The 140,448-nt window shown below is 31.7% G+C and overlaps 20 protein-coding genes across 32 annotated transcripts; 12 read left to right on the forward strand and 8 right to left on the reverse strand.

Moving 5' to 3' along the window:
• Positions 1-2,377: 2,377 nt before the first annotated feature.
• On the forward strand, positions 2,378-3,147 carry LOC107417402 (uncharacterized). The gene has a single exon (XM_016026018.4). The coding sequence runs from the start codon at positions 2,533-2,535 to the stop codon at positions 2,947-2,949; it is 417 nt and encodes a 138-aa protein (XP_015881504.2). The 5' UTR covers positions 2,378-2,532; the 3' UTR covers positions 2,950-3,147.
• A 16,166-nt stretch (positions 3,148-19,313) lies between these two features.
• On the forward strand, positions 19,314-19,954 carry LOC107417396 (uncharacterized). The gene has a single exon (XM_016026014.4). It carries the CDS (start codon positions 19,386-19,388, stop codon positions 19,800-19,802), a length of 417 nt encoding a protein of 138 aa, XP_015881500.3. The 5' UTR covers positions 19,314-19,385; the 3' UTR covers positions 19,803-19,954.
• A 5,872-nt stretch (positions 19,955-25,826) lies between these two features.
• On the forward strand, positions 25,827-26,476 carry LOC107417395 (uncharacterized). Its single transcript, XM_016026013.2, has one exon. It carries the CDS (start codon positions 25,955-25,957, stop codon positions 26,369-26,371), a length of 417 nt encoding a protein of 138 aa, XP_015881499.1. The 5' UTR covers positions 25,827-25,954; the 3' UTR covers positions 26,372-26,476.
• Positions 26,477-28,463: 1,987 nt separating this feature from the next.
• On the forward strand, positions 28,464-29,081 carry LOC107417397 (uncharacterized). The gene has a single exon (XM_016026015.4). It carries the CDS (start codon positions 28,668-28,670, stop codon positions 29,079-29,081), a length of 414 nt encoding a protein of 137 aa, XP_015881501.1. The 5' UTR covers positions 28,464-28,667.
• LOC107417409 (uncharacterized) lies at positions 28,992-31,372 on the forward strand. The gene is made up of 2 exons (XM_016026029.4): positions 28,992-29,123; positions 30,526-31,372. The coding sequence occupies exons 1-2, from the start codon at positions 29,097-29,099 to the stop codon at positions 30,955-30,957; spliced, it is 459 nt and encodes a 152-aa protein (XP_015881515.3). The 5' UTR covers positions 28,992-29,096; the 3' UTR covers positions 30,958-31,372.
• A 136-nt stretch (positions 31,373-31,508) lies between these two features.
• Positions 31,509-38,055, reverse strand: LOC107417408 (transcription initiation factor TFIID subunit 6). Of its 2 annotated transcripts, none has more exons than XM_016026027.4 (12): positions 37,602-38,055; positions 36,927-37,022; positions 35,944-36,045; positions 35,750-35,858; positions 35,125-35,228; positions 34,906-35,043; positions 34,718-34,813; positions 33,901-34,025; positions 33,144-33,276; positions 32,797-32,922; positions 32,597-32,708; positions 31,509-31,957 (listed from the first exon to the last, which is right to left on the reverse strand). In XM_016026027.4, exons 1-12 carry the CDS (start codon positions 37,725-37,727, stop codon positions 31,590-31,592), a joined length of 1,635 nt encoding a protein of 544 aa, XP_015881513.1. In that variant the 5' UTR covers positions 37,728-38,055; the 3' UTR covers positions 31,509-31,589. The 2 variants fall into 2 exon arrangements, with proteins under 2 accessions (XP_015881513.1, XP_015881514.1); XM_016026028.4 differs by having other exon boundaries at positions 36,936-37,022; positions 37,602-38,053.
• Positions 38,056-50,403: 12,348 nt separating this feature from the next.
• Positions 50,404-53,345, forward strand: LOC107417393 (protein IQ-DOMAIN 33). 3 transcript variants are annotated; one of them, XM_016026008.4, is made up of 7 exons: positions 50,404-50,606; positions 51,006-51,082; positions 51,182-51,535; positions 51,780-51,986; positions 52,296-52,409; positions 52,486-52,857; positions 53,068-53,345. In XM_016026008.4, exons 2-7 carry the CDS (start codon positions 51,011-51,013, stop codon positions 53,173-53,175), a joined length of 1,227 nt encoding a protein of 408 aa, XP_015881494.3. In that variant the 5' UTR covers positions 50,404-50,606; positions 51,006-51,010; the 3' UTR covers positions 53,176-53,345. The 3 variants fall into 3 exon arrangements, with proteins under 3 accessions (XP_015881494.3, XP_024928370.3, XP_015881495.3); XM_025072602.3 differs by lacking the exon at positions 50,404-50,606 and adding an exon at positions 50,607-50,746; XM_016026009.4 differs by lacking the exon at positions 50,404-50,606 and having other exon boundaries at positions 50,836-51,082.
• A 657-nt stretch (positions 53,346-54,002) lies between these two features.
• Positions 54,003-55,474, reverse strand: LOC107417392 (eukaryotic translation initiation factor 1A). The gene is made up of 2 exons (XM_016026007.4): positions 55,317-55,474; positions 54,003-54,653 (listed from the first exon to the last, which is right to left on the reverse strand). Exon 2 carries the CDS (start codon positions 54,633-54,635, stop codon positions 54,198-54,200), a length of 438 nt encoding a protein of 145 aa, XP_015881493.1. The 5' UTR covers positions 54,636-54,653; positions 55,317-55,474; the 3' UTR covers positions 54,003-54,197.
• Positions 55,475-56,145: 671 nt separating this feature from the next.
• On the reverse strand, positions 56,146-60,565 carry LOC107417398 (uncharacterized). Its single transcript, XM_016026016.4, has 11 exons — positions 60,409-60,565; positions 59,526-59,659; positions 58,611-58,692; positions 58,092-58,162; positions 57,880-57,981; positions 57,662-57,751; positions 57,228-57,302; positions 57,072-57,104; positions 56,890-56,970; positions 56,576-56,635; positions 56,146-56,486 (listed from the first exon to the last, which is right to left on the reverse strand). The coding sequence occupies exons 1-11, from the start codon at positions 60,461-60,463 to the stop codon at positions 56,304-56,306; spliced, it is 966 nt and encodes a 321-aa protein (XP_015881502.3). The 5' UTR covers positions 60,464-60,565; the 3' UTR covers positions 56,146-56,303.
• Positions 60,566-60,655: 90 nt separating this feature from the next.
• Positions 60,656-64,770, forward strand: LOC107417389 (putative BPI/LBP family protein At1g04970). 2 transcript variants are annotated; one of them, XM_016026003.3, is made up of 6 exons: positions 60,656-61,147; positions 61,554-61,693; positions 62,575-62,926; positions 63,115-63,366; positions 63,995-64,120; positions 64,207-64,770. In XM_016026003.3, the coding sequence occupies exons 1-6, from the start codon at positions 60,731-60,733 to the stop codon at positions 64,372-64,374; spliced, it is 1,455 nt and encodes a 484-aa protein (XP_015881489.1). In that variant the 5' UTR covers positions 60,656-60,730; the 3' UTR covers positions 64,375-64,770. The 2 variants fall into 2 exon arrangements, with proteins under 2 accessions (XP_015881489.1, XP_015881490.1); XM_016026004.4 differs by having other exon boundaries at positions 61,008-61,147; positions 61,525-61,693.
• Positions 64,771-65,139: 369 nt separating this feature from the next.
• On the forward strand, positions 65,140-68,956 carry LOC107417399 (tRNase Z TRZ2, chloroplastic). The gene is made up of 8 exons (XM_016026017.4): positions 65,140-65,696; positions 66,040-66,202; positions 66,281-66,351; positions 66,989-67,084; positions 67,162-67,275; positions 67,997-68,065; positions 68,268-68,342; positions 68,680-68,956. Exons 1-8 carry the CDS (start codon positions 65,283-65,285, stop codon positions 68,767-68,769), a joined length of 1,092 nt encoding a protein of 363 aa, XP_015881503.3. The 5' UTR covers positions 65,140-65,282; the 3' UTR covers positions 68,770-68,956.
• A 576-nt stretch (positions 68,957-69,532) lies between these two features.
• On the reverse strand, positions 69,533-75,360 carry LOC107417390 (3-oxoacyl-[acyl-carrier-protein] synthase, mitochondrial). 3 transcript variants are annotated; one of them, XM_025073200.3, is made up of 15 exons: positions 75,081-75,360; positions 74,592-74,990; positions 74,253-74,494; positions 73,602-73,709; positions 73,435-73,506; positions 73,176-73,262; positions 72,596-72,747; positions 71,805-71,885; positions 71,644-71,677; positions 71,486-71,552; positions 71,321-71,397; positions 70,798-70,858; positions 70,611-70,693; positions 70,251-70,322; positions 69,533-70,095 (listed from the first exon to the last, which is right to left on the reverse strand). In XM_025073200.3, exons 2-15 carry the CDS (start codon positions 74,725-74,727, stop codon positions 69,931-69,933), a joined length of 1,437 nt encoding a protein of 478 aa, XP_024928968.3. In that variant the 5' UTR covers positions 74,728-74,990; positions 75,081-75,360; the 3' UTR covers positions 69,533-69,930. The 3 variants fall into 3 exon arrangements, with proteins under 3 accessions (XP_024928968.3, XP_048327864.2, XP_015881492.3); XM_048471907.2 differs by having other exon boundaries at positions 74,592-75,360; XM_016026006.4 differs by having other exon boundaries at positions 74,253-74,482; positions 74,592-75,357.
• A 2,029-nt stretch (positions 75,361-77,389) lies between these two features.
• Positions 77,390-81,763, forward strand: LOC107417407 (protein-tyrosine-phosphatase IBR5). Of its 4 annotated transcripts, none has more exons than XM_048472228.2 (6): positions 77,390-77,518; positions 77,966-78,205; positions 78,970-79,069; positions 79,845-79,902; positions 80,141-80,247; positions 81,064-81,763. In XM_048472228.2, the coding sequence occupies exons 1-6, from the start codon at positions 77,468-77,470 to the stop codon at positions 81,378-81,380; spliced, it is 873 nt and encodes a 290-aa protein (XP_048328185.2). In that variant the 5' UTR covers positions 77,390-77,467; the 3' UTR covers positions 81,381-81,763. The 4 variants fall into 4 exon arrangements, with proteins under 4 accessions (XP_048328185.2, XP_060672548.1, XP_015881512.1 ...); XM_016026026.4 differs by having other exon boundaries at positions 77,401-77,680; XM_060816567.1 differs by having other exon boundaries at positions 77,485-77,501.
• Positions 81,764-82,920: 1,157 nt separating this feature from the next.
• On the reverse strand, positions 82,921-88,157 carry LOC107417406 (uncharacterized). 2 transcript variants are annotated; one of them, XM_016026023.4, is made up of 11 exons: positions 87,998-88,157; positions 87,268-87,513; positions 86,408-86,617; positions 85,590-85,670; positions 85,397-85,483; positions 85,201-85,296; positions 85,016-85,069; positions 83,916-84,907; positions 83,669-83,717; positions 83,525-83,564; positions 82,921-83,316 (listed from the first exon to the last, which is right to left on the reverse strand). In XM_016026023.4, the coding sequence occupies exons 2-11, from the start codon at positions 87,505-87,507 to the stop codon at positions 83,165-83,167; spliced, it is 2,001 nt and encodes a 666-aa protein (XP_015881509.3). In that variant the 5' UTR covers positions 87,508-87,513; positions 87,998-88,157; the 3' UTR covers positions 82,921-83,164. The 2 variants fall into 2 exon arrangements, with proteins under 2 accessions (XP_015881509.3, XP_048327795.2); XM_048471838.2 differs by lacking the exon at positions 87,998-88,157 and adding an exon at positions 87,596-87,743.
• A 794-nt stretch (positions 88,158-88,951) lies between these two features.
• On the reverse strand, positions 88,952-90,438 carry LOC112491418 (mitochondrial pyruvate carrier 4-like). Its single transcript, XM_025073015.3, has 5 exons — positions 90,321-90,438; positions 89,677-89,775; positions 89,459-89,511; positions 89,243-89,316; positions 88,952-89,096 (listed from the first exon to the last, which is right to left on the reverse strand). The coding sequence occupies exons 1-5, from the start codon at positions 90,373-90,375 to the stop codon at positions 89,045-89,047; spliced, it is 333 nt and encodes a 110-aa protein (XP_024928783.3). The 5' UTR covers positions 90,376-90,438; the 3' UTR covers positions 88,952-89,044.
• A 1,881-nt stretch (positions 90,439-92,319) lies between these two features.
• Positions 92,320-93,132, reverse strand: LOC125421997 (uncharacterized). Its single transcript, XM_048472393.2, has one exon. The coding sequence runs from the start codon at positions 92,920-92,922 to the stop codon at positions 92,548-92,550; it is 375 nt and encodes a 124-aa protein (XP_048328350.2). The 5' UTR covers positions 92,923-93,132; the 3' UTR covers positions 92,320-92,547.
• Positions 93,133-93,787: 655 nt separating this feature from the next.
• LOC107417394 (probable lipid-A-disaccharide synthase, mitochondrial) lies at positions 93,788-98,199 on the reverse strand. 3 transcript variants are annotated; one of them, XM_016026011.4, is made up of 9 exons: positions 98,044-98,199; positions 97,244-97,482; positions 96,612-96,711; positions 96,400-96,505; positions 96,082-96,305; positions 95,808-95,886; positions 95,322-95,560; positions 94,259-94,485; positions 93,788-94,083 (listed from the first exon to the last, which is right to left on the reverse strand). In XM_016026011.4, the coding sequence occupies exons 2-9, from the start codon at positions 97,477-97,479 to the stop codon at positions 93,897-93,899; spliced, it is 1,398 nt and encodes a 465-aa protein (XP_015881497.3). In that variant the 5' UTR covers positions 97,480-97,482; positions 98,044-98,199; the 3' UTR covers positions 93,788-93,896. The 3 variants fall into 3 exon arrangements, with proteins under 3 accessions (XP_015881497.3, XP_015881498.3, XP_060672621.1); XM_016026012.4 differs by having other exon boundaries at positions 97,244-97,485; positions 98,044-98,192; XM_060816638.1 differs by lacking the exon at positions 98,044-98,199 and having other exon boundaries at positions 97,244-98,010.
• A 5,200-nt stretch (positions 98,200-103,399) lies between these two features.
• On the forward strand, positions 103,400-106,158 carry LOC107417405 (GDSL esterase/lipase At2g42990-like). The gene is made up of 3 exons (XM_016026022.4): positions 103,400-103,908; positions 104,048-104,540; positions 105,830-106,158. Exons 1-3 carry the CDS (start codon positions 103,540-103,542, stop codon positions 106,021-106,023), a joined length of 1,056 nt encoding a protein of 351 aa, XP_015881508.3. The 5' UTR covers positions 103,400-103,539; the 3' UTR covers positions 106,024-106,158.
• Positions 106,159-113,979: 7,821 nt separating this feature from the next.
• LOC107417383 (GDSL esterase/lipase At2g42990-like) lies at positions 113,980-116,770 on the forward strand. The gene is made up of 3 exons (XM_048471173.2): positions 113,980-114,528; positions 114,669-115,161; positions 116,367-116,770. Exons 1-3 carry the CDS (start codon positions 114,160-114,162, stop codon positions 116,558-116,560), a joined length of 1,056 nt encoding a protein of 351 aa, XP_048327130.2. The 5' UTR covers positions 113,980-114,159; the 3' UTR covers positions 116,561-116,770.
• A 16,690-nt stretch (positions 116,771-133,460) lies between these two features.
• On the forward strand, positions 133,461-135,668 carry LOC107405474 (GDSL esterase/lipase At2g04570). The gene is made up of 3 exons (XM_048471990.2): positions 133,461-133,973; positions 134,466-134,955; positions 135,307-135,668. Exons 1-3 carry the CDS (start codon positions 133,599-133,601, stop codon positions 135,501-135,503), a joined length of 1,062 nt encoding a protein of 353 aa, XP_048327947.2. The 5' UTR covers positions 133,461-133,598; the 3' UTR covers positions 135,504-135,668.
• Positions 135,669-140,448: the final 4,780 nt, after the last annotated feature.

Below are 140,448 nucleotides of genomic sequence, written 5' to 3' on the forward strand. Positions count from 1 at the left end.
TATAAATTATTATAAGTGAATAAATTATAATATTACTTAGTATCAAAATAGAAAATAATTTAACAGATAATATTAAGATACAAAAAATTCTCAAATATAATATTCTCAATATTTGATGATATTTACTATTACTTTTTTTATTCTAATTTCATTTCAAACTTTTTTTTTCTTTCAATTTACTACTCGATTAACACTTTAAAAATCCATAAACATTGAATCGAAAGAAATCAAAATAATAAACAATTTCAACACTTCTATCCACTTTTTGTACTTTGGCCCGTCTTTAGAGTAAAGTCACCAAGACCATTGCCTTAGGACCCCAAATTATTATGGACCCTAGTTTTATAATATATATATATATATATATATGTGAAACCAAGGTTCTCAATTAAACTTAATGATTATTACAAGTATTTTAAAATAAAGAAATGAAAGTAATAATATTTATGCAAGTTTTTTAATATTAATTTATTTTTTGATTTTTTTTAATAAGATTAGTATTTATATGAGTTGATGAAATAGATTTATAGATGATAAATTGATGGATTAATTTCAACAAATCTTGAAAAAATAAAATTGCAATAAATACTTTAATGGTTTGACCAACCTAATTTGATGGCAAATAATTGTTAATTACTTTAATGCATTTTTCAGTTTTTCCTTTAATAATTAAGAATATATATTTTCATACCAATTTGTTTTTTTTTTTTTTATGTAACATAACAAATACTTCTAAAAATTAAAAGAAACAAACCTTCATTATATTTAAAAAAAATATTATATTCACAATAAATTTTAAATTTTTTAGAATTATAATTTTATTTTATATATTTTATAATATATTTAATGTATAATTATTTTTTTAATAAATATACCCTATCTTTCTTTTCGGCCAAGGCCCAAATGTAAGTTTGAGCCGGCCCTATTCATTAAACAATTAAATTATTAAATAAAAAAATTAATATATTTTTTTAAACATTAAAAAATCAATAAAAAAAATTTCTTCCAGATTCTTCCTCTTCTTCTTTCCCCTACCCGATCTCTTTCAGTCTTTCCCTTCCTACTACCCGGCTTGCCGATCTCTGAAGCTTGGACTTCCTCTTCTCTCTTTCCCTTTCCCTTCCCTGCTCTCTTTTTCTTCTCTCTGGGCTCTGGCAGATCGTAGGAAGAAGCAGATCGCAGGTCTTCTTCTTCTTCTTCTTATTCTTCTTCTGCTTCTTGAGATAGAGGCCAGCCGATATTTCCATCCAAGATCTCCACCAACAACCGGCTTTTCTTCTGTGTTTCCACCATAGTCCATCAAAAATCCGACACTCCCATCGATTTTCGACGACTCTGCCGACATTTGTCGACTCCGGCGATATTTCTCCGGCATCCCTGACAGAAACTTCTTCCACCCCCTATCGGTGTCGCCGGTGTCCGACACACGACATTGTCGCCGATATTTCTACTGTGTCGTCGATTTTTGCTTCACTGCATATTACATCTGTATCCAAATATATACTTTTTAAAATTTCATTTTCATTATTTTGATACTTTAGACTTATGAATTTAAAAAGCCCACAACAAAAGAATTGCAAAAACAAATGCTGTGAAAAACAGTTGTACACCATTTGTCGTAATTCTAGAATTTTTGTAGATAATAAGATATATACCAATAAAATAATTAATAAATTAATATACACGTTTTACTGTATGGTCTATTCTAGATCGGAGCCAAATTTCGAGGAAAGAAATAAACAGTAAGGAAACGATCTGTGGGTCTTATAGTTTTTGACTGGAAATTTTACAATTTTATGCACACTTTTGACTCAGAAAATTAAAGCTTCACTTCCTGGTAGTTAATAACAATAAAGACAACACAAAGGTCGGCCAACCCCCAAATTTACTATTCTAGTTATTTTTGGAATGTTAGAACATCTTCTAGTTCCATCATATTATTCTTATCACTAATAATAGAATTGTATCTTATTTCAAAAGTGGTTACTCCGTACTTTTTTCTTTTTTTTTTTTTTTGGTTTATTTATTGATTTTTATGTTTGTTACCCTTTTATATCATCAATCTGATATAAATAAAACCTAAAAAAATTATGTCGGTAGTTCTAGATCGGTTATCGGCTGACTTCGGAACGATGGTTTTAATCATTTATGGATGCTAAGCCCACTGGATTTACACAGCACAACACTAGCCCACATCAATGGCCCATTGATTCATATGGAAGAGGAACTAATTTGTTTATTTTGACTAATAAGAATCTTTCCGGAAAAGCAAAATTAAAACAGCAGGCTACAAAGCGAGTGGAAAAGGAACAGTATGAAACAGCATCCACACACACACACACACACACATATATATATATATATATATATGCATATTTAAGACCAAAACCAAGTAACCTACTTCAACAAACCACATCAATATACACTTCAATCACAAATTTCAGAATCCTCAATTCAAATCCTTCTTTATTGTAGTCTCTTTTTAGTCCTAGCTAGCAATACCATTACCCCAAAAAAAAAAAAAAAAAAAAAATGAGTGTGGAAGTGTTAGATGCTGCCACCATCCTCAACTTTGTGCAAGACAAAGAAGCATTCCATGTTTTAGTATGCGACCGTTTTGCTCACCTTGACACCAACCATGATGGCCTCCTTTCATATGCCGAGATGTTGAAAGAGCTGCAGTGTTTGAGAGTGTTCGAGACGCATTTTGGAATCGATGTTAAACCCGAGCCAAGCGAACTGGCTCGAGTTTATGAATCGCTGTTTGATCAGTTTGATCATGACTCAAATGGGACGGTTGATCTGGAGGAGTTCGAGGCTGAAACAGAGAGAATGTTGGTTGCTGTGGCCACCGGGTTGGGATTCTTGCCCGTTCAAATGGTGTTGGAAGAGGACAGCTTCCTTAAGAAAGCAGTTGATCGAGAATTCATGACTAAAGTGGCTGCTTGAAAGTCTTATGCAATTTTGTATTTTATGTTTTTGGGTGTTTGTTTTTGTTTGTTTAATTTTTTATCATGATGTACCAATTAGTGAAATTGGAATTGTCTTGTTATCTGGGTAATATATTTATTGTGATGTAATTTTTATTAAACCAAGAAAACAATTATGCCAAAAATTAATGTTATAAGCTGACGTTCTATATATATGTGTACAAGAATTTCAATGAATTAGTCCATTGAAACTCCAATTTCAATCAATATTTTGGCAACCATATGATATGAGTGCATATATTCCTAGCTTCAACATGCTTGTTTATAATAACTCTTTAATTTATGCGTATCTTTTACTTTTTTCCAATATTTCATCTTTAATGAAGTAATATATTTGATCCATCTCTGTTCTATACTTTTATATTTCACTTGATATATTCTAAGTAGAATCCAAGATGCTTAATATATAGAGTTTCAGAAGCATAACTAACCAGTGCCCATTATTTATCCCCATTCTGAATTTTTCATGATTAATTAGAAAATACAGTTGTGCTACCTGTATAAAAAACTTCCCCAAATTGTTTGTCAAAAATGATGTATTATTATTCTGTTGGTTTACAAATATATAGAATTTAGATATAGAATAGGTTAATGAACTTTTTCAAAAATAAATATAATTAAATATTTAAACCAATAAAATAACACCACCATCATTTAATAAATTATTTGGTAAACTTTTTTATACCTATGATATTATTATAGAAAATAATAATATAAGGAAAATATTATAATACAACCTCATAGCGTTTCTAGACTCGAATCAAATTTCAAAGAAAATAAAAAAATAAAATGAAACCGAGTAAAGGAATGATCATGTGGGTCTCGTCGTTTTTGACTGGAGATTCACTTTATTTATGCTTACTGCCTAAAAATGAAAAAAGGTATAGATTCCAAGATTTGCGGTGGCTTTTTTATTTTATTTTATTTTTCTACATGAAAATTGAAAACGGTAACCAACCTAATTGCCCGTTGACTAACAAAAGTATAATACAGCCTCCTTTGACCACGTTGTATATAAAACATTAGAACCATCTATATTTGGTCATCCTGAGAATCTACACAAGTTTATGCCAAAGCAAAACCAAAGATGTGCCACTCAAAGTGAAGGGCTTTGGAGCATAATTTATGTATAACCAAGCTAACACACCTACAGTTTTACTAGACCTTTTTTCTTATCAAACTATTAAATCATTCTAATGACTAACATTTAAAAATACATTTATAATTATTGGAATCACTATAAGGTAGGGCTGTAAATGGACTCTAATAACTCATAATTGACTTGGGTTCAGCTCAATTTTAGCTTGCTCAAACTTGATTTGCATAAAAAAAAAAAAAAAAACAACTTAATCTTGAATAAAAAACAAAACTTTTAAGTCGATCTTAAATGATAAATTAATCAAGTCTATGAATAGTTCATAAATAGCTTGAATTTTTTATTTATATGTATCTATATAAATAACTTATCCAATAATTTAACTATATTAAATATTTATAATGCAACAATAATATTTTTTATATTTTAAATTTATAAACTTTTTAGAAATAAACTAATTTTATAATAAAACTAATAAAATAAATGGAATTTATTAATTATTAACATTAAAATTTTCATTTTAAAAAATGAATTTTCAAGCTTTTAAGTTTTTATATGTAATGTGTAACATCCCGCCCTGAAGTACATCGGAAATTTCTCAAATTTGATCAAGGTTGACCGGGTTTGACCGTCGTTGACCGAGAAGGGGTCAAATGTTGATTTTTTTGCTCCTGATGGAATTTCACATTGAACGAGATACTGTTAAAAAGTATACATTGTCACGAGTTCATAAACTAGTAGCACGTCGAAAACGGAGCTACGGTTTGAAAGTTATAAACAAAACAAGTTGAGGTCCAAACTGTTCAAGGGGTGCCCAAGTTGACTTTTTGTTCATGCAAAGTTGAGTTTTGACTCATGTATGACTGTGACGTAATCGTCGATACAAGTTCATAGACTAGCGGTACGTCCGATTTGGACATGTGGTTTGAAAGTTATGGACTTGTAGAATTTTTTCAAATACAATATTATTTTAATATTATTTTTAAATATGTGAATAGTATGCCACGTGTGACTTAATAAAATGTGTCATGTGTCACAATGGTGAGATGCCATATGTCAACTATGATTAAATACCATATTATCTTATTATTATTCTATACAATAATATTATTTTAATATTATTTAATTGTTTCTTTTATTTTCTTTTTATTTCTTTTTCTTTTTTTCATTTTTTTTTCCTTTCCCCACGTGGGAAAAGCACCCAGCCCCCCCCCCCTCCCCCCAATTCCTTCTTCTTCTTCTTCCTTCTTCTTCTTCCTTTCCTTTCCTTTTCCTCCTCTTAGGTCCTTGCCGTTTCTTAAATTCTGGCCACCGGACGGCCACATGCGCCGGCCAAGGAGGGAGCCCAGTCCCTGGCGATGACAACCTCCAAATTTCCCGACCAGACGCCGCCGGACGAGCCCAAATCGGGCCGTTGAAGTCGGCGGCGGTGGGTTGAGTTTTTCCAGCGATTCTCGCCGTTTTCGGCCAACTCAGTCCGATCTTCCACCCCTTTCCCCCTATTTTGGGTCCTCTGAGTTCAAATATGGTCTCCAATTGTTTAAATTCAAAGTGGTTTGTGAGTTATGAGGAGGTGAAGTTGGACCAGTACTTCCCGAGCAAATTCCAACCACCACCAGTAGAATTGGGGTCAATGGAGGCCAGTAATGCAATCCTCGTTTTACAAGCTTCAATTCGGTATATTACTCGTAAATTTTGGTTAACATTTGTGTTAAACTCCCCGGGTACCGGGTATTTTTTATCCAAATAAAATATTAATTTATTTGAGTTGTATAATATTATTGTTCTAGGAGCACGTGTGCATCGTGGAATTGATCCCATGGAGGTTCTTGGGTTAATTGCGTGCTCGAGGTAAGTGACCCACCTTCGAAATTAATTTTGGGAGTCAAATTAATTATATTGTGATATTTTAATATTTGAATGTTTTTATTTTATGTTAATTGTTAGATAAATTGTGAATTAAATTTTGTTGCCCATATTTGAATAAATTGAAATATATGATTTTTGATAAGTTATGGAAATCTAGATTTTATGACAATTTGATATTTAAAGGAACTGTAAAAGTAATATTATTTGATTTATTATGGAATTTATTTGTGAATTTATTTTGATTAATAAAAAATGCATTTATATAAATTTATGCATTGTGGAAATTATTTTATGGTATTGAGGATTTGTGGAATTAAATTATATATGAAATTTATGTGGTTTTAAGGATATGTTAATTTAAATGGATTTTGAGGATTGGAGAAAAATATTGTTTTAAAGAATTATGTTTCAAAAATATTATGCCATTGGAAAATTGTATATTTGAGTTGATGGATTTGAAAATTGTATAATTGTATCGATGGATTTTGTGATATGAGAAAAATTATATATATTATCAAAGTATTCATGCTGGTGATATTAAAGGAAAAATGTGGGATGTGAATTTGAAAAGTATTCCTACGGTGAATTTTGGAAAAATTTGGTATTTTAATAATAAACTTGGTTATTAGTTTTAGACGCACTCATATAATACTGGTGTTCTGTATTGTGTATATGGATGAGCGCGCAAGTTATAATGTCTCCCGTGAGTTGCCATTGGACCGAGGGTAGGCAAGTTTGATATTGGCTATAAGTCGTCCCCTTCCATGGCCGGGATGACGGTTTAAGCAGCGACGCTATCAGGATGCCGAAGCGACTGTATGCAAGTTTCTCTCTTTAACCTCCCGTTACACAGTGCTCGGGACGCTGGGTATCGTGGGACATCACTAGTATATAGTGTGGTGCGTCAAGTAGCTTTCGATATTATGTCCAAATAATAATGTTTTTAAAAAGTATTTAAAATAAATAAAAAATGTGTCTAATGGAATTTTTATAATTTATTTAATCAATGTTTCTAAAATGCATTTTACCTTGATTATTTTACTATTTAAATGGATTGGTGTTTTCAAATAAATTATTTTATAGTTTTATCATTTACTTCAAATAGATGATTAAATTGATTTAAGTATTTCTTTTATTAATTAAATGATTTATTTTACTATTTATATTGATTTGCTGATTTTAAAACGATTTTACTATGTTCTTACCATTCATTTTAAATGGAGATTTTAATTTGATTTAATTATTCATTTATTTAATTGTTCAATTAATTGATTCATTATAATTATTTTATTATTTCCTGAATTGTCTTAATGTAAGTTTCATTAATATTTTTGTATTATTTGTTTATGACATTTATTAATCATTTAGTAATTATTACGAAATTATTTTTATTTCTATTCCTATTTTATTTTATTATATTTTATTCGTATTTAGATTATTTAATTATTTATTAAATTAATTATTACTTGATTTTTGGGGCATAAAAGATTGGGTTTTGCGAAAATGTTTTAAAAGGGAAACTTTTCCAACGGAATGAATAGTGAGGATTTTGAGAGAAAATATTATTTTCAATTAATTATTAATTATTTACTTATTTATTCTTAATTAAACAAATATACAATAATTATCGTTGCTTTATAATTGTACAGTAGATAGGGTCACTCACTGAGATGATTAGCATATCATATTTTTAAATTCCGTTCCCCTAGGTACAAGGATTAGAAGACGTTGATCGTCCGGGGTGAGCCTGATATCTCAGTTCATTGCCAAAAGTCCAAGAAGCATTTCTTCCATTTTTCCTCTCCATTTTGTATTTCTTCTTTATCTGACATTGTATTAATTTCATATTTACTTGTATAATGCTCTGTATACTGTATTGGATGCATTTTATTAAATACTGCATTAATTCTTTGTTGTTATTTTGGAGTGCTATAAATTTGTGGAAACAAATTGTAGTAAGATGGGAGGAATAAGGTGGTGTTTATAGAAGTGTGTTTTCAGTGCAGGAAATTTGTAGTAAGTCCAACCCTTAGGGGAGGTTCTACCGGATTTTTCATTGAAGGATTCGATAGGGTTTCCTTGGGATCAGGGCTTATCTAGGGTTCCGGTGAGGAATTTTAGACGGGTCCTAACATAATGGGTCGAGTCGAATTAAACTTAAGCTTTTCATGAATAAGCCGAGATGAACCTAAGCATATTATTTCAAAATTTTGTGAGCATGAATTGAGTTTGAAACTCCTAAAATTATGCTTTGAGATTATTGATATTTGACTCGACTCAACTTATTTACATGCCTGCAATAACATTCACTTTTCCTAAATAGATGTCATTAAGTCTATATTAAATTATTAATTAATTTTTAAATTTTAATATTTGAAGTAATCCAAAAATTAATAAAAGAAGATATGATGTTAAAAACTTGATCTCAGTTTGACTCTAAAAATATATACAAATATTGAGATTTAATATGATAAGGGCCTAAAATAAATGTCAATCTAACTTTAAAAAACTTGAATAAATCATTAATAATGTTAGTAGGTTTACACATATTTTATGGGCTGCTTTTTTTCATACGTATTAAACCTACTTTTTAAAAGCTTGAGCTTTTTAGATAAGTAATATTTAACATGATAACTGTATGGGATGAAATATTCACTAAAAAAAAAATGAATGAATGAACCATTAGATAGGGATTCCTATTTGAACTACCCTTCCTATTTAGCCAAGCGGGTCTATTCGGCCTATAGATGGGTACTGTAGTTGGATAAGAATATCTATTAACCTTGATGATGGTATCCCAAGGATAGGTTTAAGCATTAGGGTATTTCAAGCCTCATCCTATTTCAAGCTTTATCATATTACAAGCCTCATTCTATTTCATCCATTATCTTATTCCAACCCTTATCATGTTAGCAACCCATGTTTTATTCCACCTTATGTTATAGTAATCCTATGAAGAGATATATGGAGGGATGAATAGTCTTATTTAGAATGTACCTTGCCAGATAAAGTATTCTGACCTATATATTCTTATTCTTATCTATGGGTCTAGTCCAACCTTATGAATCTTTTTGGCACCAATCTTATGCTTCATAAGGGTAGGTTGATAGCTTGTTTCCTTGCCCATATATTTTGGGGTACGATATGAACCTTGGATATCAAGTAATTGAATTAAGAAAAAATTATCTTCCCTTAGCAATGACAAATCTTGCAAATCAAGGAAGAATAGTAAAGATGGAGAGAAAAAGATTAAATTAAGGATACTTTCCTTGATTGAATGAAAGAATATCTCTATGGTTTAGCCTATTAGGGTTAGGAGATCAAGCATAAAGACACTCTATAAAAGCTCATTCCTCAATTAGATCAAGGATGCATACAATAATTGACATTGATCACCAATTTTGCAAACTTTATATTGATTTAAGCATCGAAGTGTCTTTGTCCGCTATCACACCGATATCCCATGGTTCTTCACATTTTCTATTCTTTAGTAGTCAATCTCTTAGGAAGGTTCCCTAGTTCACATCGAGATCCCTACATCATATTTGTGCATCAATAGTATCAAAGCTCAAAATTCTCTAAACCTAGGTTCACATCAAACCACCACCCAGTTAGAAACAAAAACTAAAAACTAAAAAAAAAAAAAAAGAAGGTTAATATGATATAGATCTCCTTTGATTTACAGCTATTTTAAAAACCACATGTGGTTTGAGACAATTTAAAAAAACATTCTACTATTAGTCAATTTCCATAAAATTTAACGAAAAAGGGGGCAAACTGGTAATTGAATATCATTAAAAATTAGAAAAGCTGAAAATTAATCTTATCTTTACCAAAATGTGAAATATATATATATATATATATGTATATTATAAAAATAAAAATAAAAATAAATATATTTTAATAATTATTATATTTTAGAAAAGGAAGAAAAAAAAGATGATATACATTTTGAGTTTTTGGGTTTTTTTATAAACCCTTATTATGTCACTTTTTCTCTTTTCAATTTCTTCCCCTTCTATTTTTTTAATTTTATTTATTTATTTATTTTTATTATTTTTTCTTGCTTAGAATTAGTCAAGTCCAAGCGTTGCAATTCCATCGTCCTCAAACACCCATAATTCTCAAGCCTCATGCATGGTTTGTGATTGCCATGGCATCAAGCACTAGTGCAAGGACTCTATCGATCTAGACCACCACATAATTACCATTGATTCCTCAATTACCATTGTTGTTGCTGTAGAATGGTAGATTGATGAGAACGCCTTGCCTACCATAGGTTAGAAAAGGGAAATTCGAAAGGAAAAGATGTTTAGCTCTGTTTGGGCAGATATTGAAAATGGTGACGTTTAGCTTCATTTTTTTGGTGGAATTCTTTTCCAAGTGCTTGTGGATTTGGCCCAAAAAGCTTGTAATTGCTCAATTAAAACTATTCCAAATGCAATAATTCTGCATTATATATATATATATATATAATATCAGGCTTAAATCATAATTTTAATATCAGGACTAATGTCAAAACTTTTTTTTTTGCCCTTAAATCACATCAGAGGCTAAAATTTAAAATTACATTTATTAATCATGGGTTTTGATGCAACTCACTTTCCCCTAATAAAGTTTTAGTATATTATTAATGAGGTGTTTGGGTAGTGGTAAAATTAGTGGAAATTTAAAATTCCCTAGGAAAGTGAAATTTTTTCCTGTTTGGATAATTTTTAAGAGAATAAATTTGTGAGCCTCAGTGGAAAATAAATCTCATAATATGGAAAATCGACAGGAAAAATGAATCCTACTAAAGATGTGTCATTCTAAAATTCCCTGAGAAACTGATATTACATATTTTTTTAAATACAATTTTATCCTTTAATTTTAATGTATAAATTTATTTAATTATTTGTAAGTCATATTTTCCTCTATAATTAACCAAATACTATAAAAAAAAATTCTAAGAAAACTCATTCTTAGGAAACTGAATTCCAAGAAACTGATTTCCAAGAATCAGTTTCCTTCAATACTTTCTCTTTTACCAAACACCCCATAAATCTATATTTACCATTTTTTGAATTTTAAATTTTAGTTCTTGCATAATAAAGAAAATTCGATATTAAAAACATCAAGTTGCCTTAATGTGAGCATTACTGTATATATATATATGTATATATTTATATATGCTTTTTATGGTTGTCTTTTTCTAAGAATCTTGAATTATTGAAACTGGAAATTAGTTTTTTTGGATCCATGAAAGTTAGTTTAATGTTTGCAAATTGATCTTCTATTTGCTTTTTTTTTTTTTTGAATTTTATGTCGAGTTTGTACTGATTAAGAATGGCAATGGGATGAGGTGGGCTGGGTTAGCCTTTCGCAATCTGCCCTATTTATTTTTTTCGTGCCTTATTTCTCATTTATTTTAACTTGAGGCACGGCGGGTACTCCCTAATGGGCAAACAGGCAGGCCATGATGTAACAATACGTACCAAAATACCCATATTGTACAAGTTTGACTAGATTTGACCAAGTGAATAGTATGTGTGGTCCAAGATTGACTTTTTCTATGGTTAAGATTTTTTATTTGACTGATGTATTATTATGTAGATCTGGTCGATATGAGTTCGTAGACTAGTGGCACGCCAAATTATGAGTTACGGATAAAAAGTTATGATTTTATAAAATTTTAAATATCAGTTTTATATTAGCGTCCAAATTAATCCAAGATTTTCATCTATTAGTCACCTAAGGCTCTATATAAATGTTGGAAAGCATGTCCAACAAAAAGCAAATCCTAAAATACCAATTTTATCCCCCAAACTTGAAAAATTTCTTTCCAAATCCATGTATTCAAACCGGTTTGTTTCGAATCTGTTTTACGCCTAGTCAGATCATCGTCGTTTTGTCTAAATTTGGCCATTACCTGCACATGCCTACCATCCATATTATGTAACACCCCATACCAAAAAATATACATGATTAAACAAGTTTAACCAAATTGACTAAGTTTGACCAAGTGAACAATACATGGGTTCAAGTTGACTTTTTCAATAGCCAATATTTTTTTTTTGACTGAGGTACCATTGTGTAGATCTCGTCGATACGAGTTCATAGACTGGCAGCACACCAAATTCTAAGTTACGAATAAAAAGTTATGGTTCTGAGAAATTTTAAGCATAAGTTTTATATTAGTATCCAAGTCAGTCCTCAATTTTTGTCTGTTAGTGATCCAAGGCTTTATATAAACCTAGGTAAGCGTGTCAAATAGGAAACAAAGTCCAAAATACCAATTTCTTCCCCAAAACTCGAAAAATTCTCCCCTCAGACCCTTGGGTCCGAACTGGGTCATTTCAATCTGTTTACCATCGAATCGGATCACCACCATTTTGCCCATTTCTGTCCAACCACCACTTACAAGCACTAGCCAAGTAGAAAGGTCACTTGAAGGCGAGCTCAACCATGAAATTTCACGGCGAAAAGCGGCTGGACGCGCCTAGATCGGGCCGGCGGAGTTCGCGGCGGCCGGTGAGGTGGGTCACCGAATTTTCTCATTTTTTGGTAGTTTCAGGCCAACCCATACATATTTTTCACTATTTTTGATCCCTTTGAGCTCATTTCCATGGTTTTTTTGTCCAGATTCCTCACCATTTGAAAGATCCAACAACGGGAAGTTCATCCGACGCTTCAACAGTGTTTTCCAGCCACCAGAGGAAATGTTGGACCAAGGTGAGCATACTGGTAGGTTCCTTGTCTCTTGGGCTTTCCGTCAATATACATTTTGTGAATTTTGGAGGTCATTTGATAATTTTTCCATTTTTGGGTCAATTAGTTAATTTTCGGATAAGCTGGGAACTGTGTTTGGACAAAATGGGCCAAATTAGTTAAAATTGGAGTTGAATTAGTGAAATTGGATATTATTAGGACCCATTAGGTGGTTCGATTTCAAAATTTTAGGCTTTGGATGAAAATCTCCAATTTTGGGTATCGGATCCTAAGCACACGTGGTATAATTAGACTGTCCGGTGTCCAATTTATGCAATTTTGTAGTACTGTAAATTATTTTAAGACATTTGGGCTATACAAGTGTCTCTAGTTTAGTTGTTTGGAGCCTGAAAAATATTTTATTATATTACAGGCACTCGAGTTGAGCCTGGAGGCGATCCTGTAGAGAAACAGGCTGAGCATCTACAGTACTGTGAGTGGTTATTAGTTTTAAAAATATTTTGGGTATATAGTATAATATATATATATATATATATGTGGTTTGAGTATTTTACTTATACCTATCGTTTGATTTGAATATTCATTCTATGGATACATGAGGATCTACTTTTACATATATGTGTTATCATTTTATATGACTTTTGTCAATATTTTAAACGTTTAGCAATTCTAATGAGTTCATGAATGAACTTGTGGTATTTAAATATTTCGGTATTTGAATTGAGGTTTTAAATCACTTTGGAAATTGATCGATTTGAGAAGGCATATTGAAAATTATATGATTTTAAGCATGTTCAAATATTTTATAAATTTTTAGATGCTTAAAATCGGTTTATGGTGAATATATTTCACTGTGGTATTTTCTTATTTTAGTAAAAAATCATGATTTGAAGTTTTTTTGAAATATTTAGACAAGCGGTTGAGCATGAATATTAAATTATGATTTATGATATGGTAGGATACTATATCGGTTATTTTAAATTGATGTACCATATTATACCAGAGTTTGGTTCAGTATTATATTACATCGCTTTGGGTTTACCACGGTGTCGTGAGGTTGGTTTCATCCAACGGTTATCTATTATTATCACGGACTGTGAGGTTGGGTTTATCCGACTGTTTATTATTATTACCACGGTGCCGTGAGGTTGGTATCATCCAACGGTTTATTATTGCCACGGACCGTGAGGTTGGGTACATCCCGACGGTTAATTGATATTTCCATGACACCTTTCATATATTGAGGGTCGTGAGATGGGTGTCTCTCACGGGTTACAGATTAGTATATTGTTTGGTATATTGTATACGTTTGAACATATTGTTAATTTACAAACATTGTGGTGACTTTTGCATTTTCATATTTATTTGGTGGAATTGTATTTATTATATTATATGCTCAAATATTTATATCTTGATTTGAGACATTTTATAACATTACAATGATCGTTCATTTTATATTTGAGCATCGATTTTATGATATAGTAAATTGGGATACAAGTTTGGGTTTTGTGAAATGATTTTTAAACGGGAAACTTTTCAAACGAGTGGAACGAGAGGCCTTTTAAAACCTTGAGGGCTGGGTTGTAAAAGGATTCCCCAGGCCCAAAAGAGGACAATATCTCATGTGGGTGGTCTGAGCTGTCACATATTACCCACCTTTGGACCACCTTGTCGGCCAAATTTAAGGCCAAACCGCTAGTCGACGTGCCTAGATAGGCTTTTTGAAGTTGGTAGTGTCCATTTTGTGTTTTTCAATCGTTTTAGGCCAACTCACTCACTCCTCCCATCATTTTTGGACCCTTTAAACTCATTTTCGTGGTCCATTTGGCAAGATTCCTTACCGTTTGAGAGATATGTCAACGAAGAGTTTGGTCAAGATTTCCATCAGGCTTTCCGGTCATCGAGTGATCGTTGGACCGAGGTGAGCACACCACTTTATTCCTTGTCTCTTGGATTTTCTATTGATATAAAGTTTGCGAATTTTGGACATCGTTTGATAATTTTTCTATTTTTGGACCAATTAGTTAAATACCGAATAAATTTGGATTGTGTTTGACCAAAATTGATCAAATTGGATGAAATTTAAATTAGATTAGTGAAATTATATATTATTAGAACCCTTTAGAAGGTTCAATTTTGAAAGATTAGCCTTTAAGTGAAAAGCCCCGATTTTGGATACCGAGTCCTAAGGGTACACAGTATAATTGGATCAGTCAGTGTCAAATTTACGTAATTTTATAGTTGTACAAATCATTTTAAGACATTTGGTGTACATGAATATCTTTGGTTTAGTTTTTGGAGCCTAAGAAATATTTTTATTATGTTACAGACACTCGTGTTGAGTCTGAATGCGATCCTAAAGGGTTGCAGGAGTTAACATCTACAGTACTATAAATAGTTATATTTTAAAAATATTTTAGGCATGTATTATAATATATATGGTTTGGTTATTTTACGTACGTAACAGCCCAGACCACTCGCATATGATATTGTCCTCTTTGGGCCTAGGAAATCCTCTTACAATCTAGCCCTCAAGGTTTTAAAAGACCTCGCAAGGGAAAGGTATCCACACCCTCTTATAAGGCATGCTTTGTTCTCCTTTCCAACCAATGTGGAACTTCATAATCCTCACTGGTACATCGATCCGGGTCTGGCTCTGATACCAACTGTAACAGTCTAGTTCACCCGCATGAGATATTGTTCACTTTGGGCCCAGCCCGTACGGTTTTGTCAAAATGCGTCTCAAAGGAAAAGTATCCACATCCTCTTTTAAGGCATGCTTCTTTCCCCTTTCCAACCGATGTGGGATCTCACAATCCATTGTAAAGTCCCATATGGTTGGAAAGGGGAACGAAGCATGCCTTATAAGAAGGTGTGGATACCTTTCCCTTGCGAGGTCTTTTAAAACCTTGAGAGCTGGGTTGTAAGAGGATTCCCCAGGTCCAAAGAGGACAATATCCCATGCGGGTGGTCTGGGTTATTGTAGTTGGTATCAGAGCCGGACCCAGATCGGTGTGCCAGCGAGGACGCTGGGCCCCAAAGGGGGTGGATTGTGAAATCCCACATCAGTTGAAAAGGAGAACGAAGCATGCCTTAAAAGAGGATGTGGATATCTTTCCCTTGAGACGCGTTTTGACAAAACTGTGCGGGCTAGGTCCAAAGCAGACAATATCTCATGCGGGTAAACTAGACTATTACAACGTATATATCATTTGATTTGAACAATTACTTTATACTTATATGAATATCAGCATTTACATATATGTGTTATTATTTTATGTGGATTTTGATAAGATTTTAAATGATTTCTAACTCTGATAAGTTCATAGTGAACTTGTGCATCATGTTATTTAAATATCTTACCATTAGAATTGAGATTTTAAATTATTTTGGAAATTAATTTATTTGAAAAAGTATATTGATAATTATATGATTTTAAGCATGTACACATATTTTACAATTTTATATGCTTAAAATTGGTTTATGGTGATATATATTTCACTATGGTATTTCTGGTTTTAGCATGAAATGATGATTTGAAATTTTTGAAATATTTAAACAAGTGGTTGAGTTTGAATATTAAATTATGATTTATGATATAATATCGTTTGGAAAAGCATGATCTCATAAAATTGTTTTGATGGATACTGTATTGTTTATTTTTAATTGATGTACCATATAGTACCAATGTTTCAAGTCAGTATTATATTACAGCGCGTGGATTTTTCACAGTGTCGTGCGTTTGGGTTCATCCTGATGGTTTATTATTGTTACGGACTGTGAGGTTAGGTTTATCCCAACGGTTTATCATTTCCACGAGCCGTGAGGTTGGGTTCATTTCAATGGTTTATTATTACCACGAGCCATGAGATTGGGTATATTTCAACGGTTTACTATTTCCACGATACCTTTCGTACATTAAAGGTCGTGAGGTGGGTGTATCCTACGATTTACGATTTGGTATATCGTATAGTACATTGTATATGTTCTGAGTATATTATTGGATTTCCAATATTATGGTTATTACTGCACTTTCATAATTATTTTGTAAAACTGTGTTTATAATATTTTATACTCAATATTTATATCTTGATTAAGATATTTTATGATTCTATAATAATCTTTCACTTTATACCTTTTTGAGCATTAGTTTTATGATATTGAATTACGGTATAAGTTTGCATTATGAAATAAATTTTAAATAGGGAACCTTTTAAAAGAGGGGAACAAGAGATTTTGAGAGAAAGTTTTATGGAAATAAAATATTATTTTTCTATTACACTATGCTGCTCACTGAGATATATAATCTTATTTTTTATTTATTTTAAATTTGTTCCCCTAGGTTCAAGTAGTTAGCTGACAGTCTACCTCGCACACCGCTTGTTATTTCGTGTTTCCCACCGCAACAGCAGTACTTGTCTTTTTCTATTATTTTTATCTTTCTAGCTTTAATTGTATCAGTTATTTCTTCTAAATTTTACAAATACTCTTAGAATCTTCTGATCTAGTTATTGGACACAGTATTAACCATATTATATATGTGTGTAGTTATAGCCTATAGTACGATAGGCTGTAGTTGTGGACCATAGCTGTGGATTTATTGCTATTGTGGTTTTATCTATATAATGAGATATTATTCGAAATTTTTTATATTCATTTGTCCACATTTTAAATGAGGTTTCATTGCATATCTTTTAGAGATTGTCTAGTGGAACTTTACTAGGCAAAACCACCTGGGAGATCCTAAAAGGGTTTCCGGAGCAGATTCTGTCACATGAATTCCTTGTTTATCAGTCAAAAAAATAAAAAATCAATTTAAAAATATATTTTTAATTTTTTCAACATAAAAAAATTTATATTTTATACAGACGTATTATAAATAATACAAATATGTTATATAAATATAGTATTTATGAAATAATTTTATAAAAAGCATAAATATATATTTAAAGCAAAATAAAATATATATTTAAATATAATTATATACACACACACACACACACATATATATATATATATATATATATATATATATTATTTGCTTCAAAAGTGTGCATATAATATCAAATGTATAAGTAATTATTAAGTAATTTTTTCAATTACAAAGGTATTTAAGTCATTTTATGATACTAAATCATTTTATGGTAGAGTGAGGAGAGAGATTTTTTTGGATGGAAGTTGAAAGTATTTTTGTATTGTTTCAAACCACATGATATTTTTTATAATAAAGATAAATTACAAGGGGTTTATATAATATTAACCATTTAAATAATATTTATAAGAATCAAAATAGGCCTACAAAAGAGCAAAAATATTAGATACTAGCTAAATATATATATTGAAATTGAATTTACTTTCTAACTGTTTAAGTTTTTTAGATTGATAATAATTTATCAATATCAATATATTCATCAAGATATATATATATAACCCACATTTTGATTGCTATATATCCAAATGTACATACTATTAAAAATTGTAATTTTATTCTTTTGATACTCTTAGACTTATAATTTGAAAAGCCAAAAAAACAACTATTGGATATAATGCAAAGTTGACTTCTGCCGAATAAAATATGAAAAAACAAAAAAGAAAAGTTGACAACATAAAAGGAGACACCATTTGTCTGAATTATGAAATTACGTAGAAAAGAAAATATGATAAAATAATAATTTACAAATATTATACACCTTTTTATAGTGTAAGATTCTAGACTGGAGTCAAATTTCGAGGAAAGGAAAAAACAGTAAGGAAACTATCTGTGGGACTCATTGTTTTTGATTGGAAATTTTCGATTTTTATGCACAGTCGATTCTCAACAATTAACGCTTCACTTTCTGGGTAGTTAATGACAAAGACAACATAGAGGTTGGTGTCGGTCACCGACCCACAACCACACACAAAAAAAGATTTGTGTCTTTCGTATTTTACTGATGTTAAAGATCTTCTATCATTCCTGTTTAACCATTTAAAAATGTTATTTTTTGTATGTTAGTTTACTTCTTTTTTTTTCTCTCTCTCTCTCTCTCTTTTTTTTGTTTTATTATTATTAGTACTATTTTTCTCTCAGTTATCAAATTCTAAATCAACATTATATCACTATTTCAAATATGCATCACGATTATATTAAAAATTAAAATTTAAAATATTAAAATAGTTAAATTTGAATTTAATATTATATCAAAATTCTACTAGAAAAAAAAATATTGAAATTCAATAACTAATAAATATAATTTTATATCATAGGTCTACATACAATTTAACCACTAAAAAAAAAAATTTAATGTTAATCACAATATTAAAACTATAATTTGAACCTATATATATTAGTAGGGCAAGAAAAAGGAATAGGAAAATGCTTAGAAAATTTGGATTTACCGACTTTGCAACTTTGTTTTATGATGATTTTCGGATGCTGAACCTATTCGAGTTTCACATTACATGCGAGCTCACACCCATGGCCCATTGATTCATATGGAAGAGAAACCGTTTTGTTTGGTGTACCTAAAAATATTCTAGCAAGAGCAAAACAACAGGCCATAAAGTAAGTGGAAAAGTGAAGTGACAGTAAGAAACAGCATTCATATATACATATATAAAGACAAAAACCAACTTCAACAAACCGCATCGATATTCACTTCCATCACAATCTCAGAATCCCCTGTCTAGTCCATTTTTAGTCCCAGCTAGAGTTAATATTACCCCAAAAAAAAAAAAAAAAAATGAGTGTGGAAGTGTTAGATGGTGCCACCATTCTCAACTTTGTACAAGACAAAGAAGCATTCCATGTTTTGGTATGCGACCTTTTTGGTCACCTTGACACCAACCATGATGGCCTCCTTTCATATGCCGAGATGCTGAAGGAGCTGCAGTGTTTGAGGGTGTTTGAGACACATTTTGGAATTGATGTTAAACCCGAGCCAAGCGAGCTGGCTCGGGTTTATGAATCTCTGTTTGATCAATTTGATCATGACTCAAATGGGACGGTTGATCTGGAGGAGTTCGAGGCTGAAACTGAGAGAATGTTGGTTGCTGTGGCTAACGGGTTGGGATTCTTGCCGGTTCAAATGGTGTTGGAAGAGGACAGCTTCCTTAAGAAAGCAGTTGATCGAGAATTGATGACTAAAGTGGCAGCTTGAGAGTCTTATGAACTTTTGCATTTTATGTTTTGGGTGTTTGTTTTTGAATTTTAGTTTGTTTTTGAATTTTGGTTTGTTTAATTTTATATAACAATTAATGCTCTAATTAATGAATCTAGAATGTTTTGCTGTGGGTTATAAATTTATTATGATGCAATTTTGAAAGCATTATATACCAAGTAAACAATTATGCCAAAAATGATATAAGTTGACGTTCTATATGTACTCAACAATTCCAATGAATTAGTTCCACTGAAACTCAAATTTCAATTGATATTTTGGCAACTACATGAATGCATATATTCATAGCTTACATATGCTTGTTTATCACAACTCTTTAATTTAATTCAACTCTTTAATATTTGATCTTTAATGAAATAATATATATTTGATCCATCTCTATCCTATCCTTATTATATTTGGCTTGATATATTCTAATTAGATTCCAAGATACTATATATATATATAGAGTTTCAGAATGTCGGTCTCACCGTTTTTGACTGGAGGTTTACTTTATTTGTCCATACTAATAATAATAAAGGTATAAATTCCAAGATTTGCGGTGGCTTCTTATTGAACTTCTACATCAAAATTGAAAACGGTAACCCCCGTTGACCAACAAAAGTATAAAATAGCCCTTTTGACCATGTTCTGTATAAAAGGGCATGTGTAAGAATCTATACAAGGGCATGCCGAAGTAAAACCAAAGATGTGCTACACAAAGTGAAAGGCTCTGGAGAATCATTTCTATATATTATACAAGGGTCAATACATCATGTGCCCCTAAGTTAGTATTATCAGATTTCTTTTATCAATTATTTTATTATTTCTATAACTAAGATTTAAAATGCAATTGTGATTTATTAAATCACTTCAGAATTTTTTTGTTTAAAATAAAATTTTAGAATGTCATTAAATTTATTAATTAATTTTTGAATCTTAATTTCTAAAATTTTTAAACAACTACCAGTACACTTCAAATATATTTTATGGGTTACTCTTTTTCATTTAGGTTTTATTTAGGGAAAAAAACAAATAAATAAATGATGTTTTATTGTTTAGATAATGTGGGGTGCTCTTTCTCAGTTAGAAGCACTTTTTGTATAACATGATAGTGAAATGGCGATATTGTCATAGGACGACTGATTATTGTAAAAAATAAATAAATAAATAAATTCTTAGAAACCTAAATTATATGCAAAACCTTTTCTTCATCTTACTTTTTTACTTTTTTTCATGATCATCGTGACATTTTTGGTAGAGCTATGAAATTGGGAATATATATATATATATATATATATATTTTATCAAAATTGAGTGCATCATTGACATAGTTAGATAGTACTGTCCAGGCTTCAGTCTAGGAAATATTTGTATGAAACTAAGTTGGAATACTTTGTGGACAAATTTACTAAAGCCGTCGACGAGCCTAAATTCATAAAATTCGTAAAGTTGGTAGGTAACCAATGAACTATGGAAGATTATATTAGAGAAAGAATGTTAAGATGAATTAGCCCTTGAATGTGTACTCTAGATGTCAGGACTCGTCCAAAATTTCTCACTGGAACCCTAGACAAGTCCTGATCCCAGGAAAACCCTACCGGACCTTCCAATAGAAAATCCGGCAGAACCGTCCCTAATGGTTGGACATACCATAAATTTCCTGCACTGAAAATACACTTCTATATACACCACCATATTCCTTTCACGTTACTACAATTTAATTCCATAATTTGCAGCACTCCAAAATAATAATAGGGAATTAATGCAGTATTTTATAAAATGTGTCCAATACAATATACAGAGCATTATGCAAGTAAATATGAAATTAATACAATGTCAGATAAAGAAGTAATACAAGATGGAGAGGAAAAAGGAAAGAAATGCTTTTTGGACTTTTGGCAATGAACTGAGACGTCGGGCTCGCCCCGAACAATCAACGTCTCCCAACCTGGACCTAGGAAAATGGAATTTAAAAATATAAGATGCTAATCATCTCAGTGAGTGATCCTATCTACTATACAATTATAATATTAATAATATAATAATAAAAGAAATTTAATTAATCAATACCAAACAATTAAATAAATAATCATAATAAATATTTGAAATAATATTTTCTCTCAAAAACCCTTACAATTCACTCAGTTGGAAAAGTTCCCCTTTTAAAACGTTTTCACAAAACCCGTTATTTGTATGCCCCAAAAATCAAGAAATAATTAATTTAATAAAAATTTAAATAATCCAAATTTATAATGAAATAAATTGAAATAAAATAACTTATAACAATTATTAAATAATTAATCCATGTCATAACAATTAATACCGAAATATTAATAAAACTCATATTAAAACAATTCATGTAATAATTAAATAATTAAAATAAATCAATTTATTGAATAATTAAACAAAGGAAAAATTAAATCAAATTAAAATATTCATTTGAAATAAATAATAAAAACAACATTAAATATATTCTTAATTAAAATACAATTTCAAAATATTTATTTTGAAATCCATGTTCTAAAAACCATTTGATGCACCCACTATATACCAATGGCGCCAACGGTACCCAGCGTCCCGAGGTACCGCCAAACAGGAGGTTAAAGAGAGAAATCGGCATACGGTCGAGTGGCGTCCCACCGCGCTGCTGCTAACAGATGTCCCGGCCATGGAGGGGCGGCTTACCCTCATCCGATGGTAACCACAGGACAACCTCATAATCACCTGTGCGCTACTCACACCCACATGTGCACTCACCTTATCCAACTACGCGCTAATCATATCCATGCATAAAGAACACTAGTACGTGTATGGTGCACCAAAAAATCATAATTCATAAATCAATATTTTTCAAAATCTCAAAATTTCATAAATACTACCGGGTTTATTCCATTCAATTAAACTCGTAAATTTTCCACAATTCCTTTATAAATCATCGTCATAAATTCATCGCATAAATTTCATAAATTTCAAATTCATCAACTCTCAATTCCATCAATTTAAATATCCAAATTTTCCAATGGCATAAGATCAAGCCATTAATATTTCCAGCATAAATATTTTTAAAACATAATAATTTAAATCCATATTTTTCTCAAATTCTCAAAAATCAATTTAAATCAGTAATATGAAAACCATATAAATTCCATATATAATTAATTCATATAATTGTGCACAATAATTGAATAATAACCATAGCAATAATTAAAATAAATCAAATCACAATTTCTTTAAATTCCCAAATATATTCTTTTGGCACCAAAACATATATTAAAAACATTATAAATTAGCAATACAATTTATATGGAAATTCTCTTAATATCAAATACATAAAACATATTTATCAATTATTTAATTATGAAATATTCCAAAAATGAAATTTGATAAAATTTACCGAAATCTCAAATTCCTTAGAACCAAAATATTTTATAATGCACAAATATTTAATTCCATTCAATTTTGACATCAAAATTCCAAATATAAATTTACTAAATATTCAACACATCAAACATATTTTTCAAATAACCAATTAATACAAAATATATATATTTTAACATCCCAAAATAATTTTGAAGGTGGGTCACTTACCTCGAGCACGCAATTAACCCAAGATCCTCCATGAGATCAATTCCATGACGCATCTGTTCTCCTAAAACAATAATATTACACAACTCAAATAAATTAATATTTTATTCGGATAAATAATACCCGATATCCGGGGGGTTTAACACAAACGTTAACCAAAATTTGTGAGTAATATACCAAAACGAAGCTTATAGAACGAGGATCACGGATTGAGGCTTACCTCCCGAAGATCGGATCCAAGGTGGCCGGAATCTCGCCGGAAAGCTCACAGATTTTAAGTCCTCAATTCTCTCAATCCGTCGCAAATTGAGAAAAGTGGACACTGGATTTGGGTTCAGGGGGTCAAAATTAGTGGGAAAGGATGGGTGTTGCAACTGGAAACTCGCCGGAAAGTCAATTTCTCGACCAGCCGCCGTGGTCACCGGAATCTGCCACCGCCGGCAGCGCGTCCGGTGGCCATTGGCAGTGATTTTTGGTGGGAAAGTAGATCGGGGAATGGGTGACTCAACGGGACTGGCGGTGAGACAAACGGAGGTCGGAATAAGGAGAAATCTGGGTTTGAAGTGATTGGCGCCGCTGTTGGAAAAAGCCTCTATCCGGGCGCATCAGCGGTCAGTTGGCCATGATTTTTGGCTAGCCGGCGGGTTTTCAGGTGGGCGTTAAGGTGGGATAGCGTGTATAGTTCTGGTGGCCGGAAATGGGTGAACGGCGGTTGGCCGGTTGTGTTTCTCTCTCTAGCTCTCTCTCTCTCCTCTTTCTCCTTCTCTCTCCTCCCTCCCCTTCTCAGCCAGTCAAAACGCCGGTGGGTACCACTGTGCACTCACGGGTGGGTCCATTTTTTTGACACGTGGCACCACTGTTCACATATTTAAAAATAATATTAAAATAATACTGTATTTGAAAAATTCTACAGGTCCATAACTTTCAAACCACATGTCCAAATCGGACATACCGCTAGTCTATGAACTCTTATCGACGAGTACTTCACAACCATGCATGAGTCAAAACTCAACTTCGCATGAACAAAATGTCCACTCCGGCACCCCTTAGACAGTTTGGACCTCAACTTGTTTTACTTATAACTTTCAAACCGTAGCTCCGTTTTCGACGTGCTACTAGTCTATAAACTCATGACAATGTGTGCTTTTTAACGGTACCTCGGTCAATGTGAAATTCCATCAGGAGTAAAAAGTCAACATTTGACCCCTTCTCGGTCAACGACGGTCAAACCCGATCAACCTTGGTCAAATTTGAGAAATTTTCGATGTATTTCGGGACAGGATGTTACACTAGAATTTCTTTATCTCATTACTTGTTCGTCCTTAGATAGAGCCTACTATTGTAACAGGTATTATTTAAGTATGATCGAAATATTATAGCTCTTCAATATTTAACATAAAATCATTTGATTATCAACAAATATATATGGTTGCGTTGTCAAAATGATTACCAGTGTAGTCTTTCTCTTTCCTCAACAGGTAACTCTATTTTTCATCTTCGTATGAGTTTTAAAAGGGTAAAATAGGAAAAACACAAATAAATAGCGTGGCAACAACCCATCATCTAGTGGCAATAATGCCACCCATGAGAGTGTAACAAAGTAAATTTGATATTTATATGTATGAATATTGTGTTCAAATTTTAATGGAGACTATTCCTTTGAAAACTTGCAAGAGAGTAAAAAAGATAAGAAAAGAAAAAAAAGATTCAATAAGCAAAGAAAAAGGTGTGTAAAATGTAAATGTCCACTAATTTAAATTCTGGATTTCGGTAGAAAACAAAATATAATAAAATAAGAGTTAACAAATAATATACACCTTTTATAGTGTATGATTCCAGAATATTAATTGGAGTCAAATTTCAAGGAAAGGAATAAACGGTACTACGGAAACAATCTGTGGGTCTCATTGTTTTTGATTGGAAATTTTTACAGTTTTATGCACGGCTCGATGTTCGTCACAAATTAATGGCTACACTTTCTCGGTAGTTAATAATAAAAGACAACACAATTGGTGGATGTCGGTCGACCCTCAATATTCGCGTTTTCTGTCGATGAAAATCTTATTGCTGTCTCTGACCATTTAAACAAAATGTTATTTTATTATTATTATATTATTATTATTTTTGGCTAAATTAACATGAAAGTAGAACAGAAACATTAGACACAGAATTTGAATCCGTTGACTTTGCAACACGTTTTATGATGATTTTTGGAAGCTAAGCCCATTGGATTTTTAAATTACTAGCCGACACCAATGGCCCATTGTTGCACATAGAAGACGAACCATATTGCTTGGTCTGCCTAAGAATCTTCTGGCAAGAGCAAAACAACAGGCTACATAGTAAGTGGAAAAGGAAAGTACATATGAAACAGCATTCATATATGCATATATAAATATATATATATATATATATATATAAAGACCTAAACCAACTTTGACAAACCACATTATCAATATTCACTTCAATTACAATCTCAGAATCCTCAATTGATCAAATCCTTATTTGGTCTACTCCTACTTTCTTAGATAGCATTAATATTACGCCAAAAAAGAAAAGAAAAAATGAGTGTGGAAGTGTTAGATGGTGCCACCATCCTCAACTTTGTACAAGATAAAGAAGCATTTCATGTTTTGGTATGCGACCGTTTTGCTCACCTTGACACCAACCATGATGGCCTTCTTTCATACGCTGAGATGTTGAAGGAGCTGCAATGTTTAAGGGTGTTTGAGACGCATTTTGGAATCGATGTTAAACCCGAGCCAAGCGAGCTGGCTCGGGTTTATGAATCTCTGTTTGATCAGTTTGATCATGACTCAAATGGGACAGTTGATCTGGAGGAGTTCGAGGCTGAAACCGAGAGAATGTTGGTTGCTGTGGCTACCGGGTTGGGATTCTTGCCCGTTCAAATGGTGTTGGAAGAGGACAGTTTCCTTAAGAAAGCAGTTGATCGGGAATTCATGACTAAAGTGGCTGCTTGAGAGTCTTATGCAATTTTACATTTTTTCTACTTTTGGGTGTTTGTTTTTGTTTGATTAATTTTATATAATAATGTTCTAATTAATGGAACAAGAATTGTTTTGTTATGTGGGTTACATATTTATTATGATGTAATTTTTAGAGAATTAGCATACCGAGAAAACAATAATTGTGCCAAAAATGTTTGTAAGTTGACATTCCATATATACTCGAGAATTTCAATGAATTAGTTACACTGAAGTTCCAATTTCAATTTATATTTTGGCAACTACATGATATGAATGCATATATTCCTGGCCAACATGATTGTTTATCACAACTCTTCAATTTCATTCCTTATGCGCATTCTTTTTTTTTTTTTTTTCCAATGTTTCATCTTTAATGAAGCAATATTATGTTGACCCATCTCTATTCTATACTTTTATATTTCACTTGTTTCAGAAGCATGATTAACCAGGGCACCAATAACATTTATCCCCATATTCTAAATTGCTCGTGATTAATTAGAGAATAATATATGGGAAAAAATATTATAATACAACTTTATAGCGTTTTTAGACTCGAATTAAATTTCAAAGGAAAGAAAATGAAAACACCGAGTAAAGGAATGATCATGTGGGTCTTATCGTTTTTAACTGGAGATTTTCTTTATGTATGGATACTGCCCCATATAATAAAAAAGTATAGATTCCAAGATTTGCAGTGGTTGATTGCCAGTTGACTAGCAAACGTATAATACAGCCCCCTTTGACCACGTTGTGTATAAAACATTAGAACCTTCTAGATTTGGTCTTTGTAAGAATCCATACAAGTTTATGCCAAAGCAAAACCGAAATATGTGCCATACCAAGTGAAGGGCTCTGGAGCATCATATACCTGATGGTTTTATATTTTCTATTATCAATTGTTAAATCGTTATAATCATTAAAATTTAAAAATACATTTATAATTATTGGTTTATTACAAATCAGACTTATAAATAGGTTCAAATAATTCTTGATCGATTTGGATTCGGTACAATTTTAACTGATTCATATTCGATTTGTTAAAAAAATTAAACAGTCTTAAATAGTAAATAAAACTCCGAGCAGTTCTTGAGCAATAAATCAAACTTATAAATAATTCAAATTTGTTATTTATATATATAAATTTTATTTGAAATTTAAGTACTTAAATATTTTGATTGCATAAACAATATTTTCTTTAATTTATAAACTTTTTATAAATAAAGAAAATGTTAGATATTAGCGATATATACATATTGAACCTTACATTATGAATATATTCATCATGATTTTTATTTTATTTTATTTTGAGCAATATTCATCACCATACGTATAACCCATATTTTGATTACTATATATCCAAACGTACATACTATTAGAAATTGTAATTTAATTCTTCTGATACTCTTAGACTTATGATTTAAAAAGCCAACAACAAATATTCCAAACAATTATAATTCAAAAAATAGCAAAGTTGACAACATTAAACCAGACACCATTTGTCTGAATTCTGAATTTCTGTGGAAAAGAAAATATAATAATACAACGATTAACAAATAATATACACATTTTTATAGTGTATGATTCTATATTGAAGTCAATTTTGGGAGAGGGGGGGGGGGGGGGAGAGAACAGTAAGAAAACGATCTGTGGGTCTCATTGTTTTTCATTGGAAAGTTACAATTTTTATGCATTCTCAAGCTTCACTTTCGGTAGCTAATGATAAAGACAACATAAAGTCGGTGTCGGTCGGCCTCAAGATTCGCGTTTTCGGTACGCTATTTTTTCGATTAATTATGAGGGCATGTAGCATTTCGAATTTAAAATCTCATAATGGATATATGAACAAGAAAATGAGAGAGAAATTGGATTCATCTACCTTGGAACGCCTTTATTATATAATTATTTTTGGATACTCAGCCCATTGGATTTCCACATAACTATAATAGTCCACATGCCAATGGCCCATTGATCCATATGGAAGAGGAACCATTTTTATTTGGTCTGCCTAAAAAATCTCCTTGCAAAAGCAAAGCAAAACAAAAGGCTATAAAGTAAGTGGAAAAGGAACAAACATATGAAACAACATTAATATTTGCATACACACACGCGCGCGCACACACACACACACACACATATATATATATATATATAAAGACCAAAACCAAATTTAACAAACCACATCAATATTCACTTCAATAACACAATCTCAGAATCCTCAATTCAAATCCTTCTTTTCTTCTAGTCTATATTTAGTCCCAGCTAGCAATACCATTACCAAAAAAAAGAAAAAATGAGTGTGGAAGTGTTAGATGGTGCTACCATCCTCAACTTTGTGCAAGACAAAGAAGCATTCCATGTTTTGGTATGCGACCGTTTTGCTCACCTTGACACCAACCATGATGGCCTTCTTTCATACGCTGAGATGTTGAAGGAGCTGCAATGTTTAAGGGTGTTTGAGACGCATTTTGGAATCGATGTTAAACCCGAGCCAAGCGAGCTGGCTCGGGTTTATGAATCGTTGTTTGATCAGTTTGATCATGACTCAAATGGGATAGTTGATCTGGAGGAGTTCGAGGCTGAAACCGAGAGAATGTTGGTTGCTGTGGCTACCGGGTTGGGATTCTTGCCGGTTCAAATGGTGTTGGAAGAGGACAGCTTCCTTAAGAAAGCAGTTGATCGAGAGTTCACTAAAATGGCTGCTTGAAAGTTTGAGAGCTTGATGCAATTTTGGATTTTTCTGTTTCGGGTGTGTTTGTTTTTGACTTTTTGTTTGTTTAATCGTTTTATTTAATGACACTAGAATTGTTTTGTTGCGGGTTATGCATTTATTATAATGAAATTTTGAGAGAATTAGTATATATTCCAAGAAAACAATTACTGCAAAACATGTTTCTAAGTTGACATTCTATGTAATACCCTAAAGAATTAGTTGCCCTAAAATTCCAATTTCAATGAATATTTTTAGCAACTACATATATGCATGCATATAATCCTATCTAACATCAAACTTTTATGCGTATCTTTTATTTTTCCCAATTTTTCATATTTGATCTATCTCTATTTTTATATTTTTATATCTCTCTCAATATGTTTCTCAAAAAAAAAGAATTAATAATAATAATAATAATAATAATAATAATAATAATAATAATAATAAAGTAATTCTCTTGAGATATTCCAAGTAGATTCCAAGATGCTTATTTTCAGAACTATTCTGAAATGGTCATGATTAATTAGAAAATAATATAAAGGAAAAATATTATAATACAACCTTATATATATTATAATGTTTCTTAGACTAGCTCGAATCAAATTCCAGAGGAGAAAATTGAAGAGTAACCGAGAAAAGGAAAATTATCATCATGTGGGTCTCATAGTTTTTTACTGAAATTTTACTTTATTTATGCATATTTCCCCACAATAATAATAATAATAATGTATAGATTCCAAGATTCGCGGTGGCTTTTTTTGGAATTTCTACATGAAATTGGAAACGGTAACCCACCTAATTGCCCGTGGACTGTAAAAAGTATAATATACCCCTCCTCGACCACGCTTTGCACAAAACATTTTTAGAGCCATATCTAGGTTTGGTCTGCGTAAGAATCTATCAAGTCTTTATGCCCAAGCAAACCCAAAGATGTGTCACACAAAGTAAGAGGCTCTGGAGCATCATTCATAGGCAAGGATTGTCTCATAGGAAAAAAAAAAATTTAATGAACCTTTAATAAATTTAATCAACCACTAATAATATCCACACATATTTTTGAGTTGCTTTTTCTTATTTAAGTTTTATTTTAAAATGTTAAAAATTATTTAAATAATGTGTCATTATTTAAATGAATTTTTATTGATATTTGGATTGTTTGAAATGTAAAGATTTAGAAATATATTTTGGAAATATAAATCCTAATAGAATTAATAAATGGTATTTAAAAATATCTTTAAAAGATACGAGTCCTAATAGGATTCAATTTTGTCATTTAGGGTTTTATATTTATATATATAATTCAAGAATCACAACCATCCTATTTCAAAATCACAGTTCAAGTTAAGCCTTCTCTTTTTCTTCGTCCAAAAGCCAAATAAAAAAAAAAAAAAAACTAACGTCAAGTCTTCTCTTAGTCTAAATCCTAAGCTTTTTACAGAAAGAAAACAGAATGAGCGTGGAAGTATTAGATAGTGCAACCATCCTCAACTTCATTGAGGACAAAGAAGCATTCCATGTTTCTGTACGAGAACGTTTTGCAAACCTAGATACCAACAATGATGGTCTTCTTTCATATTCCGAGATGTTGAAGGAATTGCAGTCTTTGAGGGTGTTTGATACAGACTTTGGAATTGATGAGAAACGTGATCCAACAGAGCTTGATCAGGTTTATGCATCAATGTTCAAGCTGTTTGATCATGACTCCAATGGAACAGTTGATCTTCAAGAGTTTGAGGCCGAAACCAAGAGGATGATGATTGCCATGGCGAATGGGTTGGGAGTCCTGCCGGTTCAGATGGTGTTGGAAGAAGACAGCTTCCTTAAGAAAGCAGTTGATCTAGAGTGCACTAGACTGGCTGCCGCTGCTTGAAGCATGCTGGGAGGGAGAGCCTAGTGCTGCAATTTTACTCCTTTTTATTTTTATTTTTTTGATTTTTTATGTTTAAATACTTTTGAACGTTTTGGGTTTTTGTTTTTTTTTTTCTATACCACATGTCCCTGGATAGGTCTTTGGACCCAGAACTCATTTTTTGTGGTTTGCAATTTTATTTTGGTTTTGTTTTGCTTCTCAATTAATTAAGATGATGTTCTAATGAACTAAAATTGTTTGGTAGTGAGTTTATTTGGATTTTTTTTATTTTTTATTTTTTTTTTGGGTTTTAGAGATTAATACCAAGTTCAATGCCCCTTAGTTTGTAATTTCCTCAATAACTGTCAAAAATAATAATAATAATTTAAGGACCAACAATGTAACTAAAACTGAATTTTAGGACCATAGCGCAAAACATAAAAAACTAAGGGTCATAAGCAATTGAGGCATAGGAGCTAAAAACCATATTTTTAATAATGCCGCAATTATGCCAAAATGGATCTAAATGGAAGTTGTGGTAATTAATTGCATCGATTCTTAAGATGGCAAACTAGTCGACAATTTCATGAAATTCTAATAAGATTGATTGAAAAATGTACAACTTTCTATTTACAGTTAGTCTGTACCAAAACTTAAAGAAACAAAGACATCTCAGGAGCTGGGATGAAGGAAAGAATGTCTTCCCCAAAAAGCTCAAACAACGTTACCAGAAGTTGCCCGGATTTCAAATCATCCTTCCAGACCTGAGAAAGGATTGCCGATGTCCTTAGTGATTGACCAGCACCTTCGTCTCTTCTACCCCTGCTATACAGAGTGTTCTCATTAGGCATCTGCCCGGAAGATGATGATGGCTCTGCATTGGTATCGCTTGAATGACCAATGGCAGTAGGTTCTCCTTGCGATTGAAACGGGGAGGAATCAGCTTGCATTGGGCCATCAGTTGCTATTTTCTTTAATGGTGGCTGCTGTTCTGTTTCCTCTGCATTTCTCTTTCGTTTATCTTCATAATCAGCAGAAAGAATAAGTGTTAGGACTGATTACAAGTCAGAGAAACCATGCAGGCAATTGCTTATAAAGTCTGTGTGATTAGGAGTATAATGCAATTGTTATAGCAATCCATAGTCATGGATTACTTATGAAGTCTGTACGATTAGGAGTATAATGCAACTGTTATAGCATACCATAGTCATGAAGGTTTACATCCTTCTTGCTGTAAGCAACGCTAGTTAATAAACTTCAAATACAGATTCTTATTTTCAGCTTTAATTTAAAAAAAGAAGCGCCCCCACCAAAACCAAAAGAAGTGTGAAAAGAATAAAAGGCTTTTTCAGTCCTAACATGATATGACATGACAGGTTACTATAGAGAAGCATACTTCTGTAGCTCCACCTATATGCATGACTGTGTGCCTATGTCTATGCTTGAAATTTGAATTCCCAACATCACCAGTGTATTCATTTGAAAGAAACATTTTGTACCAACTGATGTAAGCAACCAAGACATTGGGAAATTCACTTCATATAATTCATCTTCGTTTTACAAGTTCAGTTCATATAGAACCATATTAGCAGTGTTTCAAAAAGCCATATGGTGAAGTGGCATCAATTTAGGAAGCGAAGAAAGTTGCTACAACTCTTACTTGGTGAAATCGTAGCAACTCTTGCATTGGCTTTCCAGTATGAATGTGCAGCTGGAGATTGTAAAGGAGGGAACATGTTGAGCCTATCATATATGGATCGACCTGCTGCACGCTGGAACATACACACTTGCATTAGAGAGCTGCTGTTTTAAAGATTTCTCATACTGACTGAAGTATTAACATACAGGTACAAGACTCACCAGCAAGGCTCCATAAACGCGCCAAGCTTCATATCTCTTCATCTCATTCTTTTGCTTCTCCACAAGCATCTCTGGTTCAAGAAGTCGCAGATATGGCTCTAGATTTGGCAAAATAAGAAGTCGTACCTACATGCACAGAAGTACAGTAAACAGCTCGAAGTCCCAAGAAGTAGGAAAAGGATATGAATTTATTTAAAATAAAAAAATAAAAAATATATATAAAAAATAAAAAAAATAAAAACATAAATAAGGCACTCTGGACCTATATAATGATTCAACAAACAAAACAATTTGCATACATTTCCTTTTTTCTTTCAACCAAATAGAGAAAGAGCATGAGAGAATACCACATTGGGACCCAGGGCAGTTAACCCTTGAATTGCACCATAGTGTTGAGTGATTGCTCGCTTTGGGTCCAAAAATGCATTAACCAATGTTCTTGTAAGACGTGTCTGAAGAGTGCTGTAAACATGACCAAATCTGCAGGAGACTTTGAAACATGAATTCCAGACATAATACAACAAACAACATCTGTCGCCACAGAAATACACAGCAATTCTTTCAAAACTAGAACATCCTCAGGCTGCAGTTGGATTGATGCAGATTGATATAATCGGTAGGTAACATTACACAAAATGGCAACAGGCAATCTCCCAAAGTATTTTTAGAAGAAGGGATGAACCTAAACTCTATTCACCACCATCTTAACAGAATGTCATGTTGAAGTATATTAGATAATTTGGACCAGGCCTATAAGGATTCAATCCTGGTTCAGAAGTGACTAGGCCAGCCAATGGCAACCAGGAATCCAAGGAGTGAAAGAGTTGCCAAATTGACCAACATCACCTAAAGATCAACTTCAAGGAATGTAGCTAAGTGCTTATTACTTAACGCCAAATGTTACATATCAATATGCAACATTAACTACATACACAAAATGGATATGGATTCATATTGCAGCTGACTATTATACTAGCAACTGAAGATGTAGGGTCCAATGTGAAAAAGCAGAAGCCTGTCAATACCTAGATAAGCATGAAGGTATGGATATAGTTCCTTAAAACCCTGCTATATGAATAGTTTAAACAAAATGGAGTTGCTTACCTTTTGCATATTGAAGCAACAAGGTTGGCTGTGAAGTCCCTAAGTTCCCAGTGGTTGTCTGTAAATCTGTTCCCTAAGCTTTTAGCCACGAGGCAAGTAACAACAGATGGCATCAATTGGTGAAGCTGGTAAAGAGAACAAACCCTTCTCAGATTCACAGAATCTTTTTACCCAAACTACTAATAATCAAGGTTTACAAACTATATTGTGGATAGTCGTTTTCAAAAATTGTGTATAATATATATTTGTTTTATGTTATATAATATAGGCATAGGCATATATCTGTTTACTAAATTGATTTTATATTTATTATTAAAAAATTATACTTGATGATGAATTGTGATATTATTACATGATAAGGGGTAAAAGAATTGTGGTAGACAAAGAAAAAGGAAAAAAGAAGTTTCGCCGTATCAAATGGAAGGCGAAGAACAAGATGGAGATGAAAGTTGTAACTATGAGTCACCTTGATAAATCATTCTATGAATATCTTAAGAATAGTGCCAACAGTTTTGTTTTCAAATATATATGTACTTACAAATACGCAAATACAATCAGCACCAAAGAATGTCTAAATCCAACTTCAAAACAATAGTCAAAACAAATACTCAGATAGTTAGCAGTCCATTTCATTTGATTGAGATGACAATGGTATAGGCAATCTACATTGAAGAACCATGCAGCCACAGGTTGTAAATGTTAAATCCAACAGACAAGTGCAACATAGATACAGTAACTAGACTCTTCAACCGCATAAGCCTCAAGTTCTAATACAATATTAATGTTGTGATGCTTAAACAAGTGAAATTTTACTTACATAGGGCTCTATGCGTATATGAGGATTCCGCAGAAGACTCCAAACAACTCGCATTAAAGCAAACAGAAGTGAATAATCATTCAATTTACGTGTAACCTGGATATCATCAGCAACAGTAGATACAATTAATGGTGGTTACACATCATGCTCTATCTGTTTAAATAGATAATTTAGTCAACAATTGGTACCTCGTCAGCTATAAAGCATGTGAAATAAGGAACTAATGGATGAAGTCCTGAATCCGTAGCCAAGCTCACTAATGCTTCCTTGAAAAGAACTGAATCAGATTTACTCATGGCAAGCTCAGTGATCTTTTCAAAATAGAGCTGCAACAACAACAAAAATGGCATGTCAAAATGGCTGCATGAGAAATAAATGTATATAAAAGTAGATTGCAAGTTAAATACCTGAAGCTCCCTAGACAACACATGTTTAACTGGTAATTTAATATCTACAGGAAGTTCATCATCCTTGGATTCATACTTTTTCCCATCAGAAGGAGCGGCAATTACTACAAAGTAATCATAACCAATCAAGTGATTAGATTGCAATTTTGCTGACAATCATGGGAAAACTGAAAACAGCATCCACTTATATCTTGTTTATGAGGCCATGCTCACAAAGGAAATTTCCATATAAAAGTTAATGGATATAACACTCATTTTATCTTTTGTACTTTGTAGAATAAATCATACTAAAGTTAACAAACAAGAGAGTGAGGAACAGGGGGTGTTTGTGGGTGGGGAAGGGGAAGAAAACAAACAAACAAACAAACAAACCATTCAAAATATAGCAGTATCACAGACTTGACACACAAAACCAACCATAAAGAATAACTACTCTGCCCTTGAAAGGCATGAAAAAGACATATAAAACTGCAAATCTTAACTAGAGCTAGATGTCCTAACATGCTGAAGGCCTGATACGTGATAACTTTGTATTCTGGTGTTATTCTAACTACTCTTATATTAAGTCATAGAAATGAGCTTGTGAGCCACAATCACTGCTATGAAGTCAAAGTTAGTGGGAAACCTTCTACAGGTGCATTTTCTGGAATTGCAGGTTGTACACCTTCGATAGCTAGCCAGTGGCAAACAACTGCAGTATCAAGTGGCGCTTTTGGTAAAGGAGCTTCAATCACCTATACTCCAACGTATAGAACATTAAGAAAAATACTGCACTAAATAAAGTAGAAATACCAATTCATATAAAAAATAATTCCTTACATCTTTAAAATCTACATCCTTGTCATCAATGTAAAATAGATCCCTATGTCCAACTGCTCGTTTGAACCGCAAAGGACCCCCAGAGGTAAGTCCATATAATGGCTGCATTAATATCATTGAACACAATGAGATAGAAGAAAACAAAAAAGTTGCAAGAGATGAAATTGGAACTCCAAAATTTGCTGCATAGCTTTCTATGCATGAATACAACCTTCCAACACAAGCCGTAAGCTAGAGGAACATGTTAATACCCAAAAACAAAAAAAAAAAACAAAAAAAAATAATAATAATACTTTGCTTTCCATTATATTATCTTATTTATCATTCTAGTTTCTTTGCATTATCAATCACAAACCAAAATGCTACCGGGATAAAAGATTCTTACATCCATAATCTAATGCCCAAAACTTCCATATTCAATTCCTAATTAGTCCAACCCATGGTACACCAATCAATAGCCCAAATTCTTCCAATTTAAGTAAAGGATTTCAAGGATTTCAGTTCTGTCTTATTTACTTCTCAAAACATATCCTACATCAGAAACCAGGTGAAAAGCATCACAAGCTTAGCAGGTTCCAACAATTCCCTATGTTCAGTATTCATTATCCAAGTAATATTTTAGGAAGAAAAAATATAAAATCATCCAATCTAACAAGAATGCATTTAATTTTGGAGGTTGGATGGTGTTGAGAAGTGTCACAAATGCATTCAACTCAGTCACAACTAAGAATGCATTTTCCTTTCACAAGATATGCGAAAATCAGAAAGTCCAAGCATATAAAGTTTGCATAGATTCTTCCGAGACACTATGGATATTGTCCTTGTTTGGACACCAGGAATCATTGGTTCAAAACCAGAATTGACTATTTCTGGAAATGCCAATATATGCTGGTAAAAAGAAAGGAAAAAATTGTGCTGATAAAAACAGAAAAACATATTTTGAAGTGCACATTAGGAAAACCCATATCCTTTAAATTACTTACCAGACTTACCTCAACATTTCTCAAGCTCAGAGCACAATCAACATCGTCAGCTGTCAATCTAGTTCTCCTTGAATGATGCATGCATTTAATAGCCTCCTGTATTTTCATGACAAAAAGATTATGTTGGCTCCTAATACTTTCTCAATTAACTAAAAACTATCTTTCTCCTCCAAACTCAATACAAATCCATCATAATATAAGACTTAATTTGGGAAAAATTAAAAAAAATAAATAAAAAAAATGGCAACCTCTCTCACTAAATATTTACAAGTTTCTGACTGCCGGTACACAATGATCGATTGATTGTCGAAAGACGATACTTACAGTTTTTCTGCATCAGTGCCTTATATAATGCATTACCATAAACAAACAACTAAGACTGCATTACTTTGCTTAGTGCTAAAGGGACTGCTGGGATGCATTTTACCCATATGAAATGGGCCAATAGCTTCACATATCAGTTTCAAAGAAAGCCGAATGCTTTAAGCACAATTAGAAAACCATATAAAAAACCCATTTACCCAGCTAAACATTCGCATATATATTTTCAGTCAAAATCAAGAACCAAAACCAAAGAAAATATAAGAAAACGAAAATGGCAAAAGAGACAAAATTAAGAGAAAACAAAAGCAAGAAAGAACAATTAGAAAAAAATAAAAAATAATTGAGAAGTACCTGCATGATCTCACGCAAGCGATATTCCACATCGGGGGCAAGAGCTAGGGCTACATCCGAAGACAAATTGTTTATCCCAATGCTTTGTGCAATTACTTCAATATTCTCTTTTGGCACAATGCTCATTATCTTCTATGAATTGAGCCAACCAAATTACCAATTACTTATTTACTAAAATTGATTTCTAAACCCCCAAAAAAAAATTTTTTAAATGGCAACTTTTCCTACTATTTTTGTTTAAAAATTTTAAACCCCAATTACTTTTCTGTTTTTCTTTTTTTTCTCGGCAACCAAACAGAACCCTAGCATATGTGATATAAAAGAACTGGAAAGGTCTGTGACCGAGTAATCGAGGTAGTGAGGAAGAGAAGGTTTACGAGAGTAACAGTGGGATCGGTTCGAACCCGACCCGATTTTTAACTGACCACTTCGCTTTCAGAATCCGAATCTGGGAAATGCACAAAGAGGCAAACGGCAGGACAATAAAATATCGGGTCGGATCTCCTTTTTGTTTTGTTGTGGGTGGCCGAGGAAAACACGATGAATTTTTTTAAAATAAATAAATAAATAAGTTAATTGTTTCAATTTATTTGCAATTAAACATACAAAGTATTATTTATTTATTAAGTCTTTATTTTATTCTTCAAAAAACTTTTGAAAATTATATTACAATTATTAAATTAATTTGTTTTAGAATTTATTAAGTGTTGTATTAATTTTTAAAATTTTGGTAATTTTATTTTATTGTTGTGCTACTTTGGGTTTTATTAGTTCCAATAAAAATTCTAAAACTGTTATAGTTTTGGATCAAAACCAAAGGTGAATGATTTTTTCTTTAATGGGCTTTAATAGCTTTGTCCTTTTGAAGGTTTTTTCTAAGTTTGTTTTGAGTATTTTGTGGCATTTGATTAAAATAAAATAAATAATATTTTGAAAATTATGGGTTGAGAGTTTTTAGCAAAACCAATTCTGTGTTGAGAGTCTTAGGTTGGCACACTCTTTTCAATGTTCTTTCAGTTTTTAGAAAACACAAAGAAAAAGTTTTGATAAAAACGTGAAAAACAAGAGAGAAATTACAATGATTTTTATAGTATGGTAAAGTGAAAGTACGCAAAAAGTTTGAAGGAAAGGTTTTAGATGTGTCATGTCCAGGATCTTTGCAGCCGTCGTATCCTGGGAGACAATCGTCACAAAACACCTGCATCGGTGGGCAAAAAATATCTTAAAAATATTGTGATACCACAAAGGCCTCGATCAAACATCCAAAGAGCAAATTACCATTAACAAGGACATACATGTTCTAATTTATTTTGATTATTTTATGTAATTTTTAGTTATGTTGTTTCAATTTATCCACATGTATTTACATATATATTCATACATATTTTCTAACAATCTTAAGACGTTTTTCATGTTTATATATGTTCATATTTGTGGATTGCATTTGTTCTTTGATCTGTATGTTTTCAGTAAAGAAAAAATAATAATATTATTTTGCATCAAACCCGCGTATATGTATGTAGATGGGTTTTTTTATTTTTTTATTTTTGTTTAATTGATTTATGTTGCCACGCTTTAATGCTTTGGTGTTTAATTTCTTATATATGATTATGGATCTATATTATTTGTACCGGGTTTGAAAGGAATTAGTAAAAGAATTATTTATTTATTTTTAAGAAACAGTGTACAATTTTGTGGGTGAGTTTGTATTTATTTTTCGTTTTGTCAAAAATATTTTTAGAAAATAGCTTGTCCATGAAATTATGATTTTTTTGGATTTTTTCAGGTAATTTTCCGTTGCTGAAATAGTAAAAATTGGTTTAAAAAAATTGGAATCGAGGCAGAAAACCTGTTTATCAGAGAAATGGATCGAGAAAACCCAGCTGGAGGTTAAAGACAGGTCAGAAAACAAGTTAACAGGTTGGAGAAACGGGTATGGGTAGGTTTCTGGGTTAGTGGGCCTGAATTTTAAATTATGATGGACTTGTCTAGTTCCAAAATCCAGCCCGTAGTTAGAACAGGTTACTATTTAACCAAAGATCCAAGCCCAAGATGATTCGGTCGGATTGATTATGGGCTCATCACGTATTACGATGAGAGAGTGCCATGTGACGAGACAAGGCTACGACAAATGGTGCACACTGGCAAAGCGAGTCGCGAGGCCGCATGTCGACCAGATGTGGTGCCATGTGCCATGTGATAAAATGGAACATGTGTTGACCTGTGATAAGTGACATGTGTCAAGCTAAGATGATGCCACGTGTCAACCTGTTTCCGTGACACATGTTGCCTCCGCGGTGCGACACGTGTCTGTCAGAGAAGGCGCCATGTGTTGGACCTCAAACAGGGCATGTGGTGCGGCAGAGCGACACGTAGGATCGCCATGTCAACTTGTATAATGACATAGCTATGTGCCACATCAGCTGTGTGATGACATGGCGGTGGCCACGTTAGCATGGTGATGATGTGACAGGGTACCACATCAGCAACAATGACCTGGCAATGATGTTAGCGATACTGTCATCCTTGTGTAATTGATGATGTCAACCCTTGTGAGTGTATATAACAATTTTGTGGGAATATACAGAAATTTTATGATGTATACAAAAACCCTATAAAATCACATTTTTTGTATTTTTCCTGTTAGAAATTGATTATAATTAGTTTGTTGAGATAAAAATAACAACTAATTGATTTTTATTTTGTGATTTATACATAAATGGCTAATAGAGACAATAGGACTATGCCTACTCAGACTTCTGGAATTTAGATACTTCCTTTGGCTAGTCATGCAGAGAAACCTGAAAAGTTCGATGGAGCAAACTTCAAGAGGTGGCAACAGAAGATGTTGTTTTATTATACCACGCTATGACTTGCGAGGTATTTAACTGAAGATATGCCACCTAGTAATAAAGAGAGTAATAATGAGATACTCATGGCGGTGAATGTATAGAACAATTTCGATTACATATGTCGGAATTATATCCTGAATGACTTGTCTGATGTCCTATATGGAGTATATAGTCGAACGAAGTCAGCAAAGGAGCTGTCGGAAACACTGAATTGAAAGTACAAGACTGAGAAAGCAGGTTCAGGAAAGTTTATTGCATGCCAATTCTTGGACTACATGATGGTGGATTCGAAGCCATTAATGAGTCAAGTACATGAGTTGCAAGTATTGATTCAAGAACTTCTTGCTGAAGGGATGATTATGAATGAAGGCTTACAAGTGGCTTCTATGATTGAGAAGCTACCTCCAAGTTAGAGTGACTTTAGGAATTATATTAAACACAAAAGAAAGACGATAGATATGGAGGCTCTTATTAGCAAGTTTCGTATTGAAGATGATAACAAAAAATCTGATAAAAGATCTTCGATGGCTGTGGTGAAGGCTAATGTTGTGGAGCATGGTCAGAGCTCCAAGAATAAGAAGAAAACTGGAAAAGATTCCAGGTTGGGGCCTAAAAGAAGGGTTTCCAAGAAGGCTAAGTTTTAAAGCAGGTGCTTTAATTGTGACAAGATGGGTCACAGAGCTACAGAATGTAGACTGCCAAAGAGAAAGAAGAACAGAGAGACACAGATAATGGAGCACATCACTTAAGAGGTTGATGACATTGACCTTAGCATTGTGGTCTCTTAGGTGAACTTGGTGGGATCTAATCCTAGAGAGTGGTGAGTAGATACTGGTGCGACCTGCCATGTGTGTTCAAATAGGAACATGTTCACTTCCTTCGAACCAAAGAAGAATGGGGATAAGGTGTTCATGGGTAACTTCGCCACTTCAAAAATCCAAGCTGAGGGTAAAGTAATCCTGAAAATGACTTCTGGGAAGAAGCTGACTCTAAATAATGTACTATATGTTCCAGACATTTGTAAGAATCTGGTATTTGGATCACTACTAAACAACATGGTTTCGCTTAGGATTTGAGTCAGATAAGGTTATTTTGTCCAAGTTTGGGATGCTTGTGGGAAAAGACTATATAGTCAACGGTTTATTTAAACTTAATGTAATGATTGTAAGGCCAAAAGAAATGAATAAAGCTAGCATTTCTTCTGATTACTTGCTTGAGTCTTCCATTTTGTGGTATGGTAGACTAGGACATGTTAATTTTAATTCTTTATGGAGGTTAATTAACTTAAATCATATTCCTACGTTTGAAATTGATTCCAACCATAAGTGTGAAATTTGTGTGGAAGCAAAATCAACGAGGTCATCATATCAAGCAATTAATAGAAATAATGAACCTTTGGATTTAATACATAGTGATATATGTGATTTAAAATTCGCATCGACAAGAGATGGTAATAAGTATTTTATCACCTTTATTAATGATAGCACTAAATATTGCTATGTATACTTGCTTAGGAGCAATGATGAGGCTATAGAGAAATTTATTCTTTGTAAAACAGAAGTTGAGAATCAACTCAATAGAAAAGTTAGTAATTAGAAGTGATCGTAGTGCAGAGTATGTAACTCCTCTTGGAGAGTATTATGCTCAACAAGGCATTATACATGAAGTTACTCTACCATATTCACCACAATCAAATGGTGTGGCTAAATGGAAAAATAGAACTTTGAAAGAAATGATGAATGCAATGCTGATAAATTCTGGATTACCTCAGAACTTATGGGGAGAAACCATTTTGTCGGCGAACGACCTTTTAAATAAAGTGCCCTGAAAAGATCAAATAAAGACACCCTATAAGCTATGGAAGGGAAGACAACCTTCTTATAAATATTTACGAATGTAGGGGTGTCTAGCCAAAATAGTGGTACCTACACCTAAGAAGGTGATGATAGGTTCCAAAACAGTTGATTGCATCTTTATAGAATATGCACAGAATAGCAATGCATATCGGTTTCTCGTGTATAGGTCAGAAATTCTTCATATACACAAGAACACGATAACAAAATTGAGAAATGGATCATTTTTCGAGTACTTTTTTTCAGATATAAAGTGGAAGAATAACCGAGTTCGTCTAAACGAACTTACGACGATATCAGTGATGATAATAATGAATGTGATCGAGAACAAGAGAATGAAGATGAGACTGAGGTTGAGATTAGACTTAGTAAAAGAGTAAGAGCAGAAAAATCCTTTGGTCTGGATTTTCTTACTTATATGCTAGAAAGTAAACTTCAAAGCTTCCAAGAGGCTGTAAATTCTGCTGAAGGGAATTTATCGAAAGAAGCCGTAAAAAGTAAGATTGATTTCATCTTATAGAATCACACTTGGAATTAGTAGATCTTCCTTCAGGTTGTAAACCTTTGGGTTACAAATGGATTTTTAAAAGAAAAATGAATGCAGATGGCTCAATATATAAATACAAGGTAAGACTTGTAATTAAGGGATACAAGCAAAAAGAAGGCCTTGATTTTTTTGATACTTATTCTCCAGTAACGAGAATAAATTCCATAAGGATGGTACTAACAATCGCTGTATTGCGGGATCTTAAAGTACATCAAACGGATGTCAAAATAGTCTTTCTTTGTGAAGATCTAGATGAAGAGATCTAAATGGAGCAATCTGAGGGTTTCTTCGTTCCAGGACAAGAAAAGAAAATCTGTAGATTGGTAAAGTCCTTATATGGACTTAAACAAGCTTCAAAGCAATGGCATCAAAAATTTGATAATGCCATGCTACATGATGAGTTTAAAATAAATGAATATGACAAATATATTTATGTAAAATATACAGAGAATGGATATGTCATTCTATATTTGTATATAGATGACATACTCATAGTACGTAGTGACGACAATATGATCCGAACTAAAAAAGTCATATTACATTCCAAATTTGACATGAAAGATATGAGACTTACTGATACGATTTTAGAAATGAAAATCACGAGGACTTCGAATGGTATCATTATTAGTCAAACACATTATGTGGTAAAATACTAAATAAGTTTAGTAATGATAATACTAGTATAGCCAGACCACCCATAGATATGAGTTTACACATATCCAAAAACAAAGGAGAAAATGTATCTTAAATGGAATACGCAAGGGTGATTGGAAGTCTGATGTACTTGATGAGTTGTACCAAACCAGATTTAGCATACGCTATAAGTAGACTGAGTAGATACACAAGTAATCTAAATAATGATCATTGGAAAAGGATTGTCAGAGTACTAAGGCACTTGCGATATACTTGTAAATATGGACTGCACTATACAATATATCCTGTTGTATTTGAAGAATACACTAATGCAAATTGGATATCAAATATCAAAGATTCAAAATCCACCAGTGGCTATGTGTTCACATTAGCGGATGTAGCCGTGACATAGAAATGCTCAAAACAAACTGTGATAGCTCAATCCACGATAGAATCTGAGTTTATTGCATTAGATAAATATGGTGAAAAGGCAAAATGGCTATGCGAATTTTTAGATGACATTCCTAGGTGACCTAAACCTGTGCCAGCAATAAGTTTACATTGTGATAGTCAAGCTGCGATTGGCAAGGTGTAAAATATTATGCATAATTGAAAGTCTAGATATATTCGTCGTAGACACAATTCCATTAGACAGTTAATCTCAACTGGAGTTATCTCAATAGACTATGTAAAGTCGAAAGATAACATTGCGGATCCTCTAACCAAAAAGTTAAATAGAGAATTAATTGAAAAGTTATCGAGGGGAATGAGATTAAAGCCCATGAGCAAAGTTGATACGACGGAAACCCAACCTAGTTGACTGGAGATCCCAAGATCTGGGTTCAATGGGACAACGCAATTGTAAAGACTAGTATGAATCACTGTGGGGGTTAATCCTCAGTCTATTCCTATGATAAAATAGTGATAGAAAAAGGTTAAACATAAAGTATGCTTTTAATGATTCCTATAAGTGTGTATTTGGTAATCTATGCATAGTTATACTGATTATATTGGAAATAGGAATCACTTATGTGAGAAAGAAGAGTGACCGCTTCAAAGAAGAATTGTTAAGGATGCAATTCTTCAGAAACTCTCGCAAAACTAGAGAGGTGTTCAAAGCCAAAATGAACACAATAGCGAGAACTAAAGTGTACCAAAAAATAATCATGTGTGAACTATATTGTCATTTACACAAACGATGAAACAGTTCAAAGATATCGCATCTACCATTAGTCAGTAAAGTAGATGTAGTCTGACAAGAGAAGGTTCAAAGAGTAACATTTACCTATTCTATGCAGGTTCCAACTACAGAACTTTACTACCAGAGTTGTGCTTTATTTTAGAAGTCAAATCATTCATGTGGGGAATTGTTATAGTTTTGGGCCAAAACCAAATGTGAATGATTTTTCCTTTGATGGGCTTTAATAGCTTTGGGCCTTTGATGGTTTTTTCTAACTTTTGTTTTGAGTAATTTGTGGGATTTGATTAAAATAAAATAAATAATATTTTGAAAATTGTGGGTTGAGAGTTTTTAGGAAAACCAACTTTGTGTTGAGAGTTTTATGTTGGCTCATTCTTTTCAACGTTCTTTCACTTTTCAAAAAACCCAGAGAAAAAGTTTTAAGAAAAACGTGAAAAACGAAGGAGAAATTATAGTGATTTGCATAGTATGGTAAAGTGAAAATACGCAAAAAGTTCAAAGGAAAGGTTCTGGAGGTGCCGTGTTCAAGATCTTTACAACCGTTGTATTCTGGGAGACGATCATCATAAAACACCTGTACTGGTGGGTGAAAAATATCTTAAGGATACTATGGTACCACACCGGTCTCGATCAAACATCTAAAGAGCATATTACCATTAACAAGAACATATAGGTTTTAATTTGTTTTGATTATTTTATGTAATTTTTATTTATGTTATTTTAATTTATCTACATGTATTTAAATATATATTCATACATATTTTCCAACGAAAACACCACTTGATAAACACAAAATTTGATAAAAATTAAAGACAATGCACTCATAACGATGTTATATACTAATTCACCAAAAAAAACTCCACCAGGTTTTAAAGCGACTTTCATTAGTTTCATTCTCTCCATAATAGAGCTAAATTTCATTTTCAAATTTATAACAAGTTTTTTATATTTATTAATTAAAAATAGAAGGTGAATTTTCATATTGACTTTCTAAAATCAAAAAGCTTTTATTTATTATATTATATTTTTCTATGCATCATTATAACTTTATGATAATTAATACAATAAAAAAATATTTTTACATTTCCTATACACCATTATTATTTTACATTTTCTCATGCAAAATATATATATATATATATATTTGAAGTATGTGATTGGAATAGTTTTATAAGTTCCACTCTTTAGTTTAAAAAATTCTTTATGATACCCTTTATAATAGAATAATATGCTATTTAAAAATTGTTGATGAATTTAGGATTCGATTTCAAAAAAAAGGAAAAAAAGAAAAGAAAAGATCATTGTAGTTGAGCCTTATCCCTCTATATATATATGTCAGAACCCGTCCAAGATCTCTCATCAGAACCCTAGACAAGCCCTAATTCCAGGGAAACACCATCGAACCTTCCAACGGAAAATACGGTAGCATCTCCCCTAAGGATAGGACTTACCACAAAATTCTCTGCACATAAAACACACTCCAATAAACACCACCTTATTCCTCTTACTACAATTTGTTTCCACAAATTTACAGCACTTCAAAATAATAACAGGGAATCAATAAGTAATTAAACAAATATTTGTCCAATCCGTATATAGAGCGTTATACAAATAAATATGACTTTAATACAATGACAGATAAAGAAGCAATACAAGATGAAGAGGAAAAAGGGAGGAAAAAGCTTCTCTGGACTTTCGGCAACAAACCAAGACGTCGAGTTCGCTCCGACAATCAACGTCGACTAACCTGGACCTAAGGGAACGGAATTTAAAAATATGAGATGCTAATCATCTCAGTGAGTAACCCAATCTACTATACAATAATAATAATAATAGAATGATAAATAACTTAGTTAATTGATGAATAAAAAATAAGTAAATAAATAATAGGTAGTTAAAAATAATATTTTCCCTCAAAACCCTCACGATTCACTCTGTTGGAAAAGCTTCCTTTTTAAAACACTTTCGCAAAATCCAATCTTTTATGCTCCAAAAATCAAGGAATAATTAATTTAATAAAAATTTAAATAATCCAAATACGAATAAAATATAATAAAATAAATTTGGAATACTTGCATTAAAGAAATATAACATAAAAGTGAAATTCAATATATGATTCGTAAAATTTAATTTAATAAATAAAAAAAACAGTGTCAAAAATATAATATAAATAATTACAAACAATCTTGTGAAATAAGTGGTAGAAAAATACTATAATATTTATTTTGAAATATTCAACAAATCTATATAATATTTTTATGGCAAGATGCATTTTAAAAACATTAATTTAAAATAAATGACATAAAATATGAATAAATACATTTTAGAAAATACTAATTGGAAATAGGTGATAAAACAAATTAAATACATTTTATTTAAATGTTGCTTTAAAACTTTAGGATTTAAAATTTATATCTGAAAAATAATACTTGACGCACCACACTATATACCGATGATGCCGTACGATACTCAGCGTCCCGAGTACCGTCTGTGGGAGGTTAAAGAGAGAAACTTGCATATGGTCGCTTCGCCCTCCCGACAACGCCGCTGCTTAAACCGTCATCCCGGCTATGGAGGGGGGTGGCTTATGGCCAATATCAAACTTGCCTGCCCTTGGTCCGATGGCAACTCACGGGAGACATTATAACTTGTGCGCACATCCATATACACAGTACAGAACACCAATATTGTATGAGTGCGTCTAAAACAAATAACCATATAATTTTTAAAAATAACAATTTTTCCAAAACTCATCGTGGGAATCATACTATTTTTCAAATTCACCATCCCACATTTTTCTTTAATATCACCAGCATAAATCTATCGATAATATATAATTTTTCTCATATCATAAAATCAACTAGATAATATTTCAAGTGCATAAATATATATTTTGATAGCACCATAACTTAAACTAATATTTTTCTTGAAATCTTTAAAATCAAATTATGCCAAAAATATTATTAAAACCACATGAAATTCATATATTCTCAAAATAATGTAAACACATTTGTTATGCATTATAAAATCAACATCAAACTCAACAATAATTAATTAAAAACCTTAAACCATAATTTCTTTAAAATCCCAAATACATTTTTCGCAACAACACATATATTAAAAATATTATAAATTGGCAATACAATTCTAGATAGAAATTCTCATAATATCGAACACATAAACATATTTTTGAAATATTCAATTATGAAATATTCCAACAAATTAATTTAATAATTAATAATTTCAATTTCAATTTCAATTTCACAAAATTCTTTAGATCAAAATATTTCTTAATATATAAATATTTTGATTCACTCAATTGAGCATCAAATTTCCAAATATAAATCTACTAAATATCTATCATATAGAATATCAATTTCAAATATTCAATTAATACAAAATATTCAAAAATTTTATTTTCGAAATTAATTTGAAGGTGGGCCACTCACCTTGAGTACGCAATTAACCCAAGATCCTCCATGGGATCAATTCCACGATGCACATGTGCTCCTAGAACAACAATATTATATAACTCAAATAAGTTAATATTTTATTCAGGTAAATAATACCCGGTACCCTGGGGTTTAACATAAACGTTAACCAAAATTTGTGAGTAATATACCGAAACAAAGCTTATGGAACGAGGATCACGGATTGAGGCTTACCTCCCGGAGATCGGACCCATGGTGATCGAGATCTCGTCGGAAATCTCTTGGAATTCAAGTCCTCGATTCTCTCAATCCGTCGTGAATTGGAGGAAAGAGACCTCGGATTTGGGTTTAGGGAGGTCGAATTAGTGGGAAAGGATAGGTGGGGTGATCGGAAACTTACCGGAATTGGGTTTTCTAGTGAGCCGCCATGGTCACAGGAATCCGCCACCATCAGCGGCGCTTCCAGTGGCCACTGGCCATGAAACTTGGTGAAGTGGTAGATCTGGTGATGGGTAACTCAACGAGACCGACGGTGAGGCAAACGGAGGTCTGGTTTGGGAGATATTGGCGAGAGAAGAAAATCAACTACTCGCCGAAAAATGCCCCGATCCGGACGCGTTGCTGGGGATCTGGCAGTGATTTTTGGCTGGCCGGCCGGTTTTCAGGTGGGCTTCAAGCTAAGGTGGTGCATGTGGCTTAAAAGTGATTGGACGGCATTCAACAGTGGTGGTCGGTGGTGGTAGCTTCTCTCCCCCTATCTCTCTCTCTCTCTCTTCCCCTCTTTCTCTCTCTTCCCCCCGGCTCACGTGTTTTGGCCAAAATAAAAGCCACCCATGGGTGACAATGTTCACTCACGGGATTGGCTGAAAATATGACATGTGGCACACATTGTTCACTCAAGTCAAAATATATTAAAATATTACGGTATTCGGAAAACTTTGTATGTCCATAATTTTCAAACCACATGTCCAAATCTGATGTACCACTAGTTTATGAACTCGTATCAACAAATACTTCACAACCATGCATGAGTCAAAGCTCTACTTTGCATGACAAAAAGTCAACTCCAGCACTCCTTGGACAGTTTGGATCTCAACTTGTTTTGCTCATAACTTTCAAACCGTAGCTCCGTTTTTAACATGCTACTAGTCTATGGATTCGTGACAATGTGTACTTTTTAACGGTACTTCGGTCAATATGAAATTCCATCAGAAGTAAAAAGTCAACATTTGATCCATTTTCGGTCAACGACGATCAAACCAGGTCAACGAAGGTCAAACTCGGTCAATCTTGATCAAATTTTAAAAATTTCGATATACTTCAAGACGGGATGTTACATATATATATATATATATATATATATATGCACATAAATAAATACATATGCATATAACTTTGTTATGGTGAATTTGTATGCTCATCTCACATCTTATCAAATATGTGAATTTGGTGGGATGTAAATTGAGAATTCGCACACCAATTTTGGCAATAGACAAACGCTTCAGTTTTGTAAAAAATAAAATAAAGATGTTTGGGTGCCCAAGAACTAAAACCTTAGAGACAACAATAATATCAATATGTGGCCATCTAACTCTAAAGTAGATCCAATTTCTCTTGGGTGCTAACTTGGTATCAAGGCCCAATGCTAGCTGTAGTTGAGGTAAAGGAGAGAGAGATCGTGGGTGTGAGAGGGCTGTCATGATTACAAGCAGAGAAGATATATAATTGGGAATGAGAATGAGAGATCCATTATTATCCTCATCCTCAATTATTTCCACGTGAAAATGGCGGCCAATAGGAGAAGAATATGCTAATGGACCACTTCTGGTTCTGGAATGTTAACAGCCTCATGGTTCTGGAGTGTTAATTAGTCTTCTGATCTTATCCCCAAGCTACAAAAGCCTGCTATTTTTTTTTTATATATATGCTAATTACTCCTCACTCTCTGCATAATCAATTGCACATTTCACTCTTTACAATTTCATAATTTTCTTTCTACCATAAGCAATTATATAAGTGTCTTGACTCTTTTTGTGTACCTAAATGGGTAAACAAATCTGCAAGGAAATTGTTTTTTTTTTTAATCAAATAAAGGGTTTACATAGCCACTAAACGGTTTAAAGTTCCAAAATGGATACGACTTAAAAAGTCCATGAAATAAAAGGAAAAGATATTTCATATTTTGGCACAGTTTCAAGAATATAATCGTCAACCCAACATCAGCATGACTGCAATAGATACTTGGCTTTAGACAAGATTCCTATAAAGTAATTGACATGTTTTATTTTCAGTTACAAAAGAAGTAAACAACTTGCAGCAACCCAAAAAACCAAACCAAAAAAAAAAAAAGGGGGGTTACTTTGGGAGGGGGCAGAAGCAGTAACCAGAAAGGAATAGACATAACTCAATTGGCAAGCAAACTTTATGAGCCCAATCTGCTGCTAGCCATGTGCAAAAAGCGTACACAAAACCAATAAAACCCATGCAGGTCTTTAAAATCCCATCCTTTCTATCTAATCTTAACTTTTTCAGCCTCTATTATTATTTGTTTTTTGTTGATTAAAGCACAAGTCCAGCTCTAAAGCTCGGCAAATTCTGTTTATCTTATAGCTTAATCCAAGCTAACATGTGGGTTTTTTTCTAATTTATAACTCTATTATGTTTTTTCTTTCTTTTTTTGTCCCTCTAAGTTTATAAAGTAATAGCGTCTAGAAGCTTTTCTATGGTTTAGTACACTTGTGAGGAAATGCCACTTCCTGTATTTCAACTTTTTTTTTTTTTTTTTCCCCTGAACCGTATTTAATTTTGGGAATCTCAACAAGCCTGGATGGTTTTCACTATACTAGTAGACAATCTAATTGAGTAATTTTCTCTTTGGATTGTTCAGATGAGATGGGTATCACTAGGGGGTTGGTTAGGATCGTCTTCACAAAAAATCGCTCTGCTGGGGTTCCTGACAGCCATGTGAGTATTCTTATGCTAAAATTCAGATTTCTTAGATTGGCTTTTTTGATTTTCAGCATAGGTTTTTTTTGCCAACATGGTATTCTTTAAATTTGCCAGGCAAAGAGCAATGTGATAGAAAGGAAAAGATGGAACTCTGTTAGATCATACTTGTGTGGGGATGAATATAATTCAGTTCTTGCAGAGGAGGATTCAGCTTCAGTTAAGAGTTCCGGGGTTACTGTAACACAGTTCAATTCAAACCTTGAAGAGGAGGATTCAGGCTCGGTTAGGAGCTCTGAAGCTACTGTTACTCAGCCTTTACCAGCGGACTTGGCTGCTAAGGATGGAGTTCAAGGAGATGAAGAAGCCAAGGAAGATATACAAGTACAGAAGCATGACAGCTCGGTCTCCAAAATAATGCATGAAGATCAAGCTGCAGTAACCATCCAATCAGCATTTAGAGGATTTCTGGTTATTCCACTCTGTCAGAAATACTATATTTTTACCAGTAACTCATAATATTTTTACTTCTTTATGTTAGTAACTCATAGTTCTTTTGTGAAAGCTTTTTGACTTGAAACAAAAAATTAAATGGGATTGTGATCCTTGATCCAAGTAGTTCAGCAAACAGAGTTTCCTGAACTTTTCTTACATATTGTCTTTGCTGCATTTGAGTCTTTGGCTACTTGAAGTCTCTGGAATGGTTGAATTTCAGGTTAGGTGTAAAAGTGAAGGAAACAGGTCAAAGGGTGGTGAAGAGGAGACCGTTAATGGAGTGGAAAGTCCAAATAGGGAGTCTCTTGGCACGTCAATTGAAGTCCAAACTGGAAATTCAGTGGAAATTCCCTCAGCTCAAGAAGAAAGAATGGCTGTTCATAACCGAACATACAAGAAAGCCAGAACTCAAGTTACGAAGCTAAAGGTAGAATGAATCTGTTCTATGCCTAGATTCATTGGTATCGAAGGATAAGTTGTAGGTCATGCATTTTTTCAGTCCGCATGTGACAGTTCTAAAGAAGGGTGTTTTATGATCAAAGGATAGTCTTGCAGTCAACTCAAAAAAGATAAGATTGATATTCTGAAAAAAATTGATAATCAGTGCAGTTACTAAACTTGAAGCAGAATTGCCATTCCAAATTTGGATTTTATTTATGATTTGGAAACCTCAAGAACTTTGAATTGGTATTTCTGAATCCAACATTATAGCTGATGCCAAAAAAAAATTATACAGGAAGATTGGGATGATAGCACCGTGAGTAGCAACATATCAAAAATGAGAATCCAGAACAGACTGGAGGCAACCACCAGGCGTGAGAGAGCACTAGCTTATGCTTTTTCGCAGCAGGTTTATCTTAAATTCTTTTTCCGATTCGACACTGAGTATAATTTTGACTTAATTTTCTTACTCTCTTTTCTTATAGCTAAGAATATGTTCAAAGAAAAGACAAGCTAAGTCGGATGGTACAGAGCCTGACATGGGCTGGAGCTGGCTAGAACGATGGATGGCAACACGCCTCCCGGAGAGCTCCTCAGTTGAAAGCCGGATAAACATGCAAATGGAACCAAGTAAATGCAAACAAAAGTTCATGATAAGCAAAAAACTTTTTGATGTAGCAGTTGAAGAAAAAGAAAGCTGTGGATCAAATGAAGTTTCTGTCTCATTTGATAGCTTTTCAGTTGGAGCAGCAAAAGGGAAAGATGGCCTTGAGCCTAGTTATAGGTTTAAGGCTACAAGAACTGTGTCGAGGAGAAAATCTGCTCCTGACTGTCAGTATGCAAGAGGTCATGTCAAGGTAGATATCATCTTAACTAAACTTATAGTCATTGCAACATAGCATACCAAACTCATGAACTAGGAGCCAAGCAAAACTCTTAACAAGACAAATATCTTCAAGGATTTCTGTATGAATTTTGGTGTTTGATCTTATGATAGATGCATTCTCAGAACTTAATTGTTTATCTGCTGCTTTATCGATTTGACTCTTCTTTTCATATTTCTGCAGGTAAGCAAGAAGGATTATTATTCAAGAGAGGCTGAAAAAGAGAAAAAGCACAAAGCAAAAAGCAAGCAGCTAGAATCCAATGCAAATGTGCTTCATCTTGAAGATTAATGATATCCTCCATCTTCGTGGAATAAAAGTTTCCTTTCACTGCTTCGAATGCATTTTGTTATTTCATAATAATTAAGTGAATTCCTTTGTATACCTCATGAATCAAAATCATTCTCTTATTTGAGTAAATTCAATGGGCATTAACCAGGACCACCGAGTTAACAAAGTTATTTTGTTTGTTGGTTATTGAACCAGAGAAACCACCACAGCTAAAACTGGGACAATGCTAGTAAATAATGGCTCGACTCTAGTCATATTATTGATTGAACAAAAACAAAAACGAAAATACAATCCTAGATGGAAATAAGAAGGTTAGAATGGCACTGTATTCGCGATTATGTATTACTTAATTTGTTCATGGATAACAGCATAACGTAGCATTTTTGGCTTTACATAAATTAAGCAGTGAATTAATTAAATTTTACCTTTTCATAATGTATTCAAGAAGTATCATCCCAAATTATCCAACCTAATAATAATATTAATAACTATAACCAAATACAGATTTTAAAAAATGATAAAACACAAGAAAAAAAGAGACCATTGTGTAATGCATTGTCACTTAAACCATCGTAAATTCCTTTGTATAAAGGACAGAGACATTGCATAAAAATTCCAAGGAATCCCCCATCCCACTTTATATGTATTTAAAATAACGAAAAACCAATCCATCCATATGCCTTTATATGATATAAGGTAAGAAAAAGCATCATCTCTACCAAATTATCAGCCAAACTTTTAAGGGCTCTTGCTTCAACTTCCAAAACGATACAAAGTTTTTAAGCAATAGCATCAACAACAATGTGACAGAAAAGAGAGAGAAGACAGAGCTACAAGCAGAGATCTTTATAGAGTTGCAAAAGTGCAAACAAGATAGATATATTAGTAAGAGAAAATGTTACAAGGAACATAACCAACCCACCACATTATAAAGTGCAACTTTGACTCATATCACCGTAGTCAAATAGCACTTTATATAATTGAACATTAAAAATGCAAATATAATTTGATTTTCTTTTCCCCTATATCTTATCAATATCTTCATCCTCAAACTCAATGTAGTCATCACCAGCACCTTCTTCCTCATCTTCAAGACCTCCAGCGATGCCTTCATTGAGACGGGTACTCTCCGGTAGCTCACCATACGCCTTAAGAAGCCTAGCCTCATCAGGCATGTACTTGAGGATCACATCAGCCTTGTCGTCCTGGTAATCACGAAGACCGACGAGTATAATATCTCCAGCTGCAATCCAAACTTTCTTGTGCATTTTCCCTCGTATATGGCAAAGCCGCTTGGTTCCATCAATGCACATGGCTTCACAACGGCCATTACCCAACATTCTAAGCACCTGAGCATATTCCTGACCGTCTTCCTTGAAAACAAGCTCACGCTTCTCATCATCAGCTTCATTCTTTCCTCTCTTCCTGTTCTTTCCTCCTTTTCCCTTGTTCTTCGGCATGGTTACTGTTGATTCTTTCTATTGACAAATTACAATGAAAATAAATTAAAAAACAAAAAAGAGGTCTTTGAATTCCAAAGATATCACCAACTTATCTAATTCATAACTTATATTGAGGAAAAACTCAAACTTAAAAACCCTATTGTGAAAATAGCAACCAAAAAAAAAAATAAAAATAAAAATAAACAAAATAATAAAAAATAATAAACAAAAGTTAGGTCAATGTTAATTCAAAAGATAAAAAATAAAAAAAGTTAGGTCAATGTTAGTTCAAAAAATTTATCAACTTTATCACTGGAAAAAATAATATCGAGCTCATTCAATACCCCAAACCAACCCAAAAAAAAAAAAAAAAATCAAACAATATTAACTTTGATGCTTTTCAGTATTTTCAGCTTCGCTTCACAAAATTCAAACATATTATACTGTCTTAACAAGAACACACACACACACACACACACATATATATATATATATATAGATGGAAGAAAAAAAGCTATTAATTTCGCATAAATTAATAACCAATTTACCCTAATAAAAAATATAAGAACAATTTAATCACAAAATTAGTGGTCGATCTAGCAATTTGAGACCAAGAATCCGAACGAAGCCAACCGTAGAATTTATGAACAATCAAAGAATGAAAAATCAAGAGGAAACGAATGAAAAGCCGAAGCATACCTTTGTGCTCGCGAAAAGGTCAAAGCTTGAAGAGAATCGAACAAAGCAACCTCCAAATTATCAAGTTCTGAAACGAAGCCCTAGGTCGTTTTGTACCACAAAACGTCGAGTCGGTTTCCAGCTGGAGCGGGCTGAACTTGGCCCAGCCCAACCCCCATATTGCATTCGAGCGATCAAGTTTCAAGCCCAACTAAACGACGTCGCATTCTAGTGGCCCATAACAGCAGTCAAATAGAAGACAAAAATATGGAAAATTTGTTGATCATCGACAGAGCTAAAGCCTATTGATAAATTTTAGTTCGGTTAAAATTTTCTATTCATAGAATGAATCATTATAATTCTATATATACACTATAAATAACAATAATTTCACCATTTCAATTTGAAATATTGTTTATTTGCTGATTTAATTTTATGAAAAACTTATCATTTTCTTGTTATTCTTTTTCCTTCCAAAATCTTCTTCTTTATTCTTATTTTTTGTTATTCAATATCTTCCTAGTTAATTTCCCAATTCTTTGTTCTAGTACTTATTGTAAAATAATAATAATAATAATAATTAAGTAGACAATTATACATATATATATATATATATATATATATATATGTGTGTGTGTTTAGGTTGGACACTTGAAGGTATTCAACCGATCATTTTCAATATTTTGAATTAAATTAGCATTGCATTTGTAGTATGATCATCAATGATGCAGACTTGCAGAAGCAGAAAAACAATAATAATAAAAAGAGGCGCATTGTAAAAATAAAATTATTTAAAGAACCGGAGCTTGTGCATAAACTAAAATTTGTAAATTTAAAAAAAAAAAAAGTCTTACTGAAATTTGTGTGTTGTTTTCCATCTCCAAGTGGGAGTGGAATATAAATATACATGTTCATCAATAACAACAAACTTTTGATGGTGGAATGAATTAGAAAGATTTCCACTTACAAAATGTAATCATATGCTCAAGACAACCAAAAAAAAAAGAATCACACATCAGAACCCAAAATGTCTTTGGTCAGAGAAATCCGTACAGGGTATGACCGGTGTATTCTTGTTTTCAGCAGTGGGGCTTTTTCCACATGGAAGTTGCTGAGGCCGTCTTTGTTCGAGCTTGTCGTTGATTTCTCAATCACACTTGGCTCTTCAGCTTCAGCAATGAATTGGAGGCCCTGTGTATAGTTGTTGTTGCATTGCGGTATTAGTGAGTTGAAATGGTATGCTAATGCTAAGAAATGGGAAAGAGTGAGGCTCTACATACCTTGACTGTTTTCTCCTCAAATTTTATTGTTGAATGTTTTGCTAAAGTTGCAGAGACATCCTACCAATGCAGAAATTGATCAAATAAATGAATTTATTGAATGAATAAAGTGAACAATGAAAGAAAGATCACGAGTTGATGACATTATAAATACTTGTCTCCCGGAAAGTAGTGAACAAGGGATCAGATTCTAGAATAGCAAAAACCAGAAAGCATCAAACTATGCTGGTGATCTTGAATGGCATGTAGATAGAAATCTTGCAAAGCATATTTATTAACTGATACAGAACCATTTGCACATAGAAAAACCTCACCTTAAATGGTTTAGTGTCCAGCGTATCTTTAAAACCTTCAGCTACTTGGCATAGATACCAGAGACCAGAGTTTGTCATATCCTGTAAGATTTTTTTAGACATAATAAATAAATCACATAACACACTTAAAACTGCTAAAGAATGGAGAAGGTACTCATTTGAGTGCATAATGAGAAATTGACCTGTTTGCTCTCAAGAAGCTCAAGTTTTCCTTCCTGGTCAATGATTTAAATAATACAAATAAGTATCATTACCACTTATTTAGAGTTTGGCATGCCAGAATAAAATGTAATATATATATATATATATATTTATATTTTGAAAGTCCAGCAACTCACCAACCCTGATACCATTTGATGGATTATTTCCACATCAAAATCAATTTGAGAAAGGCTCGACTTTACTTCATTTACCTGCATGCAGAAGAAGTTGCCAAGACACATAAGGATAATTCATAATTCAATAGGAAATGGCAAACTGAGATGTGCCCTTGTCTCTCGTATTATCTCTCTTTTCTTTGTTTATCAATTACCCAACCAATAATCAAATGGGACTGCATATGCTAATGAAGGAGATGCATTCAAGGAATTCAACATTCATGGTAGCATTAGAAAGACATCCACTTTGCTATTAATAAATGAAGCACTTGCTAGACTGGAAGGTATTTTTTCTCTATGAGTTGTTCAGTCGAGCAAAGGGAAGGATTAAAGAGAATGAATTTGTTACATATAAAGTAATATATCTAGCAGAAAAACATATAATTATTCCATACATCATTTGCTATTTGCTGAGATATTTCCTTCTGCTCCTCTACCTTCCAATCCAAGGTTTCCAGCCTCTTTGTCAGATGCTTCTTTGTTGACTGCATAGAATGATGATAGTAAGAAAGGTATTCCAACACATATTACAAACGGTTTAAGGCGAGGATTGCCATCTGGAAAACGGTTTAAGGCGAGGATTGCCCTCTGGAAAAGGCCAACTAGTACTTACAGCTAAAGCTTCATGAACATGCTCTAATTGCTTTGACACAGTTGCAACAGCATTCGCCATATTATGCTTTGTCACAAACATTACATCAGAGAATGACCAGCCCTGCACATATCATAATCACACCATTAAACAGAAATAAAATATTTCCATACAATTGCAGTAACAATGAGAATAAAAATGTGCCCCTAAGGATCATGAGTAAAAATTTGTACCTTCCACCACATGTAACAATATCCCACTGCACCAAGTGCAGCAGCTGGCACAATGTAAGAAGCATAACTCCCTATGTCAATATGAAATTTGTCAGCGTATCTATGTGATCAAGGTCTAAAAATGATACCATGCTCTTGGTGTGAAGTAAAATAAGGGCTGGAAATGCTGATTCAATCCCAAACTGTATACTTAACCAACAAAGCTAAGGCTCAAATATTCTTTATCCATCTGCTTATACAAATGTAGTTTACGAAGTAAAGTTGATTTAGCTTCTTTATGGAGTTCACTTATGATATCTTCTCCTGGACTAGTTTTGGTTTTGGAAAAATAAAACGTAACAATTTTTTTATTTTTTATTTTGACAAACAAGTAATATGTCAAAACTTCATTGGTTCAAAATGAAGGATTACAACTTCATGTTTCGCCCCCATGTAGAGCATAACTAACATCTAGAATTAAAACAAAATTAATCTACCGGATCCTAAAAAAGAACATGCAACATAAATAAATGTAAGTACCACTAGAGGTGGATTTCCCATTGAACACAGTTACAGGGCCCGATAAGCTTAACTCCCTGATCTCTTGTGCCAGTTGACGGATCTGAAGGTAAGTAATACACAAAAGTATATTAATATTATAAGATGTAGATAACTACCTACCAGCATCCCGTCAATTTTACTGATGAAAGTATGGAGAGAAGGAGGGCCCGTAAAGGATAAGGCCACCTTGGAGCCTTCATTCCCTAATCAAATGATACAAGGCTTCTTTATCACTTTTATGCATGCAACTGCTATTGCAAGTAGCCAAGGCCATTTATCAGAATAATGAGCAGTTGACAAGAGCACAAAATCTCTGTACCAAAAACCTTGCAATTGCTCTGCAAAACGTGACCAAGAAAAGGTATGGGTTCATCCCTTTAAGGGAAAACACAAGGAGTAGTGATAACACTCGCACCTACTAGCAAGCAACTTAAGGAGGTTAAAAAGACACTCCAGATCCTTATCTCCTATGCAATTGGTTTCATCAGCTACGAGTTGACGACAATTGACTGATCATTGATAATATTTAAGCCAAAGATCTAAATTAAACCAGCACAACTTGCAGGACTTCGTATTTGATGACTATTGATTTTCCATGTGTTGTGTACGTCTAAAATTGAAAATTCTATTTTATAATTGTTAAGTTACCACTGGTCCCAAAGCCTAAGATGTTAGAAGTAGGCCCAACTAGTATATTAAGCTAACACATATTTTTAACACTCCCTCTCACGAGTCACGTGAGGACCTGCCCAGGTCACCAAGCTCTTAAGTTACCACTAATCCATAACTTACATTGTTAGGAAGTGAGCCCAAGTAGTTATAGTATATTAGGTTAATTTAGAGACTTTTAACAATGATCAAGGAGTATGAAACCAAGGTATTCAGGAGCAATACCTGTGCGGCAATAAGTGTACTATCAAATTTGTTATTCGAAATCTCAGCGTCATTTACACCTGTGAGCAACTCCTGAAGCTGCAGTATAAGATCAGACAATCTTCCACTCCTTAAAACAATCGAACCAGTCAAACCTGATATGCCATAAAAAGGAGGGGAAGAAATGGAATTGTAGTCAAACAGTGACAGACGTTAAATGGCACAGATCAAAGAAACCACCACTTTCATTGATGAAGAAACTATACAGTCCCTCTAGTGACTAATGAACCATTTCACAAAACGAGAAGTAAAATGCTGTTTTCCATGAATTATTCTATCTCCGCCAATTAATATTTCGCTTGTTTTTTCTTGCTGCTCGTTGGAATTACCCTTTAATCGTATATTTGATGCCAAAAATAAAAAATAAAAAATAGAAAGCCACTACAAAGCACTATAACTGTATGAGCAATCAAATTCCCCAGAAGACAACAAAAGTAATGAATAATTGAAAACATGACACCATGAAAACCAAACAACAAATTATGATTCTTTTCCATATAAACAAAAACCCACTACCATAAACTTTACCAGGACAAATCCTCATTTAGTTAAAAGAAATGAATTTCATTTATGACCGTGCTGGCATACGGAAAAACAAAGTTTCCCATCCATAATTTGAAAGAAAAGTATCAATTTTTGTTTATATCAGAATCCTACAGTTGCCCTGTTACTATTATCATTGAAATTTCAATAATCTAACACAAAAAAAAAAAAAATGATTCATTAAAAAGAAAAAAAAAAAAAGTTCCAACATAAAACTGAAAAATTTGAAATTTATCAAATACGATGATGATAAATACAAGAGACCCAGAAAAGATAAAAGAGAAAGAAAGAAAAAGAAAACCTGCACCGACGAGAATGAGAACCTTGGAGGAGGTAACACCAGCTTGCAACGCCATTTCTTGGCTTTCTCTTCTTTCTTTTGCGCACCACTTTTCCCCACACAACAAAATTACATTTTAATCATTTTCTTTTTTGGGACACAAATTTAACTAGACCAATGATGTTGACTCACTTAAAAATAATATTAAAATTGTTCCGTGGGCATTTTTGACTTTTGACGTTTTGCTCAAGTTTAAAGCTTTCGTATTTCTCCACTAACTTTTTCTCTGTGCCAAACCCAGTGCGGTTGTTCTTCTGCTCAAACCCAACAACCTCCATACTCCATGGCACCACCACTACCTACTATTCTCCTGCTTCTCATGGCCTCGTTTTTCATTCCGACACATACCCATCTCGATTCCACTGACCAGGCCTTCACGTCCCTTGTTATTTCCCAACAGGGTCTTGATTTTCTCAAGGATTTGCTCACGTCCAAGGCTGTTTCTTCAATAATCTCCCTAAAGCTGCCCCGTATTGAAAAAACCGTAGAAATCCCATTTTTGGGTAATGTTCATATGGTGCTTTGGAACATCACGATCAATGAAGTAGGAGTTGGTTCGTCTTATATCAAGCCCGGGGATACAGGAATTGCGATGATAGCTTCGGGGATGACCTGCAATATGAGCATGAATTGGCATTATTCTTATAGTACTTGGCTTTTTCCTTTCGTTGTTTCAGATGAAGGTGGAGCTTCTATTGGGGTATGGCTTAGACAGTAAGAACTGTTATTGAATCTTGTAAATTTGGTTACTCTGAAATTCATCTTTTGGATGAGTCGTTGTGTAGTTAAATAGATGAAATTTGTGCATGTTTGAGTATATGCAATTGGGTTGTTTTTCATTAGGTGTGCCCCAGTGGGAATTAAGTTGTTTCAGATAAGGGGTAATGTTCTGTTTAGATAGAGTTAAATTAGTATTTTTCAGGAACCCTTTACAGAGTTAGGAATTTCCTTTCTTCTCTATCGTTGCTCTGATTTTGTTGGATTTGGAATTGCAGAGCTGATTGGTGAATGGTTTGCAAGCTCTACATTATTGATTCATTTTTTTTTTTCCCTTATAATTTTTGTCCTTTAACAAAGGGAATTGATGACTGCTGCTTCTGGGTAAGGTTGAAGGCATGGAAGTTGGGCTTACATTAGACTTGGAGATCCAAGAAGGAACATTGAAGCTGTCTCTGGTAGATTGTAGTTGTGTTGTTAAAGAAATCTCCATAATCTTGGATGGAGGAACATCTTGGCTTTATCAAGGGTATGCATTTCATGTATCCAGTCTTTCTCTCAAAAAAAATTTTTTTTTTTTTTCGTTTTTTTGTTTTTTCTTATTTCTCTTGGCAACTTCTGGTGTCACTTACTAATGCTAAATGTAGCCTCTTTCCTTTATGCACTGTAATCTAGTTTTTTGTTCACTGCGATAATTATCCTTCCTATCCAACTCAGTTGGCAACTTAGGTCTTTGAGAACATAGTTTTCAGACTACCCAACTTTAATCAACAATTTTTTTGTTTTTGGTCAATTTTATCAACAAAGTTTGGCTAATTACTTTTCGTTATATTTGCTTATACCTTTGTATAGACTTGTTATGGTCGTACTTATCATGCATTGACAAAATTCTTTATGAAGTGTCTCTCATAATGAATACTTGGACAACTCAACTTGTAACTGATTTACCACATCCCATCCTTAATTAGTTTTAATTTCAGCATACAATGAAACTCTTATTTATCCATTTAATCATGCACACATTTAGGAAGGAATTGACTTGGTTTCTCTACACCTTGCTTTATTTCCCTTTCATGTTCCAAAAAAATTACGCTTGAGTAAGCACTATTCTCATAACTTTTCGCTAATTCAACTAGCCTTTTTTTTTTTTTTTTTTTTTTTTCATAACATGAAGGAAACCATTCTCTGCTGGAAAAGTAAGTAAAGCAAAAGTCTGATGTGTCTCTTAATTCATTTTAACTAGTGAAAATAGCCAGCCTTTTCATGATGTGTGCTTTCCCAGTGATGGTTTATCTGCGTGGAATTCATAAAATTGATCAAATTTATAATTTTAAATAAATTTCGATTGCATATTGTAAGAAACATACACCGTTTCTGTGATTGTAATTCTTTTGCTGTTTCATCTGTTAGGATGTTTGATGCCTTTGAAGAACAAATAGGGTCTGCAGTGGAAAATGCTGTTACCAAGCAACTTAAAGAAGGGATTTTAAAGCTTGATTCTTTTCTGCAAGCTCTTCCAAAGGAAATTCCTTTAGATGATACTGCTTCCTTGAATGCTACTCTTGTGAATGACCCTTTACTGAGTAATTCTTCAATTGGGTTTGAGATTAACGGTTTATTTACTCCAAGAAAACAGGTCCTAGTCCCTAAATTCTATGACAAGGATTCACAACCTTTAGTTTCCTGTGGTAATTCATCAAAAATGCTTGGAATATCATTGGACGAGGCTGTATTTAACTCTATGTCAGCCTTATACTTCAACGTAAGTTTGTAAGATAGAAAATTTTGGGGAATACTGGAATTGCAATTATATGCTAGAAAATAATAACTATATCTTCAAACCTTATATGCTTAAAATTTTATTACTCTGTCTTGAAAATTTATGTGCTCTTTTATTCTGTGACCCATCTTACCTTTCATTTGTATTTATCGTTATCTTTCTTTGGCCAGGCAGAATTTATGAAATGGATTGTGGATACAATACCAGATCAGTCTCTTTTGAATACTGCTGGATGGAAATTTATTGTTCCCCAATTATACAAGAAATACCCAAATGATGATATGAATTTGAATATTTCTTTATCTTCTCCTCCAGTCATTAGGATCTCAGAGCATCATACCATTGATGTTACTGTCTATGCGGACTTGGTAATTGATGTTTTGGAAGCAGGGGAATCAATACCAGTTGCATGCATCTCACTGGTAAGTTTATAAAGAAAAGGAAAATTGTTATACCATTCATCTTTGCTTTTCACTCTACTTTTATGTTTCTACAAGTCTTACAATCCCTCTTTTTTTCTCAATATGTCTTTACAAAATATTCTTTGCCTTTCTTGGTCAGAATTCCATCAAAGCTATGCCATTTGATGTCATGTTGTTAATACAATAACATTATGTGACTATTGATTTTTAATAGATTTAAAATGAGATGAACAGTCAGTAAGTTTTAAGGTTCTTCAACCAATGTTATTTTTGGGACATAGGAAAATATCCTTTCTGATCCCAGACCTTTAAGTTGGGCACACTACCGAAGAAATAATTGGGATTTTCAGTATAAGGTTGTGGACTTAATCGAATGTTGTTTTTGAGTGTGAATTTTATATTCCTGTGGACCTACATTATAGCTCATGAAATGCCCTTGCATTCGCAGTGTTCCTTGGGTGTGCTTCCTTTTCCAAAATTTATAATTTATGCATGATGACATTTCTTTTTTTTTTTTTTTTTAAATTACAATTATGAAATGCCACTTTTTTTTTTTTTTTTTTTCTCTTCTTGACTAGCAATTAATTTTTCTTGATCATGCTAACTCTATTCCTCTCTTTTTGTATAGGTAATTCGTGCCTCAGGTTTCGTCAAAATCTCAGGGAATAATCTTGCTGGAAGTGTGAAATTGAAAGACTTTACAATGTCATTGAAGTGGAGCAATATTGGTAATCTGCGCATGTATCTAATTCAGGTATTCATGTTTATAATGCTTACTCAAATAAAAATTAATCCTTGCACCTTTCACAAGTTTAAAAGGTTAATTTTCAATTATTGCAGCCAATGATGTGGACTGTTATCCAAACTGTTTTCTTGCCATATGCAAACTCACGCCTTGGAAAAGGATTCCCATTGCCAATCGTTCACGGTTTTACTTTACAAAATGCTGCTCTAATCTGCTCAAATTCAAGAGTTACGGTTTGTGGCGATGTAACGTATACAGAATGAAACAAGCAACTGCTGATCCACTTCCAGTACATACACACAACAGGAATTACTCCGTGGGATGAAAGGAAAGATCAATCTTCTCTCTCTGTAGTTTGTAAAATGTTGTTGCTCATTAGGGGTCTGGGGGCAACTCTTCAGGCACTCGGAATTTGCAAATTGTGGCACAGTTATTTGTATGTTACAAGAATATCAGTGTAAATTTTATCGAACTGTACAAGCATACAAAACTCCACTTGACAATTTGTGAATAGGGGAACTCATATTTATGCTCAAATTGATATGTGGATGAGTAACAATTCTTGGGTAAAGATTCAAAGTTGATTCTGGAGTAGGATTCAATGTCTACGATGTACCACTGTGGTTCGATACAAATAGAGCTGGTAAATTTTATTTCTACTTCGATTTTTTTTTTTTTTTTTCCTTCTCTCCTTCTTGGTGAAAGTATCTACTTAGAATTTGATTGTGTTTTCGAAAGAGAAGTGCATAAAGCTGTTGAACATTTTGGGACGTCTTCCATTCTCTCTGATACTCAATTGCAAGCTTGCACCCAAAAACAAGCTCTGCATTTCAACCAAAATAAATAAATAAATAAAAACGAAAAGAAAAGCTCTGCATTAGAAATTGGCTGGGAAAAGGAAAAACACTTATAATTACCGTTAAACCATTATTAAGTTTTGGTAAGAGGAAAATGAATACTATAAAAACAGAGTAGAGAGCTTTGACAGGGCTGTACTGGGTCTATAAATACGCAATATTTTGTGGGCTTAAATTGGATACACATCCCCAAAAAAATAAAATAAAGTAAAATTTCCGGAACTTGGTTTGCTCCTTTAGACCAACAAAAACACGAAGCGCTGTGATACTGATAAACCTTTCTTAAACCCTCTTTCTCTCTCCATTATCTTAATATGCTTCACTCTCAAACCCACCAAAACATGCAAATGTCTCTGACCATTTCGCCCTCCAAAGCCCCTCACAAATTCCCATCCCACCAACCCATTTCAGTTTCTTCACCATCTCCAAGAATCCAGAGAGTTTCACTGCAAACCCATGCTGGTCCTCTGAATTCCCTTAAAGGGTCCGGCTATACTCCGGCAATTAGCCGAGCTATCGAAGAAGAAGAGTACCGGTTAGCCAGATCCCAGGTTGTCCGGAAAGGACTAGACTTGGAAGGCTATGCTATTGAGGGGATTTCCATTGGTGGGCAAGAGACCTGCATCATAATCCCGGAGTTCAAATGCGCTTTTGATATCGGCAGGTGTCCTTCAAGAGCAATTCAGCAGAACTTCGTGTTCATCACTCATGCCCATCTTGATCACATTGTGAGCCTCTTTTCCCATAATGGGTTTTGCTTCATTGTGTCTATAATTCAATGTTGTCAGAGGGAATCATAATTTATTGTTGGAGGTGAAATTGCAGATAAAAAAGTTTTTAGTTTTGGTGCCAAATTTTAGGTTGAGGTGGAAATAGGTTGTCATTTTCCATTTTCTGAAAACCAAGAGGATCTATTAGTTTATTTCTTGGAGGGAAAGCCCACTGAATAAATTATGTTTGCTTGTATTTTTACTTCTTTGGTTGGTCATAATTTTCTTGTTCTTTAAGTCATTTAGTTCAATTTGAAGTGTAAATTTTAGTTGCAAGCTTATACTGTACTCATTGTTTCAGGGTGGGTTGCCAATGTATGTTGCCAGCCGTGGTTTGTACAACTTAAAACCTCCAACAGTATTTGTGCCTCCTTGCATCAAAGAAGATGTGGAGAATTTATTTGACATTCACAGGACGATGGGCCAAGTGGAATTGAAATTTGATTTGGTTCCTTTGGATGTGGGTGTGTAGCTTTACTTTGTCTTCTTCATGGGTTTTATGGCACCTAATGCTGGAAATGATGTTACAAGTTTGAATTCAGGTGAAACATATGAAATGCGAAATAATCTTGTTGTTCGACCATTTAGAACTCAACATGTAATACCCAGCCAGGTGAGCTTCAGCATATTATCTTCATATGTACAATTTACAGTTAAATATGAAATTGAGTGTTAATACCCAGATTGCTAGGAGTAGCTTATTTTCAATAGAAACAGCTTCCTACTATTATTCTGAATTAATAACCAATGGGTTTTGATTACATGGTAAAGAGTGAACAACGCTGCCATTTTGCATAGTTTTAGCTTCATATTTGTCCAAGAAATCAGATGGTTTTATAGTGTTACTTTTGTTAGGAGTTTTACAATGAATTTTCCCTTTAGAAGGACTTCGGTTTCAAGGCCAACTATCATTGTCTGATCGCATTCACCTGTCAGGTCTTGGGAGCATATCCTAAGACAAATTTCCATTAGGATTATGATTACTATGTGGCCTCTTACCAGCCAAATTGACGTTTGGATCCAAAAAGAAAATGGGGGGAAGACAACACTAGAACAATCATTGTGAGTAGCGGAAGGCAGGGAGTTCTTTCATGTGTTTACTGTGTTAAAGAACCCATGAATCGGGTTTGAGATTTGGATATAGATGGTTACTAATAATTGTACTCTTTAGTTTATTACTGTTTGCAAACTAAAGGGGCTGGAATCTTTGATGTGTGGTTAATTTGATATGTAATCAATTCAATGTGCAGGGCTATGTAATCTATTCAGTTAGAAAAAAGCTGAAGAAGCAATACATTCATCTTAAGGGGAAACAAATAGAGAAATTGAAGAAGTCTGGTGTAGAGGTGTAATATCTCTGGCAGAGTTTTGCTTTAGTCTTGGATTAATTGAAATCCATTTGACTTTTTAACTTCCTTTTTAGATTACAGATATTATACTGTCTCCTGAGGTTGCCTTTACTGGAGACACAACATCAGATTATATGGTCGATCCTCGGAATGCTGATGCCTTAAGGGCAAAGATTCTTATAACTGAGGTATGAAATGGACTCTTTTTGTGAAGTTGCTTTTTTTTGGATTTGCAGGTTGTATTATTATGAGATTCAATTAAAAATTAAATTTAGTACTGTGAAGTTTTACTTTGATTAAAGGAATTGGCTTGCATTAAATCTGAGATGGCGACAAAATCAATCTGTAATAGAAGTAAGTGATTATGAACTGAAAGTGCCAAGTCCACCCTTTATCCAAATTTATGATTTTGATTTTGGGGGAAGATTTCCACATGATTATAGAGATAATTATCAGTTTCCTGTTTAAATTATCAGTTTACTGTTTAAGTTGTGCCACATTTCTTGGATGCTATGAGGATTTTAATTGCAAAGAAAAATATCCTGGCCAAAAATTGTAACTGGTATATTTCAAGCCACTGGCATTAGGAACATATGTTGTTGTTGGAAGCTCAGTTCCAGACCAATTTACTGTTTAAGTTTTACACCATGTTTCTTGGCTGCTATAAGGATTTTTATTGCAAAGAAAAATATCCTGGCCAAAAATTTTAACTGGTATATTTCAAATCATTGGCACTGGCAACATATATTGTTGTTGTTGGGAGCTCAGTTGTAGACCAAATCCAATGTTCCATTGTCTTCAGGCCTTGGTATATTTCAAGCAGTTAGCATGCTTGCATTTTTGCATATATGCGTGAATCATTTTGGTGAAATTTCATTTCCGAATTATAAATATGGTTATCTTTCACAGGCCACCTTTTTGGATGAAGGATTCAGCATTGAACATGCCCGACAACATGGTCATACTCATTTATATGAGGTATGTGAATATCTTTTTATTGCAAATTACCTTTTGAGCAGAGGAAGAGGGGAGGATGGAGTAAAAAATGGTTAGCCATTCGTAGGAAGCTTTTAAGGGCTGCAATGCATATTCTATTATTAGCTTTAGAGCTTTCGAGTAAACTGCATCTTTTACGATATTGATTTGCAATCTTGAACATAGTGTTTGTAACAATATGCAGATTTTTGAAAATGCACAATGGATTCGGAATAAGGCGGTTTTGCTGACCCATTTCTCCTCACGATACCATATAGAGGTAACTGATTACTTTTAACAGTCATTTGTTAATTTTAAGTGTAATATAATGGAGCAATCCAAATTGACAATCTGCATTAAGCTAGTGGAAATGCTTTTTCAGTCACTTAAATTTGAATATGAATATTATATGGTCCAAACTCATTTTTCAATTTTGAAAATTTGCCAGTAGTGGATTTGGGTTTCAGCTACATTTTGCCAGTTTTCTTTCTTTCTTTCTTTCTTTTTTTTTTAAAAAAAATAATAATAAAATAATAAAAAATGGGACTATTGTTTAGCTTCCTATATAGGTTTTTATATTATTTTATTGTCTGAGTGGTTGCAGTTGTGAATTACAGGACATTCGTGCAGCTGTATCAAAGTTGCAGTCCAAAGTATCAGCAAAAGTGGTCCCTCTTACAGAGGGCTTTAAATCAATGTACACTTAGATTTTGTACCTAATCTTTGCCTACTGTTAGATTTTGTACCTAATCTTTGCCTACTGTTAGATTTTGTACCTAATCTTTGCCTACTGTTAGCAACTAACCGTAACTAGGTTGTACAAGAGAATGGAGAGAGACAGAGAGAACTGAGAAGTACAGTGAGTTTGCTGTAAATTATTCTTTCTTTTCCCAACTGTTCGTATTCTTTTTTCAGTATGCCTTTTTTTTTTTTTTTTTTAATTCAGATTGGCAGGGTAGTATGGTATATGTCTCCAAGTTGTTAATGGCATGACGTACAGATGCAGTAACAGTTTGTGGATAACCTTAAATTATGGACTTCACATGAAAATGTACTTCACTTTGTAGGTGCTCCACTTAAAAAGTATATGCACATAAATCAAAACGAATCTATTTGCAATATAATAATGAAATATATATATATATATATATATATATAATGAATCTCAAAGAACAGTAATATGCAGCAAAAGATTTACCAAACGGAAAAATAAAAAGTGGACATGCAGCAAAAGTAAGGTTTTATAGAACTATGATCCAAAGCTGACATTGGACGCGTTTACATAATTGTCCATGGCAAACCCTTATTATTTAGATATTGGAAATTAATATACAATTGTCCACAGCAAACACTTTTGACGTTGGATATTGAAAAAAAAAAAAAAAGTGGAAAAAAAGTTTCTTACACTTTGAATAAGTTTAAAAAATGGTTTCAATTTTAAAGATAAGAAATTTTTAACTCCATGGAAAGTAAAGAATAGCAATGGTATTCATGATAGTAAAATGTTTTGAACATATTATAATCGATGATTCATGACAATGATTTTTAACAAAAGATAAAACTCTGTAGTTTCCTAAGTTTAGCAAAAAAAAATTTGTAGTTTCATAAAAACTCAGGAAGCCGATTGAGGCAAATCTCAGTTATTCCCGAAACATTTCATCCTACCATGTCTGGTAACAACTTCCTATGCCGATCATGAGAGGAATGCATAAACCTATCACATGAAGGATCCTCGAGTGCATTCCATTGCCACCAACCCAGAAGCTGTATATTTTAAGTGCTGCAGATCTGGCATTTTGTGAGAAATAGAGATCCCAAGGGAATTCATCTTAAAAAGTCTGGAGAACCAAAATGAACCAAAAGACTTGTCACGGAGCAGAGGTAAACAGCAGGGATGCATTCGTTCCTCCAAAGCCAAAAGAGTTCGATAAAGCAGCTCTTATTGGCATCTCCTTTGAAGCTTTTAATGGCATGAGTCCATCAGTAAACAGTGGATCCGGCTTGGTGAGATTAAGCGTCAAGGGTGCAACTCCCTGAAACAAAACAGGGAAGCCGTTAGTCATCATAACCAACTCTTTTAAGGCAACAGTCAAGTTCATGTTATGCAAAACAAAAGTTTATGGCTACTCAAGATTGTAGGTATATAAGAATGAAACCAAAAACAATTAAGTGTGATGAAGCTGCTTACACGGTGTATGGCCAATATTGTGAAGATTGCTTCGACAGCTCCAGCTGCTCCAAGGAGATGACCCACGGCTCCCTGAAATTTTATTTGTAATTGCACCCAATTAAAGAGAAAGAAAATTAACCAGAACAGAAAAAAGAAAAAGAAGGTAAAGCTTGAAACTATAGGCACACTCATTTCCAAAACCAAAGCCACTTTAACAGCTCTAAGATGAAAGTTACTTGAAGTACATCTCAAGAGGTCTGTAATATGCATATCCATTAATAATTCTTAGCCATGATATTTGGATGATGAAGATATATTTTCTAAGCTGTGTCAGTCAGTAACAAATCAAAATATTTGTTTTACTTTTCCCAGAATTACCTTTGTGGACGACAAGGCTAAGGCACCAGAAGTTGCATGGTTAGAAAACAAACTTTTGATAGCATTGGCTTCTACAGCATCACCTGGACAAGACATTCCATAATGGACCATATATTCATCAACTTCAGCAAATTCATTATTCCAAGGTAACAGCTCACAAAAACTTATAAAGGTCCAAATCATTTACCCAAAGGCGTTGATGTAGCATGGGCATTCACATAATCCACTTGCTCCGGATGGAGACCAGACTGCAAACAAAGGAACAGTAATAAATGAATTTTTTCTTTTGAATCAGAAAGATAACTTCACCATGAGAAATTTGTTAAGTTACTATCATACTAAGCCCACAAATGATAAATTGTATTTTGATTTCATACCAGGAATCTAACATAAATGGAAAGGGTGCAGCAGCTGTAACTATGCTTGCAAAACAATTTAGCCCTGAAATCATTTAGACCCTATGTTTGACAATTTTTCCTCCAATCGATCAAGATTACCATGCAAGTCACTTCTAGGTGCAACATAAGGAATGCTTATCTAACAAAACTAACATATTACTTCATAAACCGTGTAGGATGTAATTTCATTCTCGGGTAGAACTTGCAGTACTTGGCCAAGAAAACCAAAAGATGCATACACATTCTAAATGCTAAAACTGGGATGGATAAACAGTCCCAAACGATTATTAGTCCAAAACCATAATCCTGTACCTGTCTTAGGGCACGTGTCATTGCTAGAATAGCACCTCTTCCATCCAAGTGTGGTTGAGTAATATGATATGCATCACCTGTACAAATTACATTATTCAGAGTTCGATACCTTACCAGAGCATTTCAAGAGAGTATTTACAGCTTATTATGATTTGAAAACCCAACCTGACATCCCATAACCACGAAACTCTGCATAGATTTTTGCTCCTCGTTTTCTTGCATGCTCAAGTTCCTTGTCATAAAAAAAAAAAGAGTCAGACCAGATGTAATAACAATTGAAGACCACAAGATGTGATGTTGTAAAAGTACATGTCTCAACTCACCTCCAATACCAAGACACCAGAACCTTCACCTATCCTGAGTTTAAAGATAAGGTTAGGTAAAAGAAGGCAACATATCAGAATAGCTAAAGCCTGATTATGAAAAAAAAAAAAAATATATATATATATATATATATTCTTTACCCCTAAGAATATGTACTTACACAAACCCATCTCTGCTACAGTCAAAAGGTCGTGATGCTTCTTGTGGAGCAGAATTGTATTTTGTAGTCAAAGCCCTTGACCTGGGTATTGCAAAGAAAACTTTACAAGAAGAACTAACAACAGAATCCTTAAAAACAACTGAGAGTAACTTCCATAACTAGATTATTAGCCCAAAAACTATGTTTTCTGATGCATTTGGTAAAGAAAATTCTCAAGTCTTTACCCAGCAGAATGAAAGGAAAAAAAAAACTGAAATTGCATAAAACATCAGGTACTGTCTATAAGAGGTGAATCCCACCATTAAGGTGTTTCAGAGTCTTATTTCGAACATCACTCTACGAAGTAACCTCGATAACACCTGATGAAACTTTGTTCCCATACTTCACACTAATTAAACATCAATCCATTTTTAAGATCCCTTTTACTGATTATGTTAAAACTAATATATCTTGGTAACATTTGTCTTGGAAGAAGAATACGGCTAAGGAATGCTGAAAGATGCATCAGGATCTAACCTCAAGATTATAACTTGCTACCGTAATTTCATAAGAAAAAAGGGGAAAATAAAAGAGAAAGAAAAAGAAAGCAAGAAAGACCAGACATTTTGAAGACAAATTGCTGAGTTATATGAGTGACACTAAAACTTTTGAGGATTAAACAAAGTAGAGATTAATAGATATAGACATATAAAATAAAAAATAGATATATACATATAAAATAAAAAACAAAATATAAAATAAAGCAACTGTCCGACACATAGTTCAGTCAGAAAATTATGGTATAACAATACCTACAAAATCCTGCTATTGATAAAGCATCAATGCTGGACTCTGTGCCTCCTGCCACCATAACATCTGAATCTCCAAACTGAATCATCCTTGCAGCATCACCGATAGAATGTGCACCAGTAGCACAAGCTGTCACTGCAGCATGATTTGGTCCCTAAGACAAAATTATACACATGCATTTTATAACAAGAATACTAAAATGCATATCCTAAAAGCTACACATGGAATTAAGAATCAAATATCTGTAAGACTCAAAGCTTGGTAGAGAAAATGGGTTCTACTTAAAGATTGGTGCACTTCATTCTATTGGCTTAATCGGTTTGTCAATTGAGATGTAATTCCTGTAACAACTATTTTCAACAAGTTCCTTCTAAGAGAAATCAGGCTACTAAGGAAAAGCCCCAAGCTCTATACTTGCTCTTAGCCCAAAGGCTGAGAAGGTTGCCAAGCTAGGTAGTTTTATTATGTGCATCAATTGGCTACATGAGGATGAAGATCCATGTCTAGCCCTTTCCTCAAGAAATAACGTATATCCACCCACTGAGCGGCCATATATTTCAGTTTTGGAAGTTGGTTAAATACCTGGAATCCATATTTCATGCTCACATGACCAGATGCCATGTTGATTAATATCCGTGGGATGAAAAATGGACTAAGCCGACGAATGCGCTGGATTAAAATAAAAAATAAGAAATTAAAAAACAGTAATAAGACATCAAAAGTAAAATGTTTCTGGAGCAACAAGGTCATTTCCCAGTCTATAATAGAGGTTACAGGAAAAATATTATAAAATAAAATCATATTAAGCTATTTCAATATTATCCACAAGATGGTTACTAACCTTCTCACAAATCATCCGCGCAGCATCCAATATATCACTGATGCTTCCAGTTCCCCCACCAATTGAGACTCCCTGTATTCTTCAAATTAAAAAGGATAGATTACCACATAATTAAACAAAAAGGAACAACGAAATTCCATATATTATTTGCATATAAATAGGCTTACCGTTTTTTCCTTCTGTTCCTGATCAGTCGGTATCCACTTTGCATCCTTTAGAGCTTCATCAGCAGCACATAATGCATACCCTATAAACCTTGCAATTGAGCGGTGTTCCTGAGAAACAAATTACCCTTTAGATAACATAAGAGATCTAAAAAATTGGTTAAGCATCGGAATGTCCAGAAAGCATCAACAAACAGGAATGCATAACAAACCACAGAACGAGTTCAAGTTAGCTTTTCCAGCCCGAACAGTCATCATATATTGACAAAGAATAAATAAGCTAAACAGAAATTACCCTAGTAAGCCATGGCAAGATTTGAATGAAATGTCCTGTCAAAGGCAAGACTTCACTTTCTAACACAACCTTTTTTTATAATCAAAATAAACGACAAGATGAAGTGCTTTTTTTCCCTTTAATTGATGCAACCAAACAAACAGCATTTATTGAAATTGCGTTTGATTAGTTTATGGAATTTGGCAACATTCTTCACCATAATGCATAATATGTGAAAACCCATTTTCTAGATAAACAGTCTCTGGTCATCACAGACAATTCTACTCATACTGTGCAACTCTACCAAAACGAAAAAACAAACGAAACAATGCAATCACAAATCATCGATAAGGAACCGAAGCAATGCGCTTCAATTTTACCTTAGAATTGAGCCACAAATCCACATTGAAGTCACCTGGATTGGTTCCTGAAGGAACGATTGCAGCAACTTTTGAAGTCAGCTGTTCATATGCGTGCAACTGGGCTTCTCTATCAAAGTTATTCATCCCAAGATCTTCAGGGGATAAAGCTCTAATCCCACAATCCCCTTGTATCAAACGCTTCCATGTAGTATCGACTCCACAGCCCAGTGGAGTCACCATGCCTAAACCTGAAAACATAACTTCCCCACCATCAAATAAAAAAATAAAAAATAAATAAAAAAGGCCCAATTCGAAAACAAACCCATACACACAAAAATACAGACACAGAGTGCTTACCAGTAACAACCACCCTTCGAGAATGTACAAGTGGAGGGGGATCAAAAGCTTCAACACCAGAACAAGAAGTGGAAACACGACGAGTGAATAGAAAACGAGAAGGAATGTAAAAGCTACGGCGAGCTGGGCCAGCCATAGCCTTACAAAGCCCTAAAACAATCAAACACTACGAAAAAATGGCAGCTTTGGAACAGAAGGGGGACAAAAACGATGACGTCTGAGGAGGAGCTGCTCAGAAAAGATAATGGGCAGATGGGTTTTTACCAATCCACCATAAATACACAGAAAAAAAGGGGTCACAAGGAAGCTTAAAGGAGGAAGACGCAGACACAGCCAAAAGCGAAAGTGCAATAGAACACGAAGTGACACTGTGTTTGTGTGTTTTTCTTCAGAGACCACCTTCGAAAAAAAAAAAAAAAAAAAAAAAAAGTTAAAACTTCGGTATTGCCCATTTGTCGCCTAGGTTTGGAATATCAACACAAACGCCACCTTCACTGCCATCAGATGATGTACGGCTCGGTCTTGATAACAAAAATGGTTGAAAAAGAATAGCAAACTGAGATTTTGCCCAAGTTCCAATCTTTTTTAGTCAAATTATTTACTATACCCAAAAATCGAAAAACAGAGAACAACATCAACTTGGAATGGAATTTTTTTTTTCTTTTTTATAGCTTTTAGCAACTTTTTGGAGATTGAAGGTCACATTCATCGACCCCATTAGTGAACTTAGCTACACCAGTCTAAATCAATATGATGCAATGAATCCTTTTCATGGGTTTGATTTCTTTGCAATTGTTAGAAAAACATTACAAATTCTTTTAACATTGCACGCCCAAATGGAAATAAATAAATAATTCTCTACTTTACAAAATAAATTGCTTTTTACAAGACATAACTAGCAAAAAAAAATTTTTTTTTTTTTTTTTTTACCATGTATCAATTTCATCACTTTTAATTTTTTTTTTAATTTTAGAAAAAAAATTATTTCACTACTCTCATGTAAATATAAATGTAAATAATAAAAAATTTACATGGTTTATATATATATATAAATACATATAAAGTTTTCAAATGGGTTGGGCAAATCCAATTGACCAAAATGATCTAATTCCGTTCGGCACGGCTTTTGATTTATGGCCAGTTCGAATTAATTTGGACGATTTCGATCCCGGAACAAATTGAATTTTTTATAGATTATATATATAAATTTTTAATACTTGTATTATAATTAATTAATGTTTTAAATATATTTTTATTTTTTAATTATTTAGTTTAATATTTTAATAATAATAAATTCAAATTATAATAAAATTATTAAAAATTATAAAATTATAAATTGTAAACCAGTCAAAGTGGACTGTAGATTTTTCAATTTGGTTTCTTCCCTGGTTCAATTCAATTTAATTTAATTTGTAAAAAAAATAAAAAAACAAAAAACAAAAAAAAAACCAATCAAACTAAATCCATGCCAAGTGCTAATTCAAAGCAAGATAATAGAATTAGAATTTATATGTGTTTGTAAGTTTTTTTTAAGCTAACCATTATAATTTGTAAAATAATCACTATGATATGTTGTTTTCAAATATTTTTAAATCTCAAGAAACACAATAGGTAGTGAAGATTTAAATTTTTTTTGAATATTAATTGTTGATTGAAGGACATAGAATTAAAAAATTAGATTTCTACCGATAAAAAAATATAGATACATAATAAATATATAAAAAAATTATATTCTTATAAAATATCATTTTGAGCTTTTTCTTTTTTAAAAAAAAACTAATTTTATAGGTTTTAAAAAATACAAATTTTTCCTTACTTTATTATATAAAACTAATTTAGTTATTTACTAAGTCCTACTTTTTTCATTGTTTACCAAACATAATAACTGAAAAAAGTGAATTTTTTTTTTTTTTTTAAATTTCACACTGCCCAAACAAAGTCTCATAGCTATGTCTAATATAATCTCACAAGACCTCCTGATATGACACAAATCATATAATAATTTGCAAGTTTAAATTTATGCTAAATGTATACCAGTATACTCAATGAATTAATAAATGAAACATTAATAAATAATATTTTTATAATTATACAAGTTTTATAATATTAAAAATATTAAATTTATTATTTAATTATATATTGATTTGTTAGTTTTATAATTTAATTTTGTAAAAATTTAAAAATAATAAATATATTTGCAATATTTAAACAAATAAAAATAATTTATCATTTAAAATCTAAATTAAAATTAAAATTTTTAAATATACATATATTTTTAACGAAGTAATGAATTAGATAATAGATTATACAGTGATTTAACTTACCTATTTTTAGATAAAAAATTTATTAAATTTAATATAAATATAATATGACAAATACGATTCAATTAGGAATAGCAGCAGTTCTTGTCAAGTAAACCCAGGTCACCTGGACAGAAATTTCTCAACTTTTGGACTATATTATATATTTAAAAAAATTCTTTTTGATAATTACATGTCCAATAAAATTTTTTTTTTTGAGTTATTAGTGTTTTATTTCAAAAGGAAAAATTCAATTTTAAGTGAAAATTAATGATAAGAAAACATCATGATAATCCGTAAAGCAAAATTATCAACAAAGTAAATCCAGGTGGCATACAATGGTTGGAAAACGAGATGGGTCCCAAGTAACAGGTGGTCCAGAGAGAAAACTATGATTGGATACTAATGGGTTTGCAGACCAAACGGATGGGTGGGGAGTGTTCGATTGGATGATGTGATCACCGTCAAAGAAAAGGAGACCATCCCATAGAGAGTGAGGCCGTTCTGTTCCGTTTCCTTATCAGACTTGTACACACACACACACACACATATCTTTATCTCTCTCTCTCTCTCTCTATGTATCACATGCCTCATCACCAAAATCAAACAGGTCTCGCTCCACGTCCTGTAAGGATTATATATCTATAATATTTTTATTGTGTGTGCAACTCTGAACTCTGTCTGATCTCGTGCCTTCGTTATTCCACCGATATAAGGACAACGTTTTGAGACCCAAAAGCCAAAATCCAATAACTCCAGCTCACTCAATCTGAGCACTGAAGCTTCGTCGTAACGCCCTCTGCTAAGCTTCTCTCTCTTTATTGCACTTTGACGAGCACAGTCACCCAAAAAAAAAAAAAGCCCAACTTTTTTTTTTTTGAACTTTTTTTTTTTGTCATACTCTATCCGAATCTACATCTATTCGATATATATATATATATATATATATGGGAGCCTTTTTTTTCTTTTCTTTTTTTTGGTGATTTTGTGATCTGGGTCTTCATTGTTTTTGGAATTGGAAGGCGTTTCCTTATCTGGGTCTGAGCCAAATCCCCTGTTTTATTTTTTGTTAAGACTATGAGGAAGAGGGAGAGAGAGAACCCTTGTGGGGTTTGTGGCCACTATCACAAGTACGAAGAAGGGGAGGTCTGTGGGGTCTGTGGTCATCGAATTCCAGCCTCTTCGGAGAAAACTTCGATCCAAGTCAGCGCCTTTCCCTCTGAGATCTTGCCTGAATTTCTCTATTTGGGGAGCTATGATAACGCCTCTCGCTCTGAACTTCTCAAGACTCAGGGAATCTCTCGTGTTCTCAATGTAAGATTTTTGTATTCTTTTTTAATTTTAATTCAAATATATTTTGGAATTTATTTTGGTTACCATTGGGGTAGTATTGGTTTCTTTGAATCTTGACTGCTAAAAAAAAAAAAAAAGAAAAGAGAGTAAAGTTATGCGTACTGATGATTCTTTCTCAAAGGGAAGTTCCAAAGTCTTGTTGTTATGTGTCTTGATGATTCTTTCTCAATGGGAAAGTTCCAAGTCTTGTTGTTGTTCTTTTATGGTATGCAATCTTAGTTTGCCACTGGCGTGGTTTTGCTTGGAAGATTCTTCATTGGACAATAAGTAGAAGGTAAGGCAAGGCTAACTTTTTGAATGATTTTTGGATAAACCGTTCGGAGTTTCGCATCTACCAAACAAGATTGAATTTTTATTTTTTTTTGGAGGAAAAAAAAAAAAAAACCTTTATCTCTTCAAGATAGGAGAAGGGTTTGAATAGAATTAACTGCTCCCCTCAAATCTCGCTTGTTATCTTCAATTATTATTATTTTTTATTTTTTTGGTTGAATAATGAGTTTAGAATTTCAGGCTAGTCTATGTGTTTCACAGTAACATCTTTTTTATTATTCGTAGTGATTTTCAAGTTCTTGGTATTTTTATTTTTCAATGTCTAGCTTAAGTTCTTGGTATTTTTCTTTTACTGTCTAGCTTGGAGATTATCATTTAATATGTGACTTAATTGCTCTGAAAAGTGAATTAATTGATCTAAGCAATGGATCACTTTTATTTCATCCCACATGCAGACGGTACCTGCCTGTCAAAATCTCTACAAGAACTCTTTCACCTATCACTGCCTCCAATATGACAAAATTTTGCCCTTTGATGATGCAAATAAATTTTTAGGTGTGTACTTCTTTGTTCGCTGCATCTTTGTTAGTCTAATTTCTCTTTCCATTGTTCATTTTGTGTTCTGATTTGTGCACTACTAACGCGTAGGTTTCAATTTTTTGCACATTAACTATGGTTTATGTGATTTTAGATTAGCAAGTTAATTATGTTAGGAAGTTATATTCAGAAAGTACCTAGATTATTGACTAGGTTCAACGTTCTCATCACCCTCCTGTCTTAGGGTTTGGGTCACCTAGAAAAAAAATTAATGTAAATTTGAATCACTGTTTCCAGTTGGGTTCAGGAATGAAAATTAAAACTTAATATATTGAGAGGCCTACACTAATGCCATGAGAGTAATTGGTGAATTATCTTATTTTTGGCTGTCAAATTGGGGTATCTTCCTTTGTTCCGCGTGTTTACAATGACGTAAACACTTTCTTGTAAATATCAGATCAATCTTTCAATATCAAATCTCAAATCTTTCTTCTTGTTATAAGTGTAACCTTTTGTGCATTGGACCATAGGCTAATTGACATTTGAATCCTCTAATAATTGATGGAAGTGGAGCAAGCCATTCATATTAAACAAAATTAATTAGCTGATTAATTATTTAGTCAGTCCATGAGTATTGTTACCACTAATTAGTAAATGTGCTCATTGTTGCATTTTCTTTTCTTATTTCTATAGTAGCATGAAATTTTCCATGTCCAATAAGCAGCTTGGATATATTTTACTTTGCTTAGTTTGCATACTGAACTGTGTTCAATTGTGCTTGGTTATTTTGCAGAGCAATGTGAACAGGATAAAGCTCGTGTTCTAGTACATTGTATGTCTGGGAAAAATAGGTCAGTTAGTACTGCAGTTCATGCTCATATGTTTTATTATTTGTTTAGTGTTGTTTTCGTTAATTCTCCTGGTACTGCACATGTTTGCATGCAAATGTAACTCCAGAGTACCATAAGTAGATTGCATAGAAAACAGACAGAAATATCTTTGGTTTACAAGGCTATTTATAACTTTTAAAATTAATTCATAGGGGATTATTATTGTCTATTAGAAATATAATCATGCTGAATCTGACAGATCACCAGCTATTGTAATAGCATACTTGATGAAATCAAAAGGATGGAGACTTGCTCAGAGTTATCAGTGGGTGAAAGAGCGGAGACCGTCTGTTGACTTAACTGAAGGTATGTGTATGTTACTGTGAAGCCTGCATCAATAAATCTTAAAAGGGGGCATTTAATTGCATAGCTTAAAATGGAATTACTGGAAGAGCGATTTGTGAAATTTCATTCATGAATGTGATGAAAATTGAGATGAGAAAGTGATATGTTGAGCTAACTACTAAAGTCAACTGATTGTCTTTAACTTTAAAAATTTTGTTTGGAACTGAGATATTGAAATAGTGAAACCTGATGGTGAAATTTGAAAGATTACATGTTGGTTAGAATAGGCAGAATCCCATAATGTATACATACCCGTTCCTTTTATATTGATGAACTTGTCTAGGACTTGACTGAACCTTCAATTTATGCTAATTATTGCTAGGAGAGAAGTTAGAACCTTTCTATTAAGCTGCTTCTTGTGTTTGCTAAACGAAGTGTTAATGCCCAAAAGTTTATTGTTGATCTCATATTAGAATTGAGTCAATGCTAGGGATGTCACCTGAGTGTTGTTCTCCAAAGTAGAAAGCATCTATTGTTTTCACCTTAAGTTGGAAATTTTTTAGTGATTATTCTAGAATTGCTGTTTATTTAAGGTTATAGATTTGGATAATAACATTTTTCTTCTGGCTTGCACTTTAAGTTTCCATTTTAGATCCTTATCTTTTTTCTTTTTTCATCTATTCCTTATTATTTGAAGAGGGCAGGATTCAAATTTTGTTCTTGATTACTTTCATCTAGTATCGTTCATGAGGGATTTGCATAATACTGGAGGTCATTGATAGAAATGACCATTGTTTTTACCTCTTCTCTCACCTATATTTCTATTTATGATTGTAGCCGTGTACCAGCAACTGCAGGAGTACGAGAAGAATATCTTTGGATCAATCGATAGTAACAACTCTGCCTTGCCGGTCTTCCCGCCTGCTGCTCCTCCTCCATTTAGCTTCGGCTTCGCAAAGATTAATGATCCAGCTCCCGTCCCTGCTTTCAACAGTGCCGGGGCTACCTCCATTTTCAGCCGCCCTTCTTTAAATGTACCTCCACAGGAGTTCACATTTGGAGCCAGCCCCACACCGAAAGATATCCCTGGAAACCCTGTTAACGACAATCTGCCAAATTCAAATGCTAGTGACATTCAGATGGATAGTTCTTGATTTGAATATTTTGTTGGGTAAAACTTGCTGGTCAGAAGCTTAAGTCCTCAAGTTAGATAAGTTGTATCTGAATTTGGATGTAAAGCTTTGGTTTATAAGATTTGACACGGAAGCATAAGTCGTGAGGTTGCCTTGATTTCTCAGAGTGTGATTTTGTAAGTTCATCAATTTTTCATTGACTCGTCCTAATACAAAAGTGATCACGACTTGAGAGAATTTTTCTTCTGTTTTTTTTTTTTTTTTTTTTTTTAAAAGCTCAATTTTGGTGTATTTGTGGATGCACATTTTAGATCATGTCTAGTCTTATATTTAATGGTTGAACCTTTTGCAACATTTTTGTAATCTCTATTTTCTCTATTTTGTATAAAATTACATTATGATGATATGCGGAGCAAATTCATTACCCTATAGCCCATGAATAGAATGGGGGCATAACTTCTTTCAAAGAAGAGCTCCAGGCTCACATATCTTTATACTATTTGTTTTATTGTGAAAATATTTGTAATATTTCAGGAATATCTTACTCTATAAAATTAAAACCAACATTTTGGTGCCTTTTTCAAAAAAGAAAGGGAAAAAAAAAAAATTCTATCCTTCTGTTCAAGAAGCATTAGAATGGAGCATAGTACATATCACATTATTATGTTTCTATTATAAATTGAGAGTTTTTTTTTTTTTTTTTTTTTTAAATACCGGTGGCGTATAAAAAATTGTATGTTACTAGCCTTTTATTCAAATATTTAAAGAATGGTGCCTTCAAAAATCTTAAAAAAAAAAAAAAAAAAATGGGCACTGAAGAGTTAGAAATCTAGAGCGTAGGGTGTATATTGATGGTAGCCAAAATATTTATGAATTGAAGATGAAAATCTGCGAAATGAGAAAACTTATTGGGTGTTGTAGTCATTGACGTACCGTTGATGTTTATAATGGCTAATTCCAAATAGTAGATGTAGAAAATGCCTCACCGAAAGAAACAAATTAAATGTAGAATGCCTCTCTAAAGGAAACACATTTTGGCCACCAACATAAAATGGGGCAGCTCTTGGTCAATAAAAGTTGTTTTGCTTGCGCTTATTTTGCCGACTCTAATCTTTTCATGAGTGGCCATCTTTTTATCATGTTATGTAAATCTTCCAATTTTCAGTTTCTCTACCAAATCAATCAACTTTAATTTTTCAACGCTACCACAGCTCCATACCTTCTGCTTTCCAACATGCACGTATATGTATAAGCATCCATACATGTGTACATACATTTGTATAGCTATTTATGTATTATTATTATTTTTTGTTTTGACCCTGCAAGCCCAAGTTGTAGGAGTTTCAGCTAAGTTCTAGGGTTTGGACCACTGAGGACCACAACCTTGAAATCTGTAAGCTGAGCTATGCTTCTCGCTGTCCAAGATAAATACTTGAATCGCAAAAATGGGACAAATTCAAGGGACCTGTAACCTCTGAAGAAACACTTCATCAATATTTGACAGAGTAGCTCAAAGCTCGAAATAAAATATAAAACAAGTAGATCTAAAAATGAAACAGAATTTGCAAGCAAACTTTACTAATTTTACCATTGCAAAGAGCTTGGAGACTTATTAGATTATACAGAGCCCTGACACTCAATACATGAAACAAGTTGAACAACCCTGCTTATTTACAAAAAATGTTTTGCTTGAAGATGTTTCTATGTCAATTATGTATCAAATACACTAACAAGATCAAATAAACTTCTAACTTGATATGTTTGTTTCCAACACTAGCAACATCAGCAAATGTTTGTCTCCAACACTAGCTTTTAATACTCGTCTCAAGAGAGGACTTGGCAAGCCACAATAAACCCGGATCGTCCCGCTTTAAGACTAGATAAGTTTCTGCCTTTCCAATCTCGTTTGACACAATCTCTTCATTGAAGCCAACCAAAAACAGGAACTCCATCGCAGCTATAGTCATAAACATAAAAACATAATTGTTAATAATAACACACCACAGCTATAATCACAATTGGCAAAATATAAAAAATATTTTATAAAAAAGCCTTAGCCAGAAAAATAAATAGATATACAAAACTCACTTAGTCCTAGAGCAAATCTCATACACATATATTAAGCACTTATAAAACTTGGAATCCAATATAAGAGAAATACAAACCTTTGTAATTTGCAATATTCCTTTCAATTGCTGGATTAGCCTGCAATGTCATCCATTAGTGAGCTATCAGAAATCATTTTTAATGACAAACTCCATGCTACAAAATAAATTGCACAGAAATAAATGCCTTGACAATGCATGTACCTTACGCAGTCTTCCGTATTTCATCTCATTAGGGTGCTCAATGACATTCCTGCAGCAGATAACAGGTTTTAATAAAATTTTATCATAAAAGGTACAACTATACATGGTATCTAAGACCACTGATCTATAAATCTCTATGTAGCTTCCAAAATTCTAAGAGGATCCCATGCAAGAGGTCAGAATTAAAAGGAAAGAAGACAAGGAAAAAGATAAAGATATAAGAAAAAATTTGAGTTAGGTACAGTACCTTATTATCTTAAATAGGGTTTGAAGAATTACTGTAGCTTGTGTGGGATTAACCTCAGCTTGCAAGACTTCAATGGCCTTCCGCATGCGACTACAAATAACTGTAACAGGATCTTGAATTCTCTGTAATTCCTGATCATCAGGATCTGGTTCATCAATCTGCATTATGGAAATTTCCTGAGGGTTTAACAAATTATCATCAGGATCAGGTTCTGCCTGCATGATTCCATTTGACTGGGATTCATCAAGATCAGGATTTTTGTAATCCTCGCTTGGATGGAATTGATCTTTGGTTATTCCTGTGATTGCAGAACCATTTTCAGGTCTCATGCTCTTTCCATATCCCATATTTTCCTCCTTCATTTCTAAGTCATCAGGATCAGGTTCAGCAACATTTTCCTCTGCTTGAATCTTTCTGTCCAAAATCTCCATTTGCTCAGAGTGGAATGGTTTAGTTTCTCCACAAGGCTCCATGGATTCCAACTTGCTGTTAGTCATAGAAACAAGTTGGGTTACGTGCGGTGGTTCAGACATGGTTCTGCTTCCAGGAATTTCCAAGTGAAAAGATTCAGATACCAAAGTTTTGTTTCCCTGGGAATCATCAGGATCAGGCTCGAAATTTTTTTGATAGTCTGTACTGTCATCAGGATCTGGTTCCTGATAACTTGAAAACAGAACCTTGTCTGAATTGGCAATAGATGACTTCTCTTTTTCTACAGAATCCAACACAGAATCGTCAGGGTCTGGTTCCTCATGGACTTCAGATGTTCCCAAACCATTGGTAGAAAGATTTGATAAACGGCGATAAGCAGCAGCCACTGATGATGCACGAGCAGTTGCCAACTGATCTGATATATTTCCCCCAAGCTTTTGAGAAAAATTACCAACTTCTTCAACATAGAAGTCCTCATCATAATGGTCTGAGTGCTTCACTCCATTCACGGTGTGGCTTCTCGATCTTGTCCAATCTAAACTGACGGCTTCTTGGTTCAGCTACAAAGAGACAATATTAAATCAACAGAAGGCCACTTCAATTGGAGCCTAAGAACCAAAATCAATACTCCCTCTCTCAAGAAAACACTTGTCCACACAAACTCTTACCTGCTTATCCAGAGCATAAAAGTTTGCATCATGTTCAGAGTGTACCATATGAGCCTGGAATAAACATAAAACCAGAATAAGCTCCCCAAATACACCCAAAAAAAAAAAAAAAAAAAAAAAAAGAAAGACCCTTTTTGGTGCTTCAAAGTGCGCTCGCTCTGAAAACTTTATTAAATTAAGCTTACAAGTTCGTGCAAGAGAGTTTTCTTGATACTCTCATATTTCCTGAAACCCTTGAGGTCATCAGTCCGAAGACGCAAAGATATCTCCTCTCCATGATTCTTTCAAGAGCAAACACAAGTCAACAATGAAAATTGAATCAAAGTAAATATAAACTATGTGCTTAACAACCTTTTTCTTATATACTTATCATATGCATACCTTGTTAAAGCCTAGAAGGCATTTTGGACTTACACCCACATAACCAACAGGGGCCATCTCAGTCATAATTCCCACACGCCAACGATGCTTTAAAGAAGAAAATGGAAAGAGAATTTATCAAAGTTCACAGAACAACATACGGGAGAATCACATTATGTAAATAACAGAGCAAGAAAAGGAATTAAAACAATACCTTGTTCATGATAGCAATAATTCCAGGATCAGAAGCAAGCATGTGCATTCTTTTCAATGCCTCTGATGCTGGAGGGCTCAACTGGAGACAAACAACACCAAGTTAATAAAATTCCCAAGAAAATGGGTTGCTTGAATTTTACCTAAAAATACAAACCCTAATAACAGATGTAATATGATCCCAGTAGAGTAGAAAGAGCTAAAAATACATTTCTTGGCAGATTCTAAAACAATAGAATGTAAAGAAAGCGAAAAAGCTAAGAATATCTCAAGAAGTTAACTGAATTATGAACATCTTTATTTAACTATTGGAGGAAGTCATATAAACTCTATTACAACATCAAATCATATCTTAAAGGTAACCTATTTATGATTATTTGAATCAAGACTGCAACATCAACATACTCTTTAAGACTTCAGCTAACCAAACAATTTCTTCTTCTTCTACTTCTTTTTTTTATTTTTTATTTTTTTCTTTTTCACACCTTATTTGCATTTGATTTTATAGACTCTATGCCTAGGTGGCAGGTCCTTTGCAAGATGATCCAGACTAAAAACAATTACCAAATACACATAGATTACAGGAGAATGTGCAGGAGCAGGTTGACCATGCCATGCCCACAGGCCTTGCAACTGACTTTGACACTAATGTGAGAATCAGTCAATTAGTTCTCTGTGTAACAGATTTTAATTCCACAGTCCTTAGTTATAGGACAAAAGTGCACAGTTATCTATCCATAAACTAAACGATTAAATGATGGCACCTTCATGTGTCCCTAAATATGTAACCTTAGTTAAAAATAGTAAATTCAAAAGAACCTCTATTCCTGGAAGTTCAAGTGTTCGAAAATCACAAAAGATATAAGGTCCTTGTGGGAGTCTCGATGGAGCATGAGGTCTATCTGACTTTCGCTGTCTTAGTCTCTTTTCCTCATCATCAAATCCAGCTATCCTCATGTTTGTCTTTGCACCTTGGAGAACCTCATCTATTTCATTCTCTGACACACCCATCATTCTGATGGACTTGCCCTGAAATAGAGAAACATGAGATCAACTTTTGTTAAACACTTGATAATCAGTTTTGCATGGCAGTTGGTTTTTGAAATATATAAGGAACTTAAAATACCAGCTATAAAAATCCATTTTATATCATGTATGCTAGTTTTAATATCTTATTCTTAACATCCATTTCTGATCTAAGTCACTTACATAAAACTCATCAAAAGACAAATTTTAGAAAGTTGAGACTTATTCTTTCTGGCTACCATATAAAAAGGGGAAAAAGAAGACAAACTGATTCCGGAGACAATGACTATATCATCTATATAATATGCCAGGGCATAAATAACATACGCAACTATATTTCATATATGCAACAAGAAACATCTCTAGATTCATAATGGATTCTAAGACGTTAGATTATAAAGAATCCATCAATTAAGTATGTTCCATATGAACACTGGATCAATTAAGTATGTCCCATAGGAAAAATGGTGCTCAAATACCAAAAAAGAGTTTGGCACTAATTATGTGGCAGAAGGAATTTCATCATGTCAATATAAACAAATGAACACAAAGCTGATAAGCAACAACATATATTTAGATAATTTATAATGTTCAAGAAAGATTTGAAACGATTATATGTCAATCAAATATAGAATACTAGTAAATTAACATACCTCAACAATAGAAGATTCTTGCAAGCTCAAGCGTTCATGCTCATCAGAAAATGGAAATAGCAACTTTGAGCTTTTGTTGGAATTCTGTGGAACAATGAATCTCATAGTATCTGCTTTGACTTCGGACAATTTTTGCATCTCGTGTCCAAGATCTTTGAGAGTAGCACATGGACTCATCCCTACAACAAACTTTTTTCCCCTCCATATCACCGATACGTTAATGCTTTGAGGATCTTCCATGTTATTCTGCAAAACAAAATTGCAAGAACACCGTCAGATCATGCAACAGACATGACAATCATTTCTTCAAATCAAAAAACAACAAAACCTTATAATAGAAAAAGATGCTCCACCCAGTAACCAAAATCACATAAAGTTTTCAACTTTATCCGGAATTAAGAGGGCTAATTAGTTTCTTGCACGAACCCATTTCAGATATATGAATAAATATCTTAAACCCACATACTTCGAATGAAAATTTAAAGAAATAAAGCTCAAAGTGACAAAAAGATTGACAAACATTGATCAAAGTTCCATAATAACCAAAACCATGTTTGCCCTTGCTTTCATAACATCAAATTGTAACCAAAAACACAAAAAATTATAAAACTGTTAAGAGAAAATGAAAACCCAATTCTTAAACTAATTAAAAAAACTTGAACTTGATAAGTAAGAAGAAGAATAATCCAGAACGAACAAAACCCAGATAGAGAATTAGGCAAAAGCTTACATCGTATTAAGATCGGATTCTTTCTGTCTTTTCCAAAAAGCAAATATTCTGATAATTAGAGAATTGCTATTGCTAACAAACCAATTTCCAAATACCAACAGCAGAATGTAGGATGCGAAAGTAAAACAAAAATGGACCGTGAATCTTATATATAGATAGTGCGTAGGATAAGAGATGGCGCACTTTTAGATTTATGTTTTAGCATCAGCTAAAATGAGCGGCTGTCTGTTTATGACTGGTTGCTTTTACGTATGCAATGGCGCAAGGCGTTACGGAAAATTCCAGATAAACAAATATATAATCACAAACATCAATTTTTATTTTTCATATATTTTTATTTATTATTATTATTTTTATTTCAAAAAAAGCAATGAAGCTTATTTAAATATAATTTTACATTATTTTTAAGCCCTTTTTTTTAAAAAAAGATTTAATTAAGCTTTGTTGGTGTGAATATATCTTTACGAAGTATAAGAAATCCCTCCTAATGAGGAATTTAATGGCAACAGCCATTGTTTTCTCCAATGCTAATTTAAATTCGAATTTTATTATTTTTAATATTAAAAAAGAAAAACCCAATCCCAATTCATTAATAAAAATAATATTCTTGTGTTGTAAACTTGTGAAGCATTTTGTCAAAAGAAAAAAATAAAATTGTGAAGGATAATTTAATAAACTTATGTTTTGCAGTTATTAAAAATAATTATATCGAAATAACCATATATACAAAAGTGAAAAGCGCTGCCGTGGGATTTGGGATTTTTTTTTTTTTCACCAATTTGATGTTAATTTCTTAATTTCAAGGCTTGAAAAAAGGGGAAGGAAACCAAAAAAAAAAAAAAAAAAAAAAAACAATACTGCATATTTTTATATACAAAGTTCAAGAGGAGGATTTAAAGTTCATATTTAATTATTTTGAGGGCAACCCAAAAGAAAACTAAAATCACAGTCACAAATATAATGGATTATGTAGGAATATATATAGGATTATGTAGGAATATATATATATATATATATATATATAGCTATTATGCTGATCTTCAAAGTTCAATCTTCTGGAACAGCTTGAACTTGATCATACTTGGAAAAGAAGTCATGCCTGAAAAATATATCGTATAAGAAATTGTCACTGATTGTATCAGTTGGAGATCTAAAACAGTATTTCTTTCTTTCTTTATTTATTTAATATAATACACATGATATAAATATGTATACATATACACATATTTTATGGCAATTACTTACTGAATTTTCCGTCCAAGTTGACATATCGCAATGGCAGACGTTCCAACGCTGACACTGAAAAGGTTCCAGTTCTTCTACAGTCCCAATATATATATATATATATGTATAAAGAGAAAAAAACTTCAATTTATTAAATTAATAGAGAGAAATATTGCAATTTTCTAATAGCAAGATTAATTGAAGAAGAATTTAATGAACAATAATTCATTAGTTTACTGGTGTAATGATTGTGCTGTATCTTGCCCAAACAAGTCCATTGCAGGTAAGAGCTGGTGAGACCAATGAATAATATTGGTGATGATCAGAAGATTTTGCAATTAAATTCTTTGAAAGAAAAATAAATAAATAAATAAAGATAGCTGACAGAAAAATATGAATTTATGTCTGAAAATTCAATAATTAAAATTTTGCATGTATATGAAATTAAAAGTAACCTGTTTGTTGGGGATATGATACTTTCTCAGGTGGGTTTGAGAAGCCTAAGATGTTTGTAATGGTTACGCCCCATTTTGCACATGGAGCCCAGAAATGAACTGCATGCATGTTGTTCAAACAGCATCATTTCAGCGATTCAAATTCGACAGGGAAATATATATATATATATATATATATATATTTATATATAAACTAATCTTGTCTCAACAATAGGAAATTTCCAATAAAATTCACTCATATGTATCATAGATTCATATCATCAATATATATAAATTTTCAATTTCTGTATATCAGACAAAACAAACTTTCATATGTAACAAGTTGACTTTAAATCAATATCCTGAGATATGGAAATTCCCTTCATTTTAATAACTTCAAAAACAATAAAATTATCCATATTATGTCTGCATATATACATAAAGTTGTGTAATCATGAAGAAGATGATGATACTAACATATACAACCTTATCAACTTTAATATATATCTAAATATTTCATCAGGACAAGAGGGGAAAAAAAAAAAAAAGAAAGAAGAAGAAGATATATCTAATATAAATTGACTTGGAAGTTGGAATAGTTGCCCTTTCTGGGTGGTTCTCTGAGCATACTAAAAGATAATTAGTAATGAAAAGAATATACGAACTAGTTTTAGGCCCTGCTGGCTGGTTCCAGAATGCTTCAAGCTTAGACGGTGCCATGAAATCTCTTCTTGTCTCCCTTTCTCATAAGAGAATATGGGAAGCTTGCTAGTTATGTGTATCCAAAAATTAATCTAGCTACAAGAAATATATTTACATATATATATATATATATTATATAAATATATTTATAAGTGAAATATTATATATTATCTATCATAGAAAGTTGATATCTAAATTTATATACATACACATATACATGATGACGCATGGACATCGATGTGCACTTATATAATTCATATTTCCTTAATTTACTAACATCTATATAGCTAATACGACCTTTGACTAAAAGTGACATTATAAAAAAAAAAAATTGTAAATTAATTGATAAATATTTGAATTCTTCTTGATTAAAATTAGTCAAGGATCCATATTAAAAAATTAGCTTTTTTTTTTTTTTTTTCCTTTGATAGTATATTAAAAGATTGTTTGTTGGTGGTTTATCAAGTGAAGCAATATGCATAACTTTCCAAGGAAATACCAATTAATTATCTGGGAAATTATTATGTCCAAGATACAGTAAAGCTAGGCTGCGCGCATATCCACAATTACAGTGCCCTTTATGTAAGTATATGCAGGCATACATATTGATCGTCAAATTCTACTTTCATCCACTTTAAAAATAATAATAATAATAATAATATTGATATATTTAACTACTAGGGATATGATTCTGGCTTCGTAATTTTTTTTTATCAAACTTTAAATAATTAGATATTTAAAATAAATTATAGATCTTATTTTGTTAAAATCAAATTTTAATATTTTATTAAATTTATATAAAATAACCAATTCATTTTAAATTTTAGTATTTAAAATTGTGTTGTATCGAATTTGTATTGTATTATTTTATGTTCATGTCAAAAATTTTTCATCTAAACCTAATTTGTTAAACTTTTGTATTGAAATATTTAAATTCAAATTCATTCATTAAATTATCGTGTAATTTGTTATTCAACTGTTAACACGTAAAACTTAATTACAAAATTATTTTTTAAAAAAATAAAAAAAAATTATTACACAAATATTTAAATGAAAACAATCAATAAAAAAAATTATACTAGATTGATAGTTGATACTAACAAAATAATTATAATTATAAAATAAATATTCAATAGATAATACAAAATTAAAGAAATAATAATAATAACAAGAAAAAAAAAAAAAGCACACACACATATCATTTAACAAACTGAAAGTTCAATAATAATTATTCTTCAAGCTAATTTGCATCATCTCATTAACAAATAAAGTCGATTCCTGTGAAACTTACCATACGAATATATAGTCCCTTCTAGTGTAGATGATCACAATTCAATTAAGTTATGTATTAAGTGTTTTTAGCCTTGTAAACAATGATTGGAGGGGATAAGTAAGATTTAAAACTAATTCTGTATATAAAATCTACTTTTTGGTATAAACTTAAACGTTTAAAGGCAATTTTTTTCATTGTTTTGTTGAAAATTACTGCTGAGTATGGAAACGTTTGACAAGTGTGGGGAAAAGCTTCTAATATAGATGAGACTACCTTAAAATGTTCATTAGCAATGCAACAAAGTGAGTTAAAAAAGTAATCAACTTGCATGCTAAGCAAAACTATTGTTTTTGTAGCTAAAAACACTTAATCCGCAAATTATATATTTAATTTGTGGATGTCGTGATTGAAAAATTATTATGCACATATATATATATATATATATATATATATAATTGCTGTCTCCAACTTATAGTAAACGATACGAGATGATATGACCAAGCCTATATGAGTGAAATTTCAATTAATGACTTTCATTATAAGATGAATATTGATATAGCGATGGGGATATGAAGGTGGAAAACTTTAATAGTACATAAGTAGAAAAAAACCCACATTATTCTCGTACTTGATTGTGAAAACCATTGCAGCGTACAAGAGATATCTAGATCCATCTAGGAGATCATAGCTAAAGAAATTTGATGATATTGATTTATGAGAGAACAAAATGAACTGAATTCTTAATTTAAGAACACTAACAAAGACAGAAACATTAAAAAAAAAATAAAAAATAAAAAAATGAATGATCAATTCAAGCAGCTAAGATGCTCCATCATCAATGGCCAGAAACACACACACACACACACACACAAAAAGTAGTACGTAGTTATAAAAATCTACTACAGGTACTCCTCTCATCAGTGTCCCAATATAATCACACGGTCATTATGCTCCAGATCAGAATCTTCATCATCATCACCATGATCATCCCCAATCATGCTCGCCTCGGCTGCCATTTTCCCTATCCCGGATAGTGAAACCTTAACTTTGTTCACAACTTTGTAAGTGTCATCAAAGTCTTCATCCACATCCATTACATCTTCATCTTCCTCACATTGGTTCCCTTTGTTTGGACCGCCAGAACCACCTTTGCACCCTTCGCTGCCTTCGCGGTGAACGGTGTGGAGGTCCACATACTCTGAGTGCTCGGCTTCGGCTACTTTGATCAACAACAAACTAACAAAAAGTGTGCCAAAGCACACCAAGACAAGTCCACCTCTAGATATAGACATTTTGTTAGTAAAAGGACAGAAAAGAAAAACAAAAAACAAAATGTGAAATGAGGTTATGAAATGGAAAAGATTGAACAGGCTTTGTTTTTCCGGTTTTTGTTTTGGGATTTTGGTGGGTTTGGTAAAGAGGAGGAAGTGTAGATTATGAATAGTGGGAGAAAGAAGATGGAGTTGGGGATTTTAAAGAGATTTTGATTTACTATTTATAAGAAGTAGGGTTTGTTTGTTTTTGGTGGCCATTGAAGGAGTTTGTTTGAGTTGAGCTAGTCTTAAGCCTTCCAACTTCTTTAGCCTGTGATGCACATTAAGCATGGAGTACTCGCCAAGCAACCAAGCTGCCACGTCTTGTATTAGACCCTATATTCTTGCATTTTTATTTTTTATTTTTTTTTATCATTATTAGTTTCTTATACATTTATTTATTTATTTACCTTTTTTTTTTTTGGGCATTTTATATACTTTTAGTAATCTTAATTTAATTACTGGTTGATTTAATGAAACACATTAATTGGTACAAATATTAACCCATGAGTAAATTTTTAATGATATATTTCATTATAGCAAATAGTTAAATTTATACCATCATATCAATATATTGTTTTCTTAGTTACTATGGTCTCTTGCATTTTGTTTCTTGTTATTTTTAATTCCTTCATTTAGAACATAGGACTGAAAAGAGTTTATTTAGTTTTATTGTAAAGACTAATATTAAGTTTTCAAATATAACTATAACCCATCAATCAATGAAATTGCTGTGTTATGACGTGTTTTACCATAGGCATCTGGTTGGAAATATTAGACTTATTTTTTCAAAACTTATTCAAAGGTATTCGCAGGAAAAAAAAAAAAAAAAAGTTTCTCGAAGTTACAATGGAACAGTTTACAAGTTTCCCATAGCAAAATAAAAAATAAAATGAGAAATGAAAACGTTTTGGCCTCGAAGAAAGTATCAGTGACATGTTCAGAAACAGCAGTCATGGCTTTACATGATACAAGATGCTGGATGCTGCTATCATACTTGGCATGTGAATGGGGAAACTCCATCTTGACTCCTGTGAAATCAAGCTATTTACAGCTATTTTTGAAGGATATAGGTGTCTGATAAACTTCTCTGCACCAGCAATCTGTTTTTCTCGGAGGCTATCATTGTGTATCAGTTCACTGCAATGGGCCATGCAACCACGGTTATTTTTACAAAGGTATAAAGTATATTTTATGTACTCCAGCATTGAAGCAGGATAATAACCTAATAAGTAATAACCTATAACATCTTCTTTGCTTCCAACTAACAAGGTTCATTCAATCAAAAACCAAAACTAGAAAACAAAAATCTTACATGAGCAATGCAGCCAACTTTGTATGCGTACATGCTCCAAAGAGAGCTTCAGGAATAAGAGCTGAATTCAGGAGAATATTGGGGAGGGATATGTAAGATATCTTCGCTTTATATCGGACAAACCATTCGGTAAGGAAATGTGCTCGATAAGCAACTACACATGGCAACCTTGCAAGCTGCATCTCCACAGCAACTGTACCAGAAGTGCATAGTGCAACCCTACTCGCCTGTAAAGTGAAGTTCATTTTGACTCAATTTGAGTAACAAGTATGGGCAAGATTGGTGTTGAAAGAAGTACGTATTATCTAAATTGTATAGTCTCAAAACATCGACTCAGCTCAGCGCAACACATCCAGAATGTCACCCTGTTAATGTTAGATTTTCAGGGCATCACCAGCTCTCAAGAAAAAAAAAAAAAATACAAAGTCCATGTTTTGAGTTCTAAAACTTGGCTTAGCAGAATCCAAATGCATCTTAATTTAGACACTGTTGGACTTGTTTGTTAAGAGCATTGCCAAGTCACAAGAGAAGTCACCAATTCTGGATTTGTTTTGTTAACAGAATCAGAAACTGCTCAAAATAGATATTTAAATAAATAAAAGAAGAAAAAGAAGAGGGAGAGGCAGGAAAAGCTTATAAGTATTGAACACAACGCATGGCAAGAGCAGATTAATAATTATTAATAACATCAACAATTCTTTAAACCATCTAATGGAGAAGGTGAAGTATGTATGCTGTCCCAATAATATTAAATTTAAACTGCAAATTAAAATTGGGTGCAAGTGGATTTTGCTACATGGCAAGTAGACTCATCAACTCTAAAGTCAAAGCATAAGCAGTTATCTGACTGGACATGCAAAATCCCAAAGAAAAACTGCCTTCTCAGGCAAAACTTATCTGATTGAACAATTATAAGCTATAAGCACGGTTCCAACAGAAATGGTGGTGCTTCATCAGCATCCACAGGAATTAATAAATCAAACTTTCTTCACAATACAAATTTTAATGAGATAATTCTAACCAAACAATACTATTTCTGCCAATAAAATTATTCTTTACTTACACTTAAGGCATCATATTTTAGACGTTGGGAGCCTCCCGGAATCAATACTGCAGGCACAGGCCAGTTACGAACAGCTCCAGTGATGTAGTTCTCCACATGTTGATTAGAAGCAATGTGGATGACAGTCACCAACTGAGGAAAGGACTCCTTTACTAGTTCCACAGTGTTTGAAAAGATAGATAGCATTCTAGTGACCTCTTGCAATCTGCTTCCAGGAAGCACGGAAATTACAGTGGCCTCTTCAAAAACAAAACTAATAAATCATTAAAGGCAGATCTCTATATGATAAAAAGCAATTAATTGTATTTTGTCCAAAGAATTTGCGGAGAGAAAATACAAACGGAGTTCACAAAGCTCCTCCAATGCACCTCAATTCTCAGACTTAACAGTATGAGCTATTACTCTGAGGTAGTAGAGGATTTTACATATGTTAGAAAACTAATAGCTTAAATAGAAAACTAAGCTAGTAGAACTTCATTAGATTACCTGCAGGAATTGCATTTTCCTCTCTGAAATTGTCATGGTTTCCTTCTATCTTCCATTCAAGTAATGAAGTACACTTTTCCTAAAACAAATCCCTCTGACACATTAGCATTTAATCTACCAAACATCTAACATCCAATCGAATGCCTTATTTTCTTCTACAAAGTGATTTTTCAGAAGAAATACAATTAACGGTGGTATCTAACAATCCAATAGATGTACACTAACTTGGAGCTATCAATCACATTCAAAACCATAATAAAAGATAGTTTCTTACCGGATTTAATTCCAAAATATCCTCCAGAATTGGGTGGCCCACAAATGTGGCAGCCAGTCCGTTTGATTTGCAAACTTCTTCCTCATTTGGGAGTATACACAAGACATGATCCACAAATTCAGCTAGGCCTTTGAGTCTTGCTTCACCCCCTTTCCATGCCCAAAATGATGGTGCCACATAATGGAAGTGTACTGGGCGATCCAATCTTTGCTGATTGAATCTAGCTGCAAAAAGCATTCCACCATTTTCCTACACCATACTATTGCTTAAGAAACATGCAATAATTGATTATAATTCCAGAAAGTTAGTGAATATTACCCCGTAACTGCCTTAAAAGTCGGAAAGAAAAACCTTTAGAATCCACTGTTACAACAACATGAGGTTCAAACAGAAGAGCGGCCTCTATTGTTTCTTTCAGCTTCACCTACAATTTCAACTTCTAGCATGAATATCTAGGCCAACTAAAATGCATTGTTGCAGCAACATTTTCTCTCATAGTAAAAGAGATATTTTTTGGTTTCACAACTCACTCTCATCTTATTCAAATGTGGCAACAATTCCCATATCCCCATAACTGAAATATCCTCTATAGGATATAGAGATTTTAATCCTTGTTTGCACATCATGGACCTGAATAGATATAAGAGCATAATGTTACAAAATAAAGCAGCAAGGCATATTATTAGTTGATAGTAAATTTTTCTATGCTTGGAGTCATCACCCAGGTTATGATGGGCATCTAACTGCCTCTAAGCACTAATAGGCGGTGAGAAGCACATCATAGCCGAACTGAGTTAATGGTCTGCAAACATTTAACCATGCCAAATATAAAAGCCTGCTTAACATGAACTTAACATGAGAGAATTTCAAACCTCCAATAAAATAAGTCCAAAATCACTATATTCTTCTTCTTCTTTTAAAAAGTCAGGTATATTCTCAAGATATTTCCTAAACTATACACAGATTTTGTTCATGATATATTTTATTGAAAAACAAATAAGATAAAAAATAAAAACTTTCAGTCTTACTATTTGCTAACGAACTAAAAATTGTTTGACAGAGTAGCAGGAGCAGGAATGAAATCATTACATCCATCCAACGAAGAACTTTCTTAAGAAAAGGAGAATATTACGACAAGAATCGTGGAATTGTATTAGCTTACCCTCCAACACCAGAAAAATGGATAGGAACAGGAGAAAGCTTCTTTAGAGATGCCATCAGCCTTGAACCGATGGTATCTCCAGAAACCTCTCCAGAAACTATAAAGACCCTCAGTTCTCCATCTTTTTCAGCCATGTCTTTCACGGTTCTGCCAGAAACTGACAAATATCTCCTCACCAGCTTCAAGACACCCCCATGTTTTTCGCCATTCAAATTCCATATTCTTCCAAACAACATTTCCTACTTCCCCAAGAAATGGACAACAAAGAACCGGTGGGTGAACAGAATTCAGCACATCATAAAACCCAAAAGATAATTTAATGGACAGATGGGAGTTAAACATTCCAACCGTTTGAAAACTCTTTGATTTTATTTTGTTTTTAAATTAATCAAATAATACTTTGGCATGATAAAAGAAAAAAAAAAAAATCCAAAATGAAATAGCTCTGCACTTCATTCAATCTGTTTTCTGTAGTATAATCAAAATCATAGGATAAGATATGTCTGTAAGATGCAGCCCAGTTGCCTAAAATTTAAAGCAAGACCAGCCACAGAAGGAAATCAAAAGTACCCATTATCCATATAAGTATAAAACAGCTAAACAAAGCTTCAAGTGTCCAAAAACTACCCAATAAAATTGAATAAGAACTAGGAATTTCCCAAATCAAAAAGTAGTTAGAACCCACAAAAAACCCAAAAAAAAAAAAAAAGGATTTGCTCAATTAGAAATAGAAAGACTAATTATCATAAAAACAGGAAATGGGAAAGAAAGAGGGTAGGCAAGCAAAAAAAAGGTCTTACAATGGAGGAGGAAGAAAAGCAAGTTTTAGTTGCAGCAGTGCCGAGGAAGGAGTGAAGGTTTCAGAGCTTTCCATCCAAATTTTTGGATTCAACTTTTAGGATCTTTCGTAGAGCCCACCCGGAAAGTCACCCACCAATTTGGACTCTTTCTGTTGGTCTTTTATTTCTATATACACACACCCCCCTTTCATTTATCTCGAATTTTGTCTTGTTATTTAAATTTTTTTTTGGGGGTATTTTTTGTTTACCCATAACAATTGAACTATAATAATAATAAAGAATTTTCTTTTAGATCTTTTTTATTTTGCCTGAATTATATTTCAACCTATATTTTTGACAAATCATTGTTAACTTCCCACATATCAACTTTTACCTAATTAATTTCTACCATAAAATATTGATTTCTAGTTATTTTAGCTTTTAGATGTTAAAATGCAGATAAAAATTTATATACAAATTTATTTTGATAAATGAAAATAAAAAAAGTTTATTTTGATAACTATAAAAACTTTGTTTCTATATAATAAATATAAAAATTAAAAGAGATTAGGGATAAATTTTTAAAAATATAAATGTATAATTATAACAAAATTGAAAGTTCTAAATCAAATTTGTTTTCATTAAAAAAAAAAAAAAAGTTGTAAGGTTGGGTTGGATCTACTTTAGTTGGGTCCAGTTGGTAGTGTAGTGGGCTTGGGATATTGGGCTAAAAGATTTGCATTGGCAGAATTTGGCCCACTACCCACCAAAATAGGTAGGTACCCACTCATTTTCAGGTTTTTTTTAATTTACCCTCTAGTTTCAATTTTGCCTCCAAAAGAATAAAAAATTACTTTGTTTTTTCCTCTCTTCTTCTTCCGAGAAATCTCAAAATTCCATTGAAAAAAACATCCCCACACCTTTACTTCCTGGGGGGTGGAGGAATAGGTGGTGGTGTAGGAATTGGAGGAGGAAGTGGTAGTTGTGGTAAAAAACACAAGAAGAAAGATAAAGGTCATCATGAAGGTGATGGAATTGGAGGAGGCATCGGGAAAGGAGTTGCCAGTGGAGGAGGAGTAGGTGGTGGTGGTGGTGGCAATGTCAGAAAGGGAATAGGAGGAGGAATTGGTGGTGTAGGGGGTGCTGTTGGACTTCGAAGATTTTGGACTTCGAAGGGAAGTGAAAAAAAAAAAAAAAAAAAAAAGACAAAAAAAAGTAAACCCTTGGTTTTTGTAATCAAAGGTATTTTAGGTATATTGAAAAATAAAAAGATAAAATAAAAAAATTATTAAATTGATGGGTACATATTCTAAAAGATCTTCCCAATAAAGACAATAGATTAAATTCTCCTTTGTATTGGGGTTGAGGTTTTGAGTATTGATATGGCCTTTGGGCCTTTTTTCTTGTTGACATCATTTTTGGGGCTCAACCCAATAATCCTGTTTAAATGGTTTTAATGAAATCTGTCTTTTATTTTTAATTTTTTTTTTTAATCTACCCACTTTTTTTCAAATATTTCAATCATATCCTTAATCTATAAATTCTTTTAAAAAACACAAAAATACTAAAACTAGCATACATGGGTCTGGGATTGCACAAACTGAGTCTTCCACATATTAAAGGGATGTAGTTGGAGAAGAGAGTCGTGAGGGGGTGAGAGTAGGAAGAAGAAACAAGATGAATATGAAGATGAAGATGGAGGAGGCCATGCAGAAGAAGAAGAAGAAGAAAGCGTTATGGGTTATGGTTGTTGTTGATGTCAGTGTCCTCCATTATTGCTATTGTGATATTAAGAGTTATAAGGGATTGCTTCGATGAGTACTCATGCCCTTTCTTCAAATTTTTTTTTTATGCATAGATAAAAGAAATATAAAATAGAAATTGAAAATAAAAAGAAAGCACAGGTGGAGTAGGATATATTTTTTTATTTGTTTTATTTATTTTTTATTTTTTTTGCAATAGGATAGTGTATGGATTTTGCTTGAAGAAGAAGGGGGCCAAAAAAAAAAAAAAAATAGAGGTGCAGAGATTGAAAGCTTTTAGGAAGGAGAAAAGGAAAATAAAATAATTTTTAGTTTGATTGAGAGTAAAATAGAAAGTAGTGGGTAGATTAAAAAAAAGAAAAAAAATCTGGAGAAAGAAAGTGTAAATATCCGTAACCCTTTATTTTGATGGGTAGTGGGTCAAATTCCCCCACTATGAACTGTGGGAGCTCATTCAATAAATAAATAAATAAATAAACTAGGGGAATGGATTTGATTGAATTAATGGAGTATTTAGATAATGGTAAAGTTGATGAGAATCTAAAATTTTTTGGAAAAATAAATTTTTTTCTTATTTGGATAATTTTTAAAAGGAAAAATTTGTGAACTCCAATAGAAAATAAATCTCACAATATAGAAAACTGACATAGAAAAAATGAATCATCATAAAAATGTATCATTTTAAAATTCATTAGGAAATTAGTTCCAAGTATTTTTTTAAATACAATTTTATCATTTAATTTTAATGCACAAACTTATTTAATTACTTGTAAGTTTTATTTTCTTCTATAATCAACCAAACACTTTATAAAGAATCCTGAGAAAACTTATTATTGTGAAATTGAATCCCAGAAAACTAATTTTTAAAAATTAATTTCCTTCAATACTTTCCCTTTTACCAAACAAACTATAAGGTTATTCTATTTGAAATTTTTAATCCAACATATTCGACAAATTTAAAAAAGCCAACACAATCCCGTATTTCAAATAAACTTTTCTAATGTGAAAATGAAAGAGGGGCATGATTTAAATTCACAACTATTCTATTATCAGTTTTGTTCAAAGTTCATCCCTCATTTATTCTTTTTTGTCATAAATTCATCCCTCATTTATGTGTAATCATAATTATTGAATATCTAATTAAAATATTTATCAATGTTTTTTTAGCAATATAACATTTATATAATTACTCCTTTTTTTTTTCCCCACATGTTACCTTTCACAATTATACCCATTTAATACAGTTGGTTAACAACAAAATATTTATGTAATTAAAAAAAAAATTGTGCATATTTATAATATTAGTCAATTTCAAATAAAATATTTATGTAATTAAAACAAAAATTGTGCATATTTATAATATCAGTCAATTTCAAATAAGGTACAACCATTAAATCACATTAACAATTATGGTTTAAAATTTAAAAAATGATCAAATATGAATTTAGAGATATATTAAAATCCTATTTAAAAATGAATCTTGCCGGAACTCCATAATTAATTAATATAATTTTAAATTTAATTCTCGATGCAATCCAAAAATTAAAAAAAAAAAGTCTCATACGAGTTCTTATATTAAAAACTTTATAGCCTGACTATTTATAATATAATACATATCTACTATTTTCTTTTGTTCCAATTTTAAAGAGGTTGAGTTCCAAGATTTGAGTTTTAATTACACAAATCTTTTATTAATTTCTTTTCTCTACTTTTCAATATATTTGGTTGCTTAATTCCTAACAAAGCTGGGATTGCTTACTTTCTTTAGCCATAGAAAGTATGTTTCCTTTTCTTAAAAAAAAAATAATAATAATAATAATAAAATAAGTCTTTTGTAATGATTTTATTATGAAAAATCATTTTTGTCAAAACGTTGAACTTATACAAAATAAATAAAGAACGAATATGACTTCATCATTTCCTGTAGTCAAAATATAAACTTCACTTAGAAATCTAGAAAATGCTATCTCAGAAAACCCTTTTGGAAACTCACGATCGAAGAAGATGTCCATTAAGACTGAATTGAATAAGACCTTAATGATTTCACCCACAGGTGGTATAGTGTTTCAGGCTTTTTTGGATTTTGAGACTCACGTTTATTGTTTGTTAGAGAAGAAGTTAGGGCTTGCTGAACAAAGTTCATTTTTATTATTAGAGGTGTACAAATATATTAAGATTGATTCCGTATGCGTTTAAATTTATATAACACTCCATTACAATCTTTTTATTCCAAGTTTACCTTTAAAAAAAAAAAAAGAAAAGAATATTTGAAAATTTTATATATCTTGATAAGACCATTAAAAATCTGCAAGAGTTAGAAGCCAACAGGAGCTCAGTAACAGAGGTTTGGGAACATACTTAGCCAGATTTGATTGCACAGCGGCATGGTCACAGGTAAAATTCATAAATGGCCAAAAAAAAAAAAACTCTTCTCCAAAATGATTAATTTCAATAGCATTACACATTCAAGTTAGCTTAATTGGAAATCTGTCGTTGTCTGTTGTCCACATTTAAACCATTCTCTCCCCTTCCACTCAAAATGTGAACCTTAATTTATATGATTATCTTTTTGCATACACCCACAAATGATAAAGTTTGCAACCTGGCCTGAAATTTTGGTGGTAGCTAACACTTCCAAGGACCACTAGCCACAACTTTTAAGTTGGAAAGACATGCAATACAATAGCAATTATACATTAAACCTTTTCTACGTATCACTTTCAGATTTATTTTTTAATTTTTTTAATTTTTTTTCCCTTCCTTTCTTTCTATATTTTGGTAAATTATTGTGGATATCAGGCCTATGTTCTCTGTTTAGTAGGAAGCTGGATAAAATTGAACTAAAGGAAAGCTGAAAAAAACTGAAAAAAAAAAAAAAAATCTTTCTCTACCTTAATATCTACCCTTTCCATCTTTCTTTTCTCTCATTGGTCCATGGCATATACCAAACACACCAATGTAGGGGAAAAAAAAAAAATTTATATAACAAAAAATATAAATAATATAATATAACAAATCATTTGTAATTGAATATGTAATAATTATCTTATAAAGTCGACATACTTTATTTCTGTATATAATTTTAAATTGTTCGGTTTACTTTTTACATAATAATTGAAAATGACAAAGAATGGCATAGCATATCCGTTACATGTGAGACATTTTCTCTACCTAGACATATATGCAAGAAATTGTGCAAATTGCAGTAAATGTAGCAATATTCTTGTTTAAGTCCTGCCGCACATACATCCTCCAAGTCTAAACCGTATGACTTTGTTAATTTTTTGATTTTTTGGGTCACACTTCCAAATCTTAATTTTTTAAAACCACTATTAAAAAAAAGTCTATGAAATAATTGGGATAGCTGGACGTATGCTCTCAGACTAAAAGCATTGCTGGTCTGTTGCTTACCACTCATCCCTTGAATAATCCAGGTTTCTTAAGCGTATAAGAATGAGATTAAAATTGTCGCCAAGGTAGTTGGACTAAGATTTATACACCATTAAACACTCCCACCAAACTTTCTGCCTTAATTAAAAAAAAGAAAAAAGAAAAAAAAAACCCATAAATTCCTTGGTTTTCTCAGTTTTGCATCAAAAACCCACAACCCGATATCCCACTATATAATCATTTTTTTAGCTCTCAGTTTTGCATCAAAACCCCACAACCCGATATCCCACTATATAATCATTTTTTTAGCTTGTCTGTGCTATAGGTATAAGCTCCTGGCACAAAACTAGCAACAATATTAGTAATGGCAAACTTATACATTTCATGTATTTTGTTTACTCAATTGCTACTAATCCATTTTGCCAAAACTGGAGCAAAAGTTCCAGCCATTATAGTATTTGGGGACTCAACTGTGGATGCAGGGAATAACAATGTGATTCCCACACTCCTCAAGAGCAATTTCCAGCCTTATGGGCGTGATTTTTTTGGTGGTCGTCCAACTGGGAGGTTCTCCAATGGCCGTATTCTTCCAGACTTTATCTCTGAGGCTTTTGGGCTCAAACCCATTGTACCTGCTTATTTGGATAGCATGTATAGCATTTCAGATTTTACAACTGGGGTTTGCTTTGCTTCTGCTGGAACTGGCTATGACAATGCTACCTCTGATGTATTTGTAAGTCCCCCTATATTATTAAGTCTCAGTTGTGTGTGTTCATTTTCTTAACAGAGTTTCATGCAAAAAATGATTTGCTTTTAGCTTTTCCAAACCTCAAAATTTTTTTCAATGTTTCATTTGTTATTCCATATTGCAGAATGTTATACCTCTTTGGAAGGAAGTGGAATACTACAAGGACTACCAGAGCAAATTGAGAGCCTATCTTGGCCATAGGAAGGCAAATTATGTTTTGAGGGAGGCATTGTATTTGGTAAGCTTAGGGACCAATGATTTCCTGGAGAACTACTATGTTTTCCCACTGAGACAATCCGAGTTCACTGTTGAACAATACCAGGATTTCCTTATTGGACTCTCTGGGAATTTCCTTAGAGAAATATACAGTCTTGGTGCTAGGAAAATATCACTAACTGGGCTTCCTCCAATGGGGTGTTTACCATTGGAGAGAACCACAAATATATTTGGCAATCATGAGTGTATAGAGGAATACAACAAGGTGGCTGTGAACTTTAATGAGAAGTTGAAAGGTTTGGTGGCAAAGCTTAATCAAGACCTTCCTGAGCTTAAATTAGTTTTTACAGAAAGTATGTATGATATCGCATATCAGATCATCAAAAAACCAGCTTCATTTGGTAAGTCTTTTTTTATTTTATTTTTTATTTTTGATTCGTTGTTGTTGTTTTTTCCCCCCATTCTTTTTCCTACTTTTCAATTATATTATTTGTGATTTTCATTTTCCATTCTGTTTGCCAATTCAAGCTAGTTTACAATGAAACATATTCTTATATTTTGGAAAAAGTCAATAGGACTTAAAGTAAGATAATGCATTTGCCACAATATCATTTGTATTATCCTACAAGGAACAAAAACATTCACCTTAAATTTAAAGTTTTAATAATCAAATAAAAAACCAACAGAAAGTTCTATGAGTTAACGTTAATTTGTTTCATGAGCCATACATCTTAAAGTTTAGGAATGTCTTTAGAAATCTTATATTTGGCTAGCTAATCAAAACCAAAAACAAGGTTCCTCTACATGAATGTCTAATAAAATATTGTAAATTTTAAATCATCACCAACAAAAGTAATGATTCATGTACATTATCTAATATTGTTAGAGCTTATGGATCTCAAATTGTTCTTGCTCTCAAATTTGCAAAGTCTATCTATTATCTAGCGAGATTTAACTCGAGAAGGTGGAGCTGACTAAATAGGAGCACTATTCAATTGATTCTAGATGGTTAATAGGATTTCACTGCTTCCTCCTCATTAGTTGAAACTTTTTTGGAAATGTGATTGCGTTCCTACATCGAGTAATTAAAACACACTAAATGATATAGATAGGGTTTCAAGATCTGGAAACAAGACAGAGTTTGATACCAGGTCAGCTGGTACCACTCCAAGTCATCATATGCCATGTGCAATATATTTGCCACATCAGCTTGCCATTTTATTTTTTTATTTTTTTCAATTTTTGGATTTTGAAAAAGAAATCCTGTTACACGCACCCCCTTTTCTTCTTCCTAGGACTATGGCTTCTGGTTTCCTCTTCCATTGTAGGGCTATCTTCCATGGCTTTTGGCTTCTCCTTTCTTCGAATTTAACTTAGAAAAACTAACCCTCTACTTCTACGACATCGTCACTGGACCAAATATTTCAGCCATCATAATCGCCATCAAAAATATTATAAACAATCATTTGACATATTTCAATGCATTATGTATAATGTATGGTGAAAATGGTGATGATAATGTATTATGTAAATAGTAATGAGAAATTTAATGTGGAAAACCATAAATTAAATATTTTTCTTGGGGTAGTTTTAGATTCGGTGAATAATAATTTTGTTTGAATCTTTGGTTTTTAGATGAAATCAAACTTATATATATTATAATCTGGGTTGTGGGATTGATGTATTGCAGGATTTGATGTTGCTAGAGTAGCATGCTGTTCAACAGGGACATTTGAGGTAAGTTGTCTTTGTAGTAAGAGTAATCCATTGACATGCACAGACGCTAATAAATATGTATATTGGGATGCTTTTCATGCTACTGAGAGAACTAATAAGATCATCGTCGATAATATGACTGGTTTGCTGCTAAAGGAGTTTTCTTGATTATTCTTTTAGTTTTCTTCGAGGGGAAAAAATAAAGGATAGAATTTATTTTTCTGTGTTCTAGTTGTACCAATGTGTTGTGTAATTTCCTCAGCTACTTGGCTATATAAATATATACAGATATGTTATAACGGATGTGTGTTCCTTGCCATTATATAGACACCTTATATTAGGTAGTTATTGTGAAATGAAAACGTTACATAATATATTATCTAATATATGGCACGTATAGGATGGTAGGAGAATATACCCATTTTAACAAAATTTTAAATATATATAAGATATAATGTCAACCATTGCTTACTCAAATTAAATATTAATATGAAAGCTTCGGAGCACAAAAGGAGAAAAAAAAAAAAAAGCAATTGTTTCGTTGACCCCTTTGGTTTTCGTGCAATGATATATATATATATATATATATAAATAAATATGATAATAGTATTTTTCTAGAAAATCGAAAAATAATATATTAAGTTTAAGTTCTAACATTGTTTCTTTCCGACTAGTTAATATTTGAGCTTTTTGTTCTTTAGTGTGTGATTGTTGAGATAATCATATCAATAGACTTAAAACCGATAAACCAAGATTCAACACTTTTAGTAAACCCTTATCACCTGAATTTCAAGAATCAAATCCTAAAAATCAATTTTCTATTAGTTCTGATAAACTATATGAATGGAATATCGATGGATTAAAAGAACAAGAAATATTAAACAAATTACATCACATGTCCATGGTTGCTAATAGTTATTTCACTAATCAAAACATTAACCAACCAGAAATAATTGAATTACTAGTAACAGGTTTTACTGGTACTTTACACTATTGGTGGGAAAAACATTTAACAGATCAGTCTAAATCAGAAATCATTTATGCTATTAAAAAAGATGAAGAAGGATTCCCCATATTTGATGAATCACTAGGTCAATGTGTCCCTGATGGAGTCAATACCTTGTTAGCTACAATAATAAGACATTTTATAGGAACTCCTACAGCTGTCACAGAAAGAATTCATAGTCAATTAATCAATTTACATTGTCCAACCCTTAGTGATTTCGAATGGTATGTACAAACATTTACCACTGGAATCATGATGAGAGATGATAGTAATCAACCTTTTTGGAAAGAAAAATTTATTAATGGTCTACCCCAATTATTTGTTAGAAAAATTAGAAATGTCCTCAGTAATGATAGTGGTCACATAGACTACGATTCATTAACCTATGGAGATATAGTGTCAATAATCAAAAAAGAAGGATTAAAAATCTGTACTGATATGAAAATAGCTAATCAGCTAAATAATGATAAAAAGAAAACTAAATACGAATTAGGAAACTTTTGTCAACAATATGGTATCACAAATCACATAAAAATCCTAGTACTTTTAGAAACAATAAATATTCTCATCATAAATATTATCACAAACCTAATAAGTTTTTTCAATTGAAGTTTTGGAGTGAATACGGAGCTAGAGAGAGTTTAGAGAGTTTCTGGCAGAGTTTCTCCTCTTTTCTCCTTCTTCTTCTTTCCTCCATAAATCAAACTGTTAAAATAAATCAATTGTGGCAGAGTTTGCTTGGCGGTATAACCAGCCAAGCAATATAAATAAAAGTTAAAATGAATGAAAATAATTGAATGAAAATATGAATGCTTACTTGATTGAAGAATCAGTTGATTACAAGCACTCAACACTCAAAATAAATAAATTGATTACAATTGATTGTGGAGAAGAAAAGAAGAAGAAGGAGAAAAGAGGAGAAACTCTGCCAGAAACTCTCTAAACTCTCTCTAATTCTAGACTTCGTTCATCCAAAGCTTCAATTGAAAAAACTTGATTATGAATGGAAAATGAGGCTCCTTTAAATAGGCAAAGGAGGTCTTGGTTGCATGTGCAGCTCCTGTTGATTGAAATGATTCTGTCGGTGAACAGTTGATTGAACAGTGATCTGTCGGTGAATAGTTAATTGAACAGTGATCTGTCGGTGAACAGTTGATTGAACAGTGATCTGCTTTCGGCATCTTTTACTGTTCATGAATAGTGATTGAACAGTAAAGTCTCGTGATCTCTTTGATTTGGAATGAGCAGTGATTGAAAATAACTTTGTTTTGTCAGAGATTCCTTCTGTTGATTATGACTCAGTCGGATCCTAAATCATATGGGTCTTGACTGTCTTGATAGTCAGCTCATCTTGTAGATGATCCAAAGAGCCTTTTGATTTAGAGGTGGATGATTCTGCAGTGGGTTGACTAGAAGCTTCATCAGATGTCTCTGAATCATCAGATAGTTGATCTACTTCTTCAATTAATTTTTGAATATGGGCTTGGGATTATATTATAAAATTACCAATCAAAGATCAAAATATTATGCATGAACAAATTGCAAAATATTGAAAGTACTCAATATAATATATATATCAAAATTATCAAAAAAAAAATATCTACTATCATCATAGTCAAATGAAAAGAAAAATACATTAGCTAAATACCATACAAATAACATAGATACTTGGATATGATATACGTAACCTGTCATAACTAGTTTAAAAATAAACCTTGAAACAAGCTTAGTAAGTAAAATAAATTACAATATGAAAATAATCATTTAACTTTAAAACTTTTCCTCAAGACCTCAAATTCATTCTTTTGAAAAGTTTTCTCTTTTAAAACCTAACTTGTAATCCCAAATCAATAATCATAAAATGAGCATTTTCATGATTAAAGAATTTAGGATATTAATAACATATTGAAATATAAATTTAATGGTGAATAATAAACAACATAATTATTATCATAGGAATGGTGATAATGGCATACCAGAACTGCCAATATCTGTATATCAAAAAAAAAAAAAAAAAATACAATATTCCATACGATATAAGTAGTATTGCCAGATGATATATAGCGTTTTGAAACAACATAAGATAATTAAGACACATAACTCAATGTCATAAGGGAGTGATACACAACTCATTATCACTTCGAGAGAATGACATAAACTTAATTATAATTCTCTCATATCTTGACATTCTGTCATCCTATAGTTACAAAAAGGTGGCATACAATTCATCATCACTTTTAAAAAATGACATACAATTCAATCATCATTCTCTCTTATCCCAATTATACATAGAATGATTAAGCTTGCGCTTGACTAATAACAAATAATAGAGCTACTAGTACTATATAGTATATCATTTAAAAAAAAAGTACAATATTCATAACAACCCTTTAAAAATCATATCATTTAAAAACAAAAGTACAATATTCATAACAGTCCTTTAAAAATCATATTTTTAATTTTTTCTAAACAAATTCAGTACCATAATCTAAAATTTATTCAAACCCAACCATTTATTCAAATATTCTAAATCATCAGTTCATGCCAAAACATAAATCCCGACATAAAATATACATCATCATAAACCACTTTAAATACCTTGAAATCCAAAATACTTATATATGCTTCAAAAAATATAACTTCAATTTTCAAACCAAATATTTTCCAAAAATATTAAAATATCAATTCAAATATTATAATATTTAAATTTCACAATCCCAAGTTCACCATGAACTCACTAAAATTTAAAATCATTTAAAAACATATCAAAAATGACATGAAATAATAACACGTATATTTAAAAATATATATTTCTATATGTATATGATAAGTATTTATATCAAACCATACATATAAAATATTTAAACCATAAATATATTGTACTAATGTATCCAAAATGATTTAAAAACATAACCCAACTGACATCCGATCTTACTCCTCTGTAAGGTTGCCTTCAGTTTTAGTACGGATACCTATAATATAATAAAATATTTTTTATATTCTAAAAATCAAACCTAAGACATTTTCTGTGTACCAAAGGTTTTAAAATACTTTATGCAATTCTAAAATTACATAAATTGAATACTGAAGGATCTAATTATACAGCGAACCCTTATAATCCAACATCCAAAATTGAGATTTTTCACTTGAAGGTTAGTTTTATAAAAATTGAATCTTCCCATGGGTTCTATTAACATCTAATTACACTAATCTGACTTTAATTTTACCCAATTGTTCCAATTGCATCTAAACATATTTTAATCTTATCATGTATTAAACTAATTGACCTAAAAATATAAAAGTTATCAAAAGATGTCTAATATATATAAATTTTATATCAATGGAATCCCAAGAGATGGCTAACACAGTGGTGTGCTCATCTTAGTCTAAAAATGTTGTTAGTAGTCAGAAAATACGTTGTAAAATTTGGTTAAACTTAATGTTGATGGATCTATCAAACTATAAAAAATTTTAACAAATGGTGGCCAAATTTGAGCTCAAAAAAGTCCAAATTAGAGGAGAAAGGTGGATGGCATGGTCTGAAATGGCCAAAAATCTGACCAACTCGCCAACAACATGCGACAGCACCATTGTGGCTTCCTTATGACAATCTAGGCACATCGTCATTCAAAATAAAATTTACAACATGAGAGAATTTCAAACCTCCAATAAAATAAGTCCAAAATCACTATATTCTTCTTCTTCTTCTTTTAAAAAGTCAGGTAGAGTCTCAAGATGTTTCCTAAACTGTATACAGATTTTGTTCATGGTATATTTTATTGAAAAACAAATAAGATAAAGAATAAAAACTTTCAGTCTCACTATTTGCTAATGAACTAGCAAGTGGTTGACAGAGTAGCAGGAGCAGGAATGAAATCATTACATCCATCCAACGAAGAAGTTTCTTAAGAAAAGAAGAATACTACTACAAGAATCGTGGAATAGGATTATTTTGCCTGATTAATTTCTTAAGAAAGAGAAAAAAAAAAAAAAAAAGAAAAGAAAATTTTCATTTAGATCTTTTTTATTTTGCCTGAATTATATTTCAACCTATATATTTTTGATAAATGATTGTTAACTTCCCACATATCTACTTTTACCTGATTAATTTCTACCATAAAATATTGATTTCTAGTTATTTTAGCTTTTAAATGTTAAAATAATGATAAAAACGTATATAAAAATTTATTTTGATAAATGAAGATAAAAAAAAGTTTATTTTGATAAATATAAAAATTTTATTTCTGCATAATAAATATAAAAAATTAAAAGAGATTAGTGATAAATTTTTAAAAATATAAATGTATAATTATAACAAAAATTGAAAGTTATAAATCAAATTTGTTTTCATAAAAACAGTTACAAGGTTGGGGTTTGATCTACTTAACTTGGGTCGGTTGGGAGGGCTTGGGATATTGGCCTTAGAAGGTTTCTATTGGGGTTGAGGTCTTGTTGACATCTTTTTTGGGGCTCAAGTAAGATTTAAGTGGATTAGGTTTGTCAAAGCCCAAAGGCTTTAAAGGCTAATCTTAGAAGGAGCTCAGGACCACCATGAACTGCGGGAGTTTATTCAAAAAATAAATTAACAAAAAACTGTGGGAATGGATTGGATTGAATTAAAGGTTATCCCATTTCGAATTTTTAATCCAGTGTATTCGACAGATTTGAAAAAGCCAACCCAATCCCGTATTTCAAACAAACTTTAGTAATGTGAAAATGAAAGAGGGGCATGATTTAAATTCACAAATTTTCTATTATCAATTTTGTTCAAAATTCATCCCTCATTTATGTGTAATCATAATTATTGAATATCTAATTAAAATATTTATCAATGTTCTTTTTAGCAATAATTATTCCTTTTTTTTTTTCTTTTTTATATGTTGCCTTTTACAATGTTAATAACAAAATATTTATGTAATTAAAATAAAAATTATGCATATTGATAATATCAGTCAATTTTAAATAAAATTCAACTATTAAATTACATCAAAAGTTATGATTTAAAATTTAAAAATGATGAAATATGAATTTGATAATATATTAAAAATTCTATTTTAAAATAAATTTTTTTGAAATCCTATAATTAATAAATATAATTTTAAATTTTAATTCTCGATGCGACTTAAAAATTAAAAAGAAAAAATCTCATATGATTTCTTATATTAAAAACCTTATAGCCTGACTATTTATAATATATTACATATATGCTATTTTCTTTTTTCCAATTTTAAAGAAGTTGAGTTCCAAAATTTTAGTTTTAATTACAAAAATCTTTTATTAACTTCTTTTGTCTACTTTTCAATTTATTTGGTTGCTTAATTCCTAGTAAAGCTGGGATTGCTTACTTTCTTTAGCCATAGAAAGTATGTTTCCTTTTCTAAAAGAAAAAATAAAAAAGGCTTTTGTAATGATTTTATTATGAAAAATCATTTTTATCAAAATATCGAACTTATACAAAATAAATAGAGAACGAAGATGACTTCATCATTTTCTGTAGCCAAAATATAAACTTCAGTTAGAAATCAAGAAAATAAGAAACCTTTTTGGAAACTCAGGATTGAAGATGTCCATTAAGACCATATTGAATAAGACTTTGGCGTTTTCACCCACAGGTGGTATAGTGTATCAGGCTCTTTGTTATTAGAGGTGTACAAGGCTTGCTGAACAAAGTTCATTTTTGTTATTAGGGGTGTACAAACATATTAAAATTGATTCCATATGTGTTTAAAGTTATATAACCCTCCATTACAATCCTTTTATTCCAAGTTTACCTTAAAAAACAAAAAAAAAAAAAAAAGAATATTTCAAAATTCTATATATCTTGATAAGACCATTAAAGATCTGCAAGAGTTAGAAGCCAACAGGAGTTCAGTGACAGAGTTTTGGGAACATACTAGCCAGATTTGATTGCACAGAGGCATAGTCACAGGCAAAATTCATAAATGGGCCCAAAAAAGATGAAGAAGAAGAAGAAGAAGAAGAAGAAGAAATTCTCTTCTCCAAAAGGATTAATTTCAATGGCATAAGACATTAAAGTTAGCTTAATTGGAAACCTGTCATTGTCTGTTGTCAACATATATTAATGTTACACAACCACTCTCTCCCTTCCACTCAAAATGTGGACCTTAATTTATATAATTATCTTTTTGCATTCCTCACAAATGATATAATTTGCAGCCTGGCCTGAAATTTTGTTGGTAGCTCACACTTCCAGGGACCATTAGCCACAACTTTTAAATTGGATAGACATGCAATACAATAGCAATCATATGTTGGACCTTTTTAGGTACCATTTTGGGATTTTTTTTTTTTTTTTTCCCTTCCTTTCTTTCTATATTTTGGCGAATTATTATGGATATCAAGCCTTTGTTCTCTGTTTGGTAGGAAGATGGATAAAACTGAACTAAAGGAAAGTTGAAAAAACTAAAAAGAAAAAATCTTTCTCTACTTTAATCTCTTCCCCTTCCTTCTTTCTTTTCTCTAATTGGTCCATGGCATGTACCAAACACACCGACCTAGGAAAAAAGAAAATTTATTTAATAGGAATACGAACCACTTATAATTAAATATTTAACAAATTAATTTATAAAGTTTACATACTTTATTTTAATTTATTTTAATGTTGTACATGATTATAAATTATTCGGTTTATTTTTCACAAAGTTTACATATTTTATTTTAATGATGTACATAATTATAAATTGTTTTTTTTTACTTTTCACATGATAATTGAAAATGAATAGAATTGCATGGCATACCCATTACATGTGAGACATTTTCTCTGCCTAGACATATATGCAAGAAATTGTGCAATTTTCAATAAATGTAGCAATCCTCTTATTTAAGTCCTGCCGCACATACATCCTCTAAGTCTAAACCATATGACTTTGTTAATGTTTTGTTTTTCTGGGTCACACTTCCAAATATTAATTTTTCAAAACCAGTATTTAAAAAAAAAGTCTATGAAATAATTGGGATAGCTGGACGTGGGCCCTCAAACTAAAAGCATTGCTGGTCTGTTGCTTACCCCTCATCCTTTTATTCCCTTGAATAATCCAGGCTTTTTAAGTATATAAGAATGAGATTAAAATTGTTGTCAATGTAGTTGGACGAAAATTATACACCATTAAACACTCCCACCAAACTTTCTGCCTTAATAAAAAACCCCATAAATTCTTTAGTTTTCTCAGTTCTGCACCAAAACCTCACAACCCGATATCTCACTATATAATCATTTTTTTAGCTTCTCTGTGCTATAGGTACAAGCTCCTGGAACAAAACTAACAACAACAATAATAATGGCAAACTTATACATTTCATGGGTTTTGTTTACTCAGCTGGTTCTAGTCCATTTTGCTAAAACTGGAGCAAAAGTTCCAGCCATTATAGTATTTGGGGACTCAACTGTGGATGCAGGGAATAACAATGTGATTTCCACACTACTCAAGAGCAACTTCCAGCCTTATGGGCGTGATTTTTTTGGTGGTCGTCCAACTGGGAGGTTCTCCAATGGCCGTATTCCTCCAGACTTTATCTCTGAGGCTTTTGGGCTTAAATCCTTTGTACCTGCTTATTTGGATAGCATGTATAGCATTTCAGATTTTGCAACTGGGGTCTGCTTTGCTTCTGCTGGGACTGGCTATGACAATGCTACCTCTGATGTATTAGTAAGTCCCCCTATATTATTAAGTCTCTGTTGTGTTTGTTCATTTGCTTAACAGGGTTTTCATGCAAAAAATTATTTGCTTTTAGCTTTTCCTAACCTCAGAATTTTTTTCAATGTTTTGTTTGTTATTCCATATTGCAGAATGTTATACCACTTTGGAAGGAAGTGGAATACTACAAGGACTACCAGAGCAAATTGAGAGCCTATCTTGGCCATAGGAAGGCAAATTATGTTTTGAGGGAGGCATTGTATTTGGTAAGCTTAGGGACCAATGATTTCCTGGAGAACTACTATATTTTCCCACTGAGACAATCCGAGTTCACCGTTGAACAATACCAGGATTTCCTTGTTGGACTTTCTGGGAATTTCCTTAGGGAAATATACAGTCTTGGTGCTAGAAAAATATCACTAACTGGGCTTCCTCCAATGGGGTGTTTACCATTGGAGAGAGCCACAAATATATTTGGTAATCATGAGTGTATAGAGGACTACAACAAGGTAGCTGTGAACTTTAATGAGAAGTTGAAAGGTTTGGTGGCAAAGCTTAATCAAGACCTTCCTGAGCTTAAATTAGTTTTTACAGAAAGTATGTATGACATCGCATATCAGATGATCAAAAAACCAGCTTCATTTGGTAAGGGTTTTTTTTTTTCTCTTTCTCCCCCTTGTTCTTTTTCCTACTTTTCAATTAGATATTTGTGATTTTCATTTTCCATTCTGTTTGCCAATTCATATTCTTATATTTTGGAAAAAGTCAATTGGACTTTTAGTAAAGTAAACTTATGCATGTGCCACGACATCATTTCTATTATCCTAGAAGGAACAAAAACATTCACCTTAAAAAACCAACCGTAAATTCTATGAGTTAACTTGATTGGTTTCATGCGCCGTACATCTTATTGTTTAGGAATGTCTCTAGAAATCTTATATTTGGATAGCTAAACAAAACCAAAAACAAGGTTCCTGTACTTGAATGCCTAATAAAATTAATATTGTAAATTTTAAATCATCACAAACAAAAAATAATGATTCAAGTACATTATCTAATACTATGAGAGCTTATGGATCTCAAATTGTTCTTGCTCGAAGAGGGCCAAATAGAAATTTGCAAAGTCTATCTATTATCTAGCGAGAAAGTGGAGCTGACTAAATATGTGTACTATTCAATTGATTCTAGATGGTTAATAGGATTTCACTGCTCCTTTCTCATTAGTGGAAACTTTTTGGAAATATGATTGCATTCCTACATCGAGTAATTAAAACATACTAAATGATATAGATAGGGCTTCAAGATCTGGAAACAAGACAGAGTTTCACATTAATATTAAACTTTGATGGAGACTTGTGAAAGGCAGACTGGAAAGACCAAAGCACCCTCTTTGAAGGAGAAGAAAGCCTAAAACCCTAGTTAGATATCTACCAATTACAACTCATAAAAAACTCCAGCTAATAAGGGACCTGACCTTGTCTGGTGATTAAGCATTCTGATGAAGCATGCATACACATTAAAATCTGCAATAAAAGCAAAGTAGTTGGTAGGAGATTTAATTTTAGAGTTTAAGAGGCGAAACAACCTGGCCTGGTTGGGCACGTGGTTTATGCTGCTCCTATCAGATCATATTATTAACTCTTATCAGTCAGATATATTGGTGAAAATGGTGATGATAATGTATTATGTATATATTAATCAGAAATTTAATGTGGAAAACCATATATTAAATATTTTTCTTGGGGTGGTATTAGATTTGGTGAATAATAATTTTGTTTGAATCGTTGGTTTTTAGGTGAAATCAAATTTATATATATTATAATCTGGGTTGTGGGATTGATGTATTGCAGGATTTGATGTTGCTGGAGTGGCATGCTGTTCAACAGGGACATTTGAGATGAGTTATCTTTGTAGTAAGAGTAATCCATTGACATGCACAGACGCTAATAAATATGTATTTTGGGATGCTTTTCATCCGACGGAGAGAGCTAATAAGGTCATCGTCGATAATATTGTTGGTTTGCTGCTAAAGGAGTTTTCTTGATTATTCTTTTTGTTTTCTTTGAGGGGGGAAAAAAAAAAAAAAAAAGGATAGAATTTATTTTTCTGTGTTCTAGTTGTACCAATGTGTTGTGTAATCTCATCAGCTAATTGGCTGTATAAATATATAAAGATATGTTAGTGTGTTCCTTACCATCATATAGACACCTTGTATTAGATAATTATTGCAAAATGATGAAAATGTTAAATAATATATTATCTGATATGTGGCACTTATATTATGGTAGGAGAACATACCCATTTTGACAAAATTTTAAATATATATAAGATATAGTGTCAACCAATGCTACTCAAATTAAATATTAAGATGAAAGCTTCGGAGAGCCACCGAAAAAAAAAAAAGAAAAAAAAAAGAAATTCATTGCAAGATTGTTTCGTTGACCCCTTTGGTTTTCTTGCAATGATTTTTATTTATTTATTTTTTCCTTTTGAAAAAGAAGAATTAATTTTTTTGCGGCATCAAATAAAAATCAACAATATAGGTGTAACAGTACATAACCATGTATAAATCTTGGGCGGCTGATAGTATTTCTTTTTAAGTTATATAATATGGGTTATAATTAATCAAATGAGAAAATCACATAATAAAACCACTAAATACAAGCTTTCACTTGAATGTTCCTTGTGGACAGCCTACTAATATATTATTATTATTCCATTTGATGATATAAATTTGAGTAACATTACTCATTTGAATATTTCTTTTTTATCTGGATCAAGGATGACAAGCTATTTTGAATTAAAAGGAATCATGGATTTCTCTTAGTGAAGTTTATAAATACTCTTTTTATTAAAAAATATTATTTATCGCTAGCAAACAGCCATCAGTAAAATTTATATATAAGATGTTACAATTAAAAAGTTACTTTTAAAATTTTAATATAAAAAAATAATATAATTAGATATTCCATTAAAATTTGTTGGAACGAACTTGTGATCGTCACCACTAGGAAAACTCTCTTTTTATTTGAAATTCTTTAATTGCGTGCTGATCAATATACATATATTTATATATATATATATATATAGGGCATGTTTGGATGTGCTTTTGTAGCTCCAATAAGTACTTTATCATGTTTGATAATAAATTATAAAGTGTTTCTTAACCCAAAAAAAAAAAAAAAAGCATTAAAGATGCTTTTAAAATGAACACGGAGGTTGGTTCTTCTCTAAATAAGTACTTTAGAATTAAAAAAAAAAAAAAAAAAACAAAGGCATTAAATGCATTAATTATAATATAAAAATACTAAAAATAAATTTAAAAGTGTTTTCCATTATGCATAACCAAACATTTTAACACTTATTCTATAAAGCACTTATTAACAAAAATACTATGAAAAATAAAAGCTTCAAAAAAATAAATGCTTATTGAAAAGAATTTCCAAATACACTCATAATATCTTTGAAAATGCTCAGCATATCTGTAATATATATATATATATATAAACACAATTTATTTTTTTTATTTTTAATTTTTAAGTTATTGGTGATTTGAATTTTGAACATATATATTCGAGAAAATAGTGTCCTTGCGGTTATTATATTCCAAAGGGGACTATACAATCACAATTTCGTAGATGCTATGTACATTTATTTATTTCACATAATTTGTACTAAACAATGTTAATGTTAATGTTTTCTCCAATTTAAGTTAAAATTACTGTATTGTCGTGTCATATATATTTGTAAAATTTGCTATCAAATCAAATTTAAGTTGTAAGGTTTGGAGCAAAGAAATATGGAACAACAAAGTTCAACCGCGAAATGAACAGAATCAAGGTTCCAAAAAATAATAACGATAATAAAATTAAAATAATATTTTGTTCCCATGAAAAATTGTTTGAATCGAGGATTTAATGCATTTGTAGAATAAATAATGTCTCCTAGAAGGCTAGAGGTCAATAATATTCAGATAAACTTTGAAGGGCAAAATAACATTAGAAGTGTCGGCTTTGAAAACACTTTATTCTCATTTTATTTTCATATAGCAATCTCAAATCTGTTATATATAATTTTTTAAAAGTTTCACTCTTAAATTGAGTATATGAAATCTAAAGTAGACCCTAGTTTTTTTTTTTTTTTTTTTTTTTGGTGCAATGTGTCAATTATTGTTTAATTAATTAATTTTGTTTGCACCAAAATATGACGACTTATAAAAACATGTAAAATATAATTTATAAAAAATGTGACAGAGCAAAGAGAAAGACATAAGTGTGAGATGATGTTTTTGTAGGTTTCAAAATACAAAAAGTATTGTTCTTTTTTCTTTTTTTTTTTGCAAAATTTACAAAATAGAGGAGGCGTTTGTATATTTTTCTCTTTATTTTAAATTAAAATCTGTATAATTTAAAACGTATATGAAAAAAAAAAATGTGCTTTGAAATTTCTCAGAAAACCTAACAATACATCGTTTGTGGACATCCATCTTCCAGTATTAATTCCATGGATTTGGCCTTGAAAATGTATGTATAGCTAAATAATTTAAAATCTTATGTATAGCTCAATAATTGGACTTCAAAGATATAGCGCCACATGAATTACCTTTTTTTTTTTTAATTTAAATTTTTAAATGAATTACCTTTTTCTTGTTTACGTTAAAAAAAAAAAAAAAGAAGCTATGATACCACATGATTTGCATTTTTTTTTTTTTTGGGAAAAAGCACATGATTTGCATTTTGGCTTAGCTTATAATTAAACCCTTGAAAGAGTGGATGGAGATTTAAAAAAAAATAAATAAATAAAGAATTTGAGTTTGGACAAAATTTTCCGATATGGTAAAATCACAAATACAACATTATTTTGTAGAGATAATCTAGCAACAAAACAATCTTATTTTGTAGAGATAGTCCAGCGATAAAACTATATATATATATATATATGTATATATTAAAAAAAATCAAGGAGTTATATTAAAAAGGAATATATTGACAGAGTCACTTTCGAATTCCTTCCTGGATATTTGAAGTGGCCCATATGGGAAAACGTTACTGAATTTCTTATAAAAAATTTAGTAAAACCTCATTGTAATTTGGATATAACCTAACAATATAAATAAATATTATAAATAATTTTTATAGAACTCTTATAAAATTACCAATCAAAGACAATATAGGAGGCATACATATTAAGTTAATCTACTAGAGTAATCAAAATAATATGCATGAACAAAATGAAAAATATCGAAAGTACTTAATATAATCTATATATCAAAATTAGTGAAAAAAAGAATATCTACTATCAAGAGTCAAAAGAAAAGAAAAATACATTAGCAGACCATATGAATAACATAGATGCTTGGACACGATATATGTAACATGTTAACTGAGATCTAGGAGAATAGTTTAAAAATAAAAATATGAAACAAGTTTAGTAAGTGGAATAACTTATAATATGAAAATAATCATTTAACTGGGAAAACTTTATTGAATTTCTTATAAAAAATTTAGTAAAACCTCATTGTAGTTTGGATATAACTCAACGGTACAAATAAACATTATAAACATTTTTTTATAGAACTCTTATAAAATTACAAAATCAAAGACAATATAAGAGGCCTATATATTAAGTTAATCTGCTAGAGTAATCAAAATAGTATACATAAACAAATTGCAAAATATCGAAAGTACTTAATATAATGTATATATCAAAATTAGTGAAAGAAGAATATCTACGATCATCAAAGTCAAACGAAAAGAACATCAGCAGAATACCATATGAATAACATAGATTCTTGAACATGATATACATAACATGTTAATTGAGATCTAGAAGAATAGTTAAAATAAAACTATGAAACAAGCTTAGTAAGCGAAATAAATTATTATATGAAAATAATCATTGAACTTTAAAACTTTTCCACAAGATTTCAAATTCATTCTTTTGAAAAGTTTTCTCTTTTAAAACCTTTTCACAAAACCTAATTTATAATTCCAAATCAATATCATAAAATGAGCATTTTCATGATTAAAGACTTTAAAATATTAATAACCAATTGAAATATAAATTTAATACTAAATAATAAACACCATAATTATAATCATAGGAATGATAATAATGGCATAGCAAAATCGCCAATATTGTCTTGGAACACCACAAGATAATAAAAAAATACACATAACTCAATGTCATAAGGGAGTGACACACAACTCATTATCACTTCGAGAGAATAGCATAAAACTTAATTATAATTCTCTCATATCTTGATATTCTGTCATCCTATAGTTACAAAGAAGTGCACACAACTCATCGGTCACTCTTAAAGAATAACATACAATTCAATTATCATTCTCTTATATCCCAATTATATATACAATGATTAAGCTTGCGCTCGACTAATAACAAATAGTAGTGCAACTAGTACTATATAGTACATCATTTAAAAATAATAATACAATGTTTATAACAACCCTTTCAAAATCATACTTTTAATTTTTCTCAAATGAATTCGGTATCATAATCTAGAATTTACTCAAAACCAACCATTTCTTCAAATATTCCAAATCATCATTTCGTATCAAAATATAAATACCAACAGTAAAATATATATCATCATAAACCGCTTTAAATACCTTGAAATACAAAATATTTATATATGCTTCAAAATATATAAATTCAATTTTCAATCCAAATATTTTCCAAAAATATTAAAATACCAATTCAAATATTATGATATTTAAATTTCAAAATTTCCAATTTCACCATGAACTCACTAGAGTTTAAAATCATTTAAAAACTTATCAAAAGTCGCTTGAAATAATAACATGTATATGTAAAAACATATATTCCTGTGTATATACAAATATGATAAGTATTAATAACAAACCACACATATAAAATATATAAACCATAAATATATACACCATAACAACCGGTCTTACTTCTCTGTAAGGTGGCCTCCAATTTCAGTACGGATACCTATAATATAATAAAATATTTCTTAGATTCTAAAAATCAAATCCAAGTCATTGGTACGTACCAAAGGTTTTAAAATATTTTATGCAACTCTAAAATTACATAAATTGGATATTGAATGATTCAATTATATAGCAAACCTTTAGGATCTGATATCCAAAATTTGGATTTTCACCTAAAGATTAATTTTACAAAATCGAATCTTCTCATGGGTCCTTTTAACATCTAATTACACTAATCCAACTTTAATTTTATCTAATTTGTCAAACTGTATGTAAACACATTAATTTTATCCTGTATTAAACTAATTGATTTAAAAATAGAAAAATTATCAAAAGCCATTCAAAATTTACAAACTTTATATTAATGGAATCTCAAGAAATGGATAACACAGTGGTATGCTCACCTTGATCCAAAAATATTGCCAAATTCGATCAAATTTGATGTTGACAAATCTCTCAAACCATGAAGAATTTCAACAAACAGTAGCCACATTTGAGCTCAAAGTCACATTAGGGGAGAGAGGTTATGGCATGGTCTGAAATGGCCAAAAATCCAACCAACTTGCCAACCTGCGATAGCATCGCCATGGCTTCTTTTTGCCAATCTAGGCACATTGGCCGTTCAATTACCACAAAATTTTGCTAGCTAGCCAATCTTGGAAAGGCCAATGGTATGATCTAGTGCATGTGAGCTTATTTCGATGGGATGGTGGTCAATTTTGACACATCCAATGGTGGAGGAAAGTGGTTCACGGGTTGATTCGGTTCAGTCCACGAGTTTGTTGGGTTTCATGTGATTGAGGAATTTTTAGGGGCAATTTGTATATTTTAAAAATGTTAGGTTCCTAATGCACACATTTCTAAATATATATAGGTCATTGGGTTACTAACAGATAAAAATTCGTGATTAGTTTGGACAATAATATAATATTAATATTTAAAAACTCTCGAGAACCATAACTTTCTAATTGTAATTTAGAATTAGATATGCCGCCAGTATATAAACTCAAGTGTACGAGCTCTACGTTATGATACAAAGGTTAAAGCCAAATTCCATTTTCCAAAAAAAGTCAAATTTGATCGCACTTAAAAGTCTAATTTAACTTGGTCAATTCTAGTTAAACCATTCAAAAATTCAGGTATTTTCTTAGGACAGATAGTTATAACTTATCCATTTATAAAAATTTCACCCTCAAAATTTCATACCTTGATTTGGAATAAGCAAAGATGCTAACCCAAATGGTGTAATTGTTTGTAATCCAATATAATTCAACTTTCTAAGAAACTACAAAATTTTCATTAGTAGAAACTACTATTTGTTAGATCTCATTTAACCCAATCAAGTTCACACTTGGAAAAAAAAAATGCACAATGTAAGCCACTAAACGCTTACATTACAACCCTAAAATAATAACATTTTTAAATTCATAAAACAAAATTTAACTCTTGAATACCACAAACACAATGCAAAATAACCTCTAATATCTCCATAAATAGTCCAAAAGCAAGAACCAACCTAAAGTGATCAACAACAAATCCACCAAAAGTATAATGATAACAAGAGATCTCTATTAACTCTCAAAACATAATAGCACAAGAATCTATCACAAGAATATATCTTCTAGTGATCGATTATAAAATCATCTCAAAACCATTAATATCACTCTTACAAAAAATCACATCTCTTACCATTTTTAATTAATTTTGATAATCCAACTGTCATTCAAAATAAAATTTATAGCTTAAGTCTAATTTTTCAAACCAAATAATTGTGACCCAAAATTAAAACTGAGATAATTTTTTTTTGCCTTTTCCCCCAACTTTTCAATTCCTTGCCTTTCTTATCCATAATCTTTATTGTTTCTTTGATTCTTCAATCCTTGAATAATATAGTCTAACTAATTACTTTGCTAGAGTCACCGAACAAAATTTCCACACTTATTCTAATAAAAGTCCTTAAATCTCACATAAAACATGATAAAATCCTCAACATTATCAACTTACAAGTACTTATAAATAATAACGACTGCCAAAATAAAACGAAAAAACACCCAAAAGACCATATCCACGCTCTCCCATAAATCCAAAATTTCATACTTGAGAAAATCACACTTTCTTTCGATTTCTAGTAGACATCTAATGATTCATTCCTCAAACAACGAAAAAATTTAAATCTTAATTTTAATATCACAATCTAATAGTAAGAGACTAAATGATAGATCCTCAAACTATTGAAAAACATCGGTCTTACCTTTATTAATCTTTCTATATCCTTCATATTAACAATACTCATATTAACCATACCCTTAACGATGAAAAGCTACCATAGAGTATTAACAGTAGGAGCTAAGTATTTAATACGTTCATTACAAAGTAAAATGTATTGTACTAAAAACATAAATCATCCTTAAGTGTGGCTGTCCCTGTTTTCTATAAAAGACCACCATTGAGCTTCTGTTAAAACCATAAGGAAACTTATGTAAGTGTGAAAATTTTTACCATGTCATCGAAACGATCTGGGTGTCATGTTAGGTCATGACAAACACTTTACCTACACTTACGTGTCCTCGTTCCTGATCTTTGCCTCTAGCTGTAGTTGTAGAATGCTACCTAATTCTCATAGAACCTCTTGCAGGATAGTTGCATGTTCTTTATGTCTCTTAACATCAATAATCTACTGTTAGCTCCAGGAACATTAATTTCATTATACATCGAACATGTACTCATGTTAGTAATAGCTTGATCATCCCGTTGTGTGAAGGTAAATGCTCTGCCTTAACTAGATGAGAGTTCATTATGACCATGAGTTCTACTTGTAGATGCCAATCATGACTGTGTACCGCCTCAAAATTAATGTGATCATAAATCAGCCACATGAACAAAGGCAATATCTATATCCTCATCTGAAATAGCACAAACATCTCAGCATGTCATGAAGAATACTCTGCTTCGACCTGATAGTTTTTCTCATTAACTACTGTCTTTGCTTGCTGGTAAAAACCACCATCTAGTACAGGTAGATGTAACAACTATCCGATTTTCCTAAGCATTTTGTATTGTAGTACTATTTCCATGATAATGAGATACACTAAATCCAAAAGCTCCTACGCCATTGAGCACCAAAAGATGACGCTCTCTTGAAATGACAAAGTCGTCTACAATAATAGAATCTATTGCCTATCTGATAAATCATGTTGTGAAATCTATCCCAAGAACTACACAAACATGATAATCATGTCAAGATCGTCCATATTGGTGACCACCGAGCTATTAAAAGTGATGAAAATACTGCCATAACTGACTAAGTAATAGTACTACTAACTCTAGTAACATCATTACTAAATAACCCAAAAACTTTAATAGCCCTTTTTTTGGATGATACATGTGGACGTACAAATATAAAATAAACATTGAGAACCATAAAAAGTTAACTTCAACAACTATACCTTGGATAGTCATAGCCAAAATCTCAGCCAAACAATCTATACAGACCATCCTATATGCAAAGTGAGCTTATAGAAGGCATCTTTAGATCAGTATGAAAGAAAAGTAAGCTCAAAAGTCATACCCAAACTAATCAATATAACTGAAAGGAATATATAAGTCTGGAAAAAGAATGAGACATTGAAAAACAGAGGATGTTACAATTCAAATATCGCAACTCTACCAAACAAGTATCAAGATAAATGAAATTTTCTAGAACAATAAATAAATATCGAAAGAAAAATGATGATGTAACTTAATTTTCACTTCATTACCAAACCAACATGAAGTATGAAAACAAATGTTGAAAACGATGAAGCAAACATTACAAGGAAGAAGATGCACATATAAGTGTAAGTGTGACAACTAGTGTGGGGAAGTATAAAAGGAATTGGCAAGCCATCTGGTATCTAATCTTACATGGCTTGAGTGTAGAATGGGAGATGATTCAATGTAATGACAATCACTCTCATAACGTCTAGGTCTTTTCAGAATGGTTAGCTTCAGGTTTTGAAAGAATTGTACAATTAAGAGTGCTCCAATGGGAGGATGGATAAACTCCTGGAAACTCTAAACAAAAAAATCCCATGTCGAGTACCGTGGTCAAATTGAAGACAATATCGGCAGAGAGTGACAGGTCCACAAAAGGAGGCAGGGCATTGCACAAGTCTACAAGATCAAGAAACCTAATACTTTAATAGCAAATTAACAATACCACTCTCAGTGTCTTTCCCAGACATCACCAAATTGGTTTCGACTAGAAAAACCCTATCAAATTTCTTATCGAAAATTTACTAAAATCTCCTGATAATTTGGATACAACCCAACAATATATAAATATCATAAACATTTTTGATAGATTTCTCACAAAATCATCAATTAAAAATAATATAAATGGCATATATATTAGGTTGACTCACCAGAATAATCTAATGAATGCACATGAACAAATTGCAAAATATCGAAAGTTTTTAATATAATGTATACATCAAAATTAGCAAAAGAAAGAATATATACTATCATTACAGTCAAAGGAAAAGAACAATGCACCAGCAGCAGAATAATATAAAAACAGCGAAGATGTTTGGATGCGAGGTATGTAACTTATTAGCTGAAACCTATGAGAACAGTTTAAAATAAAACTACGATACAAACTCAGTGAGTGGAATGAATTATAATATAAAAAATATTCATTTAAGTTGAAAACTTTCCCCTCAGGATCTCACAATCACTTTTTTGAAAAGTTTTCTTTTTTAAAACTTTTCCATAAAATCCAATTTATACCTCAAATCAATATCATAAATGAGTATTTTATAACTAAAGCATTTAAAATATTAATAACCAACTAAAACATGAATTTAATGCTAGATAATAAATAATATAACCTAAATCATAGGAACGATGCCAATGGCATAGCAAAACCACCTATTTCTATATATTAGAAAATAAATAAATAAATAAATAAATTGTACCATATTATATACATAACATTGCTACATGGTGTATGATGTTCCGATATACCATCATATAGTAAAGATATACACAATCATCGTGAGAGAATGGCATATAACTCATCATTATTTTAAAAGAATGGCACAAACTTAATCACCATTATCTCATATCATGACAACTAATCATCTTATCCTTACGAAGGAGTGGCACATAACTCATCATCACTCTCAAAGAATGATAGACAATTCAATAATCATTCTTTTATATCCCCGAATACACACAGAATGACTAAGCTTATGCACATCTAAAAACATATAACAAAACCATTGACAATATATGGTACACCTTTTAAAAACAACAATATAGTACTCATAACAACTCTTTCAAAGTCATACTTTTCATTTTTACAAAACAAAATTAGCACCATAATTTTACATTTCCTTTTACTCTTTTGTAGGGTCGCCTTTGGTTTTAGTATGGGTGCATACAATATAATAAAATATTCCTTAAGCTTCAAAAATCAAACCCAAGACAGTGGTGCATACAAAATGTCTTAAAATACTTTATCACTTAAGTATCCAATTATATAATGAATCATTAATCCGTTTACCCAAAATTTGAATTTTTCACTTGAAGATCAATTTTATAAAATTGAACATTTCCAATAGTCTTATTACCATCTAATTATACTAATTCAACTTCAATTTTATCCAATTTGTCTAATTATATCCAAACACAATCCATATTTGTATTAAACTAACTAACCCCAAAAATAGAAAAATTATCAAACGACATTCAAACTTTACAAACTTTATATCAATGGAAAGCCTAAGGGATGGATAACATAGTGGTGTACTCACCTTAGTCTAAAAATGATACTAGTGGCTGAAAAATACATCAGAAAATTTGGCCAAACTTGATGTTAATGGATCTCCTCAAACCGTAAAAATATTGACAAATGAAAGCCGGATTCAAGCTCATAAAGTCCAGTTCAGGCAGCGAGTTGTGTGGCACAGTTTGAAATGGCCAAAAGTCCAGCAAACTTGTTTGCGACTGCGACAACGCCATCATGGCTTCTCAACGCTCATAGCAGTTTGATTATCGCAAAATTTTGTTGGTCGGTAGATCTTAGCATGGGCAATGGTACGGTTCGGTGCATGTGGATTGATTCTGGTAGGATGATTGTCAGTTCTGTCAAACTTGATGATAGAGGAACGTGGATCATAGATTGACTTGGTTCAATTCGTTGATCTGCTAAGTTTCATGGGCAGAGGCTTTTCCATGGGCAATTTGGATATTTTTAAAATGTATGGTTCCTAAAGCACACACTTCTAGATATATATTGGACTTTAATAATCTAGGATTTATTTGGATATTGATATAATATTGATGTGTAAAATATTTCCAGAGCCATAATTTTTTAACTACAATTTAAAATTAAGTAATATTATTGTTTACAAATTTGTATCGATGACTTCTATACTATGGTACAAGAATCAAAGTCAAATTCAATCTCTAAAAAAAAATCAAACTTGATCCCATTTAAAAGTCTAATTTGATCAAACTTGTTCAACTCTAATCAAATCGTTCAAAAATTTAAATTTTAGGCATTTGTTTGGAATAGATATATATGTACATATATGATCTAACACAATAATTTTGAAATTTGAATCTTCCATCCAATATATTAAATATATATATATATATATATGTGTATATAGTATATGATGCTATTTATTTGTGCCAATTAAATTATAACTTTCTAGGTTAGGACGGGAGCAATTCCTTTTTTTTCTTTTTTTTTTCTTTTTTGGTAAATAAAAAAAATAGTGGGTTGGGCTCTCAATTTTCACGATTAAAGTGGACCCGTTTGTTGACATGGGCCAGAAAGATCATCACGAGCTGGGGTGGGAGTAAAGTGGTCCAATAGAGAACTCCTGAAATAGAGGTGCACCATGGAGCTGTGTAATGTTTGTTGCTCATAGTGACAAAATTGAAAATACACTTGACCACCTCATGTATAAAGGATTTCCACATTTAAAAAAAAAAAAAATTCATATAAATTACTTGTGAATTAACCTCTTTCAATAACAATTACCTTAGTAAATAAGTTCAAGTCGATTTTCATCATCATTGGAGGATTTCATAAATTAAAAAAATGGTGAAAAATAATCTGGATCTATATACCTTTTCTATTAATTTGGATCTATATACCTTTTCTATTTTCCTTTTTTCTTTTTAATATATATCTTATTTGCTTTATATTATCAATTTGCATTAATCCAACCAGAATCATGCCTTGGAGATTAGGTAGAATTATTGGGTTTTCTTTAACGGGACTAACTATTCTTTTAAGCCAAAAGTTGGAAATTAACGAGTGAATTACCAAAATGAATTTTTTTTTTTTTTTGGAAAAAGCAATTGGTATTTGAAAATATATATATATATATATATATATATTTGTGGTAGACAGGTAGTGATTATTTTGTTTCTCAATAATGTCATGCATTCTATTGCCTCTCAATTTATATGCGGCAGTGCTTCTTTTAGGCATTTTGCGAGTACAGTGACTCCCTCAATATATATAACATGGATTGGACTTTTTAAATGAGGTGACAATATATATCTATATAATATATAAAAAGAAAAAGAGTGAATGTCGTATGTCAATATATTATTTTTTTAATTATATTTATGATCTTATATTTTATAGTTATATCCAAATATATATAAAATTAATTATTGTTTTGAAATAAATTTTTTAAAAATATTGATAATCATATATTGAACACAATTAAAAAATGATACATTATTATACTCATGAAATTGCAAACTCATTCTTTTATTATAAATATTATTATTATAATATTTGTATAGTATTATATATAGTTTTTTTTTATCATTATATATAATAGATTTGGGTTTGGGAATGAAGGAATAAACATATATATTTTTATGACATAAAATGTATTTATATATATTGTTTTCTTAATTAAACATATTTTAAATATTTTTACATATATAAATATGGTTATATGGAAATTAATAAAGATATTTTTTTATTTGAATAAAAAAAACATAATATCATAAATAATAATTGTTAAACATAGCAAAATAAAATTTATTTTGTATATAATAAATTTGTTTTAACAAATAAAGGAACAAAAATATATATTTTTATTATTATAATATTATATATATCATAAAATATATTTGTATATATATATTGTTTCCTTAATTAAACATATTTTTACATATACATATATGATTATATAAAAATTAATAAAGATATCTTTTTATTTAGATCAAAAAAACATAATAATAATAATTGTTAAATATAATAAAATAAAATTTATATTCAAAATAAATTATTTGATCTTATTTTATTTACCAATTAATATATATTTTTATTATTATATTATAATATTATATAATTGATTGAAAAAGTATGAGATTTTTTACCTTTTATGGTTGTATTAAAAAATATATATAAAATCATTTTTCGTTTTGAAAAGAATTCAAAATTAACATATTTTTTTAATTAATATGGATAACAATATATATATATATATATATATAAATTTTGACACGTATCATCATATAAATACTTAAGTTTCCCTCCAAAAATATAAAATTTTTTTTATTAATTATTATTATGTTTTCAAACAACCATAATGAGACTTTATCATATCAAAAATGTATTTATTTGATTTTATTTATTTTTGGTAAAATTCACCATGAAATTAATGAAATGAATATTTAATTATGAATATTTTATATAGAAAATCGATTGGTATTACTTATATTTGATATTATTTATTTTTGGTAAAATTGATTGTGAAAATAATAAAATAAATATTTGATTGTGGATGTTTCATATAGAAAATCAATTGATAGTGTATATATTTGATTTTATTTAGTTTTGGTAAAGTTGATTGCGAAATTTATAAAATGAATATTTGATTATGGATATTTCATATAAAAAATCAATTGATATTATATATTACAATAATATATATAATATTTTATGTAACAATCATTATGATAAGATTATTTGTAGTTATTGTGTAAGTATTATATGGAAAATAATAAAGATATATATAATTTTGCCATTGAAAAATTACATAAATAATGTTTTATTTTATTAATAGAAAATTTTTGAAATATTCTTTTTATAATAAAATTGTTAAAAAATAAATCATCTATTTTTTTATTATTTATGATTCTATCAAAATATTAATTAGTACCAAATAGAACAGCTATTTAAAAGCATATAATTTTTTATTTTTATTAATTATATTCAAAAATATATATTTTTGTTATTATAATATTAGATAATTGATTGAAAAAATATATTTTTTTTTACCTTTTATGGTTGTACCCAAACATATATATAACCAATTTTTGTTTTGAAATAAATTTAAAATAAATAATAAATATATATTTATAATACTATAAATATAAAATTTCACTATAATCAATGTTGCTATGCACATTAAATATTGATCATAACAAAATTATATGTAATATTAAAATAAAATGCATACAACACATCATAAGTTATATATAATTTGATGCTGATTTTTTACCATAATATACAAATCGACATATGTAGTAGTAAAACTCTCTCTATATATATAGTATATCTCTTTTTAAATCCAAATTATTGTTAATTAGGTTATAATAAACATACGATAATAATAAATATAATTAAATTATATTATAAAAATTTAACATAAAGAAATTAGTCATTTGCCAAGAATCAAAAAATATATTTGAATTTGAATTTGAATTTTATGAATGAAAATATTAGATAAATAAATTTGAATTTAATTAAATTATATAAATATATTTGAATTTAATTTTGAATTTGAATTTTACAAGTAAAAAAAATTAAATAGATAAATATTTTTTAATTTGAATTCCACAAATAATTTACCTTATAAGGTAAAAATATTTTTATATGATAAATAATAATAATAAAAATAAAAATAAATAAATAAATAATTAAACTACATTATAAGTAATTAATATCTAAAAATTAATTATTTGTAATGAATCAAAAAATATATTTAAAGAATAAAAAATATATTTAAATTTAAATTTTATAGATAAAAAATATTATTTAAATACATTTGAATTTGAATTTGAATTAAATTATATAAATGTATTTAAATTTGAATTTAAATTGCATAGATGGAAAAAATTAGATAAGAAAATTTCATAGATGAAAAAAATTAAATAAGTAAATATTTTTGAATTTAATTTCATAATTGAATAGTATTATATATAGAGGTCAAATTTATCATTCTTAACAAACTTTTATAGTATAGATTGAAAAAAAAAAATTTCAAATATACGTATTAAGAATAAAATTTTTAAATAAATATTTAAATATAATTAATTATTATAAATTATTTTTAAAATCATCTATTATGGTTACACATACTGTGTGTATAGAATGAGAATGGATGCTAGTATATATACGGGGAGAGGAAAATGAAGTATCATAATCTTACTCCTTTACAATACATGTCAGAATCACCAGCTTAATGCAGCAAATCAATTTGAAATTAAGAGTATAACAGATCATTTTTATATATACCTGTATAACAATAAATAAATATGATTCATGAAGGGTGAGGCAAAACTGTACAGAAAGCAATAAGAAATAGAGAAATATTATTATTGATCAGGAGAGGCGAAAAACAAAAAGGCATTGCAAGCGAAATTTCTCAAAAGCACAGTAATGAGGTATTTATTAGTCACAAAATCATCACCTCCATTTCTGTTGGAGAGCTTTAAATCTCTCTGCCTAAATTTTCCAAAGAACTTGTCACTTTCATGTGTGGTTGTAACCATATTCATGTTTTCATTAATTAACTCTCTTCCCCCTTCATTTCCCTGTCTTTTGCCCCTGACAAATTTGATGAACTCCTTTCGGTGGTAGATATTGTGAACCAGCCAGTGATTGTGTACGTAAATATTATATATATATACATATATATATATATATATATATATATTTATGTGTGCATGTGAATAGTTATTTTAGAAACCATCTGCTAATTTATAATGGACGATGTAATGATATAACAAATTATATGGATGATGTTTCAATTAATGATGTAAAACTTTAAATCTAGTTAAGAATGTGATGGTCTTAGATATTTATCACATCATAGTTCTTCCATACACTATCTTCCAGCTTATTATGCATGATATGGTAAAGAGATACTTCAATTAAATATTCAAAACTATAAACTAGAAGGGAATGTGGCAATCCTAAACACTGCTTACATCATAATATCTCCTATTATAAATTATAAATTGGGTGATAATTTTTAAAAAATCAAATATGTATATATCAACCTTAAAGTTTGAGGACCACAAATATATTGATCTATCTCCTACTAAATTGGCTATTAATTAGTATCTCTTTTGTCAAATAATGAAATGAATGTCAACATAGTAGGAAACCAGACACTCAGCCTGTGAATTTTCAAAGTATGGACCATTACTATTTTTTGCTGTAGGACCTTCAATGACGTCAATTTCCCCACACGCATTTGAGACATAATATCTGACTGAATGAAGATGCATAATAAGTTTGATTTTACACTTTTTTAAATAGCAAAAACATATTATATATATATATATATAGACACACACATAATATTGAACTGTATATATAATGACGAAATTAAAATTCTGTCATTTCTAATTAAAGGGTGGTAGCTAGATCTTGATTTGTCACCACACATGATTTTTTTTTTTTTTCTTGCATGAATTATTGATCAAAATCACACAGTTCATGTTTATGTTTTTCAACTTTTGAACAGGCTCTCTTCTAAGTCTTTGTTGAATATTCTTCTGAGTAATTAATTTTGCCCCCATGCATATGTTACACCTACATATATGTCTTCATTATGACTTTGAATTAAAAAAAAAAAAGGAGGACATTTTGTATCATTTATACTCCTACGTTATTACCAAACTACTATAAAAGCAATTACAACATCCAACAACCATTTCTAACTACCCAAAATTTTCAGAAAAAATCCAACCCTCATTTACTTTTCCTCTGCTTATATTTACATATATATATATGATCACAAGCACCTTTCTTCTTCATCTCCATTTACCTAGTTTCACACACTGAAGGTGGACAAAATGGCATACATTCACATTTCATGGGTCCTAATTGCGACTACTCAGATCTTGTTGTCGGTAATTACCCAAGTTGGGGCAAAAATTCCAGCAATAATTGTGTTTGGGGACTCATCAGTAGATGCTGGAAATAACAACCAAATTCCGACGGTTGCCAGAAGCAATTTCCAGCCTTATGGCCGTGATTTCTCCGGCGGAAAGGCTACCGGGAGGTTCTCCAATGGCCGAATTCCGACGGACTTCATCTCTGAGGCTCTTGGTATTAAACCAACAATACCTGCCTACTTGGATCCTGCTTATCACATATCAGATTTTGCTACAGGAGTTACTTTTGCTTCTGCTGCCACTGGCTATGATAATGCAACTTCTGATGTGCTGGTAAGTCATCCAAAAATCAAAATTTAGATTGTGCTTCTTTTATTTAGGAATCCTTTTCTTTCCCCTTTTTTTTTTATTTTTTTTATTTTTTTTATTTTTTTGGGTCTAGGATTCTCCGATTACTAGTAATAGGTTAGGTAATTCAGCATATTATCAATAATGGGTGATAAAATGTTTGTCCAAAATTCCTAATGCTTTACAGTTTGATATGTGCAACTCTTTCTTTTAGTGTATTTATATTTTATTTTGCTTGTGTGTGTTGAAAAATAATAAAGTTTAGGTTGAGTTGAACAGTTATAAGCACTTTTTAAATGGGCTTTTAATATTCATAGCTTTAGTCCAAAGTCAAAAAGTCTAAAAATACAATTTTAGGCCCAAAATTGTAACCTCAACATGAAAATTCTCTCTCCCAAATTGTAATTAAAAAAAAAAAAAATCCAATACAATTATGTTCTTCAACCCCTTTTTTTATTTTTATTTTTAAACTTGCAGTCTGTGATACCACTGTGGAAGCAACTGGAATACTACAAGGAATACCAACAGAAACTCAAAGCGTATCTTGGGGATCCGGCTGCAAGCGAAAGAATCAGCGAATCGTTGTACATGATGAGCCTGGGAACGAATGATTTCCTAGAGAATTACTATGCAATTCCTGGAAGATCGTCCCGATACACAATCGACCAGTACCAAGATTTTCTTGTTGGAATTGCCAGAAATTTCATCAAGGAATTGTACGGACTGGGAGCTAGGAAAATATCCCTTGGAGGTCTACCCCCAATGGGTTGCTTGCCATTGGAGAGGACAACCAATTTCATGGGTGGAAATGAGTGTTTGGATAGTTACAACACTGTTGCTTTGCAGTTCAATGACAAACTGAAGGGCTTGACCATAGGCCTCAACAAGGAGCTTCCTGGGATCAGATTGGTTTTTTCAAATCCATATTATATTTTTATGCAGATCATCAGAAGGCCTTCTATGTATGGTAAGTTAATTACCCTATATCATCATAAACATTCATAAATACATACAAAGATACACTCATGTTATGTGATGCCCTCGGTGACATTCTATTATAAAATCATTATTAAAATACTATATTCTTGTGTAATTATTAGAGTTTGACCATCTCATAACATATATATAAAATAATATTATTCAAAACTGAAAACTTCATGCATCTTCTCTTCTGCTCCAATTTAATTTTGGACCTAGTCAGTTTTGCTTCATAATCTATACTATATATAAATATATATATATATATATGTATGTGTGTGTGTATACATAATATGAATTATGGATATGATGAAAAAAATAAAATGTTTATGATTGACAGGATTCTCTGCTAGCTCAGTGGCATGCTGTGCAACAGGAATGTTCGAGATGGGGTATGCATGTAATAGAAACAATATGTTTACGTGCTCGGATGCTAACAAATATGTGTTTTGGGATTCATTCCATCCTACAGAAAAGACGAACCATATCATCTCAGATTATATGGTCAAAAAAGTTCTCTTTCAGTTTCTTTCATAAATAATTACTCCTATATCTACAAATTTGCCTTTAGTCAGCATTATATAATATATATATATATATATATGTATGCTATAAGGATGTTATTGTAGCATATACTTTATTAGTAAAAAATAGTGTACTATATATTTTTCTTATCTATTGAATAGTAAAGCGTTGTAACCATATATTTTGCAATTTTAGAAGTTTAGAATTTAGAATTTATAGACAAGGTTTTAAATATTAAAATATTCATCAAAATTTTGAATTTTTTAAAAAGGTCAAAAGGAAATTGAGATCGGTATAATTCCTATGAAAATTTTTATTGAAATATCCATATCAAATCTTTAATAATTTGATTAAAAAATTCATAATATCTATCAAAATTTTAAAAATTTTCATAAAAATTTTAAAGATATCTATGAAATTTTTTGAAAATTTTTAATCAAAAAAATTTATAAATATTATTGATGTTTAGTAAATTTTTTTACTATTTTAGTGATAGTTTTTTATTTTTTACCTTTTAATTATCTTTCAAATATTTAATTATATAAATAAAATGAAATAAATTTAATTGAATAACTTTTATAAGTTATTCATTGATAAAGTATATATATATATTTACTATATATTTTATTTATATAATTAGAGTATATATAAAATTTATTTATTGCATTTAAATTGGTATTGATAGCATTTAAATTAATAATATTAAGTAAGTAAAAATAAAAAGATGATGGAATATATTATATTAAACATAAAAAACAATCATTTTTAATAAAGGATCCTTATGTTTAACATATTAACAATTATATGAAAAATTATTAAGGAGATGCATTTTTTAATAATTACTTTTTATATTTCATATCTCAAAATGAGAATGAAGAAGAGACCAACAATTTTCAACCATCTAAAAGTTTTATTAGTATTATAATGCTATTTTTATGAAATATAATATAATTGTAATAATTATTTTATTTTAAGTAAGAAACAATTTTATCAAATATATTTTTTTAGCATATTTTTATTAATAATAATTTATTTATGATTATTACTGCTTAGTATACTATAAATTAAATTGACTAAGAGAAATATAATATCTATTCAATATTTTAACAATTTTATAATTAATTATTTTAATAATCAGTTTAATAATTGATTGATTAAATAAACTAATCCTAAAGTTTCAACAAAAAAATTTATTTTTTTAAGTAAATTTTCATTAATTTTCATCAATTTTGTATTTTTTTTATCGATATTAGATATTTTTCGATATTTACATAAAAAAATTTATATTTCAAATATTCGATATTTCTATCGGTATTGAAATTTTAAATCTTATTTATAGGAGAAGTAGTATACCTTTTTCTAGTAGAATAATAATCAAGTCGTAAAGCCTTTGTGACTATTCTATTATCACTACTTTGGCTAGACACCCCCATACTCGTAAGTATTTATAGGAAAGTTGTTTTCCCTTCCACAGCTCATAGGGTATCTTTATCTGATTTTTCAGGGGCACCATAGACAAAATGGCTCAAACATTTGTGAAACTGGAATGGCCCTATTGACTCAAGCTAGCTTGCCTTTAGAATTTTTGTCTTTTGCATTTGTCATCGCCTCAAATTTAATCAACCCTCTACCAACACCTACTCTCAATAATTTGTCTCCTTTTGAAAAACTACTTCAAAAACCACTAAATTATAAAAAATTAATATTTGGTTATCTATGTTACCATTGGCTTAACCCATATATTCACACTAAGCTTGATTTTCCTTCCAAACTCTATGTTTATTTGGGCCCTCTTCAAAATCAAAGTGGTCCCATTGTAATGATCCATGCTCAGACATAGTGTGTTCTTCTAGACATGTGATATTTATAGAATCAATTTTCCAATTTAAGACTCTCTCTTCACAATTGGATCACTTCTCTCACCACGCCTCTAATCTCATGTCCAATGCGTCTCCTATTCCCTCTCACATAGTCATTCCTTTTAACATTTCTACTCCCACTCAAACACTATCATAGTTACCTAACCACCTACTCCCCACTCCTCACTCATCCCTTTTCACAATTCTATTCCTAATAAAACACTATCACAATTACCTTCCCCACCTACTCCCCAATCCTCACTTTTTCAAACTCTATCCTCTCTCACCAGAAATTGAAGGTCTCCAAACTTTTCCACTCCACGTCAATTTTCACTCACTGTTTAAACCTCTCCATGTCATCTTCTCTCTACATAAAATGCTGGCCAATCTTCCTCCATGTTTGGTGTACCTTTTTGACCACCCATTGAACCTGCCTGTGGGATCTCCACCTCATCTACAACTTCATCTCCTCAACCTCCTACAAACTTACACACACAAGCCATGCGTACAAGATCTTTAAATCAAATTTTTAAACAAAATTTTTTTGATGATTTCTTTGTTGCCACAGCTTCTAATGCAAGTGTGCTCCAACAACCAAGAACTATTAAACAACCCTTAAAAATTCTAGAGTGGCATGCTGCTATATCTTATGAGTTTAATGCACTCCTTCAGAATCAAACTTGGGAGCTTGTTCCACCCACTGTTCATCAAAACCTGGCCTGCTATAAAGGGTTTTTTGGGTTAAACAAAATCCTGGTGGAACTGTTAATAGATATAAAGCCCAGTTGGATGCAAAAGTCTTTCATCAATGATTGAAAGTAGACTACTCGGATACCTTCAGCCTAGTGATCAAACCCACCACCATACAACTTGTCTTATCTATAGCTCTCTCTTAAAACTGGAAACTTCAACAGCTTGACATTAATAATGTCTTTCTCAATGGCTCTCTCTCTGAAGAAGTATACATGGCTCAACCTCCTGGTTTTATTGGTCTCTCCAAACCTCATCATGTGTGCTAGTTGAACAAGAACATTTATGGCCTTAAGCTAGCTCTGCAAGCTTGGTTTACCAAGCTCAAAGTCATTCTTCTCTCTTATGGTTTTAAAAATTCCTAAAAAATTCCTATATAGATATATCCTTGTTCATCTATTTGTAGGATGGCTTAACACTTTATCTACTTGTGTATGCTGATGATATTGTCTTAACAGGGAATAATAATTTGTTTATGGCTCAGTTTCTTAAGACCTTGGTTGCCACCTTTTATCTCAAAGACCTTGGTGAACTCAATTACTTTTTTGGCATTGAAGTGATTCACACACTATAGGGTCTTTTCTTGTCTCAACAAATATATATTCTTAACATTTTCGAGCGAACCAAAATGGTGGATGCCAAACCCATCTCCACACCTATGGCCTTGAACTTTTCTCTATCCCTTCTCACGAGTTCTCCACTCGTATCTACCACAGAGTACAGACAGTTCTAGGTGTACTTCAATACCTACAGTTAACTCGTCCTGATATAGCTTTTTGTGTACTGCTGTCAAACACCTCCTTCGGTATCTTCATGGCACTCAAAATTTAGGTCTCTTCCTTTGTGGTCACTCCCCCTTGGCTCTACATGCTTTTTCTAATGAGGATTAAGCTGGAAATGAAGAGGATAGTACCTCCACCACTGCTTATGTCATATTTTTTAGCACCAATCCTATTCTTGGACTTCAAGAAAACAACGATTGGTTTTCCATTTTTCTACTCAGGCCGAGTACTATGTTGTTGCCCATACTACATCTTAATGATGTTGGATTTTATCTCTTCTCGCTGAGCTTGGTGTTCATTCTACCATTACTCCTACAATTTACTATGATAATGTTGGAACCACATATGAGTGTGCTAATCCTAAGCTTCATTCAAAGATGAAACATGTTCATGTAGACTTTCACTTCATACGGGATAAGGTGGATGATGGTTCTGTCCATTTATCTCATGTTTCTTTTCATGACAACTTACTGATCTTCTCACCAAACCCATGTCTAAGCATTGATTGCAAACTCTATGGTCAAACATTTGTGTTCATAATTGACCCACCATCTTGAGGGGGCATGATAAGATAGTGTTGTTGTAACAGTTTGTTCACAATTTTGTAAGATATGTATACATCCTTTAGTTAGGTTTAATTTGTTGTACATAGTTGTCTTATCCATACATCAAGTGTATATATATCGACTGATTAATAATACAAATTGTGCTCTCACTTCTGTCAAAACTTTTATAGTAAAGCACCCTGTACGGGTGTATATATTTACATTGTATTGTTAATGGCATGCAGAACAATTATTCATATCACTTTATATTTCTTGAACACTAAAATTTTGCGTAACAAGGATTTTATCCAACGTATGACTCATAATTATTCTTTTAACAAGAACAAAAGAACCAGCTAAAATGTAGAGAAAGAAGCAAACAACAAATATAGGAAATATTATCAACTTAAAAATTTGTACTCTGTTTTTTATGTGTGCATAAAGAATGTCTTGTACAGAAATGATATCAATTTCCTTTCTACTGTAGATCTTTTACAACTATAATAATATGGTTGACATTAAATAATAAAAAACAGCAAAAAGAATAATATAGGCTTAAGGATTAATTTCTGTAAACCAAGTAAATTAACACTCATAATGCAAGCATCCAAGTTAGGGCCAAATTAAAATGAACCTCATCACACTAGAATATTAATAAAATTGTTTTAAAAGAGACTGCATACAGTATAACTCCAGGAGACCACAAATATGCAGTCTGGTTATAGGTAGGAATTCCAGAGCCCTGCGTGTGTACACAGGAGCACCTCAAAAAATTGATAAAAACAGTAGATGTGGTTATAGGTAGGAGTTGCAGAGCCTGGCGGAGCCACTCTCAGGCCTACAAATCGGTATTTGGGCCTCCTAATTAAGGTATTGTTTTATCTTAAAAAGTTATTATCTTATCTAAAAAATATTATTTTATATATATACATCATTATTTTATACAAGCATTTGTTATTCTAAAATTAGTATTTATTAAAATTTTAGTATTTCACTTGTATTTTTTTGTTTTCTAGTTTAT

The sequence above is a fragment of the Ziziphus jujuba genome, chromosome 4, assembly GCF_031755915.1.
Source record: "Ziziphus jujuba cultivar Dongzao chromosome 4, ASM3175591v1".
Lineage (NCBI taxonomy): Eukaryota > Viridiplantae > Streptophyta > Magnoliopsida > Rosales > Rhamnaceae > Ziziphus > Ziziphus jujuba.

What these genes read in the sequence shown, in the direction of transcription:
- LOC107417402 (XM_016026018.4), top strand. Translation starts at nt 2,533, where the DNA reads ATGAGTGTGGAAGTGTTAGATGCTGCCACCATCCTCAACTTTGTGCAA.
- LOC107417396 (XM_016026014.4), top strand. Translation starts at nt 19,386, where the DNA reads ATGAGTGTGGAAGTGTTAGATGGTGCCACCATTCTCAACTTTGTACAA.
- LOC107417395 (XM_016026013.2), top strand. Translation starts at nt 25,955, where the DNA reads ATGAGTGTGGAAGTGTTAGATGGTGCCACCATCCTCAACTTTGTACAA.
- LOC107417397 (XM_016026015.4), top strand. Translation starts at nt 28,668, where the DNA reads ATGAGTGTGGAAGTGTTAGATGGTGCTACCATCCTCAACTTTGTGCAA.
- LOC107417409 (XM_016026029.4), top strand. Translation starts at nt 29,097, where the DNA reads ATGCAATTTTGGATTTTTCTGTTTCGG. An exon ending in TTTGGATTTTTCTGTTTCGG is followed by an intron (nt 29,124 to 30,525) that starts GTGTGTTTGTTT and finishes AGCTTTTTACAG; the next exon opens with AAAGAAAACAGAATGAGCGT.
- LOC107417408 (XM_016026027.4), bottom strand. Translation starts at nt 37,727, where the DNA reads ATGAGCATTGTGCCAAAAGAGAATATTGAAGTAATTGCACAAAGCATT. An exon ending in AGAAAATGCACCTGTAGAAG is followed by an intron (nt 35,229 to 35,749) that starts GTTTCCCACTAA and finishes ATTACTTTGTAG; the next exon opens with TAATTGCCGCTCCTTCTGAT. An exon ending in GTTGCTTCAATATGCAAAAG is followed by an intron (nt 33,277 to 33,900) that starts GTAAGCAACTCC and finishes AGTCTCCTGCAG; the next exon opens with ATTTGGTCATGTTTACAGCA.
- LOC107417393 (XM_016026008.4), top strand. Translation starts at nt 51,011, where the DNA reads ATGGGTATCACTAGGGGGTTGGTTAGGATCGTCTTCACAAAAAATCGC. An exon ending in CTGGGGTTCCTGACAGCCAT is followed by an intron (nt 51,083 to 51,181) that starts GTGAGTATTCTT and finishes TAAATTTGCCAG; the next exon opens with GCAAAGAGCAATGTGATAGA. An exon ending in CTTATGCTTTTTCGCAGCAG is followed by an intron (nt 52,410 to 52,485) that starts GTTTATCTTAAA and finishes CTTTTCTTATAG; the next exon opens with CTAAGAATATGTTCAAAGAA.
- LOC107417392 (XM_016026007.4), bottom strand. Translation starts at nt 54,635, where the DNA reads ATGCCGAAGAACAAGGGAAAAGGAGGAAAGAACAGGAAGAGAGGAAAG.
- LOC107417398 (XM_016026016.4), bottom strand. Translation starts at nt 60,463, where the DNA reads ATGGCGTTGCAAGCTGGTGTTACCTCCTCCAAGGTTCTCATTCTCGTC. An exon ending in ATGTTCATGAAGCTTTAGCT is followed by an intron (nt 57,752 to 57,879) that starts GTAAGTACTAGT and finishes CATTCTATGCAG; the next exon opens with TCAACAAAGAAGCATCTGAC. An exon ending in AGCTTCTTGAGAGCAAACAG is followed by an intron (nt 56,971 to 57,071) that starts GTCAATTTCTCA and finishes AAAATCTTACAG; the next exon opens with GATATGACAAACTCTGGTCT.
- LOC107417389 (XM_016026003.3), top strand. Translation starts at nt 60,731, where the DNA reads ATGGCACCACCACTACCTACTATTCTCCTGCTTCTCATGGCCTCGTTT. An exon ending in AAGGTGGAGCTTCTATTGGG is followed by an intron (nt 61,148 to 61,553) that starts GTATGGCTTAGA and finishes CTTCTGGGTAAG; the next exon opens with GTTGAAGGCATGGAAGTTGG. An exon ending in TGCGCATGTATCTAATTCAG is followed by an intron (nt 64,121 to 64,206) that starts GTATTCATGTTT and finishes CAATTATTGCAG; the next exon opens with CCAATGATGTGGACTGTTAT.
- LOC107417399 (XM_016026017.4), top strand. Translation starts at nt 65,283, where the DNA reads ATGCTTCACTCTCAAACCCACCAAAACATGCAAATGTCTCTGACCATT. An exon ending in CAAAGATTCTTATAACTGAG is followed by an intron (nt 67,276 to 67,996) that starts GTATGAAATGGA and finishes TATCTTTCACAG; the next exon opens with GCCACCTTTTTGGATGAAGG. An exon ending in GTCATACTCATTTATATGAG is followed by an intron (nt 68,066 to 68,267) that starts GTATGTGAATAT and finishes AACAATATGCAG; the next exon opens with ATTTTTGAAAATGCACAATG.
- LOC107417390 (XM_025073200.3), bottom strand. Translation starts at nt 74,727, where the DNA reads ATGGCTGGCCCAGCTCGCCGTAGCTTTTACATTCCTTCTCGTTTTCTA. An exon ending in AGGAACAGAAGGAAAAAACG is followed by an intron (nt 73,507 to 73,601) that starts GTAAGCCTATTT and finishes TGAAGAATACAG; the next exon opens with GGAGTCTCAATTGGTGGGGG. An exon ending in TCAATAGCAGGATTTTGTAG is followed by an intron (nt 71,886 to 72,595) that starts GTATTGTTATAC and finishes TGCAATACCCAG; the next exon opens with GTCAAGGGCTTTGACTACAA.
- LOC107417407 (XM_048472228.2), top strand. Translation starts at nt 77,468, where the DNA reads ATGTATCACATGCCTCATCACCAAAATCAAACAGGTCTCGCTCCACGT. An exon ending in CAGGTCTCGCTCCACGTCCT is followed by an intron (nt 77,519 to 77,965) that starts GTAAGGATTATA and finishes TTTTTTGTTAAG; the next exon opens with ACTATGAGGAAGAGGGAGAG. An exon ending in GAATCTCTCGTGTTCTCAAT is followed by an intron (nt 78,206 to 78,969) that starts GTAAGATTTTTG and finishes TCCCACATGCAG; the next exon opens with ACGGTACCTGCCTGTCAAAA.
- LOC107417406 (XM_016026023.4), bottom strand. Translation starts at nt 87,507, where the DNA reads ATGGAAGATCCTCAAAGCATTAACGTATCGGTGATATGGAGGGGAAAA. An exon ending in TTATTGCTATCATGAACAAG is followed by an intron (nt 85,484 to 85,589) that starts GTATTGTTTTAA and finishes TCTTCTTTAAAG; the next exon opens with CATCGTTGGCGTGTGGGAAT. An exon ending in AATACGGAAGACTGCGTAAG is followed by an intron (nt 83,565 to 83,668) that starts GTACATGCATTG and finishes ATGACATTGCAG; the next exon opens with GCTAATCCAGCAATTGAAAG.
- LOC112491418 (XM_025073015.3), bottom strand. Translation starts at nt 90,375, where the DNA reads ATGGCACCGTCTAAGCTTGAAGCATTCTGGAACCAGCCAGCAGGGCCT. An exon ending in ACAGCACAATCATTACACCA is followed by an intron (nt 89,317 to 89,458) that starts GTAAACTAATGA and finishes TTGGGACTGTAG; the next exon opens with AAGAACTGGAACCTTTTCAG. An exon ending in CAACTTGGACGGAAAATTCA is followed by an intron (nt 89,097 to 89,242) that starts GTAAGTAATTGC and finishes TATATTTTTCAG; the next exon opens with GCATGACTTCTTTTCCAAGT.
- LOC125421997 (XM_048472393.2), bottom strand. Translation starts at nt 92,922, where the DNA reads ATGTCTATATCTAGAGGTGGACTTGTCTTGGTGTGCTTTGGCACACTT.
- LOC107417394 (XM_016026011.4), bottom strand. Translation starts at nt 97,479, where the DNA reads ATGTTGTTTGGAAGAATATGGAATTTGAATGGCGAAAAACATGGGGGT. An exon ending in ACTTTTAAGGCAGTTACGGG is followed by an intron (nt 96,306 to 96,399) that starts GTAATATTCACT and finishes TGCTTTTTGCAG; the next exon opens with CTAGATTCAATCAGCAAAGA. An exon ending in TAAAATATGATGCCTTAAGT is followed by an intron (nt 94,486 to 95,321) that starts GTAAGTAAAGAA and finishes TTCACTTTACAG; the next exon opens with GCGAGTAGGGTTGCACTATG.
- LOC107417405 (XM_016026022.4), top strand. Translation starts at nt 103,540, where the DNA reads ATGGCAAACTTATACATTTCATGTATTTTGTTTACTCAATTGCTACTA. An exon ending in ATGCTACCTCTGATGTATTT is followed by an intron (nt 103,909 to 104,047) that starts GTAAGTCCCCCT and finishes TCCATATTGCAG; the next exon opens with AATGTTATACCTCTTTGGAA. An exon ending in CAAAAAACCAGCTTCATTTG is followed by an intron (nt 104,541 to 105,829) that starts GTAAGTCTTTTT and finishes GATGTATTGCAG; the next exon opens with GATTTGATGTTGCTAGAGTA.
- LOC107417383 (XM_048471173.2), top strand. Translation starts at nt 114,160, where the DNA reads ATGGCAAACTTATACATTTCATGGGTTTTGTTTACTCAGCTGGTTCTA. An exon ending in ATGCTACCTCTGATGTATTA is followed by an intron (nt 114,529 to 114,668) that starts GTAAGTCCCCCT and finishes TCCATATTGCAG; the next exon opens with AATGTTATACCACTTTGGAA. An exon ending in CAAAAAACCAGCTTCATTTG is followed by an intron (nt 115,162 to 116,366) that starts GTAAGGGTTTTT and finishes GATGTATTGCAG; the next exon opens with GATTTGATGTTGCTGGAGTG.
- LOC107405474 (XM_048471990.2), top strand. Translation starts at nt 133,599, where the DNA reads ATGGCATACATTCACATTTCATGGGTCCTAATTGCGACTACTCAGATC. An exon ending in ATGCAACTTCTGATGTGCTG is followed by an intron (nt 133,974 to 134,465) that starts GTAAGTCATCCA and finishes TTAAACTTGCAG; the next exon opens with TCTGTGATACCACTGTGGAA. An exon ending in CAGAAGGCCTTCTATGTATG is followed by an intron (nt 134,956 to 135,306) that starts GTAAGTTAATTA and finishes TATGATTGACAG; the next exon opens with GATTCTCTGCTAGCTCAGTG.